General features: G+C 49.8%; 1 protein-coding gene and 1 long non-coding RNA gene across 3 annotated transcripts; one reads left to right on the plus strand and one right to left on the minus strand.

The window, feature by feature from the left end:
• Positions 1–17,627: 17,627 nt before the first annotated feature.
• LOC123777053 (uncharacterized) lies at positions 17,628–22,444 on the minus strand. Of its 2 annotated transcripts, XR_006775566.2 has the most exons (4): positions 20,404–22,444; positions 19,893–20,143; positions 19,135–19,279; positions 17,628–19,052 (listed from the first exon to the last, which is right to left on the minus strand). It is a non-coding gene; the product is annotated as an uncharacterized LOC123777053 (long non-coding RNA). The 2 variants fall into 2 exon arrangements; XR_006775565.2 differs by having other exon boundaries at positions 19,893–22,444.
• A 10,331-nt stretch (positions 22,445–32,775) lies between these two features.
• LOC123777051 (acid-sensing ion channel 2) lies at positions 32,776–121,158 on the plus strand. The gene is made up of 9 exons (XM_045773508.2): positions 32,776–32,921; positions 53,540–53,667; positions 107,235–107,385; positions 109,487–109,543; positions 110,931–111,084; positions 113,419–113,510; positions 116,849–116,928; positions 118,297–118,365; positions 120,216–121,158. Exons 1-9 carry the CDS (start codon positions 32,798–32,800, stop codon positions 120,315–120,317), a joined length of 957 nt encoding a protein of 318 aa, XP_045629464.2. The 5' UTR covers positions 32,776–32,797; the 3' UTR covers positions 120,318–121,158.
• Positions 121,159–121,896: the final 738 nt, after the last annotated feature.

The following is a 121,896-nucleotide window of genomic DNA, read 5'->3' on the forward strand; positions in this document are numbered from 1 at the left end:
TAGCAGGTATTTAGTGAGGGCCGAGCAGGACACGGATCTGAATGCTTTCTGATGTGGTTGTTCAGTTCCCCCAGGGAAGCAATAAGGAAGGTGCTCTTATTATCTCCATTTTACAGATAGGAAAACTGAGGCAGAGTAAGCCTAAGTAAATGGCACGGCTCTGGAAGCGTAGAACTGGACTCTGGCGCAGGCAGTTTGGCCTCAGACCCTACGATCTTAATCACTATGCACTTTGTAAAGGGGCTGTTGGTACGTGAGTGCTCTTCCTCCCGTTCACCCCAGTGGAGAGCAGCATGGTAAGACTGAACAAGACCGGGGCGCCTGGGTGGTTCAGTCAGTTGAGTGGCCAACTCTTGATCTCAGCTCAGGTCTTGATCTCAGGGTCATGAGATCAAGCCCCACGTTGGGCTCTGTGCTCAGCGGGGAGTCTCCTTGTCCCTCTCCCTCTGCTCCTACCCCGCTGGCGTGTGTGTGCTCACTCACTCCCTCTTAATTAAATAAATAAATAAAATCTTAAAAAAAAAAGATTGAACAAGACCTACATATGAAGTCAGGTGACTCTGATTTAAGTCCTAGCTCTGCCACTTCCCGATGACCTCGGGCAATCTGCTTCTCCTTTTGGAACCCCAATTATCCGTGGAATGGGTTTTATCATCCTTGTCCTGTGTCACATAGTGCGTGGCACGTGTCAGTGTTTCCTTGTACAGTCTAACATTCTCTACAAAGGTGTAGGTACCTCCCTGCCAACCTCACGGGGCCGTGGGGCAGGAGAAATGGCACCCCGCCATATGATAGGACCTTATGAGCTGTGGCCATGCTATTGTTTTTACTATTTCACATTTCCCTTCTGCTGGGTTTTTTCGTTGACCTGAGTCAACTTTGGCGGCCTAGTTCTCCTCCTTCTCTGCCCCTTCCCAGGCCTCTGTTTCCCCCATCTGTTCAGTGGAGAGAAATATAGACTCCTTGACCTCCAAAGTCCCTGCAACTTGGATATTGCAGACTTCCAAGTGAGCATACAGGGCTCAGCACCCCTGGCTCTCCATTCTAGGATGAAACCAGTGCCAAGGCAGGGAGTTCCAATGGGAGAGGGACGCGTCTGAGTCAGAGCCCAATTCGGTCCACAGTCTGGTGAGCATTTACAAGTGATGATGGATATACCATGCTCAGTAAATATGAGTCCCCTCCCGTCCCCTGCAGGCCAGCTGAGTCACATTGGCCCTGGCCCTGGATTTCCCTGATGTGCGGGGTCATTTGTGCGTCATGCATGCAGAAACATCCCAGCAGCAAGTTCTTCAATTAAAACCTATGGTGGAAACAAGAGAAAGATTACTTTGCCTCTGAACCACAATCCCTCCAGGACAATCCTGCTGTGTCTCATTACATGTTTAAAAAAAAAAAAAATGACAGTGCGTTGAAAACTTGTTAGGGGACACCAGGTCTTCTGGCCCCAGCAGAGGCATATATGAGTTTTATCAAAGTTGCAACTGTTTCTTTTCAGTAAGACATCATCACCAGCTGCCCTTCTAGATAGAAACCCCAGCTAGACCGGTACAATGTCTTTTATTGAACCAGGAAAATGGTTACTCTTTCCAGACGTGGTTACCGGGAAATCCAGATCGGGATTCATGTGCAATGACCAACTCATCTCAAATGCTGGCCTCCACGAGCTTCTCTCTCCTCTTACATGCTTTTTAATTGGTGCTTTTTGATAATTTCTGCTGTTCACTTTATATGTTCTCAAATATTTAAGTCTCCTTGAATTGTCTCCAACGATAAAAAAAAAAATAGCACTTCTCTCAAATACCCAACCCCTGAAATATTCTCCTATCAACCTAACCCGACCCGGACTTGAGATGTTAGCAAACCCTCACTTTAAATGTGGGGTAAAAATAAGCAAGCACATTTTCAGAGTGGGGAGTGGGGTTCTGTCAGAGACATCAAGGAGCAAAACAGAGACAGTGGCAGTAAAAGTGGGACTTGACTGGACCCCTTGATGAACTTCAGCATGAGTGGTTCCCCCAAGTTTGGTTTGCTTTGGGCTTGGTCCCTCCCCTGAGTTTGAGTGAAATAACAAGAGTCCCAAACAGATAGCCCCGGGCCTCTGGCATTTATCATGTAGACTTCTGGATCCTTCCAGATGCTTCCTCGCCTTCCTTCCTCCCAGTCTAACTTAGCTGCTCTTTGGAATCGAGCCAACCAGAAGCCAAGATCCAGCAGGTCAAGGGCACATGTGGGACACGGTCTTCTTCCACTGGCACTGAAGGTCCCTCCCAGATCCAGAGGCATAGGCTGGGCACAGCATCGTTTGTCCACCTAACCTTGCATGGAATGTTCTTATTTACCCCAGTTCCCACTGGGGGCTCTCAGGCAGCTTGGCATCTGGGAAATGGGATCTCAATGTCACATATTCAGATCGCAGAGCCCACCTGTTACGCAGTTTTTTACAATGGGCAACTGAGTCAGGCGTCCACAGGGAGGACCCAGAGGGCAGGTCTCACCCTCCTTGTGGCAGCCCTCTGCCAGCCAGGTAGGGCTTCAACCCCCAGCTCTGCCCCTGGATCGGGCACGGGGCCCTCCTTAACCCTAGCCCTTCCGAATATCAAGTTCTTCCTCCGAAACAAGGACATCATCCCTCCCATCTCATCAGGTCTTGTGAGGATTGAACTAGAGATGACATTTTCAAAGTCCGAAGCACGGCACCCAGGGGTGTCCACTCTTTTGGTCACTCACCCTGCCATCAAATGAGGGCAGTTTCTCCTCCCTCCTCACTCTAGCCATTTCCAGGGACTCGTCCCTGACTCCGAGGAGGCAAGAAGGAGGCTGAGCTCCCTGGATCCGTCTATGTCATTACACGCGGCACTTGCCTGAGGCCATTGAGACCAAATTAGAATCCGCTGTAGTGACTGAGATGGGGGGTGTTAAGAGGAGGAAAGGTTTTGAAAACACTGTTCTGAACACTTAGGCGTCTAGCTGCCTGTGGATCGGCACCGGGGCGACGGAAGGCTGAGCCAGGCTCCCGCTTGGCTGCGGGGCTCTGCCGGGCCCGGTTCTACCCCACGGCACGGTTCCCGGAAACCAGTCTCCCAGCAAAGCAGCACAAGGAGGAACCCCCGCACCCAGGAGCCGGCTGCTCCGGTCACAGCCTGAAGAGAGTAACCGGCATTGATCAGCCCCTGTTCTGGGCCAGGCACTCGACTGTCAGGGTGTCGTCAAATCCTCCCAACTCCTTCCGGAGTGAAGGGCTATTACTGCATTTTTAAAGATGAAAAAATTGAGATTCCGAAAATGTACATAAGGCACGTGTTGTCAGGAATACGGAAATAGACAAGGGATTTCAAAGAGAGGGCATGTCATCGAGGGGCTTCGCGACACGCGTGTCGGAAGGCTGAAGAAGCAAACGCGGGTGCTAAGGTAACCCAGAGATCGTTAACTGCAAGGAGCAATGACCAGGAAAGGAAAGGGAAGAAGTGCCGCCAGAATTCGGTTAGGCGCTGCTGTCACGCAGGTGCTAAGCAGATGATGGCACGATGTCTGGTGGTGGCTCAGGCCACAGAAGGCCACAGGCGGGGGCGGCAGCCGGGGACGAGGTGCCCGGCGTGGCTGGAATGGCAGTGTTGCTGAGAGCAGCAACAGACACTGGAGAGAAGTGTGTTCTCTGATGCTTCAGGGATGCTGAGCTCGAAGCTGGTAGACAGTCCCTTCTCCGTTCTCTCGCCTCCCAGTCCCCCACGAGGCCACCCAGATCTGCCGATCTCCTGGCCAGGGGAGCCTGGGGAGTGTAGTTTGCAGTGTCTGGGCCCCATTATCAGAGAAGAAAATCGGAGTTTGGAACCAAGAGACTATATGTAAATCATAACCCCATATATCAAGTAAGAAGGGAGCGGATGTGCAAGCCCCATTCGCCTCCCAGGGGTGCACGAGCACTGAGTAGGCACCTGCCCGGTACCGGGCCCAGTACTTGCCCTGGGAATACAGAGATGACCAGGAGACAACTCTGTTCTCGGGGAGCTTCCAGGCTACTGAACAGGAAGGAGCAAGGCCTCCAATTAGATGCTCCTCAACCTGCCAGGCTCTTCCGTAACATCCTCAGGAGGGCGACTTGCCTGGGAGGGTAGTAGTCGCAGACAGGTTCTAAGGCCACCACTTTATATCCCTATAGATGTCCATACAGTTGGGTGGCCCAGCTCCCCAGCATTCATGAGAGCTGGGGTCCGGAGACTGTTGGTCTCTACAGACAGTCTGTGGAGTCTCCTCCCCCTCCTTCTCCTCCTCCTTCTTATCCCCCCTTCTCCTCCTCTTTCTCCTTCTCCTCCTTCTTCTTCTCTCCTTCCTCTTCCTCCTCCTTCTCCCCTCTCTGTTTCCTTCACCCCCTCTTCTGCCCTTGGTCTCCAGAGGGAGGACAGGGCCACCCATCTGTATGCCTGATGTTACAATACCGTCCATGTTGCCAATTCTAGGAGAGGAACTGGTGGGCCCAGTTGGACTCAGGTGCCCACCTGGGATCAACCACCTGGACCAAGAGATCAGGGTCACATAAAACGACTGTTCCCCAGGGATTGTCAGTTCCAAGGAAATAGGGACAGTTCCTAGACACAGAGAGCAGTGGGCATCAAGTGCGACCGTATTACAACAGACCATATATATTACACTGATGACAACACCACAGTGCATTTAACTGTTCTCCTGTTGCGGGACATTTCTTGTTGCTACTTTTTAAAGATTATAAGTAATGCTCCAGTATATTTCTTAATGCATAAATCTTCTCCACAGTCAGCATTGTTTCCTTTATATATGTTCCCAGATGTGGAATACAGTTTAGAGTTTAAGTGGGTTCTTTAAAAATCAGATTATCAAATACCAACACTGATTTTACTATTGTTACTATGGCAACTATTTTCTCTGTTGCTAGGCAATTGGTAAGAGATTAGGTCATGTAGACTAGTCTAAAGATACAGACTGTCTGTAGAGACCAACAGTCTGAAGGACACTCAACTTTTAACTGGCTCCGTGACCTTGGGCATGTTGTTTGATCATTCTGACTATTTTCTGTTCTTCCAAACATGGGATAAAAATAGTTTCCCTCACCTATTCGGAGGAGTAGGGAAAATATCTGAAAACCCAAAACAACCATCATGGTGCCTGGCACATCTTGGGTTTTGGATGAATTGTGCTCTTTAAATTCTGTTAAATGTTTTAAAAAGTATAATAATTATTTTCCATCATGAAATTAATACTATTCAAAACAGGCAATTCATAGCCTCGGGGACTGCAAGAACCCATAGCACACCCCTGGTCCACCCCCCAGCTGTCCAGGTGCCCACTAGAGACGTCTACAGGTTAAAGAAAAGCCTTACCCCAAGTAGCCAGCAAACACGAACCAGGAGAGGGTCAGAGGTCCAAGCACGCACCCGCACTGCTAGTATACTCCACCAGGTAGCATGCTGGCAGCCTTGCAGTTACGTGAAAGACGTAGAACCAATCACTCCCTCCTTTGGGTCCCCAGACACCATGCATTCTTCTCGCAGCCCACCACCAAGCCCTTGTTGAGATTTTTGGTTCGTATGTGGAGGAGAATGACAGGGTTCAGAAAGACACCCCACCCTCACCTTCGTTGGCATTCATGCCCAGTGTGACAGGAGCCAGACACGTGGACCTGGCTCCGCCAACAGCTCATGGCCCTTACCCCCTACAGCATACACCTACGGGTGGTCACCAAATTTGGAAATACTGATGAATACCTAATAAATGATTTATTGCCAGTACATTAGGACCCTTGATAAAATCATATCTATTTTTTCCATTGAGCCCCATTGGAGGAAGTGATCAGTTCTACCTAAATAGAGGTCTGGTCATTGGACTGCATCTTGGAAGATGGAGCCAGTTGAACTAACGGGGGGTGGGGGGGCTAGGCATTCCAGACAGGGGGAGCAACATGTACAAAGACCCCAAGAGAGGCTGTTCTCTCTCTTTGAGTACTCCAGGCTGGGCATGCGCTGACCTGTTGTGAGTCCAAATTCTTCAGGCAGGAGTCTAATTCTTTATCAAAGGATACGGCTATCCTTTGAAGACAGAGAATGGATCTATAAATATTCAGAAGAAGCTGAGTGATGAGTGGATTCATCTCCGCATGCTAGCTCTTAGCTCCCTATCTTCGTCTCTTTTATCACAGCCCAGTCCTCTGGGTGGAAATTCTACCCCTAGACACCATGGAGAGCCCAGCTAATGAGCTAGGTGTCCCAAACATCTGAGCATGCTTTCTGAAAGCCTTCTTTTTGACGCCTCACTTTATTTCATTGCCCTCCCCACTCCCAAGATAAGCCCTGCCATTCACTTATTCATTAATTCATTTCATCGGTATGTGGTACGTACTGAGCGCTCCGTACATGCCGGGTGCCATCCAGAAGCTGAAGAGGCGACAATGGACAAACGCCTGGTCTTTGCCTTCCTGAAGTTTAAAGCCTAATGGAGGAGACAGATATTTATCGACTACTCTAACACACCCTGATATATGCCAATAAGGTCTGGAAACACAGATACCATTTTGGGTTTTTAACAAACTGAAGGTATCTTTGTTGATGTTCCATTTCCAGGTTTTATAGACACTCTGAGTAATTAACACTATGTAAGAGAAAGCTCAGGAAGCTAAGAGGCTGCTTAACAGAGAGACTTAGAGTGAAGGTTCTGGAATATTAGGGTGAGAACACAACCTGAAGGTCATGAAAGACTGAGGCTCGGCGAGCGTGGGCAATTACTCACACTAACACAGGTCTTTAGTAGCTGGGAGAAACCCAAGTCCTTACCTCCTGCTCCAGCCGCCGCCCTAGAGCTCAGAATATAAATTAGTGAACAAAGTTGAAGCCCAACAAATGGGAATTCTATCTGCAGGGAGTAACCACCATCCCTACAACGCCCTCTTTTCCTCGCCTGAGAATCAGCTCTCCGTCCCCCTCCTTTGGCTTCTGGGAAGCCTGCCTCAACTCCGAAGTGCTTGGGTCAAGCCCGCAGTCCCAGCTCTGGTGCTCACCCATCCCCAGAGCTTAGCTTAAATCACAAGTGTTTGCTCTGTGCTTGAAGGAATGCAGGCCGCTGAGTGAGCATTTAGCAGGACATTTTATGCCACTTTTCCTTGCCAGGAAAACCTACCCCTCCTTTCTCTCTCCAGTTTTCCCGCGAGCAAGATATAAATTATTTTAACTATCTTTACTTAAAAGCCAACAACCTGTAAAAGAAAGCTGGTTGCCTTCTGTTTTTTACTGCTTACAAAGCAAAGGGCAGAGCCCCCAGGGCAACAGGGCCTTCGGGGCTGGGGGAAAAAAAGGGGGTATTCTAGACAACCTCTGGGACAAAGGGCAACAAACGGCCCCCACCCTCAGGGAGGGGGCCCTCAGTCTGATGGCAGAGACATGGTCCTGCCCAGGAAGCCTCCTAGTCAGATGGTGGGAACACAGTCCTCCCCTAAAGGGAGCCCCAGTCCGACAGGAGAGGCACAGCCCTGCCCTAGATGAGAGACGCAAAGCTGTCCAAGGGGAGTCCCCGTCTAATGAGGGAGATAGGTTGCTGTCTTTCTTTGCAGATGAAAAACTGCAACTCAGAGCCATTGCCAAGCTCAGCAGATTATCTGCGACCACAGAGCTGTGTAAGAGGCCACTGGGCTCATATACTTGGGCTCTGCAGCCCCCGTCCAGAGCACAGGCTATCCCCACCCTGTCACCATGGGTGTCTTCTGGCTCTTCCCTGGGGGCCTAGCACACACCCCCAGGGGAGCCCCAGTCACTGGGGGCAGCCCAGGCTGGATTTAACAACCAGTCCAGCACGGTTTTAATAATGCATGTCGCCCAGAGTTGCTAATTAAACTTTAATAGTCCTGCACAGAGAGCGGTGGGGCTCACTCAGGACAGAGCTTGGGCTCTAGGGGCTTGAGTTCAGCAAAAGTCATGCCACTTCGGCTAGATTCTCAGAACCAAGTGAGTCCCAGTCCAAACGTGCCAGGGGAAGCGACAGCCACCTAAAAGAAACCAAGGGAGTTCTCCCACCCCGTGGGTGGAGGAAACTAGTTCTCCATGAGCCTGTTCAATGTGGCAGCTACTTTTCAGATTCGTTTATTCCCTGTAATCCCAATTACAACCCAGAGATAACTGTTATAATCCCCATTAGGGAGAGGACACTGAAGACGCAGGGACCTGGGCAAGACCTATTGGCTCCATTTTACACATGTGAGAACTGAGTCTCTGTTAAGTAAAGGGACAGCATAAGAACATGATAGGTAATGGTAAGGCCAGGACCAGCAGTCACATCTTCCCACCTCCACATTCCACACTTGTTCAAGCGTGCAGTCTTATCCATCTGGGCAGAGGTGGGGGGGGTTCACAGGTTCTCTTCAAGACACGGTCCATGGCAAGGGCGTTTGGGCAGGGGTCCTTGAGCCCAGGGACCAGTCTGCAGGGCCTCCAGGAGGAATGGCCACAGGGAATGAAGGGGGCTTTGGCGGCATTAGCAGCAAGCCAGAAAAGAGCCCAGCTGGGGGCCAGGGAGACCCCAGGAGCCCAGGCAAGAGAGGTTGGAGCCTGCCCAGGCCACTGAGGTAGTGGGACACAACCTCAGGGAAGTGTGGGTGGCCTATGCCCAGCACAGTGAGCCCCCAGTAGTCACCAGTTAGGTACTGGATGAGCAAAAAGAAGATCATATTTATCAACCCATTGGCCATAGAGTCAAAGACAGAACGGACTCAAGGATTTTCCCAAGAAATTTTATTTTGGGTACCAGAGAAAGGGTGGATTTGGGGAAGGGACCCCAAACAACTCCATCCTTACTTCACACTAGTTAATATCCTTACTTAACGCCAGTGGGGGCAGCGGTTGGACTCGGGCTGAGAGGTCTGGAAGGTAAGAGCCAGGTGGCTAACCAGTAGGCAGGAAAAAGTGTGTCCCCAGTGTATAAATAGTCCCCAAGTCAGAAGAGACGTGACATTGCTGGCGGTCCTGGCATCCGGGGCAAAGGTGATGGGGAGAAGGCAAGAACTCTGGGTTGGGGGAGTTGGGGGATGGACACTGGCAGTCCAAGTCTTAGGAGGTTCGAGCCCAAAGGAGCCTTCGCAATTGTCAAGTCCTACCATCTCATGGTCCACGGTCGGGAGGAGGAGAGTAGGCCCAGACATGAGAGGTGACCTGCCCAAGGTCACACATCCAGGGAGTGCATCCAGTGACTCTGAATCCCAGGCCCGTGCTCCTTCCAACCCAGCCGAGGGCATCCCTCCAACAAACTCCACCCACCCACTTACTAACAACTGTAGGATCCTGGACCTGAGACGGCGGGGGCAGCCAATTAAAATGTGCAATGTTTCAAATGTCAGTTCAGGATAGTGTATTAACATAATCCCCAGATGGAGGCCTTAGCATTCGTGCTCTCTCACATACCTGGCAAAACTTGCTGACACGTCTAGAATTGCAAATATTATTACTATCTGAGGTGGCAGCCAGCCCTCTAAGGAGCTCGCGGGGGTGCGACGGAAGGTGGAGAAGCAGCAGAGCCCCTCGGTTCCCAGGGCTGCAGGGGGAGGGGAAATGGGGCAGGGCTGCTTTCTCCTCCCGGAACCGGGATTCTCTGCAGCAAGGAACCCTACTGGTCACGGAAAAAGTGAAGTGCTCACCGCTGAGCAAGAAGTGTGCGTTCGGAGCAGGCTCTGCTCTCAAATTGGGGGGTGACGTTGGGGAAGTCCCTTCCCTTCTCTCTAGTCCACAGTCTTCTTTATATTTAAAATCAGTGTGGGGGTTGAGAGGACCTCCAGAGCTTTGAACCTCTAGCTCTGACATTCTCTTTGTGGCTCCTCTTAGGCCCCTGAGCTCACAGAAAGGGACGAGCCAGCAGATCCTGACCTGCCTCCACTGTCCGTTGTTCCTCACTGATGCTCTGTCCCTAAAGCTTTGCTGTGGCATCCCAGCCTCAATCTTGGCTTCTCTCAACAAGAATTCGGGCTTCCTTGGTGCCAGATTCCTTGGGTAACCACCTTCCAAGACCTTCCATCCCCTTCATTGCTCGGTGCCTCTACCCTATAGTGAGTCCCGGGCCTTCTGCCATGGGGCGTATCAAGCATACACTTGTACACGAGAATTCTAAATATCCCAGAAAAGTCCAAACTGGAAGAGATGGAGAGCTGTTCGTATGCACCCAGGCCATCTGCCCTCCCACTGTAGTAATCCATATAGTCTTTCAGGCTACCTGGCAATAGAAATGGATAAAATTGGAAAATAGATTAGGGCCAGTCCATAGAGGGATTTTGTATGTTACTGTGTTAGCTGGTGTTAACCACAGAAAGGTCTAGGGAACCATAACCCCATATGGGGGTCTTGGATCCGAGCATGGACTTGGAGGTCGAGCCAAGTAAGGGACTATGGCAGATGCTGGCAGTGGTCTGTCCGTATGGCCTCTGCCTTCCCCTGTCCTGCCATCAGGGACTTCCTGCAAAGCCCTGTGAGCATCTGCCCGAGAGCATTCTCTGGGTACGCAGACATCCTCGTCCTGAGCACCGGACAGGCAGGAAGTTCTAAGGTGTTAATCCTCCAGAGGCAGCTCTCAACCCATTATAAATAGGAGCAAGCCAATGAATGGCCTCCTTCTTCCCCGCGCCAGTGAGACAGACAACCCTATGGTGAACATCTCTCAGCGGCCCCCTGCAGGACTAAGCCCCACTCACAGCAGGAGCTCGCTCCGAGTGCACCCTATATGGTAGTCTTTCCTTCCCTGCCTCAAGTCCACACCCCCATCCCACGGCTTCCTGAAGTCACCCCCAAATCTGCCACTACCCTTAAGTCCTAGCCTCTGGAAGGATCCAGCCTGAGACAGAAATGACATATGCTCTGCCGCCTCTTGGAGATTCACAACACACATTGGTATATTGCAGTCCCTGAGAAGTGTTGCAAGAAAGAAACATGCATACCTCTGGTTAGCCCAGGATTTTCTAACCTATATGACCACAAAGTTGTTTTTCTTTTCCCTTAAGCATATCATAGAAATAGTGTTTTCCTGCAAAAACCTTGGGAAGGGCCACGCAGGCAATCAGGCACTACCAGAGTCTTGCTTTAGAAAGGTGGTTTTCAGCCGGAGATGGCTCACCCATGATGGGAGCAAGGGCTGTGAGCAGTGTTAGCTCCGACCCACTTTGGCCTGGATGCTTTAGGACTGCGGATTGTCCCAGCAATCGTGTGATGGTGGCTGGAGATAGTGTCCATTACTCTCCCTTTACAGATAAGGAATCCGAGTCTCGGCGAGACTGAGACATGCCCGAGGTTATACAGCTAGTGAGGGCAGATCAGTACTCCGAGCTCCATGCCCACCCTTGCAGTGGCTTCCGCAGTTAACAGCAGGACTGGGAATAGAAGCACGTCCCCCATCACCCTAGTCCAAAGGGTGGTCAAGGAGGTCAGCCGCACACACCCCCACCCGCTCTTGTGGGAGAGCAACGGTCACATGAGCTGGAGGGGAAACGCAAGGAAAGCGGAGAGGCCATGGGTTGTGCACGCTCTTTGGGTATCAGGCCCCGTGTTCAGATTCGGCTGCCCTGACAACTTCTCTCCCTTCTCATTTTTTCCCCACTCACACACACAGATCACCTCACTTTGGCTGTCACTGGTCTGCAATCACTTTGAAGGGATGTGTTCCAGAACCTGGGTCAGCGAGAGACAGCCCACGCACACCACCACCAATACACACACACACACACACACACACACACACACACACACACACACACCCCACTTTGTTCCTGCGCACACGTACATAGATCTCCAGACATGCATGAGCTCGGTTGGTGAGCGTGCACGTACCTACCTGCATTCACACGATCTTCAATACACTTCGTTGTTACTCTTTGTTTTATTGTCTGTCTCCCCTTCCAGACCTCTGGACCGTATCCCCCACAAGAGTAGGGCCTGGAACTGTCTCTCTCACCACCAAAACCCCAGAGCTAGTCCTGTGTCGGGCACACAGTCACTGCTCCATAAATATGTGAGCAATAACTGGGTGAATCAAGTCACAGAAGTGCACGTTGCACTTCTCTCTGTGCATCTGCGGGCGCACCCCCCCAAACACGTATGCAAACACACATGCGCACGCAGATCCCCGGGGCCCCATCCGCAGCCCAAGGTCAGGACATGGACATCACGCCTGCTGACATGAGTCTCCTGGATGGGAAGCAGAGAGCCCCCAGCAGCCATTACTTTGCTATCAGTCTATCTGCCCCATTTATACTCGAAATAAAATGTGTCGCGGCTGCTTCACTGGAGACCAATGTAGACGTGGAGGGAAATGGAGAAATATCGGCCCAGCTTGCATTCTGGCTCACTGGCTTGGGGGAGCTTAAGGCATAAACGAGTTTGGACTTAATTGACTTTTTTATTGGGCTTTAATTCACTGGTACTTTTCCAGAGGCTGACTCCAACAGGCAGATGCAGGGTTGAGCCGTCTCTGGGGCTGTCATGCCCCCGTGCGTCTCTCCCCCACACCTTCAGGCCTGTTCTAAACCCCTGTTCACACAGGACCTTCCCAGGCAGCCCCTCTTGTCCTAACCCTCCTCCCCGCAAGAGCATTTCAATCGAACGCAATAACACTGATTGAAAGCTAGCTCTGTCCCAGGCCCCATGTGCGGTGCTGGGATGCAGAGATGAGCGGAAACAGACCTTTGTCCTCTGGGAGCCTGGAATCAAACCAAGAGGCAGACATACATTGCACAGCATGAAATTACCCCAAGAACAAGGTCCAGAGAGGTACGGTGCTTTGGGCAAGGCTACCAGATGGGATGCTTGCCCTCCCTCTTGAAGGGGCAGAGTTTGCCAGGCAGGGCCCTCCCGGGAAGGACACGCCAGGCAGGTGGAACAGCAAGTGGGAAGGCATGGAGGGATGAGACAGTGCAGCGTGTCGGGGGCACTCGCCGGGGGTATCTTGTGATGGAGTGGGGGAGGGGAGGAGAGGATGCTGGGGAGTGAGGGCGGTGGGGCTCCACACAGGGAACTCAGGCCTGGAAGTCAGGAAACCTGGAGTCCTGTCCTAACTGGCAGTGCAACTCGAGCAAGTTACCTTCCTTCTCTGAGTCACAGTATCTCCGTCTAGAACACTAGAATTCGAACTCATTCCGCTCAAAGATCTCCTCATCTTCATGTTGACATTTCTCCACTCTCCTGAGTCTCTGACTTAGCTGACGGCAGAGAGATGCTGACGGCAGAAAGCCCAGAGCGAAACTGTTGGTACCTGTCCCTCTCTTGGGGCAGGGAATGCCCCACCTTGGGGCTCTGCCCTGAGTCCCGTGGGCTCCAGGAGCTCTCCCCAGCTGAGTGAGAGAAGAAAGTCAACCCAGGGAACAACACAATGGAGTGCCCTTTACTCGGGAAGGAAACCCTGGGCTGCATGCGTTTCACAGTTCACCATCCAGAATCATCCAGATTCCTGACACATCGCAGTTTAAAGGATGAGCTTCAGTTATCTAGGGAACGTTCTCATTTCACCATACAAATGAGGCACGGCTGAAAGCGGGAACATGCTTCGAAACACTTTCAAGCCCCTTGCAAATATAAATAATTCATCCTTAGTATCGAGCGAGCCTGTGTCCCAGGTCGTTGGGACAATGTCAGGGTATGCCTGTCGTCCTGGTGTGATTACTGAGACTGCCCCTACCTTTCACTCTCGAAAGTGTTCTCCTTGGGGCGATAATATGACTACTGTGGTCATGAAGCTTTTGAGGGCAGGAATGAGAGCAGAAAGGCAGCGTGCCCTCATGGGAAGGAACGGACTTCGGTACGGCAGTGGCCTGAGTGCTAATCCCACTCGACCTTGGATATCTGGGAGCTCAGCTTTCTTATAAGTAAAATGGGAGTCCTAACACCTTTCACACTGAGTTGCTTGGAGGAATAATGATGTCGCATGTTAGTACCTAACACATTATGTGCTCAAAATATGTTCCGTCTCCTTCTGTGTCTTTGGCAACTGCATAATACACAGCGCTGGGCATACAGGAGATTGGGTGTTGGGTACGTGAATGAATGAGCCCGTCGGCCAATCCAGCACAGAGGCATAAACTGGGGGCTCTTCTCTCTGCACCTCAGTTCCCTCTTCTGCCAAATGAGCTGAGAGTTCTAAGACTCTTCCATTGTGGATGGAGGGTTTGAACCCTTGGCTGGCCTCTTCCCCTCACCCAGCCCAGAGCCTTCTCGAAGTCCTTGCACTGACATTTCTCTGCTCTTCTGCTTCTGACCTCCATTCAGCTTCTTTGTCTTTTTTCTCTTTCTTTCTGGTGGCAGTGATGGAGGTGAGGGGCGGTTCTTCACCTTCATTCCAGTGCCAAACCTGGAAGATCAACACAGACTTGGTATTTCCCAGAGTCCCTCATCGTTTCCAGAACTGCTTCACGGCACGGCGTCATATTCTTGGAGACACGTGGACTCAGAGTCCGTGGAGCTGAGTTTGAATCCTGGCAAAGGATTCAAGGGCTTAAAGGGCTGAGTTTGGAATAATAATTGGCTTATGGTAGAATGTCATAACTTCTCGGAGCCTGTTGCCCACCCCTAAAGAGGGTATATCCCATAAGACGCCACGAGCATTAAGTATATAACTGTGTAAGCCACTTGCACAATGCTTGACCTTAGCCCAGCATCAGGGTCTTCACAATCTGGCCTGACCCACTTTTCCTGTCTCACCCACTACTTCCCTCCCCAACAACCTCCCCTCCAACCCACCAGTGTTCTCACTGCTCCCAGAGCACCCTATGCGCCCACTCACACCTCTGTGCCTCCACTCATGCTGTTCCCTCTGCCCTTCCCTGCTTTTGGTGTCCTGAAATCCTCCTCCTCCATGGGACCACCGTGCAAATCCCACCTCCTTCACAAAGCTTCTTCTGATCCCTCAGGCGGGAACTGGTCACTTGGCCCCACTCGGAGTCTCCCGGTGTATGTTTGGTTGAGTTGTCCGTTTACGGCCTACGTCCTTCTGCCAGTGTTTATTGTAATTATTTGCTCACACTCCTCTCCCCACCAAGGGACTGTAGATTCCTTTAGGCTAGGAACCTTATCTTGCTCGTCTTCTATTACAATGACCTCAAAAACTTTGTGAACAAGGTAAGACATGAGCAAATGAAATCAAAATTCCAGTCACGATTTCTAGTTCCATCCCCATGATGGACTGAGCCAACACAATCCTATCTTCCCCTACACACACAGAGAAATGCAGGACAGAGCACAATTTAAAAACATTTAGTGCGGAGCCAGGCTCTAAAGAAAGGAAAACTCCATACGCCAGAAACAAGAGAGCCCTGCAACCAAGATGCCTGCATAAAGCCAAGACCCAGGAATAGCCCCCTCTCCGTGAAAGGGGTCTGGGAAACTTCACCTACCTACCAGGGAAGTGGGTTTCCGCCGAGGGCTCTAGGTAGCATGTGTGTGTGTGTACAGGTGCATACGTGTGTATGTGCATGCTTGTGTGTGTGCACGTGCTTTGTGTGTGTGCATGTGTGTGTGTGTGTGTGTGCTCCACTCAGGTCAGATCAAATCCCCCGAATGCCTACTGTGTGCAATCCCCAAGCTGGACGCAGGGGATCTGGAAACACGTGGCCCACTATCCCCTCCCCCTACTCGAATGTCAGCATGTGTCCTCCAGTGGGCATGTATTCACCGCTGTCCTAAATCTTTTTCCTGTATTATCTCATGTAACTTCATGACAGCTCCGTAAGGGGGAGTTATGACACACAAGGACTGAGGCAGGGGAAGGTTGCTCAGTCCCTGGGTCAGGGGCAGAACCAGCATTTGAACGTAGGCATTCTGATTCTGAACCCGTGAGCTTAAATGCTATGGTACAGAGCCTCGTGCCACATAGTAGGTATGCAAAAATCGTTATTGAATGAAAAACAGACTAAGTGGCTGGGGGGAGCTCCAGACCATTTCAGAATGCTGTGATCAGGGCCAGGCCAGGCAAGGCTGATGGACCAGGGTCCCAGGGTCCAGACCAGTTCTCCATAAAGGGCACTGATTTTGAATGAAATGAACTCCCCTGGCTAGGTTCTTGGAAGATACCTTTTCCTGTCTCGGGTTGATTGCATCTGGCCCCATTTCCTCTGAGTCTCTTCTCAATTTTTTTTCCCTCCCCGCTGTGCATCTGGCTCTAATTCCCTTCCTGGGTCCCATTTGGTGGTTACCACTTATGTTCTAAAACGTGCCATTAGGCTTCTGACGTATGGTGCGTTCGGTGGGTGGCCATGCTTGTGCTCTGAGCCACTCGGGGAAAGGACGAGGCCACTGCCATCTGCCGGGAGTGCCGCCTGCGGACGGTGGCTGCCAGTCGGCCTCCTGGGGCTCTGTGGGCCCAGCTGGAGGAGGGTGGGCTGTCCCTCCATCCTCATGGGCTCTCCAGGGACACAAGCCCGAGTGGGCAGGTCCAGCTACGGCGCCCGTCCGCACACACAGCTCAGCATCATTTTCTAGACACTGCTGATGCACCAGGAGCTTAGACGGAGAGATAAAGATGTCTTTCCTACCCTTGTGGGGTTTGCTATGTGTGACTCCAGGCTCGGTCGGGACTGGTCAGGGTCCGGGAGGGGATCACAGCTGCTGCTGAGTGGTCTGGGAGCCATGTGGGCTGCCAAAGGGCGACTGTGTCCTGGGAGCATGGACACATGGCCCTTCAGCACTGTGCATTTTTCCAAGAGATGGGACTAAGCTGGGGGTATAGAAAGCCCCAGGAATTACTCCAGAAAATTGCTTGCAATCCCTCGAGAGTCCTGGAATTTTATCAGTGGAAGGGTCGTTGCAGATTTTTTCCCTGTCTTCTAAACCAAGCTGACGTATTCAAATACCCACCCCACCCCCACTGTCAGCCATCCCTAAAACATCTCTCTCCAGTGGTGGCTGGTGTCTGAGACAGGCCTTCAAGTTCTCCTTCCTTCTCCCCATTGGCACCTGCCTTGACTTAAGCTCCTCTCCCCCTTGCACACAGTAATAATGGTAATGAGCATGGCTGTCTATATTAACTTAATCTTCACAACAATCCTATGAGGTGGGTCCTATCCCCCATTTTCCAGACGAGAAAATTGAGGCTCATAGCGATTGAGTGACTTGGTAAGGTCACAGAGCTAGTAAGCAATGCCATATGGATCTGAGCCCCAAAACTTACACTGTCGCTGACTCAGACTACTTTCCAAACCCATGAGTCTTTGACTTGGGTCCTCCCCACATTCTGCTCACCTCCCAGCAGGTGCACAAACCTTCCTAGATCCATGGGCTACCTATCCTGCCTCCACTTCACTGTCCAGCGTGAGCATCTCCAGCTCCAGTTCCTGGCTTTCGAGAATCTAGCTCTGTTCCAGACCCTCAGGCCGGTTCTCCTCCCTCAGGAGTCAAAGGGTGAGGATTCTGACCAAGACTCTCTGGTCCAGTCTCCTGCTCTTGGCCGTATGCTCCAACATCCCAGGTTCTTGTGGGGTAGGGGTGTCCGAGGACGCCCATAGTGTTGACGTAAAAACTTCCAGTGACAGGAAGCTCACTATCTCCCATCACAGTCCATTTGATTCATCTTTAACAATTAACATATAACTATTTTTATTAGGCAAATGTTCTCATGTATACAAAATAAACAGAATAATATAATGAACCCCATGTGCCCGCCATCCAGATTAAACAATATTAGCATTTTGATGTTCTTATTTCCTCTATACCTCCGCTCTTCTCCATCCCTCATCTAAGGATGATAATAATGATGATATTGATGATTTAATATTTCCTTTTTGTTGTCATAAAATGTTTGCACGTTGAAATGCCCCTATCTTAGCTATATTGCTCTGATGAATGGATACGCATGAGTAACCCCCGTCCTTATGATATAGAATGTGTCCATCTCTGCAGAAAGATTATTGTTGGACATTTTAATGAAGTTATTTCCCTACAACCAACAGAAACCCTAGAACTGTTGTCCACAGCAGAAGGGAGTCCTACTCCTTCAAATGGTATTCCTTCAAATATTTGGTATTTGACAGATGGTAGCTGTGACCCTCCTCAAGTCGGCCCTTTTCCACCCTAAATAACCCCCGTTCCTCTAGCCATGTCTTCTTTGTCTTTGGAGGATGGAGGCCTGGCTGCTATCGTTGCTGAAAGGAGACTTGATCTCCTCCTCGCCAGATCTCTCCCTGGCCCATTCAGCCGGGACCCATGTGGGTAGGCAGGGGTTTGCCGTGGGAGGTACGGCCCACCTGCTGAATCTTCTACTTGGAAGACACCTGGCTCATGAGACGGGGCCAGACAGGTGTGCTCACTTGACGCAGCCTTGGAAGAGCGAAGTGGTGTGCAAATTTATCTTTCCTTATGAAACAAATTGCAGCACTGTTTCTTTTGGTCTTTCTCTTTTAGCTTAATCATTCATTCAACAAACTTCTATTGGAGTACCTATGAGAAGGTAGGCTCTGCATAGAGCATGGGGAGAAATAAGTAAGACACAGTCCCACAGTTTGGGGGTGGAACAAAGATAGACAAATATATGGATGCGTTTATGTTGGTGTTTATTCGGCATGTGTTGGTTTCCTGCCAAGTCCCCGGAACTAGGGCAGATACGGAGAATATGGCGACGTGATGGACGCTCGTCCTTGCCGGACCGAGGCCCTCACCCACCCGGTGACTGGCGTACTGGCAGTGGACAGCTCTCAGGTCCAGAAATACTCTCTGGGAACTGTCCTCCAGCACAGAGGTACCTCACCCGGGGTTCTGTCCTCTCCCCAGGAGTGGCCCAAAGCCAATGAGGGAGTAACAGCTGGCCCCCCGCCTTGCTTCAGAACAACCCTGGACGGCCACCCCAGCTCCGGGGCTCCTCATGGGTCAGGGGGCTTCACCTGCCTCCTTTGCTCCCTTACGGGTATGGTCTGTGCATGCGGACCTCGAGAACGCTGGTTCCCATGATGAACCTTCTGCATGCGAGTCTCCGTCTCCTGTCAGCTTCCCGGTGAGCCCGGAACGTGAGCAGAGCCAGACAGCCGACAGCTTACAGGCCAGCGTGGGGACACGGGCGGCAACCAAATGCACAAGTGATCAGGGCTGGAAGGGAAAGTACAGGCTGCATGAAGAGGGTCCTTTCCTCAGACCCGACCCTAGTTTGGAAAAGCCAGCGGGGGCCTACCGTTGAAGCAGGAGTTAGCAGACCATCCATTGTGATGGAACGGACGTGATACCGAGGGCTGTCCAAGTTCCGAGGGGGGCACCTAACCCATTCTGAAGGGGAGGGTGGGCAGTCAGATAGACGTTCAGGAGGAGGTGGTGCCAGGCTAAGACAGGAAGAATGAGTAAGAGTTATCTGGGTAAAAGAAGGGGAGGGGTCCCAAGCAGAGGGGTCCGCATGTCTGCCTGCACAGAGGCGTGAAGAAGCATGGCATGCTTGAAGAAGGGTGTAGTTGGGCAGAGATGACTCAGGGGGAGCAGGAGAGAAGGAGCTAGAAGCAGCTGCATGGGGGCCCAGGGCATCAGCATCCCTGTATCAGCCCAACCAAGGGGTTTGCTGCCATGGAAGGGTTTAAGCAGGGAGTCTGCTTTCCAGAAAGATCCCTTGGCCACTATATGGGAAATGAATGAGGGGAAAGGAGTGGGGCGCAGGGGGAGCACTGTGCAGGAGGCTGGGGCAGGACACAAGAAGACGTGAGTAGCATCACCCTGACACTCGGCTAACGCTAGGGCTTGAGTGGAGGAAATTAGCCTCAAGGTAGGACCTGCGAGACTTAAACCTGTAGAGAACTGCTAACCTGCCCTTCATTTCTCTGGTTTTGGGGAACAGAGTTGTGGAACTTCAGCTAGACTTTGGGGATACAGCCAAGACACCACAGGGCCACCCTACAGAGCCACAAGGCATCCCTCCGCCATGCCTAGCAAGCAGCTGGCACTCACCAGGTCTCATGTACCGGCTTGTAATGAGTCTTGTTTATATTTCCGCACGTTGGAACACGCTCAGATGCAAATCTTTGGGTTTGCACCATTGCTGGGAAATAGCAGCTTGTATTTTTGGTGGCCGTTCCATAGTGGGATACACAGAGCCTTCTTCATCCCATAGATGGGGCGGAGACCCTGCTCTGCTTCCGACCCGCGGCGTGACCTTGGGAGAGTGGTTTTAGCCTCTCGTGAATTCTGGTGCTTCTTCCCTAGCAATGAGAGTCAGGCAAGCAGGGTTGCCAGGAGGTTTGAATGGGATCAGGACAGAAACCCATGAAGGAAGCAGGTATTCGGTCTCAATTATCCCTCTAGGGAAGATCTGCAGCTATTATCCGGAACCTCCCAAAGGACTCACCAAACACATGCTCACGCCCTCGAGACCCCCCAAGAGAACAGTTGACAGGGCTGAAGACACAGCAAAGCCTAAGGAACTGACATTTCGCCCTGCCATCAGCTCCTGAGAACTCACTCTGGGTCAGCACCCCCATCATTTCATTGGGTCCCCATGGCATCCCTGTGAGGCAGGTGCGGCCCATCCGCTCAACCTGTGGGAAAGCAGAGTCACAGAACCAGAAGATGGAAGTGCCTGGAGTTCACTGCCATCTCACCCTGAGAGGTATTATTATCCCCATTCTTCAGACGAGGAAGCAGAAGGTCAGAGAAAATAAGTCAGTGGCCCAAGATCACGTGGCTCAGGACTGGCAGAACGGGGGTCCACACGTGGATCTGCCCCAGTGAACAAGCCCGTGTGTGACCTTTCACTACTCCTGCAGGCCAGTCACTGCTCCGTGACTCCTCTCTGAGCCCCAGTTTCTTCATCTGAAAATGGGACGAGAGTGTCTGTTTTGCAACCCTATTGTGAGAACCGGTTGTCACGCCACTTTCGTCACAAATGTCTCCACTCCTTTCTTCATCTGACTCTGTCTGGAGCAGGGCCTGGACTAGGGCGAGGCAAGCAAGGCATCTGGGGTGCAAATTTCAGGAGGTGCGTGCTCTCCGGTGAGTGGGAGTGCAGCCCCAGGAAGGGGGTGCCTCCTTGGGTTCTGTGCCCTAGACACCTCCTCTGCCCCCCTAGTCCACGCCGGGATTTGGAGGTGAGGAGAGGGGCTGGGGCTGGGGGAGGACAGGGAAGGCAGGCTGCATGAAGGCATGCTGATGTCCAAGCTGTAGCAAAAAGAAGGGCCTGTGAAAATGCACGCAGACCAACAGGGGTGATGGGCTGGAACGAATATTCCATGGGTGGACCTTGCTCCTCAAGAGCTCCGTTGTATACATTGATCAGTGCTGGTCTTATAGCTGCTGTATCTCCTTGATGATCTGAAGCTGTTTTATCTCCACTTCTACCCAGACAACTCATAAACTACCCGCGGGTAGCATCCATGTCTTACTATCTTTGTATTCCCAGAAACTAGCAGCGCGTTCGACATGGCATAGTTGCTCGTTCGATGTCTGATGCACTAAAGAATGCTTTGTCTTCCATTTTGAAAGCCCCTAAATCATCTCAGGTCCTTTGGTACTTGGATCGTAAGTCAAGGAACTGTGGTACAATGAAAACTACGGTCTCCTAGGAGTCTAGTCTACCAGTCTATGACATGGGGATGCTCAGGGGGTCTTAGCCCGATTTAAAATGCTAGGAAAGCCCAGAATTGGGGTTTGATTCCAAAGCTTAATCGTGCTCCATTCTGCCACAGGGGCCAAGTCTAAACCCTTTGGAAGTATGCAAAATCCTACGTCTGCCTTGGTCGCCAACTAGAGTTCCTTCCACCTCAACCCCCGAAATTGTGCCCCTCGTATTGCCATCTGGTACCTGCCCAAACCTTCCCCCAAATTCAGGAATTGCTGCTTCTTACAGAAACACTGCACCACCAGGAGAACTTATGTTCTTCTGACACAAAGAATGCAAACAGGATTCATCTAAGAGACTCGGTGGCAGCCAGAATTGTTGGCCTGAAAGAGGAACTGTCAGGCCCGGAGAGAGAGTGCTGTGATCGATCAGTTATGTCTGCCAGGGACCTACAAGGGAGAGTGGCGTCGTGCGTGCTGTGTATCTGCCAGCCAGGCCTTAATTGCACGTGTCAGGAAAGCAATCTGATTGAACGACCAGAAACCCTGTGCCTTTGTGAATCTGTGATGACTGAACATGCTTTGCTACTAAAGTTACGTGCTCTTCAACCTCCAAGACCAGCCCTTGGGAAGAGCAGAAGACAAGGACGTTCTCTGAGCATTTCCTAGAAAAACTGAAATATGTTTTTAATGAGAAAACATGAAATCAGTAAGAATATAGCAGTATGAGGATTTCAGTGCCATGTGGGTAGTTACCTATTTGACCTTTTCTTGATCAGTTTTTAGAATCAGCCCGCCTTGGGATTATTTTCAGCCCTGGCATTAATTGGAACATCTGCTTTTCCTCTGCAAACATCATAAACCATCATTTGGTTTTTACTGATGCATCGTTTTTGACGCAGCCCTGTAGAATAATGGGAAATTAACCAGGAACACAACAGAACACATATCTGATCCCCTCCTTTCCCCTCCTCATCCCACATCTGCCAAAAAAAAAAAAAAAATGCAATTCCCAGCAGGTGTGCAATGAGGCAGGTGCAAGAAGTGACTCATGTGTTATCTCAGGGTTGCTCATCCAGATACAAAACATACAGTGAGAGTGAAGCCCATCCAAGCGCTGGGAATAGGTGCCAGGAGGGTGAGGGAAAGTGAAGTTCAACTGAGCAGAAATATCCAGCAAGAGTAATACAGACTTCTTATATGGGGATAGCCAAGGGATGTTTCAGAAGAGATCTAACACAGCCTTAGGGAAAACCAAGCAGGTAACATATCCCTGGAAACGCAGCAGGCAACAGGTAGAAGAGGGCCCAGGGCTGCAGTCAGGATCAGGCAAGCCTCTGGAAAAAGAACTCGTAACAGAGACCGTGACCCCAGGTACGGCCTCTGCCAGGTACATCCATCATCGTGTGCGTAACGAGAACAGAGACTCAGAAGTGCCCCGCTCCCCAGAACATCCAGATGTGGCAGGACGCAGGGCTGCATCCCAGTGTGTCTGGGCTGCTGTGCCTTGGACACATGCTGCCCCAGGTCTGCCCTGCCTGGGCACCGGGCCAGACGGGGACAGCAAGAATCAGGTCAGCAGGGGCAGAAACAGAGAGTGAGGGCAGCAGAAGGAAGTGGTAGCAGGACTGGGCGTGGTTTGTGGCCACACTCTCTCCTTCACTTTTTCTGGACTTTCGTCCCTCCTTAAAAACAGAGAACCCCTCCTGGGGTCTGCTCCCCACATCTGGCGACAGCTAAGGGGATCCTCTTCCCAGTCAGCCTTGGCTCCCCAGACGTGTGCTCTTTTGATTTATCTACTTGCCTTGGCCCTGTGACCCTAAGTTTGGCTTGGCAACCTGTTGGCAATGGGCAGATCAGAGAGCCAGACTTGAGGGGAGTGGGGGGTGCTCTGAGACTGACACAGGCATCCTTGGAAAGAACCAGGTACCAACGCCTCTCGGTCACTGCATCTCCGTCTTAATGATTATCAACTATCTGACAAGGGAGCTCCATTATTCATCGTGCACCGTGTCTAGCACATAGTAGGTGTTCAGCCAGGATAATCTGACTCCAAAGTCTGTGTTCTTCCACAAATCCTGCTCACATTTTAGTAGAGCCCATGGTTGTCTAGGGTATTCGGTTCCAAAAGAGAGCTGGGGTGATGGGCAGGTAGGCAGGGCTCAGCAGGCAGCCAGAAGCCTGGACTGGCACCACTGGTCTTCCTGAGAGTGTCAGCATGGCCCTTCTCAGACCAGGAGCCAGTCTAAGGGGTCTGTCTCAACCTGCTAAGTACCCTGGTGTCACCGTCACCGTGCCTACAGAGAGTTCTGCAGCAGACCCCAGACCCCCCTCCATCACTGCCCACCAGGCAGCTTTGCTTCTATCCATTCCCACAGCCCCTGGCACCACCCTCTCTAGGAGAACTGCTGGATAGTTCCTAAAGGGTTGACTCATCTCTACATCCCTGACCCCTGAGGCGGTGCCTAGAACACAAGAGGGGGTCTGCAGATGTCCACCAAGTGAGTGGATGGGCTGTGCCGATGGCCCCAGACGGAACAGCATCTCAGATTCAATTCCCACAGCAAAATTACAGCTCCGCCCCTCCCCTGCACCTGGCGGGCTTCGGCATGATGCAAACCACACACAGAAATGGGCCCCGCCTGGGCGGAGGGTTTTTCCCCCACGGAGCCTTTTCAGACCCATTATGGCCCTTTCGATCGTTACAATTTTACTGAAAGGTACTCTTGGCAGCCCTTCCGAGAGGAAGGATCCAGAGCCAACGAGATGAAATTACCCCCGATCAGTGCAGAGGCAGCCCTGGAAGCAACTCCATGCTCGACTCCTCGCTTTCACCCAGACATTTCCCGTAAGTGCCTACTACGTGCCGGGTCTGGAGCCAGGTCCTGGGGATCCAGAGATGAAAACGCCACAGCCCCTCCTGCCCGCAGGAGACAGACAGTGGGGCCTTAGCAGAGAGAGCAGCCCACCTGTCGCTGAATCCCATTTGAAACTTCCGTCAGGCCAGGCCCCAGCCCCCCACCAGCCAAGCTGCAGGTCCAGCTCAAAAGGCGTCTGGTTCCCCACATCCCACTTCGCAGCCTCAAGTCGAGCCCGGTATGGGAGGCTCACATGAGCTGTCAGGAGGGATTCATCAGCAGAGTCTGGCGTTTCCAGCGACTCTCCAGGTGAGCAGCCGGAGTGCCTTTAAATCGCCCTCTGTCGCCATGAGTCATCCACCAGCAGCACATTTGCTCACAAAATGTTTGAATCGGAGGAGAGCACTCTGCGTCGCCCATTCCTCCCCTTCGTGCTGTTTTCCCAGCTGACACAGATTCTCAGCTGTGTGATGCTCTTCCTTCTGCACGGCGCACACGCTTCCCTCCTGCGCAGCCTCAAGCTCTCTGGACAGTTGCTGGGGGACAAGGCCCTGGCTGCACTCAGGCTTAGAGGGAGGAGAGAGGACGGCCTCTCAGCGAGACAGGCACGGGAAATGTCACATCCCAGCAGATAGGTGCAGGGGCATGGAGGAGGGGGTCGCATGACCGTCTCACACATTCTAATAATGCCAAGCGTACTTCCCACAACCCCTGCACATACAAGGGAACATCAGGCGAACCGCTCTTTAGCCGTAGGACCTTGGACGAGGTATTTAGCCTCCCAGAGCCTCAGTTTTCTCATCTGCACACTGGGCGGAATAACACCGACATCAGCGGGCTTTGTGAGCTTGAAAGGATAGAAGGGGTATGGAGCAGTCGGCACAGGGGCTCGACTCGTGGTCAGTGCTCGGTGACTGTTCCTTCTTCCCCTTCCCCCCCAGAAGGTCGCCTCTAAGGAGAATGATATTAATGAGGTCCTAAAAAGAGATGGTGGCCTCCTGGCTGGGAAGAGGTGACAAGTGGTTGCAAAGGGGCCATGTTTCCTTGGCTCCTTCATTTCCAGGAACAGCACGGACCACAAGGAGGTGCTCTCGTGGGTATCTGTTGCAAGGGCCTTTTTAATCTTCTGGTAGGAAATACACACAGTCATGCAACAGTCCTTGGAAGGAGAGAACTAGTCAGAAATTCCTGCTGTAGAAACCAATGAAAAAGAGCAAGCAGAGATTTTCATAAGATACAGTCCTTGCCTTCAAAGAGCGGACCGTCTCTGGCAGCCCCCCACCCCTGCATGCCTCCCCCTGCTGTGTTTCGTCTTCAAACATGCTAATTGCAACTTCAGGAAACAAAAAGGCAGATTCATTTTGTTTCCTGGAAGCCTGGGAACCCATTTGACAGACGTTCTCACTTCCCAATTGTGTGAAATGTGTTTCAGGAGTCTGAAAAAGGCAAACCAAACAAATAAGACTAAACGGTTGGCTTGAACGTGCAGGTTCTTTCGAAAACAGCCTAATGAGAAATTTCAGGAACTCGTTGCGAGGCAAGCTCAGTTAACTCAGCGGGGGGCGGGTGTGGAGAGGGAAAGGCTGAATTTTGAAGGCATTTCGGAGCAGTGCAATTTCATGTCCTTCAAGTGTAATAAGCAAAAAGAGACAAGAAACCCACTGCCTAGAAGAAGCCCTAAAGGTCAGGATTAATGAGGGGACTGGAAGGTCGGAAGCTTGCAGGCTTAGCGCTCTGCTGGTGAGTGGGTATTTCAACAATCCTTAAGGGAACTTATACATAATTTATTTTCTTAAGTAGGTACATGGTGTAGAAATGTTGCTTGCACTATTAATTGAACCAGAAAACTGTGTCTTCATGGGTATCAGCCATTCCTAACCTTTCCCAGCAAGGGCCCCACTTTGCATTTCCCAGACTCTGTAAGGCCGGGGACCCCGGCAGGTCACGCCGAGCCTGGATGCTAGCACCCGAGGCCAGCAGCGGCTGCCAATCTTTCTTGTATTTCTGGACACAATGCCCTGAGAAAAGGGGCCTGGCTGTGATTTCCAGCCCCTGGCATGTGCAAACAGAAGGCTTTAGAGGAAGAGCACAGACCCAAGCCAGCGAGCCCAGATCAGATCTCAGCTCTGTCCCCCAACTGGCTGTGTGACCTGAAACAGGTCACTTCACCTCTGTGGACCTTAGACTCCCATATGAAAAAGAGAAGTTTGGATGAGAAGATGTTTGCACTTTTCCAGGTTGCCTCTGACTCTGAGATATACCTTCCCTACTACCAGGTGGGAGAGCCCTGAGTTAGCAAGCTGTAATCTCACCAGTTGGCCGGGAGCACAGCAGTTTGGGAAAGAGGTATGATTGGAGCCGTAGCTACGAGGGGCAGGGGGCAAAGAGCGCAGGCTTTGGAACTAGGCAAAGATGGATTTTGCCCTGAGCTTCTCCACTGACCAGCTCGGTGACCTGGCTCAGCCCTCCGGGCCTTGATCTTCTCATCTGTAAAATGGGGGTGATAATACCAACCTCATGGGGCTGTTGCAAATATTAGTGATGGCAGCTATACAGTGAGTGGCACTCCAGGGAGGGTAGCAAACTTCGGAGCTGCTCTGTTACAGGAAGACGGTGAGACCTTCTCCCCATCCTCACATCCATGTTCCTTCAGTTTAGAATGTGTCAATGTCAGATTGGTGGGATCCTCCCACTTTACCAATAACTGGTTACAATTGGGTTGGAATTCACATGTAGATTTTCAAAGTGGGTGATAACCATGGAAATACCTCCCTCTCCTCCAGAACTCCATGGGGCCAGTCATCTCATGGGCTGCCCAGGGCTTCAGCAACCGGCTTGGCGTTATTAAGGAGTAAGCGATCAGTGGTACACGGTGATCTTCATCTCCTCTAACTACCTCGAAATGAGCTCGGTATTGTAGGGGCATAAGCAGAGAGGACAGGAGCCCTCAACCCCCATTCAGTTCATCTCGGCCTCCCTACCAATAACCCAAATGACTGGGGCGCCTGGGTGGCACAGCGGTTAAGCGTCTGCCTTCAGCTCAGGGTGTGATCCCGGCGTTATGGGATCGAGCCCCACATCAGGCTCTTCAGCTATGAGCCTGCCTCTTCCTCTCCCACTCCCCCTGCTTGTGTTCCCTCTCTCGCTGGCTGTCTCTATCTCTGTTGAATAAATAAATAAAATCTTTAAAAAAAAAATAACCCAAATGACTAATCTCTCTTCCGCTGAAGAGGAGAAACCTAGTGACACCCCCCCACACACCTTGTATGGATCCCTAACTAGTTAGGTTATCTATTACATAATCCTCCAAACCAACCCACTTACATCCTCTCACTTAGGCCATCCAACCACACGGCAAGACTGTCTTGCTGGTTTGTTGATGGGGCAATGCCCTGGGGACAGAAAAATGCCATGTTCAGGGCCATGCACTTGACAAGTAATAGGGGGCTGCCTTGATCGCATCCTGTCTGGCCCCAGATCCCAGGCTTCCTTCCTTGTAACTTCCCTGGTGATAAAGTCTCACCCACAAGTCCCAGCTCTACGACCCACCTCGTCAGCAACCTCAGTCTCCTCAACTCCTGGGAAGTAATCACAAGCAGGGGAGCTGGACCACCATGAGGGAAGAGAAAACACCTATGGAAATGCCAAGCAGGGCTCTGCATGGAGTAGAGGCTCAGGAATTGTTAGTTTCCTCCCCTTCGTGGGGCCACAGAGAGAGCTGCTGCCTTCTTTAGGCATTCTTTTTTTTTTTTTAAGTTTTTTTTAATTATATTATGTTAGTCACCACACAGTACATCCCCGGTTTCTGATGTAAAGTTCGATGATTCATCAGTTGCGTATAACGCCCAGTGCACCATGCAATACGTGCCCTCCTTACTACCCATCACCGGTCTATCCCATTCCCCCATTCCCCTCCCCTCTGAAGCCCTCAGTTTGTTTCTCAGGGTAGGCATTCTAAGCTGTAACGCACCCTGCAAATGTTAGCAATGAAAGTAAATTTCACGGGGCTCGTTTTTATCTCAGGATCCCCCCCCCCCCGGAGATCCAGCTTTGAAATGCGCACCTTTAAGTCTTACAAACCCACCTGACCGAGTGCAATTCTAGACTCCTAGCAACCCAGCCGTTCCAGTGCGGCCATCCGCGAGGGGGCTGTCAGCACTTACCGGGAGAGGAGAGCGAAGCCTGGGAGAATGGCAGGTCTGCAGAAGCGGCGAGCTGGGCCTGACAGTCTGGACTTAAAAATTGTACTTTCTGGCCAGGGACGATAAGACAGACATTTGAAGCGTGTGTTACGCTTACACAACATTATGCCCCCGAAATGGGGAAGGAGAGCTGCAACTTGTCCCAAGTTTGTAGCAGAATTGTGCGGTGTGTAAATAGCTCTCAGGCCTTTGACGTTGAGCAGAGAGGAAGATCACCGTCTCGGAAACACCAGGCAGGAGCCGCGGGCTCCGCAGTGCCGTCAGGGAGGCCGGCAGAAGCGTGCAGCCAGCACGAGCCTGCTGTCTCAGAGCCCCTTCTCCTGCCCCCACAAAGGTAGACTGTCTTAGCCCCCGAAAGGGTTATTTCCTCTAATACCTTCGTGCAGAAGCAAGCAAAAATGCTTAGGTACGAGGAAGTGGGAAGCTGAGAAGGGCCTCAGCAGACAAAGAGAGGGGAGGAAGGGGGGACAAGGGCCAGGCCCAGCTCTTGCCAGAACCAGCAAGGCTGGCCAGCACCGAAGGGCACCGCCCAGAGGTGGGCAAGGGGACGTGGGTTGGCAGCACCTTGGAGTCCCTTCGTTCATTCCACAAAACAGACACAGTCCCTACCATCTCAGAGCCTGCAGCCTAGCGAAGACGTGTCCAACAAACAGCCACATGGGTAACCAGCTAGTTACATGCTTGGATGTGCGCCGTAAAGGGAAAAAACGGGAGGCGTGAGCTTGTAAGACAGGACGTCCCAATTGAAATGGAGGCTGGGAGCAGGGGCCGGGGGAGAGACTGACACCATGGGCCCCTGCGGGAGCCACCACCGGGGCCCAGGACGAGTAGCAGGCCCGGCGAGGGGACAGCCAAGGATGCGGAGTGAGTTTCCATCACTGCCACCGCAAAGACTCATCTGCTCCCTCCTCTGTAGGGGAGACTTGGAGGCCTGAGGTTTGGGGGTGCCAGCCCAGGGCCCGACATGCAGCAGGCGCTGTGTCAATGACCAGCTGAAGGTAACAAGCCCCCGGGGCCTCCATCTCCTGTTGTAAGTGGGGAAACTGAGGGAGGTTACTGTAAAGGAAATGCAGACTAAGCCGGTCCTCACTGCGCAGCCTCCAGCAAGCTGCCTCCTCCCTCCCGGCTCTGCGTTTCCTTCACCGTGAAGTAAGGTGGGTCGGTGAGATGGTCTATAAGGGCCCTCGGAGTTTCCGCACCTTGTCATCCCCCTCGGAAGCTCACGGAGGGTTAATACCCTCTCTCGACCCCACCCACCCAGCATGTCTGGGATCAGAGACCCTGGGCTGGGACCACCGCTGACCCCGGGGGGTAGGGGTCACAATCTAACCCCAGCCCAATATTCTGGAGTTCAGTTACCAAGTGTGGGGAGGTGGGGGATTTGGAGTTTGCAATAATCCGGTGCGAAGCGGAAATGTACTTTTACTTACGAATCTCCTCGTGTAGATAGGCAATTCATATTATAATCAGTTTTGGAGCCAACAAGCCTATTTAGTGGCCCTACAAAGAAAAATCCTATTAGAACACCCAGAAGTCACTCCAGATGTGTTCAACCCCTTGCCAAGGATGTGCTAACTGTAAGATTCTCTCATCTGTTCACTACGGTGGTCCCAGAGAACATCTCTCCGGGGATGAACGCGTCAGCCAGGTCCAGTAGCTGTATGCAACAGCAACGATAAAGCTCAGGGTTTTTTTGCAAAACCAGGTTCAGCTGTCCTCCCCCACCATGAAGCTGAGGGCGTAGGGCTTGGCTGTCCTGAAACAGTGGGACTGGTCAGGGACTCAGACATGTTATACAGGGAAGAAAACGTGGACTCTATGTTTTGCTGGTGCTTCCCACGGGTCTTGAAGGCAGGTAGCCAGCCTTGTACTTCTTTGCAATCCCCATAATCCTTGCACGTAGGAGGGGCACATGCCTGTGACTACTGATGGGCTAATGGAAAAAACAAGGTACAGAGAAACAGAGTACGGCTCAGAAAGGTCCCAGTGACAAAGACCCAAGGGAGCACAACCAGAAAGAACATAAGTATTAGATATTCAGGTATTTCGTATCTCAGCATCTCTACTTCATAGCTGTGTGACCTTAGGCAAGTCACTTAGCATCTCTGGGCCTCGGTTTCCTCCTCTGCACCATGGGAGCAGCAGTACCCAGAGCAGTCATGGTTGCAAGTGTTAAAGGAGGTAACACAGATGAGTGTCTAGCAGAGCGTCTGGCACCTCGTAGAAGCCTCTCTTCCTTCCTTCCATCTGGCCCTCAAGGTCTGCATGAGAAAGGCAGCCTCCAGCACTTGCCCCTGCTAGTTATCTACCCCCACACTGGAGGATGGGAAGCCAGAGAGTCCCCCTCTGTCCATGCTGCAGGCGGGAACAGCTCAGGGGAGCATGGCCAAGGAGGGGTCTGGGCCCAAACTCAGTGGCTGCAGGAACCCAATACAGTTGGCCTGGCTCTCTTCCAGCCAATTTTGCCAGATGTAATTTGGCTTCGGCTCGACGTTCCAAAGCAGTTATGTAAGCATAATAACCCATAGCATTTGTAGAAAGCTTTTATAGTTTTCAAAGCACGTGTGCATGTATTACCCCAGCTGATCTTCTCAGTAACCTTGAGAGGTACTAAGGAAAGGGCGAGAACTCCCATTTTATAGATGGAGAAGTTGAGGCTTGGAGGGTTTATTTGGTTCCCAACTAATGAGTGGCAACGTCAAACGTGGACAAAGATCTCTGCATTCCTTGCCCTGGGCTCTTCCCACACCATCACACCATCACACCACCACACCATCACACCACATCGTTGTAATCAGGTAATCATCAAACAAACGTGTCCAAATACCTACTGGGTGGCAGGCATTGTAGTAAGTCCTTGGATTCAGAAGTGAGCGGCAAAGTCACGTTCAGGAGAGATGCGGACCAACCATTTGGGGCCATGTGATAGTTGCTGTGGTGAAGGAGCAAGGGGAACGGGGAGGAGGGACATAGCCCAACTTGGTCCTGGGGCTCAGGAAGGCTTCCTGGAGGAGACGCATCAGTCCAGTCTTGGACAACAGCTAGAGGCTGTCCAGGCAGGAAGAGGAGTTAGAGGAGTTACAGGTAGCAGAAGCAGCAAATAGAAAGCCAGAAGTGTGTGAAACAGCAGGTTGTCTGATCTGACTCCATCCACCCACTCATCACTCACTCATTCACTCATTCATTCATTCATTCATTCATTCATTCAACATCTATTTCTGGAGCACCCCCACGTGCCAGGTACCAGACTGGGATAAGTACCTCAGCAAACAAGCAGATGTAGTCCCCGAATGCATGGAGCTTCCCTTCTAGTGGATTCCCATGGACACAGATAGGGAGCGGGAGGATGGAGTGGGCAGAGGGCATCATAGAAGGCTGGGTACGGAGGGCCTAGATTTTAGCCTATGGGCGCTGGGGAGCCCTGATGGATTTTAAGCACAGGATTAGCAAGGTGAGGTTTACATTTTAGAAAGAGGGAGCCACAGCAAAGTTGGAGGATGGGCTGGAGAAGGTGGTCTGGAATCCAGGAGCCCAGCTAAGAAACCATAGCAGCCCAGGCAAGCAATGCCTGGGTCCTGGGTTACGGCAGAGTGCAGTAAAGAAAAGGTGAAATGCATGCTGGATGTAGAGACGGCCTTGATAGGCCTTGGTGGCTAATCGGACATGGGGGTGAGGAAGTGGAAGAGTGGACAGCCACTCTGAGGGTCTGGCTTGAACCTCTTGGCAGGTGGTGATGCTATTCCCTGGGATATTTCCCTGGGTCGGGTGGCAAACCTGAGGACGTTTGTTCCCACTGGGACTCCCTGAGTGTCAGGGGACTCTGGGGCCCCTGAAGTCACCCTTATCAGGTGCTGGGATCAGTGAGTCTGGAGGCCAGGAGAGAGCTTGGGGCTGGAGGTGCAGATTGGCTTACAGATGATGTTCCACATTTGGAAGATGGACAGGACCACCCGGGGTGGGGGAGTGTGCCCAGAGGGAGAAGACACCAGATCCCATTGCAACAGACCCCAGAGTGTGTCCAGATTTGTTCTTTGATGTCAGAATCCCGCTTGGCACAAGTCCAGCCATCAGCCACAGTGAGGAATCATTGGTCCTCGAGAGGGCTTGACTGGGATGGGCTGTGGGGACCCTGGCCTGATGTTGCACCCCTCGGGTCTCACCAGTCTCTAGTCTGGTCACTCATGTGCTGCTCTCCCTTTCCTCTCTCCCTCAGGTGTTTACAAAATATGGAAAGTGTTACATGTTTAACTCAGGCGAGGATGGCAAACCTCTGCTCACCACGGTCAAGGGCGGGACAGGCAACGGGCTGGAGATCATGCTGGACATTCAGCAAGATGAATACCTGCCCATCTGGGGAGAGACAGGTGAGCTGGGCACAGGGACCGGGGCTGTGGGCGGTGGCGGAGGGCTACAGGACTCTGGAAGACTGGTTTGCTTCAGGTGGGCTGTCTTGGCCCAGGCTATGAAGGACCGCTGTCTATCAGCAGGACAGCAACATACCAGTGGAGAGTAAGGATGTCCCTGCACGGACTGATGCTCTGGGCTTCCTCGGATTTCAGTAGATGGGAGGGGGCAGATGACAGGAATACTGGAAAGGGAGGGCAGCCGGGCAGAGCGGGGTGTTGGGAAGGAGGCATGAAGCAAGGCATGATTGGGCAGGCAGGTGGCTTGATTTCAGGAGAAGAGGAAGACACGGACCGGCCCCTTCCTCTTCCAGCATCTTGACTATCCCAACCCAGCCAAGGAGGCCCAGCAGCAAGGGAAGTGGCTCCTCCCGCTGGGGGAAGGTGGAGGAGCTTGCTGGGTTGGAAAGCCGAAGGGCATGGACTCAGGGGCCTGGCTCCAGGCCTGGGTGAGCCCGTGGGGGGCCTGTGTGTACAGGCCCCGAGTTAGCTCATGCACTCATTTATTAGTCTAGTCATTGAGCAAACCGTTCATTAGCTGTGCGTACTATGGCGGGCTTTGCGCCACGGTGAGGACATTAAGGTGAGGAGATGCTTAGTGGGCTCCGTCCGCTTTTCTAAATCCGGTGCCCCTGCCCTCCAGCAAACAGACGAAGTTCTGGGTTTGTGCCGGGCTCTGGCATCCTTGAGAGCTGACTGGCAGAGCCTGGTTTTCCAGAACATCCCTGAGCTCAGCCTGTGTCCTGGGACCATGGGGATCTGTAGACAACCCTGGGTCCTAGGAGCTGGGTCTTGGTCTCCCAAAAGAGGCTCTGCTTTGTAGACACTGGAACATATTTGTTTATCAAATCACCAGGGGAAAAGGGGAGAAATGGGCAATAAGAATGTGTCCCGAAGACCTCACACCCATTACCCGAATACAGGTTAGTTATGCGTTTGCGTGGTAATGTTGTTACCTTGATGTGGGAGCTAGCAAATGTATACGTCCACATATGAACACGCACACTCACACACACACACAATGCCAGGCACCCCATCACACACATCTTCACACAGCACAGCTCCCTGTGGGGTCTGGCCTTGGGTCTGAGCACTGGCCGCTGATAGAATGGGCTCCAACCACAGGGCCTGGCCCAGGGAATCTGCATCTGCCTCCTGATGCTGTGGATGGATAGAGCAGGAAAGCTCTGAGATCATCTCTTCCAGCCAATCCCCTTGCTCCTTGGTGGAGGGAGAACTGCGGCCTGGCGGGGTGACCTTCTAGACATCACGCAGGAAAGCCATGGCCAAGCCAGGGCTGTACTGACCCAAGCTTCTGGAACCCCAGTTAGCCCCAGTGGACCATGATCGTGCTCGAAGACCTATGTGCCTAACACTGTGCAGGGCATGGTCAGGGAGGCAGAAGACACCAGACAGAGACCCTGCCTTTCAGGAGCTTATCGTCTCAGTAGGCAGCCAAACTGGCCCGCAGAAGAGGACAGCCTCACTCCTGCCGGCAGCTTGAGCTTATCCCTTATGCTCCCCCAGCCCTCCTCACTCCAACCATGGTCTCTGGGGTTGGGTGGCTGGGGAAGGAGTCTGCATGAAGAAGGAAGGGGTGAGAGCAAGGGCAGGGGCCACAAGAAACCAGTCAGAGGGGAGACTGCTCGGTGTTGTCCCGTAGAACTTTCTGCAGACATGGAGGGAATGCTCTCTAGCTGCACTGTCCGATACGGTAGCCACAACGGAGCATTTGAAATGTGGCTCATGGGACGGAAGAACGGAGTCTTTAATATCATGTCATTTCGATTAATTTAAATGGCCACGGGGGGCTAGTGGTTACCACACCGGGGAGCACAGTTGAGACTGCTTTTGTCGGCTTCCTGGATGTTTGCCTCTGCGGCCACCTCCCACATTCTTCAGTCCTGGCCTTCCCCTCACCAAAGCCGTGAGTGGTAGAGAGGGCTCTTTAGCCCCACTTAAGCAGGGAAGGAGGCTGAGGTTAGGGGACTTCACCCAGGCTGCCCAGCCTGATGGCCTGAACCCTCACATCCAGGCTTCCTTGACTGTACCTTTTCTTAGGCTGAGAAGTCACTGAGCAATGAGCACCTTTTGGACACCCTGGTAGCCTCAAAACCTCTTGTTTCATGGGCTGGTGGGGAGTGTGGTGTACGCACGTGATCACGTGGGTAGGAGTGAGGTGTGTAGGATGAAGGGTGGACTCTGACAGGTAAGGGTTGCTTGTCCCTGAGGTACCTGAGGAAACATGGTCACATCTTGCTGCTTGCTCTTTGCTCCAAAGGACTGTGGGCAGCTTCAGGCCGAGTCCTGCCATGGTCCTCAAGAGGGAGGTTGCCTTCTGGACCTGCAAGCCCTGTGGCCCCACAGACGCCATCTTGCTTCCTTGGCATTCCCCTCTCCTCTCAATTCCCAAGTCTTTGTCAGAGATATCTGGGTGATGATGGAGAAGAGAGGAATCTAAATATGGCGGTTGAGGGAGTAGCCACAGACAGCTTGATGGCAGGCAGTGTAATAGGACAGGAAAGCGCCATTATAGAGTCAGACCCAAGATGAAATCCCCAGCTCTTCCTTGACTAGCTGTGTGATGAGGACTCGTGAATGGGCCTCCATGTCCTCCCGTGTAACAGAGGTCAACCACAAAAACAAACCCATCGACTTTTCAGGATGGCTGAAGGAAGCACGCGAGAGCTCTCTGCAAACTGCAGACAGTGGAGGGGTGATAATGATGAGCATGGGGGGATCGTCAAACTGTCCCAGAGCCAGAGCCTGTCCTAAATATCCCACCCCTGGAACAGGGATCCTGAAGTAACTCAACCTCTGGAAATCTCATTCTGCTCAACACAGAGCCTCTGATACTTTGGCCTTGCCTCACGGACAGCTTCATTGCTCAGAAATTAAAGGAAGCAGTGAGGGAACCACTCCTCTGGGTGTAATTCTGGCAGACAGGAAGGACCTTTGATGCCTGAGTGAATTTGAAAAAAGTACCCCCTTTGAATGGAGCCCCAGCCCCACGGGCTCAGGCTTAGCGAAGACAGACGACTATGAAAATTATCAAGTGTCCTTCCCCCCAGGCTGACAATGCCCCACACCAGGAAGCCCTCTTGGCCAAACCTCCTTATGCAGGACACCCCAGAACTATGCCATTTTAAAGAAGGCAGGCTCCATCCCCTATGGACCTCGACAGTATGTCGGAATGTCAGGACTGGGGATATTACATGTTCCAGGAATAACAAGGATCTGGGACCCCTGCTTAGACAAAGTGCAACACATTTATGGATTGCAGGAATTCTTGAATATGCTACATCACGACTATCCGAGTAGGAATATCGCATGCAGCATTTATTTCTCAAATGCCTTTGGCCACGGAAACCTTTCTCACGGAGGAGCTCGCAAAATAGAACGAGGACAGAAAACCATCCTAGACCGTAGAAGTGCAGATTTCATGGCCAGTGTTTTCTAAAGGAAATTAAATTGAAGGCAGGTGGGAGGTTGTTAAAAATGAAACTCTGTGTAGATGCCTCTGAGTAACTTCAAAAGATAAAAGAAATAGGCAGTGGGTTATCTAGGTTGCACATGAGAGAAACCAAATTCAAACAAGCTGAGCCATAAAAGGAATTGTATTGCCCCCGGAATCCAAGGCAAGCTTCAACAACCAAACAGCGGGCGAGCGAGGATGCAGCGTCAGAAACAACTGGAACCAAGGGCTGGGGCCCCCTGGGGTCCCTGCTTCTCTCACCTCACCTCTCTGAGTTGCTTTATTCTCTCTCACTACAGACAGGACTTTTCCACACATATATATTTTTCCACACGTGACTGCCAATAGTTTTCTGTTCTACACATCCTATCACCAGCAAGAGACTATTCTGAGACTCTCCCAGGTCTCCTATTAAAAAATAATAATAATAACCAGGGAAGGAAATCATTGGCCCATGGGTCAGTTGGGTGCCCACACCTGGACCAATAAGCAGTGACCGGGGGAGCGAGGTTATAGAAGGACTGAAGAGCCCTGAGGAAGCTGGGTGGATGGCAGCTGGGGAAGGGGTTCCCAAGAGAAAGTCCCGTGAAGGGCCATGCTGGGGGAGGTAGGGCTGAGGGTAAGGGCTGGGGATGGGTCACCTCTGAAGAAACTGGAATTGGCGTATAGGAGGCTGTCAAATGGCCTCAGATTCTAGATACATAGGGTCAAAAGTTGGAAAGACTTCAGATAAGTCTCCTCCCTTTCTCTTCTCCCTCTAGCCTTCATTCACACCATGCAGAACACACTTTTTATTGAATATAATCTGCCTCGATTTCCCCAAATCCTAGTATTTAGAAAAATGAACCTGAGGGGGGTGCCTGGGTGGCTCAGTCAGTTAAGCGTCCGACTCTTGATTTTGGCTCAGGTCATGATCTCGGGATCTTGAAATCAAGCCCTGCTTTGGGCTCCATGCTCAGTGGGGAGTCTGCTTGAGATTCTCCCTCTCCCTTTGGCCCTACCCATGCTCTCTCTCTCTCAAATAAATAAATATTTTTAAAAAGAAAGAAAAATGAACCCAATATTATATCTTTGAGCAAAGGAATTACGTTGAGGGCCTATGCTCTAATGGAGGTAAATTTCTGGCACCTTATTATCCACTGTCAGCCTCATCACCTCCTACTCTGTGCCCTTGTTCACTTGGCTCTGGCCACCCTGGCTTCTCTGAGACACCTTGAAAACTCCAGGAACACTCTTACTTGAGGGCCTCTGCATTCTCCACTCCCTCTGCCTAGAATTCTCTCTGCTCAGACCCGCATGGCCAATCACCTCACCTCCACCAAGTCTTTGCTCAGATATCACCCTCCCACGGAGGGTTACCCAGATGACTCACCCCACGCCTCACCCCTCCTTCTCTCCTCTGCTTCTCCTTTTCTCCATGATGTGTCACCTTCAAATACACCGTGGGATTTACGTACTTATTTTTTTCTTGTCGATCCCCTTCCGCTAAAACATATGCTCCAAGAGGGCAGGGATCCTGGACCCTCTGGCTCACTGATGCACACCAGGCCAGTAAATATTTGTTAATACATTTGTTGAGAGGGGGGAATACTGTGCCCACTGACGGGGTCAGGGCAAGAGAGAAACTGGCGTTCCTGCGTGGCTGCTATGGGCTGTGAATTTTCTATCCCACGAACCCTTTCAGTCACCCTCCTAACAAGGTGTTGCCATCCCCCCTGTAAGACAAAGAAACGGGGGCTCAGAAGGGCTGAGTGAGCCTCCCAAGAACACACATCTCGTTAAGTAGTTGAACCAAGCTAAAAACCCACGCATGAACCCAAAAGCAATTCTTTCACTACGTGCCTTTAATGTTCAAAATGTGATTGTAAAAGCACTGCCATGAAAATAGCTCAGGGGGGAAAAAAACGGTCCAGGTGACATCTCTGAAGAGAGAATGGCATATAATGATAGGTCTGTTAAACTTTTCCTTTTCTATTTTTCCCTTTTTTTTCCTCAATAGCAGCATCCTTGTGTCGAACAAAAGCTCTAGCACAGCTCCAGCTACAGAACAGATAAGGGTAGAACTGCTCTGGTTCACCTGGAGATGGGGACCTCAGTGTGATTGCCCCATGCTCACTATGGCCCACCCTGAGGAACCCTAGGGCTCCAAGGAACCCAGTTTGAAAAGCATTGGAAGGACGCCTGATGTTCCCGGGGAAATAAATGGTGTCCATTGGTTCCGTGGCTGTGTACATCCCAGAGACCAACTCCAAACATCTCTGTCCCTTCTCTGGGGATGGTGAAAGGAGCTCGTGGTGTGTCTGCGGAGCTCCGGAGTCTTGGGGAGGTTGGCAGTCCAGATTTCTGGTTGAACATGGTAGATTGAACAGAAGTATTTCTGGAGGCTCCCTCCATACACCCCACCGAAATGGCCATCACAGATTTTTTTTTTTTTTTTTTTTGAAGTACGAACACACAATGACAGGATGGGAAAGAAGGCAACAGTCAACGTCAGCAAGTTTTGGGAAGATGGAAGGCAGGTGGTCATTGACTCGGCGTGTGGCAGACAAAGCTCAGGGATAAGGGTCTACACTGAAAAGCCGACTAAAGCCACACGGTTCTCACCACTGAACCCCCAGGAAGAGTCAGGAATCAGAGGCATCGGACCCTGCTAAAGATAGGGATAAGAGGTAGGGAAAACTAGGAGAATTAGTTCAAAGTCTGTAAAAGGAGCTGTTAAGTCTCCCAGATACCCAGACAAGTACCTCTCTGCACCCCAGGACCCGACGAGATGAAACGGACCGGCGCTAGGCGTGGGGAAACCAGACAGAGCTGAGGCACGGGTGAGGTACCGTACAGAAAACAGGGAGATGAGGTCAAGGTCGGCTTACTGAGGAGTGAGGCCCCAGCCAGGCTAATCTACCTTACTACCTCCAGAGGTCTGGGGGAATCCCTTTCTGGAGAGACTGACAGGCTCAAGAGAAAAGGTCCACAGAGAACGACAGTCAGGAGTCCCCAGACACGACGGCCTGGTTAGATCCCGCCAGAGGGAAGTCCCTTAGTAAGTCCTCCCACCCCCAGGAATGACTGTGCAGCTTTTAAGTCCCTCTTAATTATGAGTGGACAGCCAAACGCCTGGCTTTTGAGGGAAGCCACTGACAGGAAAGGAACCACACCAGCCAAACAAAAAAGGAACTGTGAGGAAATAGACATAATGATGAACGGCACAAGCTCAAGAGCCAGACCAGAGCCTGGGTTCAAATCCCAGCTACACAACTTACCAGCTGTGTGACTTTGGGCAAGTTACTTAAGCTCTCTGAGCCCCAGTTCCTCACCTCTAAAATAAGAATAATAGTATTGTCTACTCTGTCAGGTTGTTAGGAAGACTGAAATGAGTTAGTATTTATGAAGTACTTAGAAAATGCGTGAATAATATGAGGCACTATGTAAGCGTTTGGTAAATACAAAATGAATGCAGGGAGCTGAAGGAAACGTCAAACCACTCTTAAAAAATTCTCAAGAGGGGCGCCTGGGTGGCACAGCGGTTAAGCGTCTGCCTTCGGCTCAGGGCGTGATCCTGGCATTATGGGATCGAGCCCCACATCAGGCTCTTCCGCTATGAGCCTGCTTCTTCCTCTCCCACTCCCCCTGCTTGTGTTCCCTCTCTCACTGGCTGTCTCTATCCTGTTGAATAAATAAATAAAATCTTTAAAAAAAAAAAATTCTTAAGGGATGAGAGATGATATTGTATCCATAAACACAAGCTATTAAAATAGGACGCTATTAACAAGTAACATGCAAAGGAAACATTGTGGTTTTTTTAACTCCTGGAAATTAAAATATGATTACATTAAAAAAAAATAGAAGGGTTGGAACTGAGGAAATCTCCTGAAAAGTAAAACAAAAAGGCAAACAGATGGAAAACGGGAGAGAAAAAAATGTGAAAATGAGAGGGTAAATCCAGGAAGTCGAACACGCTCCTACCGGGAGTTTCAGAATAACACACCAGATAGAATGGAGGAAAGGATGTTGGCAGAGAGGTAAGATATGAAGAGTTCCTGGCTGAAGCACGTGATTATCCGTAACCAAAGAATTCACCGAGTCATGTCCGCAGTAAGCGGCAGAACAACCAGACCAAGACGCATCCTCGAGAAATTCAGGCTAACAGAGATAAAGAGAAAACCTTAAGAGTTTTTGGAGAGAAAAAACAAATCACATACGAAAGATCTACAATCAGCAAGACCTGGGACTTCTCAGCAGATGCAATTGAAACCAGAGGACACTGGGCAGAGAGGAAGGATGGGAAATCTTTCTTTTCTAAAATAGGATTCTTTACCCAGCAGGCTACAAATATTTGGTTTCAAATATATTTCAGGGGCGCCTGGGTGGCACAGTCAGTTAAGGGTCCGACTCTTGGTTTTGGCTCGGGTCATGATCTCAGGGTCATGAGATCGAGCCCCAGGTGGGGGCTCCATGCTCAGCTGGGAGTCTGCTTGAGATTTTCTCTCTCCCTCTCCCTTTGCCCCTCCCCCTGCTCGTGCACACGCCCTCTCTCTCTCTGTCAAATAATCTATATCTATCAATAATGCAATCATAATTAATATAAAAATTATATTTGTATGTTAATATATGATTAATATATACATTATATATTAATATATAAAATATATTTTTTGGTGAGAGCATTCAAGTTCTACTCCCTTCGCAGATTTCAAATATACCAGACAGTGTTATCATCTACAGTCACCGTGTTTTACGTTACACCCTCTGAACTTACTTGTCTTGAAAGTTGGTGCTCTTTCACCAACCTTTGTCTATTTCTCCCACCCTTACCCCCTAGGAGCCACTTTTCTCCTCTGTTTCTTTTTTTTTTTTTTTTAAAGATTTTATTTATTTATTTGACAGAGATAGAGACAGCCAGCGAGAGAGAGGGAACACAAGCAGGGGGAGTGGGAGAGGCAGAAGCAGGCTCATAGCTGAAGAGCCTGATGTGGGGCTCAATCCCATAATGCCGGGATCACACCCTGAGCCGAAGGCAGGCGCTTAACCGCTGTGCCACCCAGGCGCCCCTTCTCCTCTGTTTCTATGAGGTTGGCATTTCTGTGATAGATGGCAAGCCAAACAAACCAAAAAAGAAAAAGAAAAAAAAAACAGGAAACACAAAAGAGTGTCACAAGAAAAAGATGGAAATCATTAGATACGACAAGGCTGGAGTGAGGGCAATATTTATACCTAATTCAGTAAAAGCTGCAGACTGGCTTAACCAAAATAGCGTGTAAGTCTACAGGAGGATGGAAGGAAAAGAAATGGAGAGGCCACCTCGTGGAGAAAGTCTATAGCCTCATCATCTCCCATGGGAGGAACTTGGTGGATAATACCTGTAATTTTTTAAAACCAAGAAATATCTTTCGAGCAATTGATGTCCATGGAAATATGGAAGTGTATACGAGAAGAAACAGCTCACACGGTTGAAAGTAGCTGTCTCTGAAAATCGAGGCTCGGGGAGAGGTGGAGCCCAACTCTGCTGTTTTTCATTAAAAGCCTTGCGGTATCATTTGGCTTCTTAAATTATGTACATATATTGCTTCGATAAAAATTAAAATTAAATTTAAAATGATCCGAACTTCTCTGCATAGCTGGAAGGCCTGAGTGGCGATCATGAGTAGCACAATTTCTATCTTCCATCACAAACGGGACGTAGCAAGAGTGGAAGCAGATGGTTACTATGGTTTCTCTGACATCTCTGCTCCCAGGAAGCGCTCTTGTCACGGTGCCTGGTGCCGAGGACCTTCCCGGAAGGAGAGGCGCAGGCTCCAGCCCGAATCCTGAGAGTCGGGAACCCAGGGACGTGCGGCAACCAGCTGGGGTTCCGGGCTCACTCTCAGAGTGGGCCTTTGCTCTGGATGGGGGCGGGGAGGCTCGGCAGGTGCCAAGGAATCGGGAGAAAGGACGCTGCAAGTCAGAAGCACCATTGGAGACAAGCATCCATGAAGCAGCCAGAAAACGGACTTTTATCGTTCTGAGAAGCAGCGCCCCGTGCACACGCTAAGTGCTGTGCGGAAACTACGCGTGCTCTAGTGAGACGTCGCAGCCTGGCAGGCAGTGGTCTGAGGGCCATATCCAGGCGAAACAGACCCACCTCGGAGCTCGTGTCCTCCCATTCAGTAAATTGCCAAGACTACCTACGGTGGGCCAGACCCTCAGGGATACCCATGAAGGGCACAGTCCAGGTTTGCAAGGAGGTCACAGTCTAGGGACTATCTTGAGGTTCCTTTTATGTAGGAGATGGAAATGCTTTGATCCAACATTGCTCACATACAGTGCCTACAGGGTGCCAGACTTTTGCAACCTGGGCGCGTGTAAACAATTAAATGTCATCGAGTGCTCTAACTGGTAAGGATAGAAGGAGCAGGTGATGGGTTCCGGAAAGGAGGAAAAGGGCAAGTCAGGGGAGGCTTCAGAGAGGAGGTGATCTTTGGGCCTCTTCCCAGGCCTGTCTGCCAGGCAGCCAGGCAGAGGATGGGAGTCAGAGAGGGTGTGAGTCGTGAGGAGGTGGGAGGCCGAACAGAGGGAGGAGAATCTGGAGCAAAGGCCGAGAACAGCCCGGGGTGTCCGGGGTAGCTGGCCCTAAGCCTGAGACCCCGAGCTGGACAGGTGGGCAGAAGCCAGATCCCACCAGATCTGGTGTGCTCAGCTAACACATCAATGCTCTCCTGTGAGTCCTACACCCCAAAAGGTGGTCCTCCAACCAGCAGCAACAGCGTCCCCTCGGAGCTCGTCAGAAATGCAGAATCTAGAGTCCAACCCAAATCTGCATTGTAACAGGATCCCTGGCTGATTCATGTTCTCGTAGGAGAAGCTCTGCTCCAGACCACCTTTCCCACCCTTTGGAAGTACGAGGATGTCTTTTTCACATCTAGATATTTCTCTGACGTCACCCCCCGCATGGACGCTCTCATGCTTTTTATAGCCACTGATTGAGAATATATTCAATAACAGAAAGTCATATTTTGAATGACTTTGACTTCCGTAATTAAATCACAATCTATATACGTGGTCTGTTTGGCATCTGGTTGTACCTAACTTCCGTCACCAGCGTGTGTAAACAGAATTTTTATATATAGAATCTCAATCATCCGCCAACTTCCCCTACAATTCCGGATCCGTGGCTCTTCCTGACGGCTTTTCAAGGGCGGTGTCTCCTGCATGTTGGTTGCCCACCCAGGCTCATCACCCTTCTCAGCAAGGAGTTTATCATCTCTGAGCCTGAATGCACCAGGGAAACTCATTATTTAAAGAATCCTTGGAACAAATCTTTTTGTAACGAGAGTAGACCAAAGTCCATGCGGGTGCCTTCACTAACGTGTGGTTGTGGTTAAACATCCTGTTTAACAGGAATGTGTCAAATGAAGCCACTCGTCTCTGTTGCGTAACTAAGACCCGACGTTAACCCTCTCCTTCCCCAACACGGGCACATCACTCTACAGTACGCAACACGCTTCACCCGCATTCTCTCCTCTGATCCTCATACACTCTTACGATGTAGACTGAGCACTTCTAATCATTTAACAGATTAACCCATTTAACAGGTGGTAAGTAAGCAAGTCTCTGAGGGGCTGAGTGCCTTTCCCATGACCTCATGGCTAAGAAGTATTGGAACCAGCACTTGAATCCGTATCTCTGATTTGGTCCTTGGTTCTTCCCGCCAAGAGCTAGTGTTTCTGAATAATGAAAACAGAAAAAGAAAAGGGGGGATAAAAAGGTTGCTTTGGGCAACACTTGGTTAACGGTTTTGCCAAATCATGTCAGAGGGGCTTTGAGGCTCTGCGGGACGGGGCTGAGGTTTGCCGTCCTCACCGCACTGTCGTGGCCACTTGAAAAGGAGCTGTGGGTGTGACGCCCGCTACCTCATGCCGCTGCCCCGAACAGACATAACTGCAGCCCATCAGGCTTGGGGACACAGTGTTGATTTTTCTTCCTCCAGAGCTGGTCTAGCCTCCAAATGTCGCCTGTGAGCAATGGAGTGTGCGCGTCCCTGTCTCCATGCTGGGTTCGGATTTGCTCCCCTAGGCTCTCTGCTCAACTGGGCCTGCCAAGGGAGGGGTAGGCAGGGAGCGTAAGACGCACACAGCCCACCGTTAGCCAGGCAGCGATTCGGGGATTCTTCGTGTCGTCTTTAGAAAACTCAGCCTCCTCTGACTTGCGAGTGCTGAACAGCCATGTTGGGGTTTTTTTAATCTAGTTTTCAGGAAATTAAAATGAGATGCAGTGAGGTTAGGAGGTGTGTTCATAATCCCCAGCTCATAGACTTGCAGGCCTCAAAGTCACCTGAGGGATCAGCCCCCCCCCCCTTTAATTTAAACAAGAGGACACTAAGACTCAGAGAGGTGATATAATTTGCCTGAGGTCACACAGTTATTAAGTGGTGGGGCTGGCAGTCAGACCCAGGGCTCCATGATTTCAGAGCCCACACTTTTCTGGGGACTGTTCCCCACTCCCCTTTTCAGGGCCCAACCTTGGCCTCCCAGGATTCCTCTGGGCATGCCAGAAGAGAAGCAGGAACCAAGATGGCGCCTGTAGTGGACCACCCAAACGGTGCGTGGCAGACCCTTTCCACCAGAGTTCTCAAGGGCTAGGGCTAGGACGTCATCCCTGTCATTGTCACTGTCCCACACGTGAGCTTTCCCCTGAACTCTGAGAGGAGAGAACACAAGCTGCTGAACCCAATGTCAATTACATGCTTCTCTCCCTCCACCCTGTACAGCTTGAACCCTCATCGGCTTGTCACTTGAGACCAGTGCTTCCTCTAGCCAACTGACAAAGGGCAGAGGAGGCGGGGGAGTCAAGATACCCGGTTCCTGGGCTCTGCCACGCCACCACTTGCCACGTGGCCATTGGCCACGCTCTTTCCTGTGGGTCTCAATTTTCTCACCTGCAAGATGAGAAGTTAGTTGGATTCAAGCAGTGTCAAGGACTCTCCTAGCTCCAAAATTCTATGCAGCCATGAATCACAGACCCTGGGCCTGTCCTTTCCTTTATTTGGACTTTGGTTTCTTTATCTGTAAAATAGATACAATGTAAAAAAAATTATAATTTTATATATTTATATATATTTATTTGTATTTCTGTAAATGGGAATATTGACACCTGTCTCAGGATGGCTGGGAGGATACGGGAAGTGAAGTCTGTGAAAGCCCCAAAGCTCAGCACACTCCTGCCAGTATAGTCGTTCGCCGCGGGCTGTAGGGGATGCAATGCTGAGTGGCTCAGAGGCCAGGCCTGCAGGCTCTCCAAGGGGAACTACCCAATGGAGAGTGCGGTCAGTGACACCGGAAAGGCACGATCTCCGAACGAGGCCAGGTGTCAGAAGGCAAAGAGCAGAGCCTTGGGGACAGACAGCCAGGATTTGATGCTGGATTTGCCTGGTGTGGCTACAGCCAGCTGACCGCTCTGAGCCCTTATTTTCTTCTCTGTAAAACATTTGTTTTTGTGTCTATAATAAGCCTACCTCTTGGGGTGACTGTCGCCGTGGCTCTGAGAATAAGCCGAGTGCATACCTGTCTCGGGGCTTCTGCACTTGCTGGTCCCTCTGCCCAGAACACACACCCAGGGTCATCCTATGACCCGCCCTCCCACTTCAGTCAGGTCCCTGCCCAAAGACGGTCACGTCAAGTCTCCCTCTGGGAGAATCACAGCGGCCCTGCCCGCGCTCTCACTGTCCTCACCCCGGCTTCTCCCCCAGCACTTGGCATGGCTGGCCCGCTGCTGCATGTGTCCCTGGTTGTGGTCTGCCCCACCCCGAATGGGAGCTCCATGAGGACGCAGGCCCTGCTCCATTCCCTGCTGGGCCCCCAGTCTTTGGCCATGGCACGTGTCCACGCTAGGCTCTCGGTACGTATGGCCCAGTGAAGGAGGGGGTGAACGTGAAACGGTGGCGAACGCCCGGGGCCTGCAGGAAGGCCGGGTCTTTCTTTGTTTCTGTGAACAGCAGCACGCTCAGGAGATGTTTCAGGGAAGTAAGAGGAGATGAGAGCGATTTCAGAGTTTCTCTCTCACCATCCTACCTCTGTCTCTCTCTCTGTCTCACACACACACACACACACACACACACACACACACACACACACGCTTCAGTCCCCAGGGAATTGCAGGGCCAAGCCCCAGCATCTAGTTAGCAGTGGCAGAGCTGGAGAAGCCAGTGGGGGGCCAGGCGCAGGGGGTCGGGGGGGTGGCAGGCAGACAGACAGACAGGCTGGGCCCCTCCCCTACCTGGCAGAAACATGGATCTGGACACTCGGGGCCTCTCTCCCTGATCATGGGGAGCAGCGAGGCCCAAAGGCTGAGTCTCACCCCCACTGTGATGTCGTGGGCCACAGGAGTCAGGCAGATAGCAGCCACACAAGACGGTAACACCAGCTGGGTCCCTTCAGGGGGATGTCACGGGCAGTCTCTGCTGCGCACCCCCAGCTTAAGTCCCTACACAGCTGCCCGCCAGTCTCTGAATCGCCACCTGCTGCCTTGAGACTGTGACCGAGGGTCCTGAGCTGGCTGGGCAGGCCTCATGTGGACCCATCTTGGCCAAAAACTCGCCTATGAGACCCAGACAAATGTGCCACCCTCTTGGCATCTCTGTGTCTCTGCTGTAAAATGAGAGGCTGGGACTCTGTGAGTCTCAGAGATCAGCTGTGCTATTTGTTCCCCTCGACAAGAGTGTCTGACCCCTACTATGTGCCGAGCATTATGCATAGATGCATAAATAAAACATTGACTCTGTCACCAAGCATCTCCCAGTCTTAGTAGAGAGAGAGGGTTAAGTGAAAAAGGTAAGTACCAGACATTGGGACATCCAATGGAGGAAGGCTTCCAGGAGGTGAGGACAGAGAAGCTGGGTAGGGGTCAACCAGATGGAAGGGGAGGAGAAGGGCCAGTCTAGGGGCAGGGAGTCCCGGAGGAAGGAGGAGTGGGAAAGAGCCGCTGATCCAGCTAGGTTTTGTAGAAAGCCAGAAACGCTGAATAATGATGACGATAGCACTACAAGTTAGTGAGCTTTTCTTAATCACCAGACTCTGTGCTAAGGGCTTTCTGTGCAATGGCAATAGTCCTATGAAGACAGATCCATTATTATGTCCAAACCCATTCTGCAACTTTTGCAGAAAAATGAGGCTCCAAGAGATTAAATAACTTGCCAAAGGTCCCAGAGCTGGACTTGACCTTACCCTGCCTGACCCCAGAGCTCCAAGCCTTTCACCAACTGTCCTAGGCTCTGTCTAGTTCTGACCCATCAGGTAGAAGGGCCCGTTTCCACCTCTCTTAGAATGCCCAGCTCACTCCCTGGGGAAAAGGGTTCTCTACCCTGGGTGTGAACTCTGCTCACTGGGGCCCCACCCAGTGTCCCCAGGATGTCCATACACCACGAAGGGCTATTGGCTGTCCTGTGGGAGATGGGGAGAGGGTCCTGAGCCCCTCTGCACAGAAGCCTCTCCAGGCCAAAGCACCTCCCTGAACGTACCCCCACTAGCAAAGCTTCCAGAAATGAGACACACTGGGGTCAGGGCCACTGGGCAAGGTTAGCATGGCAACAAGAAACTCTGGTTACAGTTACGGTATGTACCTTCAGATCCTTGAAGGGGGGGGTCAAGTGGGGTTGAAGGGTTGGAGTTGGGAGCAGGGGGATATCTGTAAACAGGCAGTGTTCGGCTCAATATAAGATGAACTTTGAAAACCACGGACCGCCCCGTCAGTGAAGTCTCCTGCCAAGCGTGCTCAGACACAACGGCCGTCCTTCCATGCATGGTGCCGCATAGGGGCCTCTAGTTGTCTATCAGAGCTTCGGTACTAGATGCCCTCTGGGGGCTGGACCAAGGAGGACCCGAGCAAGGCAATGAACAGACTGGGTGATACAAGGAAAGACGAATGAAGGTCTGTTGACAAAGGTGTGGGCAAGGCTTGGGGAGGGCAATGAGGGCGGTGCATTGTCCCGAGCCTGGCAGCAGGACAGCCAGGATAATGCCTAGGGAAAGGGGAAAAGAGCTGGCCTCAGAACCCAGAGAGCAATACAGAGAGCTCCCCTTAGCCCCCCAGCCCCAAGCTGTGGCTTTCCAGGGTGCTGTGCAGCTAACCCGCAGTGACCCAGCAAATAGAACTAAGAGACTGAATATCCCAGACTGACTCCTCTCTCCTCCAGTTTCCTGCGGACCACTGGCTGAACCCAGCCAGAAGCCAGAGGGCAAAGGAGCCCATCAGGATGGTCTCTACAGGTGCAGCTCCTAGGGCAGAGAGCAGAGTGCAGAGGACTGGCCAGTGGAGGCTACCCTGCACTGAGACCACCCCCCCTATGTGGCTGGCCCCTCTCCCACCCTCTCCCCTGCAGCTAGTAGCCTAGCCACTGTTATAAAGTCGGCTTCAGCCAACACAGATTGCTCTGTATCAACACATCCCTGCCTTAACTTAGAGAATTCCTCCGGCTTTTCAGAAAATCTTCCCTTCCTACTTCCCTCGTGTTTATTTCCTCGGCATGTTTCCTGTAATTTGCAAAGATTAAAGATTTAAGCTTCTTTTATTGCGATGTACTTTCCGGGCCCCATTATGCATTCCGCCCATGGCTCCCCCGTCTCCTCCCGCAGGGGTCCCAAATCCTTTCTGCGCACCCAGAAAACCCTCTACAGGTAGACCTCACCTTGAGCCGGCCGTGGTCGTGCTCCTGAAAAGGGCTGCGGTTTCCAGGCTTCTGCAGTCTGGACGCGCCTTACCGCCTTCCTCCTGATCCAACATGATCTTTCATGTTTGGTCCTAATTAACAAGGGCTCCTAACGCCGCGTGTGGGGTAACTTTCCCTTTCTCTGTGCTCTCTCGCGTGCTCTCTCTCTCGGGGGCTTTGAATCCTGGTGTTCATGATATGTAAACAAATCCTTCACTGCACTTGGGGCCGCACCGTGAAGCGGCTCCGTGTCGAATCCTTTGGCGGTGAGGGGACTACGAGGCTGTGAAGAATTCTGCCCACGTCAGTCTGGGTTCTTGTCGGGGCTGGCTCCTTCGATGCGCGGCCCGTGCACAGGTCCGCGTGCTCCGAAGGGCCACACTCTTGGTTTGAGGCTCTGCTGGGGCTGTCTTGAAAGTCATAATAATTTTTTAAGAAGGGGCCCCAGGTTTTCATTTTGCGCTGGGACCCAAAAATTGTGTGGGTGGTCCCAGTCACTCTTATCGTTACAGATGCTGCTGCCGTGGTGATATGTGCAGCCTGCATCCCCGCCGGAGAGCCCCCACCCCACCCCACCCCGACTCCTGCCACGCGGACAGGCAGTGTGCCATGCTGGCATTTCCCTGTGTCCAACCAGACCCCGGGCAGACTCACAGCTGCCAAAGGGCAGGGAATGAATTGGAAGTCAGGGGACCTGACTTCCAGCCCCTGTTCTACCCTTGACTTGCTGTGTGACCTTGGGCAAGTCAATTCCACTCTCTGAACTAGATTGCTACTTGCCCAAATGTGTTTGACCTCAGATAATGTATAGCCAAATCTCTGGGAATGCAGATGCCTGGGCTCCAGCCCAGAGTGACCGGATCTAGGGGTGGGTCCCCAGAATCGTCACCCAGAGCTCCCTACGTGATTTCAATGTGCATTCCAGTTTGAGAACCTCTGAGGTACCTGATCTGAGCCTTGGGCTCAAGCAGCCTATGTTGGATGACTTCAGCTCTTAAATTGGGTCTTCATCATTGCACCGAGAGAGTCCGTGTCCAGGAAGTGCAAGAAACTGCGGGTGGGTACGGGGCAGAGACTGGAAGGGGGCTGTTCACTATTAGACTGGAGAATGCCCCACAGAGGGCAGCCGAGGCCAGTTCCATGAAGGAAGAGAAACAAACTATGTGGAGATGTGAGAATAAATGGTGCTGTGGGGGAAGCATGGCCAGAGAGGGTCTCGGACGACGGCCGTGAAGACGCACAGCCCTGCTTGACCAGAGCCCCACCCAAATCACCCAAGGCCTCCAGGCCGGAGACCCCCCAGGGGCACCTGCTTAGGAAAGCAGGGGGGTGGCGTCCTTGCCGTCCCTGATGCTCTGAGACACCTGGGGTCTGCGCACCGCTAACGTTCTCCAGCGGCACTGCCCACTGACGTTGTCACTAGCCACATGTGGCAATTTAAATTTAAGTTAATTAATTAAATTTAAATTCAATTAAAAATAAGGCAAGCAAAAAAAAAAGCTAAGTATGTGAGGTGATAGATATATTAATTAATCTGATGGGGAGATCCTTCCAGAAGTGTACGTATATCAGATCATCACATCGTATACTGTATCTCACAACTTGTCAGTTATACCTCGGTAAAGGTGGGGGGAGGAGTTAATTAGTTAATTAGAATCTCAGTCACACTTCGTGTGGCTAGTGGCTCCTATGTTGGATAGCAAAGATTCTAGAATATTCCATTTTGGCAGAAAGTTCTCTGAAGAGAGTGGAAACCTTATCCATCTCTCTCTTCTGTGCCCATCCGGTCGCTGGCTATTTGTAATGTTATGAGATTATTTAGAAAGGTACTCTGCTCCAGCCCCTGCTGCTTCTGGAATGAACTCCCCTTCCAAATCCCAGCCCAGTCTGACTGGCTTCAGGCGGCTCTCACAGGGCAGGCATGCCTGGCCTGTCCGCTTTGCCCATTACTCGAAGCATTTCTGACAGAAAGGCTTCACTTTCCATTTCTCCCTGTAAGCCGCGGGTCCCCTCCTTTGAGCCGGTCTTACTGGCTCTCAGGCTTCCTAAGCTCAGTTATATAGCAGGCACGCAGCTTCAGAGAACTCCAGAAAACAAGTTTTGGCATCTCTCCCATCCCACCCCCTGCAGCTCACTGAACGTGCCTTCAGTTCATCCAAGCACGAGCATCCCCGTGATCCCAGCATCACGCCGCTTTCGCTCCTTCCCCATCCGAGCCGTTCTTCAGACTCCTGACCTCTCCTCAACCCCTCCCCTGGGCAGGCTCACCCCTCCCCCTCCCACCCATCCTCCATCTCCCGCAGTCCCCTTCCCTGATGGGCATGGGAAGGAATAAGGGGCGCTCACGTCTCTGCGGCGTTCACCATCCACGGGAGAGACGGGCCCTAAACCACGGACATCCTGGGACATTCAGGCAACCGTCTGCATGGACAATCTGGCTAAAGAAATAGCAGAACACTTGACCACTGGAGGGAAGGGGGGGTGTTTGTGGATTGCCTGGGATGCTCTCCATTCCTCGAACACAGGATTCCTGGCTGAGGGTCTCTTCTGCCTGAACCCCACGTCAGCCCCTGGGCTCCAAGTCTGGACTCCGGAACCCCTGCCTACCCTTCCTGCTAAGTCTTGTGTGCCTGCTAAGCCCTCTGTCCGTGTACCCCTACCTTGGAATTCTCACCCAGCGCCAACCCCCTTCCCCTGCCTCCGTCACTGGCTGCCAAGCTGTCTGTAGGTCGTGCCCATTCCCGTGCCTGGCCCCCAGCCCTTCCTTCCTCGCAGTGTTCGTCCCCAGGCTATGGTCCCAGGGCTAACACCTCCCTCCCTCCCTGGCTTCAACCTCCATTTCTCCCCCACTAATCCATCTTCCCCCTTTCCTACATTTACCCATCGTCTCCCCATTCCCTTCTTGGAGAACACTCCTCGATGTGGACTCTAGATCGGCCTTGTCCGTTAATAACTGAGTGAGGTTTGAGTCACAAATCCCTTATGCACTCAGCAAGCATTGCCTGTGTACCTGCTAGATGGCCTGGCCCTACACAGGACCTTTGAGATCCAGGGAGACGGCCCAGAGCTTGGCCTCGGGATACTCCAGGCAGGGCAGAAGCTTCATCGAGCATATGTAAAGAACGCAACAGAGCAAGAGAAGGGTTTGCTTTGGGTGGGGCTGGGGACTGAATCTTCAGTGACGAGTAGGGAGATTGGTCAGGTGGACAAGGTTGAAAGGCATTCCAGGCAGAAGGAAATGCCTGTGCAGCCATGCAGAGCAGAAACCAGTACCAACCAGTCTGGGCAGCCCAGGAGGGTTGGACCACCTGGCGCCATGAAGCAGGAGACTGCCCTGAGCAAGGCTGGAAAAGGGGGTGGGGGTGGCAGGTTAGGGAGGCTGGGCTCCTTATCAGCACGGGAGAGAGCTGTGCATTTTTGCCTGCTGGAAAGCTCCCTCTGCAGGCCTTTTGGAAAGAGTACGACAGAGGAGACCTGGGAAAGGCTCACATATCCCAAAGGTGCATTCTCCACCAATTGTGACCCTTTAGGATGAGCCAGGCTCCGCCATCCCATCACCTTCCACCACTCCTGCCACCTCGCACTGCCAAGGGCCATTTCTCTTGCCAAATGAAAGACAGGCAGAAGCTTCTCTTCTGGTTGCCCATCTCCTGCAGCTCCAGCACACAAGCAAGTCCTCTATTTTCATTTCTACTGCTGTGTCACCATCCGTGCCCCCTCCTAATCCCCCCGCCTTCAGCTCATGGCCCAGTAAAGAAACTAGTGAATGAAATAAAGGTGCTTGACTCACTTCCTAATCCCGTTTTATAGTGTTGGAGACCGAAGCAAAGAGTTGGCTTAACTGGCCTGGATTAGCTTCTGACAGCTACCGTAATAGATGCCACAGCCTTACTGGCTTCAAACAACACAGATTTATTCTGTTTTAGTTCTGGATGCCCAAAGTCCAAAACCCGGTCTCACGGGGCTAAAATCTGGGTGTTGGCAGGGCTGCCTTCCTTGTGGGGGATCCACAGGGAAAATCCATCCCCCCTGCCTTGCCCAGTGACTAGCAGCTGCCTGCATCCCCCGGCTGGTGGCTCCTGCTTCCATGTCCAAAGCCAGCAGCAAAGCTTTCTTCCATTCTCTCTCTGACTCTGACCCTCCTGGCTCCCTCCCACGAGGACCCTTGTGATGACATCGGGCTGTGCGGATAATCCAGGATAACCTCCCCATCTCCAGGTCCCTAATTTAATCCCACCTGCAGTGTCCCTTCTGCTGTGCAAAGTGACATCTTCATAGTTTCCAGGGATGAGGATGTGGACACCTTTGCAGGCCATGATGCTACCCACCACGTGGCCTTTCTACTGTCCCCTTGAGCTTCTCAATCCCAGGAGTCCGTGAGCATCCGCTGTCACTGACCCATGGCTCTGTCTGTCTTTGTCCTTTCAGAGGAAACGACATTTGAAGCAGGAGTGAAAGTGCAGATTCACAGTCAGTCTGAGCCACCTTTCATCCAAGAACTGGGCTTTGGGGTGGCTCCAGGGTTCCAGACTTTCGTGGCCACCCAGGAGCAGAGGGTAAGTTTCTGGGCTCCCTGGACCAGTGGTCCTGGGCCTACGCCGGCCACCTGCAGAGGCATGAGGAGGAGAAATGGGACTCCCACTTCTGGAAGGCTCGGAGTCCACTCAAGAGGCCTGAGCAGGGCTGGTCTCGGGACAGGGGCTCACGTAGAAATTGGAGAAAGATATCAGCTAGACTCTGTAACCCAACTACCACGTACCACCTGTCGGTTCTTAAAATTGGGTGTGAGAGAAACCCAGCTTACTTTCTTTTTCATTGAATTGGGTGAGGGTTTTTTCCAGAACCTTCTTGGGGGGGTGGAGATCTCTTCAGGGGGAGGGGAAACATTGGAAGCTAAGGGAACCTGCATGACCAGGGCCATGTGTTTCATCACTCATGTTGATACAACTCTGAATGGCCTACAAAAAGGAAAAGAGATGGGGGTGTCATTCTTGTAATAGAGTGTAAGTGGAGGGAAGCCTCTTGCACGGGTTCCTGCCTGCTCTCTCTGATGTCGCACCAGGGAGATGACTGTCCAGCAGGCCACGAGTGCCACATCAATTCTGCATGTCAGGGGAGTGAGGACAGGGAGAGTCTTATGTCTGACGTGGGTTTCACGTCTCAGAAGGAAGAACTTGGAAAATTCTCAGTAGGGAGGAGGTCTCAAAGCAGGACTGCAGACAGACACAGGGACACTTTCTTTCTCTTACCTCCTGGTTTGCCTGAAATAAACACCGGAGAGACTCTGAGCCCTAAACCAGATCATCCAAGACAACGTGCCCTGCGAGGCCAAGGCAAAGAGCGAGGTCTGTGAGTGGTGGGAGCACGAGGTCTAGGGGTGAGAAAGGGAGAATCGGGGAGAACAGTGAGGGGGAGGGGGCTGGGAGGCTGGCTGGCCTCCATGGGCCCCAGAGGCTGAGGCAGGTGGAGAGGTCAGAAATGAGCACGCAAGCGTGGGCCAGGTGGGAACCAAGTGGTCAACCAGAAAACCTCATCCTTAAGGATAGAGAAGGAGGGCACGAAGCAGACGACAGGCTGCCAAGCTCAAGGCTGAGGATTTGAGTCGGAAAGGGTGCGAACATAGACTAACAAGTCCAGGCATGCAGACGGACAGGCAGCCCTGGTGAGCCCAGAACCCACTGGCCTGATGGGCTTGTGAGTGCTGCCAACGGTAAGCAAAGCCAGACGCTCGTTAAAGTGACAAGGACAGATTTTAATCGAAAACATTCCGTTGCAGTAGGGACAAGGGTTCAGCACGAACGGAACTCAACTTCCATTTTCACAGAGGTGACTGGGCATCTTAATGGAAACGTGAGGGGAAGGGAGGGGCGCAGAATGGCCTGGGGCGGAGTCAGGGAAGTGAAAAATGGCAGAAAATGAGAAGGGGAGATTGCTTCATGAGAAACCCACCTGGGTGTGCTAACTGGCTCTTGTCAGAGTTAGGCTCCTATCTGGTCACAAAGACAAGGGGACGGATGCCAGGTCTTTAGGTGTTGGCTGGAGCCAATAGTAAATTCTTTTGGCAGGCTTGAGTTTTCTCAGGCAGGGACTTACCCTCCATGAGTGACACTAAAGAAATTTCTGGCCTGAGTGGGAAGCTGGAGCTCAGGACTTCTAAGAACCCTTGAGTCTCTTTCTCCTTCCAAAAGGAGACCGAGGGACTCCCCGCGGTGAGCGGTATGCGGGGACAGCCCATTCCAGGCTTCAGAGAACAAATCTGTTGTTTGCTTTGAAGTGTGTTCTCAGAAAATCAGCCTCATTCATAGCAGTGTTGCTTATGAGTATTCTAACTAATAAGAAGATATTTGCTTAAACATTTTACAAATCTTCAAAGCCTTTCTGCATCATCTCATCTCATCATTTCATTCATATTAATAGAGAAATACAAAAACACATCCCGGAGCTAAATCTAATAATAAATTATGTTTACGTGTATATAAAAAAGCATATTCATAGGAAATAAGACTCGAAGGAAACAAGCCAAAATACCCACAGTGGGGGAATTGTGAATGGTTTATTTTCTTTCCTGGGTTTTCCACATGTTTTATAATGTGGTTCTTTGTTTCATTTATTCATTCAGCAAATATTTGCTGAACCCCAGCTATGAACAAGGTGGCGGAGTTACGGTGGTGAACAAAAGAAACCCAGGGTCTGTCCCGCAGAGCCTACAAATTAGTGGTTCCTTTCACAAACAAAAAACAATAATTAAATAATGGGAAGCCGAGTATAACTTGAGGATTGGTCCCATTTGTGTATTCTCATTCCGCCGTTAGTATCCAGCTGACCCTGATTCTCAAACACGGCATTTCAGTGATTCTAAGAAGTACAGTTGGCTTTTGAACAACTCGGGCGTTAGGGGCACTGACCCTCAGAGAGTCAAAAATCTGCCTATAAGCTTTGACCCCCCCCCAAAACTGAATTAGTAATAGCCTACTGTTGACCAGAAGCCTTACCAATAACAGAGTCAATTAACACATATTTTGCATGTTCTGTGGGTTACATACCAAAGTCAAGTAAGCTAGAGCAAAGAAAATGCTAAGAAAATCATAGGGAAGAGAAAATACATTTACCGTTTTGTACTATATTTATCCAAAAAAATCCGCATGTAAGGGCACAGACCTGTCTTGTGCTAGAGTCAACTGTGTATTTTTTTCACATTTTAACATTTCTGAAATGGGGATTTGGTTCTCAATCAATTGCATCTTATAGCTAAAATTAGCAGTGCTATTTCTTCCTCGGTGGCATATCAAATCACGGTGCGTCCGAGAGTTGCAGCGGCTACAGAGTTCCCCTTCTGGGATTCGGCTGCTTCAGCTCAAAGCTCAGGGGAATCTTGCAAGAAGGCCAGGGGTGACAAGACTGTGGGAGTAGGAGGCCCGTTCCTGGAAAGTTGCTGTGAATCACACTCGGGAAATTGACCCCTGAGTGAGAGCACAAGAAGAGGAACTGGTGACTTAAAGAACCCGTACCATGAATGAATCCCTTCGTGAGTAGGGAAGTCCTTTTGCATGGTAAAAATCACTCCACCTGTGCCAAGTATATACACACCACCTTCAATATCTTTTCATTTTTTTTACTCCGAAAGAGCACACTATTGCGCTGTAACCCAGACCGAAGATGACCGTTTTAAAATCAGTATTTGCGGGGATGCCTGGGTGACTCAGTCAATTAAGCGTCTGCCTTTGGCTCAGGACATGATCCCAGGGTCTTGGGATCGAGCCCCACATCGGACTCTCTGCTCAGCAGGGAGCCTGCTTCTCCCTCTTCCTCCCGCTCCCCCTGCTTGTACTCTCTCTCTGTCAAATGAATAAATAAAATCTTTAAAAAAAGAAAAAAAGAAAAAGAAAATAAGTATTTGCCCTAAACCCAGTGAAGCCCAGATACACCCTGCCTTCCCACACAGCCTGAGAAATGCTCCTCTGACTAGCTCGGCTGCAGAAGGAGCCCTGCATGATCCCAGGACCGCCACCACCACCAGAGACAAGCAGCGGGATGACCCACTGGAGCGGAGACAGACGCTGGGAGGGAGGAATAGTACCAGTCCCTTCTAACTGAGCACACACCACCCGCCAGGCATCAAGCGAGCGTGACATGCATTATTTGTTAACCCCCCACAGCAGCCCCAAAAAGGAAATAATGTTATCTCCACGTTCCAGACGACAAAACTACACAGTTCGGTAACTTACTTAAGGTTGCATAGTAGGGGGACAGCAGGGCTCGGCTTTGAGCCCAGATCTCTCTGTGGAGAGGAAACCAGACGCGGAGCCCAGAGGCCTGGAGTTTAGTCCTAACTGTGCCGCGAGACCCTGGACAATTTGCTTCCCTCCCTGTGCCTCGAGTTTCCCGTGCATGGGACGGAAGGGCTGGGTTAGATGACCTCAAAGGGCCTCCAGCATTAACAGCCTGAAGTCCCTGCCTGCGTCACTCAACTACACAGATGTCACCTGGAGGCTTGGCCAATGGCAGTTTTGCACCCACTCCCTGCTCTGCCAGCTGCTGACTCCCTCCTTCATGCCAGCCGGCGTGGGGTGCTGCTTAGATAAGTCGTGGCAAAGACCTGTGAGACAAGCCCCCTCCCCAGGTCCGGGAGGCAGAACGTGGGTTCCTGCTAGTGAGAAGCAGGAGCTGGGTAAATAGAAGAAAGGTTCTGAGCACGCGCCTCGGTAGCGCCCCTGCCTTAGCTCACACAGAGTGGTCACATGGGTACCCTCCCCAAAACTCTTAAATTCCAGCACTTCCCGTAATCGGTAAAGCCTCAACCCGTAAGAATGGCTTCTGAGACCCTGTTCAACCTGGCCCCGGCCCTCTCTCCAGCTTCGTCTTTCCCTGTGGTTGACCAACGTGCATTGGACATCAGCCAAACTCTCCGTGTTCTTCGATGCCTGCTTCGTGCATTGGCCCCCACTGTTCCCTCTGCCCAGAATCCCTTCCTTGTCTTATCTGCTTGGCAAAGGCCTAGTCATACTTCCAAACATTGCTTAAAGATCATGGTCTTTAAGAAGACTTTCTCTGCCCCATCCTCCCCTAAGAAGCAGCTCCATTCAACACTCCGTACGTTCATTTACTCCTTCAACAAATACTCCCCGAGCACTTCTTGTGCTGCGAAAATGAATACCAGCAAGACCTGCCCCCAGCCTTGGAGCACTCACAGAACGAAGTGGGTTTGTGGACAGTTTGGTCACACTCCTAAGAGATACAGAAGTCTCCTTGCAGGACTTGCTTCCCCTTGCTCACCACTGATCTTTACATCAGCCTTTTAAGAACTGATTTCTTTAGCCTCCATCAGCCCTTGTCTCACCGTAGACGGGGAGCTCCCTGAGAGCAAGGACCATGCGTCTCGGATTCTATACCATCAGCGCCTTGCTTATATACAAGCTCCTTAAATGTGCATTGTTCAAAGAATGAATGAACTCTGATGCCCAAATCTGTACCCTCTGTTCAAATAGCCCTCAAATGCTGCACTCTAATGCTCTCCCTGCCTCCCCCCTCCCACCCCTGCCAAAATTCCCATTTAAATGGGCCCTGAGGGCCCTCCTTCTCCCCGAGGCTAAGCCAGCCTGTGATAGGGGAAGATATCTGTATCATTCTGGCTACATACTTAGAGACCCTAATCAAACCAAAAGCTCATGAAAGGGGCCTGGGTTGGAGACCATCTGTGTACATGAGAGTGGATGCAACCGATGAGAGGGGCAGGGCAGAGCTCTGGGATTTGGGGAGAATTACGTGAGGGTGTGGATGGATGTAGAAGTGCAAAGCTTGGACATTCGTGTGGGAAGAGCCCAAGACCGTCTTCAATTGACATCACCAGTCAGACTCTTTGCCCTAATTTATGGTGATTGCCAATCCTGATGAACTCCTGTCGTGATTTGCTATCAGAAGACTTTCATCATCTCCCATTCCCTCCTCCAAGAGCTTAGTGGTGATTCTTGTTTTTTAAATATTCAAATATTAATTCAGCCATTTTGCCCATACCTCTTGGTAGGTCTGAGAACTAATCTGGAGATCCTGGGTAATCAGTTGGCCACCAGCCCCATTGTTCAGAAAGTTTCCAGGAAAACACAGCCCTGGGTCTATATTTCGAGGTCTCAGAAATGCCTTGGGGTGCCAGGGTTGGAAAATCACTGGCTGGAGGTATCCCATTCTCACCGAGAACCCCTTTCTCTACCATTTGTTCATTCGCCACTAGGAATGAGAAGGGTTCCAATCCCCAAACCTGGACTCTGTGTTGGTTCCTCACTTGGGCTGTATCCAAAGTGCCATGAGAATGCCCATCGTCATGCCGTACCCGCATTGAGCAGCTGCCCGCTAGCCTGTTTGGGACTGTGAATGAAGGCAAATACAAATACTTGGGTCCTGCTGGACCCAATTAGGTCATTGGCGGGATGTTGTGGGCCCAGCTGGCTCCTGCGGAACCTTAAACCTTTGCCTTTAGTGTAGGTTGGCCACACTTCCAATATTTGGAGGGAATTCTACCATGGCTCACATAGGATCCCCTACCCCACCCCAAATTAATCTCAGCTGTTGGGTGGGGTGCCCCCGTCTGCTCTTGACAGCTCTGCTCAAGCTTCCAGATACAACTTCCTAAGTGACTCTCAAAAGAGAAGACTCATTCATCAATCTGACAGCCAGATCCATGGTCTGTAATACCTGCTTCATGGGCCTCATTAGAAATGGAGGTTTGCCCATTTGTTTTTTTCCAGGGCAGAAGAGAGAACCTGTTACGCATGCCTTCAGCAACTTCCCAACTGTCAAAGCTGGAGCCACATAAATATGGCAGCATCCAGCTCTGCTCCAGAAAGCACCAAGGAGGCGCCAGGAGGCAGGATGGCCTGCTGTGGGGCCATTCCCTCCATGATCAACAGGGTACCTTGTTTTCCATAAATAGATAAAAATAAGAACCAACTAAGCATTTACTAGCATAGCTATTTAACCACTTGTTACCACTCAGCCTCTAAAACAGAAATTCTTCCAGATCCCCACATGGTTTTGCCAGTAGTCAGGTTTTCGGCATTTTTACCTACACAATGAGCACCCGCTTTTTTTAAGGTGGAGGTGATGTCAGGGGGTGGAGGAGGGAGAAGAAGGCTTGTTGATTGGCTAGGATAAGCCAGCATCTCAGCTCCGTTGGGGGAATCCCAAAACAAGCCCACATAAAAATACGCTCGTCTCGTAAGAAGATAAAATCGCTCTACCCTGCCTCCCTTCTGCCTTGAGGTCTCTCCTGCTCCTTCCTTCCCTAACAAAGAGCCTCCAAACCATTCTGGAGACTTGCCTCTCCTTCCTCACCTCCCTGAAACTTCCCAGCCCACCTCTAGCACTCCACTGAAACTGTTCTTCATCAAGTGACCTATGAAATCTTTGTGGCCAAAACCCGTCTTTGTTGATAAGGACACTCCCCACTCCTCAGTCATTACCCTACCTGGTTTCTCAGCAGCAGGTAAATTGTTGAAAAGGCCCTCCTGAGACACTCTTCTCTCTGGTCTGATTTCCTTCTTAGTCCCCTTCATGAGCAGTTCTTTCTCTGTTCACCCTTTCAACAGTGGAAGCCCTAGGATGCTGTTTCTGGCCTTTCTCAGACTGCACTCTCCTTGAATGCTCTTGCCCTTGACCATGACTCTCAGATTGCTACTCCCAGCCCAGGTGCTCCTGAACCCCTCCCCACAGAGTCCCGTGGGCATCTCAAATCAACAGTCTAAATGGAACTCCTCCTCTTCCCATCCCTACACCCACACCCCAACACTGCTGCTCTGCCTAAGTCCCTCAACCCTATGAGTGGCCTGAGTACACATATGCACTCCGTGGAGGGTGACCTTGTGCCTCATTCTTCTCGTCTGGAAAATGGGAATGATGACAGTTCCTATCTCAGAAGCTAACTGGAGGACTCTGTTAATGCCTTCGTGTCGAACACTTCTTGGCATACAGTAAGTGCTCAGTAGAGGCTAGCTATTATTATCCTCCAGCCCGGACACTACTTTAATTCAGTCCTTTGTGATTCCCCACCTGGATAAGAACAGCGGCCTCAGCGGTCTCCCTGCTGCCCATCCAGCCCCCCTGCAATCCATTCTCTGCATCAACACGACCTTCGTAAAGTACAGATCTGAGCATCTCCCTTCCTCGTTGCCGGATGAAGCCTGGGAGTCTCCCCACGGCGCTTTCTGCTCTGGCCTCTCCACACCCCAGCCTCCCACACAATGCCCCAGCTACCCCAAACCCGTGGGTGGTTATTCCCAAGCACCACGTGTTCTCTCCACCCTCTCCCTGCCAGCAACATCCTTCCTGCCCTTTTTTTACCTGACCCATATGTGTCCTTCAAGATTCAGCTCAAATGTTACCTCCTCCAGAAGGCCGTCCTGAGAGTATTCTGTGTGAATCTCTCGCATTAAATTTATACATTATAATCATCTGTTTACTTATCTTTCTCCCCTACCAGATTGTGAACTCTTTGAAAATACGATTCTCTTGGTTCTGTTCTTTATATTTCAGTATTCTGCATGGTGTCTTACATGCAGAGGATGCTTGATAAATTGTATTGAATGGGATGAATGAGTAAATGAATGTATGAAAGAGAGAGAAGGAGCCTACTTTATCACGCTACTCTCCTGCTTATACTCATCAATGTCTTTCCAGAAGCAGAATAAAGTCCAAATTCCACATCCCAGTTCCAGCTATCACCTTTCCCAATGGTTACATGCCACTGCGCTCTGGCAGCCGCCCTCTGATCCACACATTGCCCCCCATGGGCCTTGAGCCTTCCTGCCCCACTCCTTGCTCCTTTCCTGCTGACTCACTCATTTATGGAACATGTGCTATGTGCCCAGCTCTGTGTTAGGCATGAGTGATACCACAGTGAACAGGACTGACCTGATTCTTCTCAGACAGAAGAATCTTCTAGTCTAGCAAGAGAGGCAGACACTCGCAGGCACTCAAATAATCAATCACAGATTAAAAGCTCTATGTGTCTGTGTAATATGCCCCCGATATACTTTAAACTTCTTACGGGAAAATATCAGCTCTTATAATTACTAGATGGAAGGATGGATGGGTGAAATATTGTAGAATGATCTCTGAGGTTCACCTTCAATAATTTACAGTCCATACAAGCTCTTGTTAGCTTCCAGATTTGATGTAACTGAATTTAACAGTCTTTAACACTAGGAACTAAAAAAAGAAAAAGTCCCTTTACTGAGTGCATGGAGAAAAGAGATTAGCCGGAAATGGTACGCAATGACATGGCGGCCCCGGCTGGAGTCCAAAGTCTAGACCTTCTGTGGTGCCCACCCTCACTAGCACCCATCAGCGCAGAACTCACTGCTCCTGGACCCTCTCTGCCCTGGCTCTGACATCAGAAGCCAGTTGCTTATCTCTCAGTGGCTTATGTCCTCCTTGGACCCTTGCAGAGGAAAGGAGGCTCTAATGTCTATTGACTGACCCGCTTTATCTTACTCAGGAGACAAGTTAATAAATCAGAATATTCTTTAGTTGGGTCCAGCTACCCAGTACACCACATTATCTTCTGATTCTCAAGCAGCTCGCTCTCTGAACTCTGAACAGTGTGGCCTTGGTTTCTGATTTTTTTTTTTAATAAGGGGCAAAAAAAAAGAAAAGAAAAAAACCTCTGTAGAGGACACTTGCATACACAGGCTGAAAGCCATCTCCTCTTTTTCTTGCCAACTGGGAAAGTTAGATAATCAAAACACATCTTTTAGAAATATCAACCATGATGCATGGAGGAAGGAAGGCATTTGAACAGCCCTGCGGACTGTTACACCGTCTTGACAAAGGCAGAGGAAGAGAGGCTTGGAAAAGACATCTCTTTCCTAGTTCTCCCCTCCTCCTGCACTCTTGAAAACAACTGTTGCCCAGGGATAGAGAAGTCCCTGCATTTGTCCCTGCATTGAAGCCCCAGGAATCATTCGCGGTGGGCTAATAAATCTTGGCGCTTATCTGTTAGACTGCTCTAGCCCCAAAGCGTCTCTGGTCCCTCGCCTACTGAGATTTCGCTCTCTCTTTCTTGAGCGTTGAAAACATCTTAACAACAGCTAGCTGGCTGTTCATATAATATAACATAATTAATATAAATTTACATAATAACACAAGTTATTTGCATCATTGTTCTAGCCAATGAGAGTATGCCTTTTGAGGGCCAAGGCTCTGAAACAAGGGGCACAGAGTCTCACGCTGTAAATCAGTGAATGAGGGAGCTGCAGACTTAATCGATATTGGTTAATGGATTGCTCCAAACCCTGCAGCACATCCTGTTGGGGGAACCAAAAAATCCTTCCAAAACGAGAGTCACGGGTCCTTGATTTATCAGTTTTATGTTTTGAGATGGCACTCAGAGTCCTTAGAATGGGGCCTTTGACACAGTCGGGTGGCAGAGGACAGGAATATGGCATTTGGCCAAAGCCTGTAGGAGAGCCAAGGGGATCTGCAAAAGGACCAAGCAGAAGGGGAGGGAGACCCCAGCAAAGAAGCCACCCGTCCCTGCAGAGGGCAGACGAGGCAGCTGTTGAGAGTGTAAACTGGTAGAGCTTTTAGGCCAGGGAGGTGGGTGGGGACTTGGCAGGATCCATCCAAGTAAAAAAACATGCATCCTCTTCAATCTAGCAATTTCTGTCCTATAGAAATACTTAACAATGTACCCCAAGAAGCCTGGATAAAGATTTTTTTCTGCAGCATTGTTCGCAAGAGCAAATAATTGGAAACAACTTAAATGTTCATCAATAGGAAGATGATTTTGCATCTGCATCCCGCCCCCGCCCCCGCAACAGTTAAAGAGGGTAAGAAAGACCTGGGGGTCCCTTGGGGAAAATTTCCAAGACATATTGGTGAGAAAAGCAACTTACAGCACAATACAGGCAGTTTGGTCCCGTTTGTATTAAAAATACTCACATGCTAAACTGAACTCTATATTTATAAATGCACACATATGCAAATAGCACACAGAAAAATTCTGGAGAGGTGCATGCCCTACTGCGAGCTGCTCAGAGGAAGGCAAAAGAATTGAGTATGCAAGATTTTCCGCTTTTTCTGGATGCCTAGCATATTTATAACATCGGTGCATTTGTGTATTCATGTATTACTTGTGCAATTTTTTAAGGACATGCAGAATACAGCTATTTACAAATGTGTTTTATTGTTTGGACCCGGCATTTAACAGACAGACGGGCTCGTATAAAGGGGGGTGGGGGTCTGCTCCCTGCAGCCAGGGACAGCTTCCTCTCCGGGCTGGTCCTGCAACACCTTCCCCGGCGGGCAGCCCCCGCCAGACCCCGCTTCTGCTCCCAGCACGTGCAGATGCCCTAGGGAAAGGCCTGCAGCTCCGAAGTTTCCCTTTTAGGGGGAAAAATTTTTTTGTAAAGATTTTTGTCTGTTTTTGAAGTTAGTTTAAAAGGAAAAAGTACCACACACACACACACACACACACACACACACACACTCAGGTCTGGGACCAGAGTGCACGGTTCCCAGAGATCATTAAAGAGCACGAGCCCAGAACACATCAGTCCTCCATCCAGGTGGGACACATTTAATGAGCTAATGATTGGATTGAGCTGGTTAGGTGAGATTAGATGGACAGGTGTCCTTAACCATCCCATGGCTCCTGAAGTTGCACTCTGCCCCTCTCTCCCTCTGGTCCTCAAGCCTGGCTGCCTCACGGGGATCTCACCCTCCCCCTGCCCACTCCGGAGACCATCGGCACTTTCATTTGTTGCAAGTCTGTCTTTGGGACTGAGATTTACCCTTTGTGTGCCCCAGCTCCTGTCCCAGGGACCAGTATATAATAGGGGCTCAGGCAGTGTTTCTTACATTGAATTGAACTGATCTGAGCCCTCCCAAACCTCCACCAAAAGGCCTGAAAGGAGCCAGCAGCAGAGACAGCTTGGCCTGGATGGGAAACGTCCCCCACCTCTGGGCTTGTCAGGCTGCTCCTGAGGCTAAGCCCCAGACCGGCCCCATCCCCAAGGCCGCTGCTTCTGGGACCCAAAGAGGGCAGCATGGCAGGGGACACTGTGATGCACAGTGCTGGCAGATAGAGGACAGGAGCTTGAGTTCAGCCACATTTAGAACCTCAGAAGGAGCACATGCAGGGACACCTCCCTTTCTGAGGGACACAGCCTCGGAAGAGACATCGGTGTGCAGACAAGTCTTTAAGAAATCCTAACTGATATTTATTGAGTCCAGAACCTTTCTAAGTGTATCATATCTGTTATCTTAGGTATGCCTCTCAAATGGAATAAGGTAGAAGTCATTGGAAACCAAGTTATAGGAAATCAACCTGGAGCACAGAAAAGTGAAGAAACCTGCCCGAGGACACAGAGCCAGGAGGTAGTTCAGCCTGGAACTGGGGTCAGTTTGACACCAAAGCCTTGGGCTCCCGTCATTTGGAAATACTGCCTTCCGTTGCCCTGGGCTGCTCTGCTTCTCTTCTGGCCAAGAGAACAGGACAGGCTCTGAGGAACTCAGAGAGGGAGAAACCAAGACACGGGGGAGGTCTCCCCCTGGGCAGGGGCTGTGGGAAGCCCTAGGTGCAGGAGAAGGAAGGCCAGCTCCAGAAATGGAAAATACTAGAAGGCTAGGGAGAGGGGAGGGGGCCATACAGACATGTTCAGCACAGGCACGGCACGTCCAAAGTGGATGTAGAGAGGGGCAGGACAGGCACAGACAGGGGAAGGAGCCAAGGGCAGCTGCCGCCATGAGTCCCGGGGGCCGTGTTTCTGTTTGGCTTCTTTCCACGAAGATCGTGATATATGCTTATTGGAGAAAATCGGTGGGGGACAGAAAAGTAGTAAAACATAACCCATAGAACTCCCACTTAGTGGAAGGAATGGTTATGCACTTGGCACCTTTCCTTGCATTTTCTCTCTGTATACTTTATCGTTCGTTTCTGCTTCCTTAGGGCTCTTGGGGTGGCAAGGAGCAGATCGCCTCAGAGGCTCACTCAGGAACGGGTCTGGTTGCTGAAGGCTGCAGAGGGGCTGCAGACAGACACACGGCAAACACAGCACGTCTAGTCTCCTGCCCGCTGAGAGCCTGAGCCAATGAGCTGCTTCCTCTGCTTCCAACATAAGTGTGGCTCCCTGCACTCCCCCCTCCCCTCTCTCCTTGTCTCCCTCCCTCTCTCTCCCTCCTCCTTTCTTCCCCCTCTCCCTCTCTCCTTCCTTCTTCCTCCTTTCCCCTCCCTCCTTCTCCCGCCCTCTCCCTCTCTCTCTGTGTCACTCCTTTCAGAGACCACAAATGAACAATGGTGTCTTCGTGTGGCTCTCTCTCTGCCCCCACCTCTCTCTCTCTCTCTCCCTCATCATTCTTTCTTCTTTCTCCTTTCAGAGGCCACAAGTGATGTCTCTTCACCTCCCTATCCTCTCTCTGCGGACAGGACCCCAACCCTTGTACATTTGCACCTGGTTTTGCCTCCTTGTAATGCCAGCTTGCGCCAAGCCCACGGTGCTTGAGCCAAGCCCACAGTGGCCAGGCCTTCTCAGTAGGGCACTGGGTGAGCCCAGTGGACCCAGGCCACAAGTTCCCACAGTCAGTGCTAGTGCAGTGTTCACTGGATTCTGATGCTGCTTTCTCCTTCCGCCCCTCCACCTCATTTCCCACAGACACCTGTAACATTGTCAGAGTCCCATCATGGTTCACTGGGTGCAGCTACCAAAGTCGACTCCATCCTTCCTTGTTCTTAGACCCTCGGCACCAGGTATGACGGTGGTCCTGAGTAAGCACCAGGCACCAGCTACCTCCTCACAACCACCCTGTGAGATAGGCTTCCTTGTGCCCGTTTCACAGAGAGGGAAATGAAGGCTCAGTGGTAGACAGATGCAGTTTGAATGCAGACCTTTGAGCTTCTTTCTACTTCCCCACCCTGTATCTGAGCTCACAGGCGTCCCAAGGGGCCAGATCCTTTGACCAATCCTTGTGGGCAGGATTCCTGCGAACCAAGAGGAAATAAGACCCTCTATTATAGAGAATTCATTTCAGAACCCCGCATCCCTTCCTAATGCCAGCTTCTCTTTGAATGTAATGGATGTTGCTTTACTTTATAAGCTTTTAAGAAGCCACTTAATGATAGCAACCTACTTCCTGATAGGTAGCAAACATTGCTATTATACGGCTATTCCCCTAGGCTTATCCATTTCTTCAATCGGTCCTAGCAGAAATAGGATGAGTCACTGTTGAAATTTTCCAAGGAAACACTCTCCTATTTTGTCCACACGCCATAGCAACAGTCAAAAACCACAGGACTGTGCATACACACTATGCATCGAGGCAGGACAGGGGCCCGCCTGGGGCTGCATTCGCTGCGGCACGGCTTTCCCGTGTGTTTTTGAGCAGGGGACTGGACTATTCATCCTCTTCCCAGCGGGGAAATGCATATGTCCTTACAGATGAGGCAGGAAGGCTGAGATCTCTGCCTTGCTACAAGGGAGAGAAGCAGCAGCAATACAGCCCCAGCATGGAGGAGAGAGGCCCCGGTCATAGCCATGACTCTGCCATTCATTCTTAACACAGCCATGGGCCGCTCAGCATACCACTTTGAGCCTTGGACTCTACCTGCGTAATGGGTGAATAATGTCTGCTCATCTCATTTGGCTCTTGACAGAGTCGGGCTGGGTAATAACCATGCAAGTGCTTCACTCATGAAGCGACTGCATCACTCTTTCTGGTTGGAGAAGCAACGCCGCAGGGTGGAGTCACGTACACCTGATTCGAATCTGTTCTTTACTCGGGAAAAGCATGCACCCCCTGGCCTTGAGATGGCTTGTGGTGGGGGCAGCAGAGGCTCTGGCTCCGGCTGCCAGATACAGTAACGGAATGGGTTTATCCTCTCATCCAAAACAGCCAAAAACCCAAAAAATACATGGACAACAGTTTTCAAGAGTACTGAATATTAGACAACAAAGAACAGCGATCCCAGAGAGCTAGGAAACAAAACAGTGAGCTCTCTGACTGCCCCAGCTTATATCTTTCAAATTCTCCAGGCCACGGTGTGTAGAGGGGCCCCGGAAGAGCCCCGTGGACTCCCTGAGTTGAGGACACATTGAGTCCTGGACGACCAAGGCAACTAAAGTTCACAGGACAGAGTACCGATAAGGAAAGAACCACGAGAGGTCCAAAGATCTATAGAGCATCCTCCCCCCAGAATTTAGGTTTCTTACTGGGCTGTGCATATGAGGAAACTACCCAGGGCCAGGCAAAGAGTGAGCTGAGAGCCCTCGGGGGAGCAGTGCGCAGCGCTCACACAGAGCTGGGGTTGCTGCCTGGAAACACAAATAACTCACGGCACATTGGGGGGGGGGGGTCCACAGGGGTCTTTCATCAGTAGTAGCAAATAATTAGCGCTAGACTAAAACTGCCCTGCTTCCATCTAACAAACGCTAAAGCAAATCCCAAAGGGTCAACTAAATTGTGTCCTAGAGCAAAGCTCAGGAAAATTTACAGAAATGCAGAAATATCTGACACCCAACGTGACAGTATTCACAATGTCTGACACTCAGTCAAATACTACCAGGCATGCAGAGGCGGGAAAATACAATCTATAATGAGGAAAATGATCAATCCATTGAAACCAACCCAGACCTAACACATGTGAGAAATAGCCAGGAAGAACATTAAAACAGTTATAACTAAATCCCATATGTTCAAAGTATGGACCTGGAATATATTTTTTAAAAAGACCCAAATTGAGCTTCTAGAGATAAAATCTACAATGTCTGAAATGAAAAATATGCCAGAGGGGATTGACCGCAAGTTAAACACTGCAGAGGAAAAGATTAGTTAACTGGAAGAAATGGTAATGAAACAGAACAAAGAATTTTTGAAACGGAGAGTATCAGTGAGCCATGGGACAACTTCAAGTGGCCTAGCATATGTGTTTTGGAGTTTTGGAAGAAAGGGGAGGGGCAGAAAAAATATTTGAGCAAATGATGCCCACATCCTTTCCAAATTTGGTGAAAACTATAAATCCACAGATCTGAACAATTCAACGAACCCCAATACCAAGAGACATGAAGAAAACTGCACCAGAATCACTCAAAATCAGTAAAAAGAGAAAATCTTCAGAGCATCTGGAGAAAAATAACTCATTGCATATAGAGAAACAAAGATAAAAATGACAGTAGCTTTTTCATCAGCAAGAAATCCACGTGAGAGGACAGTGAGGCGTATCTTCATACAGAAAGAAGAAAAAACTGTCAATCAAGAATTGTATACCCAGTGAAAATATCTTCCAAAAAACAAAGGCTTTTTCAGACATGTAAAAGCTGAAAGTCCAGTGGCTCTCATACATACACCAGCCCTGTATTGCAAGACATAGTAAAGAAAGTCCTTTAGGCAAAAGGAAAATGATACCAAATAGAAATATAAATCCCCAGAAAAGGAATGAAGACCACCAGATATGGTAACTACTTTGGTAAATATATAAGATTTCTTTCTGATCATTTACATTTATTTAAAATGCAACTGACCGCTACAATAATAAGAATGTATTATGAATTTTTTTATCATATACGTATAAGTAAAATGAATGCCAGCAATTGCATAAAAGCCAAGAGAGGAGAAAACGAAGAATACTGTTACAAGGTCCTTACGCTACATATGAAGTGTTATATATTCGCTGGAAGGTAAACAGTGATAAGTTAAACATGTACCCTATAAACCCTATAGCCACCACTAAAATATCAAAACAAAAAGTTACAGCTAAGAACCCAGCAAAGATATAAACAGAGTCACAAAACCTACTTAATTAGCCTAATAGGAGGCAGAACATGTAGGGAAGGGAGAAAGAGAACAAATGGGACCAAAAGAGCACGTAGAGCAAGATGATAGACTTACATGTAACATGTCAGGAAGCGCACTACACAGAAACGGTCTAAGAACCACAGTTAAAAGGTAGGTTGTCAGACCAACTAAAAAAGCAAATCTGAGTGTATACTAGTTACAAGAAAAATGACCTATAAAGGTACAAACAGAAGAAAAGGATAGAAACATGCATGCCATAGTCACACCGATCAAAAGAAAGTTTGGAATGACTATACTAATATCAGACAGAGTAGATTTCAGAGCCAATAGTATCATCAAAGATCAAGAAGGCTATTTCATAATCGTGAGAGTGTCGATTCCGCAAGAAGACACGACAGTCCTGAACATGCACGCACCTAATAGAAAGCTTCATAAACGCATCATACAACAAACACTGATGGATCCACTAAGAGACAAATCCACAATTATAGGTGGGGATTTCGAAACCCCTCTCTCAATAATTGATAAGACAACTAGACAGAAAAGCAGCAAGGCTGTAGAGGGTTTGACCAGCACTATGAACCAAGTTGACCGAATGGACATTTATGCAGCACTCTCAGCACCAATGGCAAAGCACACTTTCTTTTCAAGTACACACAGAACATTTGCCAAGATGGACCACATCGTGGGCCATAAAACAAATTTCAATAACGTTAAAAGGATTCAAGTCATACAAAGTGTGTTCTCTGATCATAATGGAATTAAATTAGAAATCAATAACAGAAAGAGAGCTGAAAAATCCCCAAATATTTAGAAGCTAAATAACATACTTCTAAATAATCCATGAGTGAAAGAAGAAATCAGAAGGGAAATTAGAAAGTACTGTGAACTGAATAAAAATGGAAGTCTAACATGTAAGAAATTTCGGATGCCAGTAGAGCAGCACTAGAAAGGAAATTTATAGAATTAAATGCCTATATTAGAAAAGGAAGAAAAGTCTCAAATTAATAACCTCAGCTTCTGTGTTAAGAAGCCAGAAAATGAAGAGTAAATTAAACTAAAAGTAAACCCAAAAGGCGTTGAGAGTTGAGATGGCAGAGAAGTAGGGGGACCCTAAGTTTATCTCATCCCTCAAATACAACTCGATAGTTATCGAATCATCCTGAACACCCAGGAAATCAACTGGAGGTCTGAGAAAACAAATACTGCAGGTCTACAAGTAGAAAAACAACCATTCGGAAGGCAGGAGGTGCGGAGACTTAAACCTGGTGTGATACAGCCGAGGACACGGCAGCGGGTAGGAGGCCTGCTTAAGGAGGAGACTGCAAGGTGTGATAAGCAGTGGGGTGCAAAATCAGAACTTTCCGAAGTCCGCTACACTGGGGGACGTGCCTGGCTCAAAGGTGCTCAGGTGGTGAAGCAGAGCGGAATCTCCACTGTGACAGCGTGGTCCGAGGATCCCCTGGGTTACGAGAAGAACAGGTGGTACCTAAATAATGCACCGTTCCCAGGCCCAGGAGCAGGGAAGCCAGCTGAGAACAGCGAGTCTAGATGTCGGGTTTCTGCTCTGTGTTGCCATAAACAGCAAACCGCTGCACAGTCAAGCCACCGCTTTCCTGGATCGGGTCCAGCAAAAGGCAGAAGCGTGGGGAGACCCTCGGTGGAAGGAACAGCACGGTCTGTGCCGTGGGAGTCCCTAAAATTTGGAGTTTTGAAACTCAGCTGTGTGCCTGAGATAAAAACGCTCAGTCACAGGCCCCGTGAACACAGAGTTCTGACAGAAACCGGGGAGACAAGAGTGATTGATTGCTCTTCTGTGAGGACTCACTGGAGAGTGGAGGACATGAATTTTCAGCTCCAGGGTTAGAGAATGAAGCGCCCATATTCATCCCGCCCATCAATGCCCAAAGCCTTCAGAGAGCAAAACAGCGCCACCTAGTGCGGGCTGGAGCCGCTTACACGGAGTCTTGCCTCTGGGCACGGGAGGTCCATTTCCACTAGAGCAAGTCCACCTGAGAATCAGAGCAACAGGTCCCTCCCCCAGAAGCACAAATAACTCACTCCCACCAGGTTTACAGATCATAGAGGACTGAAAAGCTTCAGCTCTAGGGGAAAATAGTATCTAGCATCCTTTGTACTTTTATTCTTCAGTTTTTTATAATTTTTTTCAGTTATTTTCTTATTTCTTTCAATTCTTTTTTTAATTCTTTTTTAATTTTTATTTTATATATACTTCATATATTTTTATTTTTTGTTTCCTTTCATTGTATTTTATTATATATATTTTATATGTATTTATATATCATATATATATATACATATATATATATATATATGATATATATATATATATCTTATTTTGGGATCTAGTTTCTTTTAACAAGCAGAACAAAACACACCCAGGATCTAGGTTTTTTGTCTTGTTGTTGTTGTTGTTGTTGTTGTTATTGTTCTTTTTTCTTTTTCTTTCTTCTTTTCTTTTCTGGACAAAATGACAAGATGGAGAAATTCACCCCAAAAGAAAGAACAGGAGGTAGTACTCACAGCCAGGGATTTAATCAATATGGATATAAGTAAGATATCTGAACGAGAATTTAAAACAACCATTATAAGGATATTAGTTGGGCTTGAAAAAAGCACAGAAGACACTAAAGAATCCTTTACTGTAGAGATAAAAGAACAAAAATCTAGTCAGGCTGAAATTAAAAATGCTAAAACCAAGATGCAGTCCCAAGTGGAGGCCATAAAAATGAGGATGAACAAAGCAGAAGAGTGAATCAATGACATAGAAGATAAAATTATGGAAAAGAAAGAAGCTGAAAAGAAGAGGAAAATAAAACTATTAGATCACAAAGGTAGACTTAGGGAACTCAGTGATTCCATAAAGCAAAATAATATATGTATTATAGGAGTCCCAGAAGAAGAAGGGCAAGAAAAGGGGACAGAAGGTTTATTTGAACAAATTATAGGTGAGAACTTCTCTAATTTGGGGAAGGAAACAGGCATTCAAGTCCAAGAGGCACAGAGAACTCCCCTCAAAATCAACAAAAATAGGTCAACACCACAGTATATTATAGTGAAACTTGCGAATTACAAATATAAAGAAAAACTCCTGAAAGCAGCTCAGGAAAAGAGGTCCTTAACCTATAAGGGTAGACACATAAAGCTAGCAGCAGACCTGTCCACAGAGACCTGGCAGGCCAGAAAGGACTGGCATGATATATTTAGCATGCTAAATGGGAAAATATGCAGGCAAGAATACTTTATCCAGCAAGGCTGTCATTCGGAATAGAAGGAGAGATAAAGAGTTTCCAGGACAAACAAAAACTAAAGGAATTTGTAAACACTAAACCAGCCCTGCAAGAAATATTAAAGGGGACCCTTTGAGTGGAAAGTCCAAATGTAACAAAGACTAGAAAGGAACAGAGATAATCTACAAGAACAATGATTTTACAGGTAATACAATGGCACTAAATTCATAGCTTTCAATAATTACTCTGAATGTAAATGGACTAAGTGCTCCAATTAAAAGACATAGGGCATCAGAATGGATTAAAAAAACAAGACCCATCAATATCTGCTTACAGGAGACTCATTTTAGACCCAAAGACACCTCCAGATTGAAAGTGAGGGGGTGGAGAACCATTTATCATGCTAATGGACATCAAAAGAAAGCTGGAATAACCATCCTTATATCAGACAACTAGATTTTAAACCAAAGACTATAAAAAGAGATGAGGAAGGATATTATATCATAATAAAGCGGTCTATCCAACACGAAGATCTAACATTTGTAAATATTTATGCCCCTAACTTGGGAACAGCCAAATATATAAATCAATTAATAACAAGCTTTAAAAAAACTCATTGATAATAATACAATAACATTAGGGGACTTTAACACCCCACTCACAGTGAACAGATCATCTAAGCAGAAGATCAACAAGGAAATGAGGGTCTTGAATGACACACTGGACCAGATGGACTTCATGGATATATTCAGAGCATTTCATCCTAAAGCAACAGGATAACCAGGTGATGGGTATTAAGGAAAGCACGTTGTGATGAGCAGTGGGTGTTATACACAACTAATGAATTGTTGAACACTACATCAAAAACTTATGATGTACTATATGCTGACTGAACATAATTTTTAAGAAAATATTAGGGCAGAAATCAATGATAAAGAAAACAAGAAAACAGTAGAACAGAGCAACAAAACTAGGAGCTGCTTCTTCGAAGGAATTAACAAGATTGATAAACCCCTAGCCAGACTTATCAAAAAGAAAAGAAAAAGACCCAAATAAATAAAATCATGAATGAAAGAGGAGAGATCACAACCAATACTGAAGAAATACAAACAATTATAAGAGAATATTATGACCAATTATATGCCAACAAATTAGGTAATCTGGAAGAAATGGACAAATTCCTAGAAACATATAAACTATCAAAACTGAAACAGGAAGAAATAGAAAATCTGGACAGACCCATAACCAGCAAAGAAATTGAATCAGTAATCAAAAATCTCCCAAATCACAAGCATCCAAGGCCAGATGGCTTCCCAGAGAAATTCTCCCAAACACTTAAAGAAGAATTAATACCGATTCTTCTGAAACTATTCCAAAAAATAGAAATGGAAGGAAAACTTCCAAACTCATTCTATGAGGCCAACATTACCTTGATCCCAAAACAAGATAAAGACCCCACTAAAAAGGAGAATTACAGACCAATATCCCTGATGAAGATGGATGCAAAAGTTCTCAACAAGATACTAGCTAATTGGATTCAACTGTACATTAAAAGGATTATTTACCATAACAAAATGGAATTTATTCCTGGGCTGCATGGTGGTTCAACATCCACAAATCAATCAACATGATATACCGCATGAATAAAGGAAAGGATAAGAACCATATGATCCTCTCAAAAGATGCAGAAAAAGCATTTGACAAAATTCAGCATCCTTTCTTAATAAACACTCTCCACAATGTAGGGATAGAGGGAACATACCTCAATATCATGAAGGCCATATATGAAAGACCCACAGCTAATATCATCCTCATGGATTAAGGTCAGGAACAGGAGAGGGACACCCATTCTCACCACTGCTGTTCAACATAGTACTGGAAGTCCAAGCCTCAGCAATCAGACAACAAAAAGAAATAAAAGGCATCTAAATCAGCAAAGAAGAAGTCACTCTTCTCAGATAACATGATACTCTATGCAGAAAACCCAGAGGACTCCACCAAAAAATTGCTAGAACTGATACAGGAATTCAGGAAAGTTGCAGGATATAAAATCAATGCATAGAAGTCTGTTGCATTTCTATACATTAATAATGAAGCAGCAGAAAGAGAAATCAAGGAATTGATCCCATTTACAATTGCACCAAAAACCATAAGATACCTAGGAATAGGGGCACCTGGGTGGCACAGCGGTTAAGCGTCTGCCTTCGGCTCAGGGCGTGATCCCGGCGTTATGGGATCAAGCCCCACATCAGGCTCCTCCGCTATGAGCCTGCTTCTTCCTCTCCCACTCCCCCTGCTTGTGTTCCCTCTCTTGCTGGCTGTCTCTATCTCTGTCAAATAAAAAAAAAAAAAGATACCTAGGAATAAACCTAACCAAAAAGGGAAAGATCTGTACTCTGAAAACTATAGAACACTTAAGAAAGAAATTAGGAAGACACAAAGAAATGGAAAAACATTCCATGCTCATGGATCAGAAGAACAAATATTGTTGAAATGTCTATACTGCCCAAACAATCTACACATTCAATTCAATCCCTATCAAAATACCATCAACTTTTTTTCACAGAGATGGAACAAATAATCCTAAAATTTGTATGGAACCAGAAAAGACCCTGAATAGTGAAAGGAATGTTGAAAAAGAAAACCAAAGCTGGTGGCATCACAATCCCAGACTTCAAGCTCTATTACAAAGCTGTAATCATCCAGACAGTATGGTACTGGCACAAAAACAGACACATAGATCAATAGAACAGAAGAGAGAACCCAAAAAATGGACCCTCAACTCTATGGTCAACTAATCTTCAACAAAGCAGGAAAAAAATAACCGATGGAAAAAAGACAGTCTCGTCAACAAATGATGTTGGGAAAAGTGGGCAATCACATGCAGAAGAATGAAACTGGACCATTTTCACACCATACACAAAAATAGACTCAAAATGGATGAAAGACCTAAATGTGAGACAAGAATCCATCAAAATCCTAGAGGAGAACATAGGCAGCAACCTCTTTGACCTCAGCCACAGAACTTCTTGCTAGACACATCACCAAAGGCAAGGGAAACAAAGGCAATAATGAACCATTGGGACTTCATCAAGGTAAAAGCTTTTGCACAGCAAAGGAAGCAATCAATAAAACTAAAAGGCAATCTACAGAATGGGAGAAGATATTTGCAAATGAAAGATTAGATAAAGGGCTTGTATCCAAAATCTATAAAGAACTTATCAAACTCAACACCCAAAAAACAAAAAATCTAATCTAGAAATGGTCAGAAGACATGACCATTGTCTCCAAAGGAGACATACAAATAGCTAACAGACACATGAAAAAATACTCAACATCACTCAGCATCAGAGAAATACAAATCAAAACCACAATGAGATACCACCTCACACCTGTCACAATGCCTAAAATTAACAACTCATGGAAACAACAGATGTTGGTGAGGATGCAGAGAAAGGGGAACCCTCTCACACTGTTGATGTGAATGTGAACTGGTGCAGCCACTCTGGAAAACACTATAGAGGTTCCTCACAAAGTCAAAAATAGACCTACCCTACAACCCAGCAATTGCACTACTAGGCATTTATGCAAAGGATACAAAAATAGTGATTCAAAGGGGCACGTTCACCCCAATGTTTATAGCAGCAATATCCACAATATCCAAAATATGGAAAGAGCTCAGATGTCTATCAGTGGATGAATGGATAAAGAAGATGTGGTATATATGTGTGTGTGTGTGTATATATATATATACACATATATGTATATATGTGCATATATGCATATATATGCTATGGAATATTACGCAGCCATCAAAAAGAATGAAATCTTGCCATTTGCAATGACATGGATGGAAATAGAATGTATTATGCTAAGCAAAATAAGTCAGTCAGAGAAAGACAAATACCATATGATTTCGCTTATATGTGGTATTTAAGAAATAAAAGACGAACATAGGAGAAGGGAAGGAAAAATAAAATAAGATTAAAACAGACAGGGAAGCAAACCATAAGAGACTCTTAACTACAGGAAACAAACTAAAGGTTGCTGGAAAGGAGGTGGGTAGGGGGATGGGGTAATCATGTGATGGGCATTAAGGAAGGCACTTGATGCAATAAGCACTGGGTGTTCTATGCAACTGAGGAATCACTGAATTCTACCCCTGAAACTAATAATACATTATATGTTAACTAAATTAAAGTCAAATTTAAAAATTTTTTTAAATAAATTTAATTTAATTAAATAATAAAAAATAAAAGTAAGCACAAGAAAGGAAATAATTAAAATCATAATAGAAATCAATGAAATATAAAAATAAAGTTTTAGAGATGATTGATAAAATGGATAAACTTAGGGGCACCTGGGAGTTTCAATTGGTTAAGTGTCTGCCTTCAGCTCAGGTCATGATCTCAGGGTCCTGGGATCGAGCCCCACATTGGGCTCCCTACTCAGCAGGGAGTCTGCTTCTCCCCCTCCCTCTGCCCCTCCCCCTGCTTATGCTTGTTCGCTCTCTCTCTCTCAAATAAATAAATAAAATCTTTTAAAAAAATGGATAAACTTCTAGCCAGAATGATCAGAAACAATGAGAAAAAACACAAGGTATCAAAATTAGGAAGGAGAGAGGTGACATCAGTACAGACTATAGATATAAAAAGGATAATAAGAGAAAACTATTAATAATTTTATGCCAATAAATTCAACAATTTAGGACTCGATGTGGGGTTGCAATGATTCAAATTCACTCTCACTTACTTTCTGTAACCTCCAGGGGCCGCATCCAGGGTGACCAACTATCCTGGTTTGCCTGGACTGAGGGGTCTCCTAGGAGGTGGGACTTTCAACTTTAAAACTGGAACAGTTGGTCTCCCTAGGTGGCATCCCTCTTGTAATTCCACCCTTCCCTCTTCCCAGAAGCCACAGCCACCCACAGAGGCATATCACCTACCAGACTTGACCCTGCTCTTGTGCTGTCTGGGTCGTCTAAGTGGACAAGGGTCTTTGCTTGACCTCCTCTCCATACTGGCCCTGCAGGTCAGAGGCAGGGGCTTGCAGGGGCTTTCTGTTTCTCTGACATCATGCCTCAAAGGCCCCTGATTAATTGTCCCTTGCTTGGGGCCCCAGTGCTCTGCAGAGGTTGCTGGGTTCTTGGAAACAGCTCCTTGGGAGGCATTAAAGAAGTGACTCCCAGCTGCCAGAGCTGGAAGTGGCTTTGAAGGTATTATTGCTCTTGTCCTGGCCCACCTCCAACCCCTCCCTTACTAACCATTGAGCCTGGGGGTTCACTTATGTTCTTTCAAAACTTTTCAGTGTTTCTGCCTCTCCCTGCCATATTTGAGGTCACTGAGGCACTCTTGGAAAGTCAGACTTTATAGCCATCCCTGAGCATATGCCACCCTCACTCAAGGACCCTCACGGCTCCCTGTTGTCTAAAATAGGGTTTCATGATTCCAAAGTTCAAGTCTTCTCCGATCCAGGTCCATACTTCATGCAATGCTGTGTGCCCTGTAGGTTCCTGACTCTGACCTTTGTCTGCTCTATTTTCGTTTCTCAGAATTCCATCTATCCAGCTCCTCGTGTACAAATCCAGCACTTCTCTTTGGGCTCACCTCAAATTCCACCTCCTCCAGGAAACCTTCTCAGATGCCCACAGCTGGAAGTGTGGTTTTTTTTCTCTGAATCAACTTGGTCTCTGGCTCTTCGCACTTTCTGCTGTGTGTGGGAGTTATTCACACACAGAAGTTCTCTTGACAGCAGGCTCCCAATCACCCAACCCTCGCCTAGGCCTAACCCAACCATGACCTGGTCCCATAATTTACCCCAAAAAACTCTATGCTTCAGCCATTGTAAATGGCTTGTCAGACCCCTGCCCCGGCCCAGAGCTGTGCTTGCTCACTTAAGATTCTAGGCTTTTGCCTATGCTCTTCCTCACCTGCCATGCCCTTCCTCCTGACCTGCTTGATAACTCAACCATCATTTTACAATCTCAGGTTTCCTTCCCAAAATCCCCAGGCTCCCACTGCCAGGGAGCACTTACTTCCCTGTACTCTCCCATGTCTGCATCTATGTTCCTCAGGATACTGGTGTCACCTCACATACGCCTCATCTTTATCTCCCTGATGCCCAACAGAGGACTTGGCCTCCCAGGAAGCCCCAGCATTTATTGAATGAATGATAGTGTGAAGTCATAGTTGCCTGGGAAGCAGGAAGCTCACCCCCTCCAAAGCTGTTCCAATTTACTTCATCCTGAACTAACAGCTGATTAAATTTGCTCTCTGACCTTGGAAAGTCATGTTCTCTCTCTCTATCTTCAGTCCATTCATCTGTAAAAAGAGGGGAATAGGATCTGGCAGAGAAGGAAGGCCCTGCCAAGTTCCCCCTTTTCCTATCCTGGTTCGATGACACTGAGTGTTTAACCTAAAATTTTCAACATTTGATGTCTTGTCTCCTCGAGTGGCCCATGAGGACATCCTTCACCCTCCAGCTCAAGCCCAGCACCAGGTGGGGTATCCCCAGGGCCCCAATGACCAGCAGCTGAATAAATATTAGACCACTCAGGGGTCCAGAATCTAGCCTCCTGCAAATGGGGTGAGAAGCTGTGAAACACACATGCCAGAGATAGCCATCGTTCCCCCAGGTACCACCTGGATGTGTCCAAGTTATTCTTTCTAACCCTCTTGGCTCACTCATAAGCTCCCAGCCCAAGATGTTCTTTACTGAGGCACCTGGGTGGCCAGTCAGCTGAGCGCCCGACTCTTGACTTCAGCTCAGATGGTGATCTCAGGGTTGTGAGATCAAGCCCCGTGTCGGACTCTGCGCTCACCATGGAGTCTGCTTCTCCCTCTCCCTCTGCTCCTTCCCCCTGTGCTTGCTCTCTCTCCCTCTCCAATAAATAAATAAATGAATAAATAAATAAATAAATAAATAAATAAATAAATAAATAAATAAATAAAATCTTTTTAAAAAAAGATGTTGTTTACCGCCCCTGAGTAATAGGGCCATTGCCTTTCTGAGAGAAGGCCATCAGCTCCCATAGTGAAAAGATGGGCACCGGGGGGTTCTCTCAGCCCTGAGGGAAATTCTGATTGGAAAGATGGCCCAGGTGTCCTACTGTGGTAGGAAAGGTCCTGGTGAAGAGATACCTTCTGTTGTAGGGGGAGGGGGAGACAACTTAGTGTGTGCTTTAGCGGCCTCCCAAGCTGAGACAAACCCCAGCTCTACCCTTACTGGCTGCAGCATCTTGAACATGGACCTTAATTTCTCAGGCTTCATCTGTCAAAGTGGAGGGAAAAGCCTGCCAATTTCCAAGAGCTCTTGTGAGGGTTAATAATAAACAATTTTAAGATCTGACATATAGGTTATTTTTCATTTTACTTCACTTTTTATCCCTTCAATCGTATTGCCTGATTTTTCTCCCACTTCCATTCCCTCTCCTTAGCTTGTTAAGCCGCATGAGGCTGATGTTAATGACACAGAAACCAATCCCTTCCCACTGTCTCTTGCACATGGTAGACATGTCGTGACACTGGATGAATGAATAACTATCCAGTCACACCTGGGAGGGAGGACGAACTTGCCCCTCATCCTCCTCCAGGTATCATCCCATGGTTTTCAATAGACCTAGAGGCCCTACTGTGTGCTGTTAATTTTAGTAAATTAATTTCACCCCAAAAAACCCTGTCCAGTAAGCGTGGTGTGGCCCCATCTGAGGAACCAGACACTGAGAGGACCCAGCCCGAAACCCTTCAGTGACAGGGTTCTCATTCAAATCCAAGTCTTTCAAATCCACACTGTGAATCACTGCCCGCAGCACTTCACAGAGGATTTATCATCTTTCCATCTCAGAATTTACGCACGTGCATTAATGTAAACTCAGAAAAGACAGAATAGAAAGCATAAATGTTTAACAGCCAAAAAGACATCCTGAATTTAATACTCTGAAATATTTTTCCAGGTCTCTTTTTCTGCATGTAGATTTCATGGGTTTGAGGTGTGTGTGTGTGTGTGTGTGTGTGTGTGTGTGTGTAGAGCCATAATCACCCAGTATAAGCAGATGTCTATCCCCACTTACTCTGTTGAAAGCATTTTCTCGTTCTTACGTACTGTCTATACCCATCATTGTAATAGTTCCATCAAATGGACATATTATAATTTACTTATTATCTTGCTATTGTTGAGATCTTGAGAGGCTTATTTGTTTGTACATTCAGGAGGTAAATAATACCCTGCTGAACATCTTTGTGCACAGAGCTTTAAGATTATTTTCTTAGCTAATCTTAATTCTTTCTTTAGGCTAGTTTTCTAGAAGGATGAAGTTGCTCATCAAGGGAAATGAGCATTTGTAAGGCTCTTGAAAGATTTAGTGCCAAGTGTATTTTCCCAAAGATTTTCATGTAAAAAAAATGATAAAAGAGAAAAGGGGGAGTAGAAGACCAAAGGAAGATGGATGGTCCCTGGACAGCTGACAGCCATCGACAAGAGCCAACCGGGCCTGCTAGCAATCAAGCTTTATCATGGACTGGGTCATGTCTAAGAGAAGCAATAGCAAGAAGCGAAAAGATGTGTTCCTACTTCCCAGGAAGGAAAAAGAAGCAGATATAAATACTGCATGTGGATTAGTGAAATAAAGGTATTTTCAATCACTCCAAAAGCACAAGAGGTGTGCTTGCTTAAAAAATAGCACAAGGAAATCTCCTTTTACCCTACAGATCTCCCCACCTTTTCCAGTGGGCCACGCCTCTGTGCTTTGAGAAGGAAGGGCTGGCCTTAGGTCTGTCACTGAACAGCTCAGCGTCTGCTGGCCCCTCTGTGCCCTGGTTTACAGCCCTGCCTTCCCTACTTCCCAGGGGTTATATGAGGACACATCAGCTCGTGTATTTGAAGATGCTTTTCTAAGATTTCTATCACTTATATGACTTGCGGGTCAAAAATTAATTTCCTATTCATTATCATTCATGAGATAAGGACCTTCGTGGCTGTATAGAAGGCATCCCAGCCTAGTTTCACGATATGTTTTCAGTATGTCAGCACACTTTATGTAGTTCCTATGAAATAGGCTTATAGCGATTTCTAAAAGTGACATATGCTCAACTTGTACTGGACAACCCGGGTTGTGTGAACCAGGGCACAACGTCTGCATTCAGACTCTGAGCAGATACAGCCTCTGCCCTGTGCCCCCCAACTCCAGCACCAGATAAAATGGCGCTGGCTCGGGTGCACCCTAAAGCTGAGCTGACTTAACCACTGAGGACCTCAGAACCCTTCCAGAACCGCCCCCCCCCACCCTGAGTCAGCCCTGGAAGCAAGACCACAGATTGGGGTCATTCCATTCAGTTCAATGAGCACCCCTGGGCGCCCCTGCTTGAAAGTGATCTTCCTTCTACTCTCCAGAGGGTTATTCCAGAGGGTTTGGCAGTCAGTGAGGCCAGCCCTGCCAAGAGCACACATCAGTCAGCATTTTAAGCTCTCACACCTCTTCCGCTTTGACTTCCATCTATCACCTGCCTGGGCATGTAGGGAAACAACAGGTGTAGAGAGCTGGGAAGACACCTCGGGTCATGTCATTCTTCCCTTTGATTTACAGTTGGGGTATCAGGGTCCAGAGAAGAGGTGTCACGCTGCCCCCATCACCCCAATATTGAGCATGAAGTTTTCCTAAGCTAGTCATTCTCCAACTAGAGTGTGTCAGAAGCAGATGTTAAATGCATATTCCTAGGCCCAACCCCTCCTATGTTAGACTCTCTGAAGGTGGAGCCCAGGAATCTGCCTTTCTAGCAAGAGAGGCACCCTGAAGTTGGAAAACTCCAGAATGAAAATTAGAACCGGAAGATCCTTTTGCTGCTCAACGCCCAGAGCCCCAAGTTATGCCGCTGATGGCCGTAACTTAGCTCCTCCCTGGTACGGCTTCACTCCCTCCCTACCTCCTTAAGCACACACAAAAGCACTCACGTTCACCTCGCTGGCCTAGCGATGGCTGGGGAGGTAAGTGAACAGGCAAGTTTAAAATCCAGGGACACCCATGCATAATGTGGCCTGGGCCTCCCGACAGATGGTCAGCAGCTTTGGGAGGAGCTCTCTGGCTTCAGAAGTAAATCCTGGGCAGCTGCGAAGGGCTGAAAATAGACCCAGCTCCTTCTGACAAAGCAGCTCACCTGCTTGAAGATGTCAGCTCAATGGGGTATTTCATTCCCACATAATTTAATAGCCTGTCCTGCCCATTAATTTCTTCCTGAGGCCAATCCCTGATGGGAACTACATTGATTCCTGATGAGTCATTCATTGGCCAGTAAACTTTGTAGAGCAGCCCAGACCACCCAGCCCTGAACATCTGGCACATGACAGTGGGGACGTGAGGCTCTCACATGGGGCCGTTGGGAACTTACAAGGAGTCCACAGATAGCCCCAAAAGTGGCTCCAGGGCTGGGAAATTAGACCTATGAACACTGTTAATATGCTTACTCCCCAGAGAAGGCTGCAGCCTGTCTGGGGGACTGAGAAGGGGTTAGACACCCCTCCCCAAACGGTCAGGAATGGTGACCAAAAGCATTAAGCGTGTCCATGTTTTACTTAAGATCTTTGTATTCCCACTCCCTTCCAAGTTCTACTGCTAACTTCTGCCTAGAGTTTCCAACACAGAGAAGACCTGTCTCTCTCTCCCTCCCCCCACACCCTCTCTCTCTCCCTCATGCACACACGCGGTATGTGCCCATAGGGTCTGTGGCTCACAGCAAAGGCTCTGTGGGGTGGGCTAGTTAGAGCTTTGAGTGAGGAATCCAGGAATAATCCAGAGAACTGAAGTCTAGCCCCACCTCTGCAGCCCACTGGTATGACCACAGGCAAATCACTGGGACTTTCTGGACCTCAGTTTTTCCATCTGTCAAACAGGTTGGACTAGATTAGTGGTTCCTAACCCAGCTGCAGGATTAAAACCCTCTAAGGAGCATTGGGGCCCACGTCAGAGCAAATGAATCCTGCTCTCTGAGGTGAGCCCGGGGCACCTGTGGTTTATACAAGTACCCTAGGGGAATTCTGACTCAGAGTGTGGGTTGAGAACCCCCCCCTGGGTGATCCAGGTCTGCTATTCAGTTAAGCCCACCATTTATCAAGGAAGAGACGAGGCCGAGAGAAGACGGAGTAGCTGCCTTTCTTCTGATTCCCAGGAAGAGAGGCCAAGGGCGGAGAGGCTCAAACTGCCATCTGGGACTCAATTTAATTTAGGAATTTCCTGAATAGAAAGAAAGGGATGTTCTGAATATAAAATCAGACAAAGAAAGCCCTGGGCTTGAGGTTTCTTAGCAGAAATATGCTGCCAAGGGACAGGAAGGGATTCCTCCTCACGGGGTGCAGCCTGGAGTCCAGGATGAGCTGGGGGCCTCAGTGGACCCCCAGCTGTCCACTGATCACAGGGAGACCTCCCTCCTTTGCCCTGGGCCTGATGACGCTCTCCGAGCACCTCCTCAGGCCTCACAGGCAAGTCCTTTTACAGCCCCGGACACGTCCCGTTCTCTGCTTCTCTCCTCATATGCTCCTTTGTAAAATAGGGAGGGTGGGAGTTAAGTCAAATACCTTTCCCCTTCAACTCTATGTTGGCACACTAACACCTCTGAAATTAAGGGGGTCTTACAGTCAATGGCTTCTTACCGTTAACCGGCAGGATACTTTTTTTCCAAAGTGGTATGCAAAATACTGATGCATCTAACAATGGTTAGCATCTGGTGATGGTTAGCAGGCAATGGGGAAATATGGCAATATCTCTGGTCCCTTCCAACTCAAACATTCTAAACATTCCAAGATCCCATGACTCTGTGGCCTTGGGTCCAGACCATACTTACCGTCAAAGAATATATTCATCAAGCCCTATGGAGAAGCACCGGTTCCTGCTAGTTCTTTGTCATTCAGTGTTATCCACGGACCAGCAGCATGAATGCATCCAAAACACGAGCTAGTCAGAAATGCAGGGTCTCAGGCCCCACCTCAGACCTGCTGAATCAGAACCTGCGTTTTAACAAGAGCCCTTAGTAGTTCTAGGCACATTCAAGTTTATAGACTGCTATGATAGCTCCCACTCCCCCTCCACCAAACACACACACACACACACACACACACACACACACACACACACACCTGTTCACCAGGAACACTCAGCCAGAGCCTCACTCTAAATAACCTGCATGGGGCTGCAGTTCAATCCACACTTGCCATGCCCTTACATACAAAGCAGTTTGTTTGAAGCCTGAGAGAGGAAGGAAGACCAAGAGGATATAGGGACATACTGCTCCTTTAACAGCCAGAGGTGGAGCAGGTGGATAATGGTACCTTCTTAAATGGCACAGTTGGGGTGGGGCCTAGACAAGCACCTCCAGCACCCCTTCACTCCCTCTTCCTGACTGTGTGACACCTGTTCTGCCCCTCTCCTTCCTGGGCCTCACCCTGAGAACCCTCCTTAATCCTTATACAGAGAACCCATCATTTAAATCCCTGATACCCAGTCCAGTCCTGGCTGCTCGTCTCTGTCCCTGGACCTCAACTTTACAACTGCATTTCCCATCTTTCTTGTGTCCTTCTTATGTCCAGCCTGGCAGGAATTCCCAGGGCCCACCATCTGTGTATTTTCTAAACATCTACACACCTTGGGAAGCCACAGATGCTTAACACGTGGCCCCACCCCTGGGGAGCTCACATCTGGTGAGGCCAACCAACACGTGAACCACTCTTTGTAATGCCTCGTGGTAAGTGCTAGGAGAGGCAAAGCATGGGGTGCTATAGGAGTCCAGAGGAGGAATTCTCACTCAAACTTCAAGGTCAAGGAAGGCTATCTGGAGGAGTTGTTATCTAAACTGGTATTGAGGGATTGGTAAATATTAGCTGGGTGAAAAGTGGGAGGAAAAGCATTCCAGGCATCATGAACAGTCTAAGAAAATGCAAAGAGGCAAGAACCAGCTTGTGAGCAATTTGCATTGCAGAGCATCAAGTCTGGATCAGGAAACGGAGAGAGAAGAGGTTGGGAGCAGGCAGGGCTGGATCAAGCAGGGCCGGGCAGGCCAGGTTAAGCATTTGGCTTTAACCTTAGGAGTTGGCTCTCACCTGATTCTGCCATGTTGCCATGCAACAAAAACTTAATGAGAGCCTTCAGGGTGTCCTGCAACAGGTGAAGTTGGGGTCATAAAGAATCACCAGGCAGACTCTGTTCGCAAACTCCTGAGGCCTTTGGGACAGACAGAAAGACATCATATCATAGAAAGATAAATGGTGGCACAGGGAAAGCATCCAGTGCTCAGATGGGAAGGTCTACTGGAGTCAAGAAGAGGGAGAGTGGGCTGATGAGCTAGGACAGCTTCCTGGAGGAGGCAAGACTTGAGATGCAAATGAGCAAACTCAGCCATAATATACGGTTGTGAAGTAGACAAGGGATCGGGAAATTCTGAGAAGACCAGCTGACCTCAGAGATCCTGGGGAAACCAGAAGTGACTCTTGGGGAATGAATAAATTTCAGATAAATTTCAGACTGTATGCCTCTCAATAACTTAAAATGTAGTTTTTAAAGAGTAGGGATTTTTGTTCATCTGTTTTTATTTCTTGGTGACATCCTGGGGCAGCTAAGCAAAATGTGGCAACTGAGCCAATTAATGGGTAAGGAGGGGGGGGCTGGGATCTGAATAAGTCAGGTGGCCGGAACTCAGTGGGGGATGCCCAAGGAATCCCTTTGTGGGCAGCCATCAGGGGTCAAATGCCACGTGCCCAAGGGCAGGCATTTGGTGGAGAGGGGCTGCCAGGCTCAGAAACATCCACTGAATTCTCACTGTTTTGAGCTGTTGAACCCATGAAGGTAACTGCATTAGACACAGTTGACTCTTCTGCACTGAATTCCTAGATTGCTGGGAGGAAGACAGCCACCCAACACCACCCTGGGAAATGCAGAAAGGAGAGCCCTGACTCATGGGCCAGCATGGGTTCGGTGAAGAGGGGAGCTTGGCCAAGGCCACGTGCCCAAAGACAGTGGAGCTCCCTGAGCCTGCTAATGGTGTGGCATGAGGTGTGCGGAGAATTTTTCTGCCCACCCCGCACACACCCTGAACTCCTTGCAGCTCCCCATGCCAGGGCATCCCTGATCGTGGCCATTTCTCATCAGGGTCAATAAAAGAGGACATCCTACCCCACTGTTTGTATCTGAGTGATAGTTTATGAGCCAAATGCTTGAAGTCTAAATAACTAAGCCGTGTTTACTTGACAAATGAAACTCTGGAACACCCGAGATGCCATAGTTGCTAAACCTGCACCATAAGCTTTTCTGTGATGATAAATTCTCTCTGGCGTCAGGCAAAGCTGAGAGCCACAGGCACCCCTGAGGACCGTCTTCTGAAAAATAGTGGCTTGCACAAACACAGCTCGGGAAAAACTCTGAGTATTGATTTCCCTCACGTGACTGCGCTGTGTCAGCGGTAAAATTACAGAATCCTGGAATGTTGAAGCTGGGAGAGCCCTAAGAGACCATCAAGGGCTAGCCTGTGCCAAGCTGCCTCCCAGATTAACTTTTGGAGAAACCGAGGCCCAGGGAGGAAAAGTTGCCTTGGTAACTGTCTTGGGTTACAACAGAGCCAAGAGTACAGTCAGTGGAGCCCAACTGTGTGCCAGCCTTGGGGAAGAGAAATCTGTCACCTCCTCCGAAAAGCTTGAAGGCTAGTAGGAGGCAGGCATGTCAGCCAATAACTACAGTAAAGTGTTACAGGTGCTGGGATAAAACCCAAGGCTGGACACCGGGGTCCGAAGGCAGAAGGAATGGATGGAGAAGGCTTCCTGGCAGAGAGGCACAAACTGAGCCTTAAAAGCCAATGAGGTAGTTGCAGGCTGAAGAGCATGAAGAACCATCCAGGCCAGGAGACAGAAGAACAAATGTGGGGAGGCCATGGGACCCGATGGTTTGGAACAAGACGAGAAGAGAGGCAGGGCGTTGGATCACACAGGGACTTCCGAAGAAAAGAAGCTTGGATTTCATGGGAGAAGATGGTGACATGGTCGAGTTCACGTTTTAGGAAGATCAGGTGGGGTCAAGAGGGTGTACAGGAGGCAGCAGGGCCAGTTAGGAAACTGTTGCAATGGTGCAAGAGGGGGCTGGTGACAGTCTCAACTTGTCGAGAAGAGGGGGTTCTTACATGGGCTTGGAGAGATGGAGTCAGACTTGCTCACCCATCCAGTGGAGACTAAAGGAGAGGGGAGAGGTCAAAGTCCTTTTATAAAAAGACGATGTCCTTCGCTCCAACTTCCAACAGGAACAAATCATAAAATTAAGAATCCATATTTCCAATGATCTTTGAGTTATAAGTTGAATGTCCACACAATAGCCATCAGAAGTGGGTTACAGTATATTATCTGGTTAGTAGAAGCCACCCTTCTAACTCAGGATAAACTACCAGCTGGGATTTCCTTACGTTTGAGGATTTGAGTTCTGCTAAATCAAGGATTGCCTGCCAAAGGCAGAAGAGGCCAACTGCTATAAAATCTACCCTTAAATCTGAGTGGCTTGACACAATCAAGTTTATTCCTTGCCCATACTACAGTCCAGTGCAATTGGCAGTGCAGTTCTGCTCCACGCAGTTACGAGGCATCCAGATTACTCCCCTCTTGTGGCCCCATCCTCCTCTAGGGCATCCACTCTCGACCGCCTCAGCCAAGGAGTCCCACGTCACTTCTACCCACATCTCATAGGTGAGAACTAGTCACACGCCCCACATAGGGGCAAAGAGGGCTGGGAAAGGCAACCCACCGGAAGAAGATGAGAACACCACTTCCGGAGCCCCCATGGTCTCTGCCACGCTGCCCGAGCTTCTCTGTGCAGTGGATTCACAGTTTAGCGCATGACATTTTCTAAATAAAGATGCTCTGGATACTCACTGGAGCCCATTGGACAGGTTTTGTCCAGCCATCCCTGGTCCAGAGACCCCAAACAAGCAGGGACACCTCACATCCTGGAGGTCAGCGAGCACAGTTCATGTCCTGCATCCCATGCCCTGGCCCCCCCATCCTGAGGAGAGGGCCCAGCCGTCCACCTGCCAGCCTCCCCAGTGCGAGGAGCTCTCTGTTCACCACGTGCTCCTCCTTACAGATAGCTCTTCCCTTCCGCACCCACAGGAGACAAGGCTCTAAGGCAGTTGTCAAGAATTACCGCAGCCCAGAGAAAGGACCGAGAGAACGAGAGTGATTCATCAAGAAGACGTATAAGCCGATTGGGCAACTCGTGATCAGAGCTGCTTAGCTACCCAAAGGGATAGCAGGATAAATTACAGCCGGAAGTATTAACAATTACAGCCTTGGCATCTTACACTGGGAAGTTATTCCAATCACCTGTCACTGGGCTTTTAAAGTTTAGGGGGAAACGTTTGGGGGTGCCTGACTCTGCATTTATATCTTGCTTTGAACAACTGAAGGATGGGTTCCCAGGAAAGATGGTGAGGGAGATATTTATAAATGAAATCTTCTCCTTGGGTTACTCTTTCAGACCCATTTTTTCCCCCAATCTTATTTGATTTCTAGCAGGTAATGGCTCCTAGCGCTGCCTTTCCATAGCACGAGCTGTGCTCTTTCTCTCTCCCCGCTAATGTTGCTGTCAAGTAGCTAATGATTCAAAAATGGGTGTGGCGACATGCACATGTAACTGACATTTAAAGGACCCGGCCAAGCCCTTTGTGAAAATCAGGGATCCTTGAATAATTAAAATAACCCCTGCTGTGACTCAAGTTTGGGTACCTCTTGCAGACTGGATTTTCTTAAGACACTGGACTGTTATGCCAGTGACAAAAGACAGAATCTCTGCTATATTAAGCACCTGCTATGTGTCATATAACCAATGTGTTGGATTCTGTTCATATGTTATCTCATAAAAACTCTCCAAGACAGAGAACAATATTCCTATTTTGCAGAGGTAACCAATACTCAAAGAGGTTCAATAACTCACCCAAGGTCACTAAGCCAGCAGGTAGTAAAGCTGAATTTCAAGCTTAGAATTTCTGACGGCAAACCCATAATTCTTTCCACTCTCAAAACGATCCCCAAGTAGGGTGCCTGTCTGTGGGCTTCTCTGGAAGACCCCCGAGACAAGTCAGCTTACTAGTGTGTTTAAAGAGGCTCCCAGGAAAGGACAAAACTTGAATCCACAGGGCTGTGGACAGTGTGATGGTTGACTCCAAGAATGGGATCAGCCTGCCCCTCACAGGTGGCTGGGCAGTAACCCAGAATGAGGGCTGGACAGAGCAAGGGAAGAGGAGACAGCTGGGTTAGTGTGGGGCATGACCAGGAGTCAAAAGCCTTGGGTTCTTGTCCGAACCCTGCCTTCAACCTGTTAAACGATCTCAGGCGAATCATTTTACTTCTGTGAATCTCAGTCTTTTCATCTGTAAAATGGGGATAATATGGCGGTCCACACTGAGAGAGAAAAGGAAGACCTACAGTGGAGCATACTGAGACAGGCAGGAATCTCCTAGCAGGTCTCTGAAAATGAATGGCCTCTTTCCAGGGGCGGCAGCCATCACTGGGATTAGACCGGGAGGGCTACCTTGGAGGGGGATCTGTAGGACGATGGTACAGGACTTCTGCATCAGACTGTCCAAGTCCGAATCCTGACTCCACCACTTAGCAGCAGCGAGGGCTTGAGCAAGTTTCTGCATGTTTCTGCCTCAGTTTCTTCCTCTGTGTACCAGGGATAACAGTAGTCCCTCCCTCATCCTTAATCTGTGCAAAGCACCTGACCAGAGGGAGTCAGTCCAGGCTTCCCCCTGCCTCCCCTTCCCACCTTCTTTCTTGATGGGATGATGCCATCTCCACACCACCAAACAGGATGGCTGAGGCCCTATGGGACAATCTGCAGGAGCCCCACAAAGAGCTCGAATGGAAATTATTTGTTTCTCTTTCAAAGGTAAGCACCCGGGACTTCCTCGTGGGCTGACAGTTTGCATCTGCTCGTCTGTGATGTTCCCCTTGCAGGAGAAGTTTCACTTCAAAGCCTGCTTTATCAGAGCAGTAGGGAAAACATCTAAGCATTTTGTAGTTAGGTCAATATTGCTTATGATTTCTTCCAACGCTCATCTGAGTTGGCGAAGAGGGAAGCAGGGTAGGCAGCGTTACATTTTGAGCACCAACCCTATGACAGACCCTATGTACATATTAACGTGGCATTAATGAAGGCATTGACACCTGTAGAGAAGTGTCACGTGCCCATGGTCATCCAGAGCCAGGATCGGACACTAGGTCTGATTGACCCCAATCCAGACTACGGTCTCTTGGAAAGGCAGGAGAAGGGAGGCTTTCAACCCATGTGGCCAACCAAAGGCTGCCCTGTGTGACTTCAAGGCTCCAGCACAGACGGGCACTCTGCTGGGGGGGAGTGGGGACCAAGGAGTAGCCACTCAGTTCAGCTCTGTAATCTGGGCCGTTTTCCCAGCAGCCACATTCAGGATAAAGAGAACCTCAGCAGGGAGCTTCGTGGGTCATTTACATGTTCTTGGCACAGTCCCAGCCTGGGCTTCAGGCTTTCGGTCGAGGTGTTCCTCTCGCTAGATGAGCAGGGTTGCCCACCATCATTTTCTTCCCTAGCCTTCCCATGAGGTTCGAGCAGTCATGCTCCATCCTGGGGACCACAGCAGGGAAGCAGTGAGCAGGACTCCTTGCGATGGGGGGGGGGGGGGCTTGAGGGTTGGCCAGAGAGCTCAGGATTGAGGAATCCCCACCCTTCCCCACCCCACCTATGCCAAATCTCCACAAAGGGGAGGGTTCCCCCCGGCATAGTCCCAGGCTGGAGCTCCTGTTATAAGCCAAATGTTGTCATAGGTGCCTCAGTCTACATGCCGCCTCATTTAATACTTCCTCCAACCCTAGGAAGTAGAGACAATTATTCCCATTGTGCAGATGAGGAAACCCGGAGACTCGGGAACTATCCCTGGGAGCCGTGCAAGACAACCAGCTCAGCCGTACGAAATTGAAATCATTTAATGGAAAAGATTTAGTTTACGATTGTAAATTACTCTGACCTGTGTAAGAAACACGGCCCAGCGTGTCAACGATGGCGGCATTTGTAGGGGTGGCGGCGAGGAAGCCACAGTTTGAAGGACTAATAGGTAGTGATCGATGGGCTTTGGCCGTGATAGCGAGCCCCCCATGAATATTAATTATTTGGGGAATTATGGAACACAGCGTGGCGTTATAAACAGCCCAGATACAAAGCAGTTACCCTTCTTTGGCAAATTACATAAGATCCAATTAAATGTGGCTCCAGCCGTGCTGAGCTGCAAAGATCTGACCTGAGAACTCGGCCTCACGTCTGAGAGCCAAGTGCCTCAAGAGCGTAAACTTTCGCTTGCAAGTCTCACCCTTCCAGAACCCACACATGTTTTATGGCTATAAACGTCCAGCACCCCCACCAAAAAGCTACAGGAAGGAGGTGACAAAAGATGAATTTTATGTGCTTGGTGCGCACAGAGCCTCCCTGCAGGGCCACCTCAGGCCCGGGGGGATGCAGCGGAGCCTAAATCAGGCCGTGTCACAAGCCCAAGGAGACCATCCATCCCCGCGTCTGAACATGAGCTCCAGGATTGGTTCTGCTCTGGGGTCCCTGCAGCAGCGGCAGAGTCCCAAGGGGAGAAGGCGGTTGTGGCCCATTATGACACCCTTGCTGGGCCTTCGGAGGCCTCCTGGGAGGGTGTAGGCCTGGAGTGGTTTTGCGCGCCACTCAGGGAAGCACCCAACCCCCACCTAGAGAATTGTGGATTAATGAAGCGACACGCAGTCACTGCTGTGGGGCCACATCTGGGAAGTGTGGTGGACTGAAAACCCTCGTACTTGGCTCAGAACCTGTTCTAGGGCCTGTGGAGGGCTTATAGGTGGGGGTGGGGGTGGGAAACTGGCCCTGGGTTGGGGGGGTATGGGGAGGACCACAGGAGCGCAGTGGAAGCCAGAACCGGGTAGGCTTGCCTTGTAGTTAGCCCACCCTACACCCAGCACCGACTCGGGCTCCCAGCCTGGGCAGAAGCCACCCTGAGATGATGGGCCGCTCCCCCCAACCCTGCCCCCACCCAGATATGTGAAGAGTGGATTTTGAAAGGAGCTAGGAGCCAACACTGTCACGAATGCGTTGAGGTGTGTTCCACTTTAAGAAAGCCTGTTAAGTGAACATTGCAACCTGGACCCAACTTCTGTTTCAAATATACCCATTGAGAAAAGCAAGGTCATAAAAGGCCCCCATTCCAAAAGAGATGGCGAACAGAGGCCAATCTGTAAAGGGAAGGTATCTGAGGGGAAACAGTGGGGTGACGGGGATTGAAGCTAGATGGTTAGCCAAGGAGCGAGTGAAGCCCCAGGTGGGACGGCAGTAGAGGGAAACAGACTGCTCAGGGCTGCCTGTGCACTCTCTGGAGGCGACATTCACACTTCAGTCCCTGTGAGTGGAACCTCCTGCTGTTGTGCAGTGCACGCCCTGCACAGCTGTCCACAGCCATTCTGATAGTCCAATTCAGCATAGAGAGAGGTCAGTCTCCTGGCCTCTTCCCAACTCTTCAGTTGATGATACTGGAGGGTGGAAGTTGGACTGGGGTTTTCTTAAATGGAAATGCAACCAGGAAAAAAAAAAAAAAAGAAGATGAGGAGGAGAAAGATGAAGGGAAGAAAATACAGGGCAGAGATGCGGTCTGGAACCCAAATGGCCACTTTCCTGCTTACAGAGCTGAAAGTGTGGGTCAGAGAAAGGGCTGGGGGAGTCAGTACACCCCAGTTCTATACCCTAGGACCCCAGCAGCACTGACAATCCAGGGGGATAACCTGCCTGGACCCTGGACAGGGAAAGACAAAGGGACACATAAAGCGATAGCCCGGTCCAGGGTTGGAGGGAGTGAAGAAATCCTGAAGGGGGAAGGGCCCAAACTACAGTGGCCTGTAAGGGGCCGAGCCAGGCCTGTGTGCCTCCAAGCTCACTCCTCTGGGTGAGGCCGCCTCCCTGCCTGCTTCCCAGCGACACTTTCCTTCTGCCTGTTTCCACCAACAAATCATGCAGCAAGGCGAATTGCCGAGAGCGCACTGCCGGTGCCGACTGCACTTGCCCAGGAGATCGTGTCCAGATGAAGATGTGATTATAATGGTGCGTTGGCATGCACGGACACACTAAAAACACTCTCCTGCCGAGGCAGCTCTTACATCAGCAGTGGAGGAGAGGGCGGGGGTTAGCAGGGGTTGCTTCCCACTAGTGACGCATACTTGCTGTGTGCACAGGACTCACAGCAACGATCATGGAGAATTTTCAATCACCCGGGTCACTGAGCAGCACAACCCCTCCTGACACTCACTCATATGTTCACCTTACTACCTGTCTGAGGCTCCCCTGCCAGGCCAGGGCTCTTTTCCTCTGTGCCTCTTTGCCCAGGCAGTTCCCTCCACCCCGAACATCCTTCCCATTTCTCCTCTGCCTGATGAACCACACAGTCTTCTTCAACTCAGCTCAAAGGTGACCACCCCCTCCATAAAGTCTTTTCTGAGCTCCCCTACTCTGAGTTGGTCTGGCCATTCTGTCCTCAGTGCCCCCACTACCTCTGTACAATGTCACCCATTACAGCACTTGCTTTGTTATGTGCATGTCTGTTCTTTCCAGACTGCAAGCCCCGCAGTCACAAGAACCACAGCTCATTCATTGTCATAGCCCCAGTTTCTAGCAGTGTTCCTAGAACAGAATAGGTGTTACATAAATGTTTATTGGACACATGGAAAGTGGATAGGGGGGTAGGTGAATGAATAGATGGGTGGATGAGTGGATGGCTGGGTGTGGATAGAAGGATAGAGGTATGACTAGATGGACAGGTAGATATGGGTGGATGGATCGATGGATGGATGAATGGATGGGGGGTGGGTGGACATGGGTAGATGGGTGGATGGATTGATGGATGGGTGGATGAGTGGGCATGGGTAGATGGATGAATGGAAGGATGGATGGGTGGATGAGTGGATGGGTGGGTGGGTGGGTAGACATGGGTAGATGGGTGGATGGATGGATGGATGGATAAGTGGTTGGGTGGGTATGGGTGGAATGATGGGTAGACAGATAGATGAGTGGATTGATGTGTGTGGGTAGAGGGATGGATGGATTGATGGATGAGCGGATGGGTGGCCATGGGTGGATGGATGGATGGACTGATGGATGGGTAGATGGTATTTGTATGAATGGATGGATGAATGGAAGGATAGATGGATGGATGAGTGGGAGGGTGGGTGCAGGTAGGTGGGTGGATGGATAAATGGATGGGTGGGTATGGGTGGAATGATGGGTGGATGGGTGGATGCGTGGATGGGTAGGTGTGGGTGGATGGATGGATTGATGGATGGGTGGATGGATGGGTAGACATGGGTAGATGAATGGATGGATAAGTAGAGGGGTGGGGATGGTGGATGGATTGATGGATGGGTGGATGAGTAGGCATGGGTAGATGGATGAATGGATGGATGAATGGATGGATGGGGATGGATGAGTAGATGGGTGGGTGCAGGTAGATGGATGGATGGATAAAAATAAAACTGCAGAGGGTGTTGCCCCATGAAACAAAAGCTGGAAGGAATCTTGTAGAGCTTCAGAGGCATATCTAGAGCCAGCAGGGCCCAAGGTAAAAGTCATGTTAGAATGAGACAAGTTACAGTCTTTTTTAAAAAAATCCTCTTGCTTTTTGCATAAATGATTCACCATTTTCTGCTCTTGTTGTCTCCCACTCATAGATATTTTTGCAAAGGATATACCTTTTTATTTATTATTGGTCACAAACCATGGCTAATGCACTTTTTGAATTGATTGTTGTCAAAGTGCTGCGTCAGCTACTACGACCAGTTTCCAGTCAGCACAACAAAGAACTCTGTGTGACCTCAGTGCAGGATCAGGGCATCGCTGGATTCTGATTGGGTGAACCTTCCTCTGGTCCAAATGGTCCAAACACCAGTCGGGGTTGCTCCTACCGAAGAGAGCAGGTTATGCTTACTCTTCCTGCAAGGAAGTCACATTCTGTATTTTATAAGGTATATAGTAATTTGCTCTGCTCAGCATTTATCTGGTCTATGTGAATATTCAACAATGAGTAGTTTTCAGGTTTCTACAGATAAAGCCTCCACAAATGCATTTCCTCTCAGTTCCAAATTCAATCAAATAGCAGTGTTTAGCTAAGTTCCGAGACCACATCTGTGATTGACTAGTGATGTCTGCCATGTACCCAGAATGGGGGAGCGAAGCCATCACCTGCTTTGCAGATGAAAAAGCTAAGTTCCCTGAGAGGACAGCTGCAGAACAGCAGAGCCAAGATTAGGATGTCTCCTGACCCCCAATCAGGAGCCCTGCAGTTGGACAGACCTGGGTCTGTATCCTGCCTCTGCCACTTCTCAGCTGTGTGGTGGTGGGCAAGTTACCCAAATTTGCTCATCTGTAGAATGGGGATAATAGCATTTAACCAGCAAGGTTATTGAGAGGACTAAACTGTTCAATGAATCTATGCACTATTTCCCGTGTCGGGGTCTGAAGAACACATGTTCCCATCTCTCAAATCTCTGCCCCAGCCTCCACCCACCCACCCAGGAATTGCCTCTACTCCCTGTGGACCCCACTTCCTGTGGCCGATGCTTTCCACGTAGATAGTTGTTAAAGATGCAGACTGCTGCATTCTAATTCCATGACCATAGTCACTTCAGCGCTCCAGTCCTGCCAGATACACAATGAAGGCATAAAAGCCTTCATCACGCTGCTGTGGGAATTCAAGGAGTCAGTAGCAATAAGGTGCTTCATGAGGCTTCAGTAAATATCAGCTGTGCCTGTACTATCAGCCCGTCTACAGTCAGTCTTTCGGGCACATAGTGCTTCTTCTCGCAGGGTCAGCGTGAGGACTGAAGGAGACGATATTCTTGAAAGTGCCTACTCCGTGGCCTGGCACGTAGCAGGTGCGCTCAAGCTGGCAGGTGTTCTTACTGCTCGGTCACTACGACTTTTGCTTCTTCCCTCTGCCATGTCTTCTCCTTTGACCTTGTTGTTGAACTGTCCCTGGAGCCGGCAGGGATGGGGGATGGAGCTACCCCATGGCTTCTGTGCTGCCTGCAAGGACATGTTTCCCCTGAGACCCCATTGCAGTCTGTGACTGACTGATCGGTAGATTTGATTTTAGCATTTTATTTGATTTTAGTATTGTTTAAAAGGAGCGCAATATAATCATTTGTGAACACACTAAATCATTCGGCAGGATTCAATAAAAACATCAAACTGAAAATTATGTCTCGAAAGCAGGCTCTGACTTCCCCTCCATCTGGGTGGGCAAGGCGGAAGTTTGCACTTGGCGTGGGAGGTGGAAAAATGAGTGGGAGATCACAGGGTCTGGCTAAGAGGTAGGGGGACCTCATGGTCACCTGATCCTAGAAACTGGGACCTCTGAGAGTGTAGTACCCTTCGAGTCCTGCCCCTTACAGATGGGACAGAGAAGCTCAGAGAGGTTGAGTGGCATGCCCAAGGTCACGAAGGAAAACCTGCCATTGACTAGTCCAGGACTCAGATGTGATTTGGTGCCGAGCCTACCTCAGTGCAGAGCCTATGGGGACGACAGAGTGGACCCTCTGCTCCTGTGTGACTTGGAGAGGGCAGCCCCTTGCACTTGTCCTCTGTACTTAGGCTAGGAGAAACAGGATGGGGCAATTCATTCGATAAACAATTATGAAGCACCTACTATGTGCCAGACCCTGTCCTAGAGGCCTGAGATCCAGTGGGCAGGGAGAGATCTGGGCACAGTTGGAGAGGGGATGCCAGTTAGGACAGGCATGTGGGACCAGCCACCAGACTGCCCCCTTGAATGAAGGACCTTTATAGGTGCTTCCCTAACCTAAAGACAACAAACACATGTAAGCACTGTGCCAGGTGCCAGGCCTCGTCTCATCTAACCCTCAAAGAAGCCCTGTGAGTTGCAAATTATTAGCTCTGCTTTGCAGGTCAGGAAGCTGAGGCCCAGAGTACTTAAGTAACTGAGGCTGTCAGTGATAGCGCTCTGTTCTGCCCACTACCCTTCAGCTGTGCAAGATGGGGGAAGAGGCAGGGGACAGCCCCCCCCCCGGGATTTGGGGACATCCATACTATGCTGGCCGAAGTAGGGCTTAGGCAAACGGGAGTCCCGTTTTACTCATCTCTCCAGCCCCAGTGCCCCCACAGCAGCATCCCAGCCAAGGTCTGAGTGTGGGCTGCAGACACAAGGAAAAGGCCAGGGAGCTTGGCAAGGTAGACCCACTGACTCCCTCCGTGTTGTTCAAACAGCAGACAGGCCCGTGGGCAGCTGTGCTAACTGCAGCGCCACCTGCTGGCCCTCCTCGGGATCTATGGGCTGGGGACGCTGGGAAAGCCGGTGACTGAGGAACAGCCCAGGATGTCCCCAGGCAGGGAGGCAGCAAACACAAGCTTCTCTCTCTCGAGAAAGTGAAAACGACTGTGGACAGAAGCCTTGAGACAGTGGAGCAATGAAAGGCAAGCACCAGAATATTCAATCACAAAAGTGCTGAGTTCTTTGTTCAGTTCATAAATTTCAGCAATTATCCAAAGCTCCCGTTTCCATGGCACAGTGGAAAAGCAGGGGGGGAGGGTGAGATGTGAAGTACGTGCAAGAATACTTCCAGGCTCCATCCCGGGCATCTCTCCTCTCTCCCAGCTCCAGACCCCTCCATCCAGCTGCCTCTGGTCAGCAAGAGTCCTTATCATAATAAACCCAACTCAAAGTAACTCAACCAAAAAAGGCGGAGATTGTGGGTCTGCAGAACCAAACTGTAGGCAAGCAGAGGCGGAGCTGAGCGGCCTGCTGCATGAATGAAGGGGCAGAGAAACATGAGGGAGTTTTTAGGTGATGGGGCTGGGCACTAAGTCTTGGTGAGCACCTGCCGGCTGCAGGGCATTAATCTCGTTTGATCAGACGAGGGCACTCACAGCTGGGGTGGGGGAGTTACCAAGGTCACACAGCTGGCCCATGAAAGTGGCGTTCAAGATTCTGCCTAGCTCCTTCCACTGCCTCTAATCCTCCCAGTAAAAGAATAAATTTAGGATCTATGTCCAATATGATAGGACATAGAGACTTAAGAGGCCTTAAAGCCATTTCATCCACTGCACACCCAGTGCTTGAATCTCTCTCTTCCCATCCCAGCCAGGGATTCACGTCGCGTCCACTTGAACACTCCTCAGGATGGGGAATTCACTCTCAAGACAGTGATTGTATTATTGAATCACACTAGTAAGTTAGAAAGTTGAGCCAGAACTTATCCTTCTTTAGGATTAAAGTAATGCATGTAATGTGCCCACCGCAGTGCCCACGACATCAATAAATGTTATCATCGTCTTCATTTCCTTTACTACAGCTATCCTTGTATCTGTCTTTCCCTTGGGAAACCAGAAAACAAATCTCATTCTTCCCTGAGACAGCCCTTCAGATATCTGAAGACAGTGCTTCAGGGTCCCCCTGAGGCTTTGCTTGCCCAGGATAAACAAATACTCCAACCCACTGTCAGATACTCATTGCTAAGCAAGAGTTGAGGCTGTACGTGCTGTGATTTTCCAGCGGCTACGGTGTGTGAGTCTTCGGAAGAGCTGACGGAACAGGTGATGAACCAGCCACAACAGGGTAGCCGTGGCAGCCGTGGCATCCAGGTCGTGACCTCTGCAGCAAAAGGGATGTGGTTGACCCTGAACAAACCTTGGCTCATCACCATCCGAGTTTTACCAGCCACACTCTTGGTCGACCCACTGTGGGAACCTGTTTTAATAAGAGAAAAAGAAATGAGCTCCCCCTCCAGAGTTCATTTATATCATTTTAGACCCGTCGCTTTGCCAAAAGTCACGATTAGTTTTTCCCAAAGCCAGTTTGGGGGTTTAATGATCCAATACTGAGCAACATAGGGGACCCAATCCATTCTAATCAGAGGATATCTCCTACCCCCAAACTTCCTTATTTACAGATGGGAAAACAAAGATCCAGAAGAGAGCAGTGACTTATCCAAGGTCGTACAGGAAATTTGTGCAAAAGCCTGGCCAATTCATGACCTCCAAGAAAGATGAAAGAGTAGAGCAAACCATGAGAAAGGAAGAAGAAAGAAACCATGAGATTAAAAGAAAAAGAAAGGCTCTGGAAAAGTCCTCCTTGGAGTGTTTCTCCCTCCCTCCCTCCTCCCTCCCTCCCACCAAGTTACTCTAGAGACAACGTAGTGTGATAAGCACAAGGCCGGAATCAGAAATTCCCAGGCCTATCTGCTGGCTCTGCCACTGGGCAGGTTCGTGATCTTAAACGGGCTACTTAACCTTTCTGATACTCCAGTTTCTCATTAATAAAATGAGAATAGGAACAGCAAACCTCAAAGGAGTCCTGTGAATGTTAAATAAAATAAGTATAGAGGCTTTCAGTTCCCAGTAATGGTGGAGCAGCTTATATCGGACAAACTCTCCTGAAAAAAGCAATTACAAATTCTGCACAAAATATTTTAAAGCTACTATTTGGTGGCACTGGAAAGAGACGAAAAGCAGGCAGAAACTGGAAGATACACAGCCGTTGAAGGAAGGGAACCACACTGAGTGACGTACACATTTATTGACCTGACCTCCCCTGGAAGGCACGCCAAGTTCTAAGGGAATCCTGGGGTAGAGTTCAATAAGGAAGCAGCAGCCGTTGAGTTAAGAAATCGGAAGTCAGAGTTCAGGGTTGCCTGAAAGGCTAAAAAACTGGGAAGAGAAATCCTAAAAAGGAGGGTCACCCCCATATGGGGAGCCCCCAAGCTTTTATATAAACCTCCCTAAAGTCCTGGCCTGAACCTCAAACTTGGTACAGATGGGGAGAGACTCCAAGAAGCTCAGGAGAAAAACAACTGTTGAAAGAAATGGGCAGTGATTTCAGCAGCTGCCACTGGGGGGAGACAGACTTGAAATCCAAGTCCCACCAAGTTGGAGAGACTTGATAAACACCTCAGACCTTCCACCGAAATCCCAGAAGAGTCATTCCTCAGGAGTTAAGATCACATCCCAAAACAAAGAGCTATAGTCCAGAATGAAGGGCAAAACTAAAATACGCCCACCTATAAACAAAGCCTAAACTGTGCCTCCACAAAATCAAAGAGATTCACCATGAATTTAACTGCCTCCTAGAACAAAACCCAGCACTATTCAGTGGAAGATAACTGAGTCACTATAAAGAGTTATTCACAATGTCCAGTGTACAATTAAAAAAGACTACGTCCCCCATATGTAATCAAAACCTACTAGACACATGAAAAAAGAAGGAAAATATGAAAAGACAAATAAACAACCAGGCGAAACAGATCCACATATAGCCCATGTTGGAATCAGAAACAGCAACTTTAAAATAACAATGATAAGCATGTTAGAAAATTACAGAAAGAGATGTAAATAATGAGAAGCTTCTAGACAAGATATGAAAACTTTTTTTTTTTTAAAGATTCCATTTATTCAACAGAGATAGAGACAGCCAGCGAGAGAGGGAACACAAGCAGGGGGAGTGGGAGAGGAAGAAGCAGGCTCATAGCGGAAGAGCCTGATGTGGGGCTCGATCCCAGAACGCCGGGATCACGCCCTGAGCCGAAGGCAGACGCTCAACCACTGTGCCACCCAGGCGCCCCGAAAACTTTTTTTAAAGGTCAACCTACACCTGAAATATAATTACCTGAAACAGAAAAACTGTTGGCTGGGATGATCAGAAGACTGGAGACAAAACAATAAATTAACACCAAACTTGAAGGCCGATTAATGGAAATTATTCAAATGAGACACAGAAAGCGGGGAAAAAAGACTGATAAAAGTGAACAGAGCCCCAGTGATTTGTGAAACAGTATCAAGCAAACCAACATGCATATAAATAGGATCCCAGCAAGAATGGAGACAGAGAATGGAGAAGAAAAAATAATTGAAGAAATATTGTCTAAAAATTTTCTAAAGTTGTTTAAAAGCATCATTCCACAGATTCAGGAACCTCAGTGATCTCCAAGAAGGATAAATACAAAGAAAACCACATCTAGGTATGGCACAGTCAAAATCCTGAAAACAAAACAACAAAATCTTAAAAGTAGTCAGAGAAGAGAGGGAGCAATGAAAAAATGATGACTGATATCTCATCAAAAACAACAGAGGCCAGAAGACAGTGGAATATCTTTGAAATGGTGAAAAAAGACACTTAACAACCTGGAATTCTATACACAGCCAAAATGTGTTTCAAAAAAAAAAACAAAAATTAACACATCTTACAGATAAATGAAAACAGAGACTGTTTGCCACGAGTGAACCCACACTAAATAAATGATAAAGTTCTTCCACCTGAAGAGAACTGACAGCAAATGGAAATTCAGATCTACACAAAAGAATAATGAACAGCAAGGGTGCCTGGGTGGTGCAGTCGGTTAAGCATCTGACGCTTGGTTTTGACTCTGGCCCTGATCTCAGATTCGTGAGATCGAGCCCCACATCAGGTTCCGTGCTCAGCATGGAGTCTGCTGGAGATTCTCTCCTTCTCCCTCTGCCCCTCCCACTCATGGTCTCTCTGTCTCTCTCTCTCTCTCTCTTTCAAATAAACAAATAAATCTTTAAAAAAAAAACATGAATAAACAGTGAAAATGGTACATATATGGTTAAATTTGAATATGTTTTCTTTCTTATCTTGGCTTCTCTGAAAGTCAGTGGGCTACTTAGGGGAGAAATAGTAACAGTATACTGTAGTGTTTATAACAGATGTAAAAGTAAAATATATGACAGCAATAGCATAAGGGACAGGAAGGGATGTAAATAGAATTTTATGAGGAGTGGTATTATATTAATTCAAAATAGATTCTGATAAGTTAAGGGTGCATATTATAAATCCTAGAGCAACCACTAAAAATAATAATACGAAGAGGTATAAATCAAAAACCAATAGAGGAGATGGAATGATCAACTAAAACAATACTCAGTTAATCCAAAAGGAGTCAGGGAAGGTAGAACAAAGGAAGAAATAGTGGAGACAAATAGGAAACAAAGAGCAAGACTGTGGACTTCAACTCAACCATATCCAGAATGATATTAAATGTAAATGTATTAATCCCTCCAATTAAAACACAGAGATTGTCAGATAGGGTAAAATCGCAGCACTCAAATAGGCTGTTTACAGGAGATGTGCCTTAAATATAAAAATATTCTGATAGGTTGAAAGTAAAAGGGTGGGCCAAAAAATTAAAAGAATGGGAAAAGATAAGTAAGCATAAGAAAGCTGATATATCTATATATACAAAGTAAACCTCAAGACAAATGATTGCGTGAGCTAAAGAGAGTTATTTCACAATGATAACAGAATCAATTTCTCAAGAAGATATCATGATCTTAAATATGTATGTGCCTAATGATAAAGTTTCAAAAATGCATGAAGCAAAAATTGATGGACCTAAAGGGAGAAACAGACAAATCTATAGTCATTGTTAGAGATTTGAGCACTACTCTCTCAGTGATTGACTAGACAAAAATTCAGTAAAGAGATAGAAGACTGGAGTAACACTATCCAACAACTTGACCTAATTGCTTTTTATAAAATATCTACACCAACGATTACAGAAGACACATACTTTTCAAGTGCACATGGAACATTCACCAAGATATACTAAATGCTGGACTAGAATTCACTCTCAGTAAATTGTATAGGAATGAAACCATGAAGAGTATGTTTCCTGATCAAAGCATAATTAAATTAGAAATCAAAAACAATAAGGAATAAGAGGTAACACAAGTTACCAATATCAGGAATGAAAGAGAAGACAATACTACCAATTTTACAGACATTTAAAAAATGATAGGGGAATATTATATATAAGCATATGCTAATAAATCCAAAAACTTAGATTAAATGGACAAATTCCTTGGAAAACAACACAACAAAAACACCACAAGAAGAACTGGAAAGTCTGATTATCTCTAAATCTACCAAAGGAATTGAATTCATAATTAAAAATCATCTCTCTCTCTCTCTCTCACACACACACACACACATACCATCACCAAGTCCAAATGGCTTCACATTTAGGACAGGAATGATACCAAGTCTACACAAACTGAGAAAATAGAAAAAAAGGAAACACTTTATAAATTTTGTATGAAGTTAGCATAACCGCAATACCAAAACCTGAGCAAGCATTACAAGAAAAGTAAAATAAATTCAATATCACTCATGAGCATAGATGAAAAATCCTCCACAACACATTAGTAGATCGAATACAAGAATATATAAAGGGAATAATACATCATGACCAAGTGGGGCTTATGCCAGAAATGCAAGGTGGTTTCAGCATCTACGGATCAATCAGTATCAATCACCTTATTAACAGAATAAATGAGAAAAATCATGGGATCATCTCAGTAGAAACAAGAAACACATTTGGCAACACGCAATACCCATTAAAGATAAAGGTGCTCAGCAAACTAGAAATAGGGGGAAACTTTCTCAATCTGAGAAGAGCATCTAAGAAAAAAAAAATACGCCTAACATATTTAATAGTGAAGAAATGAACCCTTTCCTCCTACGATCAGGAACAAGGTAAGAATAGCCTCTATCTTCAATTTTTTTCCAACGTTACACAATACACAGTTTCTGGCCAATGCACCGAAGCAAGAAAAAAAAAAAAAATAGAGACCAGAGAGGAAGAAGTAAAATTCAGCAATAAAAAAGAATGAACTACTGAGACATGCAAAAGCATGAATGAATCTTGAAAACATTCTGCTGAGAGAAAGAAGGCAGACACAAAAGAGTACATGCTGTATGCTTCTATTTATATAAAATCCTAGAGCAGACACGACTCATTTATGACAGAAAGCAGATCGGTGATGGCCGGAGCGTTGGAAGGAGACTGCAAATCGGGCATTTCTCAGAGTCAATAGAGATGTTCTGCATCTCGATTAGGACGGTTGTTACCAGGATGTACGCACTTGTAACAATTTATTCAGTTGTACATTAAAATTGATACATTTTATTATATGTAAATGACATCTGAATGAGGGATTTTGAAAGCAGGAAAAATATACACCATTCAGAAAATGGAAACGTAAGCCACAAACTATAGGAGGTACAGAGAAAATATTCTCAGGACCCATATCTGACAAAGGACTTGTATCCAGAACATACGGAGTCTCTTACAGCTTAATAATAAAAGTAAAAAGTAAGCAAGTTTCTTTAATGGGCAAAAGACTTGAAAATACGTGTCACAAAAGATAATATATGAATGGCCAATTAGCACTTAAAATTGGGCTCAAGATCATCAATCATCAGAGAACTGCAAATAGAAGCAACGAGATAGAACTATACCCCCACAAGAATGTCTCAGATTAGACACAGGGACAAAATCAAGATTGGGCAAGGATGCGGCGTCACTAGAACTCTCGTTCACTTCTGGTAGGGATGAAAGGGAGTTCAACCACCATGGGCAACGGTGTCACACTTTCTACAAAGTTATCCCTAGACGTAGCTTATGAAGCAGCGATTCTACTCCTAGCCATTGACCTAAGAGAAATTAAAATACCTGTCCGAAACCTGAACTGACTTGTATATAATGTTAATAGCGACTTTTTCATAATTACCAAAAACTGGCAACAATCCAAGTGCCCGTCCTCGGGTGAACGGATGCAGATTGTGGTGTATTTATACATGGAAAACTATGCAGCGATTAAAAAAAAAATGAACTAATGCACACGACCATGTGGATAAATCTCAAAAACATTATGTTGAGCAAAAGAAGCCAGGCACAAAGACGTGCTTCGTGTAAATGTTCATTTATATGAAGTTTGAGAACAGACAAAGCCAACCTATGGTGGTAGAATCTGTAACAGAGACTGGCTGGGTGGATGGCGGTTGATTGGAAAGGGACAGGAAGAAACGCTCTGGGGTGATCAAAAATGTCTTAGGTCTTGGGGTGCCTAGGTACCTCAGTCGGTTGAGCAGCCAACTCTTGAGCCGCTCGGGTTATGGTCTCAGGGTCCTGGGATCAAGCCCTGTGTCGGGCTCCACATTCAGGAGGGAGTCTGCTTGAGGGTCTCTCTCTCTCCCTCTGCCCCTCACCTGCACTGGAGCTTTCTCTCTCTCTCTCTCTCTCTCTCTCTCAAGTAAGTAAATAAACCTTTTTTTTTTTAAATGTCTTAAGTCTTGATTTAAGTGGTAGGTATACAGGTATATACATTTTTCAGAATTTCTTGAACTGTGCTCTGAAAAAGTATGCATTTTATTGCTTTTTTATTCTTCAATGTTTTAAAAAAGATAGCTATAAAGGACTTAGCTTGGGGCTTAACACATAGTAAGTGCTCATAGCCATTAATTTCCCTTATCCTTCACCTTCCCCATATCCAGCAGGCACGTCCCATAGGCATGACGGCATTCTATGGTCATCGGACCTCTGAAAATAAGAATGACATTTTTCGGGGCACCTGGGTGGCACAGTGGTTAAGCGTCTGCCTTCGGCTCAGGGCATGATCCCGGCGTTATGGATCGAGCCCCACATCAGGCTCCTCCGCTATAAGCCTACTTCTTCCTCTCCCACTCCCCCTGCTTGTGTTCCCTCTCTCGCTGGCTGTCTCTATCTCTGTCAAATAAATAAATAAAATCTTTAAAAAAAAAAAAAGAATGACATTTTTCCCATAAGAGTTGGTCCACAACATGACACTGGAGAGTTGCTCTAGTCTGGGCCACGGATCATAAATAAACCTGATTACGCCATTTCTTCCTGGAACCTCCTGCAGGCTTTGGCCCCTAAGCCTAGGTCTAGAGTCCCAATGTTCCCAGCCAAGAGGGTAAGAATTTAGTTGGGTCATTCCAAGGGACTCAAGATGACAAAGTATGGAAGTAGAAAGACACGTGGCATGTGTAAGAGACTTTGAGATCAGCATTTATGGGAAGGTTACAAGACAGGAAAACTAGTATTGGAGTCCAACGCTGAAAGCCTATGAGGTCAATGGAGTTAGATCGGCATGTAGGAGATGCTCGATAATTGTTGATTGAATAAGTGAATGAATGAGATCCTGGGGCTGTCGATGCTGAACCTGCAGGGCTGACTGCTGCCCCCACCTTCCTGTCTTGCAGCTCACATACCTGCCCCCACCCTGGGGCGAGTGCCGATCCTCAGAGATGGGACTCGACTTCTTTCCTGTTTACAGTATCACCGCCTGTCGGATTGACTGTGAGACACGCTACATCGTGGAGAACTGTAACTGCCGCATGGTGCACATGCCAGGTCAGTGCCAGGGACTGCCTGGGACCTTCTCTGCACTTCGCACCCCAGTGGTAAACACTGTACCCACTCCACGAGGATCCACAGGGACGCTGTTCTGGGAAGGCTAGTATTTGGTCCCAAACACTTAGAGGGCAGATAGAAGCATCCAGACTAGCAACCAAGGCAGCATCCTGGTGTCCAGAAGTGTCCAGATGTTTGAAGAATGCTTCTCGCAGCGCTCAATATGTTTGCTAATTGTTCGCTGCTCTTACCTCCTAGAGTTCAGTGTCCAGGTATCTGAGTGCTTACAATTCTTGAATCCTGTTATGGTACCTGTTCAAACATCCAGGTGTCTATTGCTTTCCTCCAGATGGCTCCCTTCTTGCATCCAAATGTCTAGTACTCTTTCGAATGAGGCAAAAGTCCATCAGCCAGCAAATAAATGTACATGTGCTCACATTTCTGTTGTCAGACTAACAAGGCATGCAGCCATCTCATTAGATGATCTCATTAGAGATGGTCAGCTAATCAGGAGCAGAAGTGCAGGGGGTGGAGGCTGGGAGGGCTGATTTGAGCCTGAAGAGTTTGGTATCACAGCATAGGAGGAAGAATGACAGGCTGGAGGCAGGGACGTTGGCTTCTAATTCAGATTCCTCCATTCACCTGCTGTGTGACCTAGCACAAGTTACTAAACTTCTCTGTTCTTACCTTCATTTATCTTTAAAACACAATCATTCGTTGTAATGAGGATAAAATTAGGCTAAAATATGCTTACATCGAAAACCGGGGATGTACTGTATGGTGACTAACATAATATAATAAAAAATCATTATAAAAAAATTAGGTTAAAATATGAAAGTGCAAAAGTCAGTGGTCCTCGTATTAGCACATGGGGAGAGGAAACCAAAAGTACTATTGACTGATGACCCCCTGTATGTTGGGAATGTCTCTATGATATTTCATGGCCACTATTTCATAGTTGTATCATACTTGATTTAAGTTTATTTAACTAAATCTTTATATCGGACATTTAGTTCATTATAAATTGTTTTCTGTTATAACCAGTGCTAAGATGAACACGCTTCTAGACAAATTCTGAATTATTCCATCAGTCATCAACAATTTTCCTAGTGATCTAAATATATAATTGTCGATCTTTGAAATTGCTCTGAGACTCCCAGAAGACAGAGCAAAAAGAGAAACATACCAGTTACATTGTTACTGTTGGAAATGAGGAAGCATACCAGCTCTCCGCTCTTGAGAAAGGTGCTTGGGGAAATAGCAAGGAAAGGACATTGTGGTAGGTTTAACTTTAGCATTTGGCAAAAGGAAAAAAAAGTCAGGGGTGGGGGGGGTTCTGGATTTCTAGAGAGACCAGGGAGGAGAACAGAGCACTGATGAATGTTAGCTGCCTGATGCTCAGGCCGGGTCGCAGCCAGTGAGGTTCCCCCATGGAACCTGGGCCAAAAGCAAGCAGTAGATTTTAATCATTCCACTCATGACACTGTTACTGGCCTCTCAGTTACTAGTGTGGAATTAAGGGCAGAGCAAGAGGAGACTTACAAAGCAGCCCTTGCTCACAGACAGCAGAGGGGTGTGGCGGAAAGAGCCCTGGCCTGGGGGTCAGACTGACCTGGGTTCAAAGCCCATCTCCTCCACTGCTAGCTCTGGTGTCCTGGGAAGGCAGGATACTTAAGCCTCAAATCTCGCTGGGGAAAACAGACACAGTGTTTCCTATTTCATGTGAGTTACAGGCAAATATGCACTCCAGACCTAGCAGGTGCTTTCCACCACTTCCCTGCTTTCAGCTACCAAGGCTTTCTCACCTGTCACCCACCTGAGCTGGTTGGACCAGCACAGCAATCTGGGAGAAGTTAGCTAGGCGGACCCTATTATCGCCTGCCCAAGCTCACAGAGCAGAACGGACCCAATCCCCTGGCTCTGGGTGCACTGCGCCCCAGCTACCCTCAGGCCGCTCTGATGGGCGGTTCCCTTCCATGGAGGTTCCCATCTGAATGCCCGCTGGGGATACTGCCCCTCCCCCACCCCCGCAGGATGCACTCCCCTTCCCCAGCCCAGGAGTTGCTGCCTGAGTTCCTCTCCCTGTGTCTCTTCTTTGCAGGGGATGCCCCTTTCTGCACTCCTGAGCAGCACAAGGAGTGCGCCGAGCCTGCCCTAGGTCAGTACTGGGGGACAAATGGAGTGGGGGGAGGGGCTGAGATTGAGACCTCAGAGGCCTTCTGGGTATGGGAGAAATGGGGCAGAAGGGAGAATGGAGGAGGAGGAGAGGCTGACCGGACAGGGCACTGCAGGGACAGCAGAGGAAGGTGGAGAGGACAAAGAACAGAAGGGTGGGGAGGGAACGGATGCAAGGGTGCAGGCGGGCGGATGAGGGCTGACCAGGCACTGAGGGAGAGAAACGGAGTAGAGAGGTGCGGGTAGAGATGGGGTAGGGCTCAGGGGAAATGGAGAGCACTGAGGAACTCAGAGGAAGGGACAGAGATGGAGAGAGGATGGACGGTGGGCACCGAAGGAGATGGGGGAGAGGAGGAGGGGGTGGCCGGCATGCATTTCCCCCTCGTCCTCCTCCTGCTGGGTGCTTGTAGATTGGAAATCTGCTCCATTCCCCCACTGGAAAACTTCGGGTGCGGGAGATCCCACAAACAAGCTACAACCCCAAAGCTAGGCCCACTCCACATGCCTGCCTCTCTCCGGACCTGGGAAGTGATTTATAATCAAGACAAGCAGAGAGGGTGTTTAAATCATATGGACTCAATTTCATTCAGCGGCTGCACTTGCTGGAGCTGAGCGGGGGACAGCTCGGACTCCTGCGTCCAGATGCTTCCAGAAGGACTGGTGGGGGAGGCAGGGCTTAGAAGAGAGTGAGAGACTTCTGACGTGTACAAAGACATCTCCCTTTGGAGTACAGATTCGACAAAGCCCGTGGGTAACTGCGATGATCAGAGAGACGGAGGATGGGGGGGAGGAAAGTGATGTCTTTAGCCACCCCGTCCTAAGAGGAAGAGGGGAGCTTGAAGGAAAAAAGTGTTCCATATGCAGAGAGGTTGCTTCTAGGGACAGGAATTGGGGATCTTTGCTTATGCCCTAACCGGCTAGGGAGGAGCTGCAGAGGGAATACCACGGAGCCCTGGTTTCAGATAAAATGGTCTCTCACGCTTGCCCCTTGACGGGAGGCCCACTTTGTGGATGAGAACACCGAGGCTAGGAGCAGAGAAGGCGGCTCTGGGAAGCTGAGGGCGCCAGGACTCCCTGGGAGCCCATTCTCCAAAAGTGGTGCCTTTTCGACAATTTTTAAAGGGCAACATAACAATAAAGAAAGTTAAAGGAGAACAGGACCAAGAGAAACCTAGAAAGAGTGGGCACTTTTTTATGAAAGCTCATACCATCACCAACCTAGAGCCAAAACCCAGCTCCCCTTCTCGCCGCAGCGCCGCGCCCCTCGCTGGTCCCCGGAAGGCACCTCCTCCCAGCTCAGGTCCCTCCGCGGGAACCCGGGGGCCCCCGCCCCCACACCTGACTAAGCCCCGCCCCGCTCTCCCCTGCAGGTCTGTTGGCGGAGAAGGACAGTAATTACTGTCTCTGCAGGACACCCTGCAACCTGACCCGCTACAACAAAGAGCTCTCCATGGTGAAGATCCCCAGCAAGACGTCAGCCAAGTACCTCGAGAAGAAATTCAACAAATCAGAAAAATATATCTCGTAAGCCAAGTGGGCATGGTAGGCAGGGGCAGAAGGGATGGATCGAGGAGGAATTGGGGGCCACTGAGGAAGAGGCCAAAGGGAAGCAGTTGGCTCCCTTTGGCAGACATTCATTGCACTCGGCTGTGGCCAGGTTCTGTGTTTAGGACTCAGAAAGCAAAGACAAAAAGATGGTTAAGATGCAGCCCCCAGCCTTTAATGAGCTTGTAGGAGTTTTCCAGGGAGGCCTTGCATATTCCCTTCCCTCTGCCTGGGATGCTTTTCCTCTCACACTTTACCTAACTGGTTCCTCATTGTGCAGGTCTCCATTTAAAGGTCACCCCTCAAACAGCTAAATGAGTGCCTCTCCCTTTATTGTTCTCTCCAAGCGCTCTGGTGTTTTCCTTTCTAACACTCACCCAAGTGTATAATTCCATATTCGTGCATGTGTGTGTGTGTGTGTGTGTGTTCCCCACTAGATTGCAAGCTCCCTGAAGGCAAGAGCCTTTCCTTTTGTTCTCTGCTGGAGAACGTCTGGCACATAGTTGGCATTCAAAAAATATCTTCTAACAGAATGAATGAAAGTCTTGGGAGAAGGGGTGTCCCAGGCAGAGGCTGAGCAGAGAGGATCCACGCAGGGCAGAGAAGAGACCGGCCAGAGGGAGCCACGGCGGGTGGCAGGCAGGCGACGTGGCAGAGCAAGAGCGGAGCTGGCCGTGGGGTGGGGGACAGGGAGTGACTTTCCCCGAAGAGAATAGGGAGGCTCTGAAGAGCTTCGTGTGGGTGGGTGACAGCCTCAAATGTGTATTTTCAACCACTGCCCTGCAAGAGAATATTCTACAAAGATGGAAATGTTCTGTGTCTGTGATGTCCAACCTGGGAGCCACTAACCACATGTGGTTGGTGAGCATTTTAACTGTAGCCCGTGTGACTGAGGAACTGAATTGTAATGTTTTTTTAATGTGACTTAGCAGGTTTAGAAAGATCCCTCAGTGGGGCGCCTGGGTGGCACAGCGGTTAAGCGTCTGCCTTCAGCTCAGGGCGTGATCCCAGCGTTATGGGATCGAGCCCCACATCAGGCTCCTCCGCTAGGAGCCTGCTTCTTCCTCTCCCACTCCCCCTGCTTGTGTTCCCTCTCTCGCTGGCTGTCTCTATCTCTGTCGAATAAATAAATAAATAATCCTAAAAAAAAAAAGAAAAAGAAAGATCCCTCAGACGGCAGGTGTAGAGGACGGAAGGGAAGCCAGAAAAAAGGGCGGGAGCCTGGGGGGAGGCAGGTGCCATCACCCAGGCAAGCGATGGTGACCCTTACAGGGAGCCATGCAGGGGGAGGAGGATTTGCGACTCTCTCACCAGGCGCTCCCTCCTGCCAGCACTGCCAGCAAAGCCCGTCCTGGCGCAGCTCTGGCTGAGCGGATTGAGAACAAGGAGCACCGAGGCCATTGTGACCAGCGAGGAAGGCGATGGGGAATAGGAGGGGCCAGGCCCCGCTGTTGAGCAGACGTTCTGCCACCAGTGACGACTTTTCCTGCCAAGATGTGTCTTGTTAACACGCCTGCCTAAAGGAGCAAAAGGGAAGCCCCCAGCCAGATACAGATTTGCTCCCTAAAAACTCTCCCTGCCCCCAGCAGCTGACTTGGCCGTGCTAGAGTCGGGGCCTCCCACTAGGAGAAGCTTGTTACAAATCCAAGTGGAGGGAGGGGCGCCTGGGCGTGTTGGACTCTTGGTTTCAGCTCAGGTCGTGATCTCAGGGTCGTGAGATCGAGCCCCGCATCAGGCTCCATGCTCAGTGTGGGAGTCTGCTTGCGATTCTCACTCTCCCTCTCCTTCTGCCCCTCCCCCTCGTGCTCTCTCTCTCTCTCTCTAAAATAAATAAATAAATCTTAAAAAAAAAAAAAAAAAAAAAGGAAAGAAAAATCCAAGTAGGAACGTGGGGGGCACTCAGAAGCGGGTAGGGGGTGCCCAGGAGGTCAGCTGCGGCAAGCAAGGCCAAAGAGTGAAGAGCTTGTCAGGAAAGTACTGAGCTCACGTGAGGAGCCAGGCAGACCCTTTGGGGGCCCAGAGGGCTGGACGCTAGGCAGGACTTGTGGAAAGGACACAAAGAGGGAACAGCTGAGGGGCAGAGGGGCACAGCTGATACGTGCCTCTGGTGCCTCTGGTCTGTAGAGAGCTCTGGGCTGGGGGTCAGGACTCGGTTCCAAGGCCAGCTCTGTCACTAACCGGCTCTAACTTTGGGCCAGTTGTTGCAAGTTCGTGGGCTTAGCTTCACCCGCCGTCAAGGGCAAAGCTGTGTCCGATGGTCCGCGTGGCCCCTAGGGTTCTCACCACATATGGTACTGAATATTCCCTCTGCAGAGAGAACATCCTTGTTCTGGATATATTTTTTGAAGCTCTCAATTATGAGACAATTGAACAGAAGAAGGCATATGAAGTCGCTGCCTTACTTGGTAAGTCAGTGTCTGCTGCGCTCATTTCCACCGGTCACGGCGGGGAGCGAGGGGGATGGGCAGCGGGGCGGGCAGGCAGGTACACAGATACGCTTCGCAGGGGTCTGGCCTTTTCATGGACTAATTACTCCCCCATCCCTGAATGAGAAGCGCTCCAATGTGGTGGAGGTGTTCGGCCCAGTTCATGCCCCAATGTAGGCCTCAGTTTCCCCATCGACATCACGAGGCAAGGGAGCTCAAAGGTCTCTCAGGGCCTTTCCAGTGCTGCCCTGTCGGATTCCGTGGTCTTCTGTCCCCAGGTTGGAGTGAGCCCCGGGGCCACAGCGGGGAGAAGGAGCTGTCCAATGGAGGGGCCGAGCTGGGGGTGGTCCCCAGGCAGTGAGGGCCCCGGATGGAGCCCAACCTGGAAAGCACCATGGCAGCATGGAGGCCAGATGTTCCCCGTAGACTGAGAGTCCTTTGTCAAACACAAAAGAAGGGCCACACATCCCCAGATGTCTACAAACCGGACTGCCACCCCCACACGAGGTCACACCCACAACCCTGGCCGCCTGAGCATGTAATGAGTGCAGGGAGTTCGTTTCCACCCCGCCCCACCCAGTGCAAAACCCACAAGACCCCTGAGGGTGGACGGTTAAAAGACCTGCCCCTGGGGCCCTTCTCCCAACTCCTGCTCACTCTCCAGAAAGGACATGGTGCTGTCCCTACAAAGAGAATTAGCTGCTCTTGTGTCTGGGAGCTGGGCCAACTCAGAGTGGTACCCCCGGGGGAGGCGGCGGCAGGTGCAGAGGGAAGGAGACAGGTACAGAGGCAGACGGCTGCATACCAGCTATGAGAATGAGGGCACGTGCCTCGCCTCACTGAACGTCCGGTCCCTCATCTGTAAAATGGGTCTAATAAAAGCACTTGATGAGTTTGTTACGATGGTTAGCTGGGATAGAGACCCAGCCCACAGAAGGTCCATGAAGAGGAGTTTCTGGTACCTGGACAGTCACCATGCCAGTCACCCAGGGCCCAGCTGGTGCTTCCAGATGCCATCAGAGCATTTCTGCCCCTCTCGCAGGAGACTGGGGACTCCGCCACAGCGGGGACCCAGCTGGGTTAAGGCGGCTGTCATTTGGGTCTCGGAGACTGTTGTGGCCAAAAAGGACTGAGCCAAGAGACTAATGCCTTGGGCCCAAGGTAGAGGTCATGCTCCGGAGATGTAGACCCCCTCACCCCTCTGTCACCTTGTCACCTTCATTTCCTAAACAGAACTCAAGACAGGGCTCTTCCCTACCCTGACATAGGCTCACCGTTCTCTCTCTTGCTCTCTCTCTCTCTCTCTCTCTCTCTCACACACACACACACAGACGCACACACACTGAGGAGGGCCTGAGCTCTGAATCTGTCAGAAAGGATAGCTTATCTCCACGTCAGCTGTGAGGATGGGCATGTCCCAGCATCGTGTTCCCCCCCAGAAAAGCCTGCTGAGAGAACCGCACCGCCATCTGTCCCTCCCGTGATGGGAGTGTGCCGCTCGCACACTCGGCCATTGGGCCCATCAGGCCCTTCCCTCACCGCCATGCAGCCCGCCCTCCCCCCAGGGCACACCGCACATGCCCTCATGCCACACATAGCACACACCCCGTCATGAGCCACACACGCCAGTGCGAGCAGCACAGACCCACCAGCAGGCCACGCGCAGTAGAGCCACATATGTGCGTATCCACTACGTGGCTGCAGACCCACGACATACACCTGGCCGTGCACACAGACATGCTCGCACGGCCCACCTCCGCCACACCACACTCCCACGAGCTTAGACATACTCAGTGTCCCTACCCTAGACATAAAGGGCCACCTGCCTAAAGCCATCGACAGCCAGGCGTGCTCACACAGAGCACCCTGACACATAGCCCACACTCGGTCACGCTGCGTGCACAAGCAAACACGCGCCTCACACCTGACATGTACCTCGGTAAGTACACACTCCCCAGTGACGTCCCCACCAAGGGCATGAGAGAGAGAGCAGGGGGAGCAGAGTGAGGGGAACCATTTGGAGCCCAGCTCCAAGCCCCACCAGAAGGAGCCCCCTCCCCGCCTTCTCTGCCTGCTCACCTGGGACTGTGGTGGTCAGGCTCCCCTTAGGGATGGAGAGGGCAGACGGAGCCAACAGAAAGTTCTCAGACCAAGAGGTCAGCCTGGGGTTTCCAGTAAGACTGGGTACCCACCCTGGGAGCACCCCCTTTCCCAGCACTCTCCCTGCTCAGCTCAGTAGCTGAGAGTCATAGAGGCTCCAGCTGGCAAGGACCTCACAGTGGTCTCCCCTCCCTTCCCCACCAAATGCCCTCTGAAGGCAAAGCGACTGAGAAGGTCAGGGTTTAGCAAAGCCACGCAGCAAGCCGGTGGCCACTCTCCAAACTAAGGGCCTCTGAGCCCTCTGCTCTACCACCCTGCCTCCGGAGCAAAGCATTTGGGCTTTGGGGGGACCAGAACCCCTTGGCAAATAATAGCTTCTCAGATAGGGACTCTCCCTCTACAAATACCCGGGTACAGACATGTAACATTTTGCATTCGGTTTCGAAGGGTCTCCAACCACCTGCCACTCCCACAGGAGAGTTGTTCTCAAGCCCTGCTGCATGAGAGACATGTGGGAACTTAAAAATTCTGACTTCCAGACCCAGCCTCAGAGATTCTGGTTTTATGGACCCGGGGCAGGTCCAGACATCTACACTGGGTACAGGTCTCCGGAGTGAGAAGACCTGAAGACCAGTCAAGAAAGACTTTGGTCAGTGGGGCCTGTGCACCCCACAGCAAGAGCCCCTATTCTAGAAAAAGACTGAATCGAACATTTACCTTCAGGTGGGGGAGGGAAGGGTTGCTTCCTATGACCTTATCCCAAGGGTGAGAGGTGCCCTAAGTTGGCCCTGTAGGCCTTGTCATGATTGGGGGGGGGGGTCTCTTGGGCCATTGTTCCCAAGACCCCCACTCAGAGCACCCAACCTATGAGTCTTGGGCTAGACTGCCCTCGCCCCAAGCAAAGACCACACACTTCTTGTCTCTCCTCCCAGCCCAGAGCCAAAGAAGGGCCCACTCCCTGTGGTCCTGAAGGTAACTGAATCAGCCTGTTAGCTGTGAGGTCTACTCTAGGCCCTCCAAGAGCCTTCGGTTCGTTCCCATCGCCACTGGGCGCTGTGCCGTGAGAGAGGGAGTTGTCCAAGGCCCGACCTGTACCAGGCACAGCTCCCCATGGAAGGGAAACCGTTCCAAAGGTCTGGCTTCTGAGTTCGTCTGTTCACCCCTTCCTAGAAGCGCTGTGACTAAAGCCAAACCTTTGATCTTTTCTCTCTCTCCAGGTGATATTGGTGGTCAGATGGGATTGTTTATTGGTGCTAGTATCCTTACAATACTAGAGCTCTTTGATTATATTTATGAGGTAAGCTTGGGGTTGCTTATGGGGATATGACCATATGCTGGGGCTCTCGTCCTGCCCCGATGTTCAGAACCAAAGCATGCGGGAGAGGATGGCCTCTTTCCACCCAGAGCCTGCTTTCTCCTCCCTGTCCATGGAGACTGTCTATCACCACATCCTAGGCAGGGAGAAGGGGGTGGGTCCGAGAGAGACCGAAGCCGGCTCCTATTCTCGGGGAGCTGGAAGAGCTGTGGGCTGTCCACACTCAAAGTAAGGGAGAGGAAGGGTTGAGGAGGAGAAGAGCCAAACCTGAGGCCAGCTCTGAGCCCCTCCCACACAAGAGTGCTGTGGCGGCTTCATACATGTGTGTGTGCACCCACACACAGCACACGCACACACACTCACACTGCACTCCGGGTGGCCCGTCACCTGAGTAGTGCCTGTCCTGGTGCAGGCAGGCTTAGGGAAGGGGCGTTTCCTGGCGGTCTCCATCAAGCCTGAGCCAGGAGAGCAAGGGCACACGGGCTTCCGGCCGTGCACAGCCCAAGAGGGCTCCCTCAGCCAGCAGCTGGAGCAGGGCCTCTGGAAGCTTCTCCAACGACAGCCGGCTGACCGTGGCTCCTGGCTCTGAGCGTCACGGTGCTCCTCAGCCTTACCCTCCTCTCCGCCCCGCCCCTGCCCTCTCCCAGAGTCAGGCGGGCTCCAGGGGCCCCAGAATTCCTAAGGGGATTCCTCAGCATCCCCAGGACCTCCTAAGTTTGGGTCCAGCAAGAGGAGCCTGCAGATCAGTGTTCTGACTCCCAGAGGAGGCTGTCCTTGGCCGAAGCCCAGTGGGAACCTTTGCAGGGAAGTGGAGGACCCCTGAGACCAGGGCCCTCGGCCGTGCCACACTCTGCCTCCCAGCATAGTGACCTTGTTCCCCAAACCAAATCAGGCCCCAAAGCGGATGTTATTCTGCTTTGTTTATTAATTTTTGTGAAATAAAAGTTTTTGCTGTATAAAGTTATGGAAATTCCATCATACCAGGGAACACGTTGAACGCCTTCCCTTTATTGCTCAGAATCAAATGTTATGGACTCAGGGGTGCCCTGGTCTTACAAACAAGTGGGGCTGTCAGGCCTCGGCCCCCAGGCCCGGCCTCGGGAACGGGCTCCCGGGCTGCTCATGCACCCTCCGTCCCCAAGAGAAGACAGTCCCCCTGCCAGATGGGGCCCTCCTGGGGCCTCCGTGAGCCTCAGGCTCCGACACCAAAACCTCACTTCAGCCAAAAGCCGGGGGAGGGGCTCCCAGAGCTGGGGGCGGGGCTGAGCCCATCGGAGGGAGGTCCCTCTGCCCTCGCATTGGTCCCCCAGCTCCCCCAGCCCCACCAACCCTGTCCCGATTCTCTTGCAGCTGATCAAAGAGAAGCTCTTAGACTTGCTTGGCAAAGAAGAGGACGAAGGGAGCCACGATGAGAACGTGGTAAGAGCAGCGCTTGTGCCGTGGGTTGCTTTGTCCCCTGCTTCTGCGGGCCTTAGGAGACCAGAGGTCAGGGCCAGAGCCCAGGGACGCACCTCACCGCAGACCTTAACTTGGCCCGACGGAGGACGCCCCCGCTCAGCCCCGGGGCCCAGTGCAAGCGCTGGGTTCAGCAATCCCAGGAGATGCTCACAAGGCGAGGTCCGGCCTGGCCCAGTCGAGCTTGTCCCAGCCGGAGGGCTACTGCTCTCATCTCATGCCTTGGGAGAAGCAGGGAGGTTCTGCGCCCTTATTCCTCAGGGTAGCAAAACACAAGTAAGGGCGTCACTGGCTCTCCTTTCCATTTGAAGGGGACAGGGAGCTCAGGGGCCCTGCGAGGCTGGTAGCGGCCGTGTTCCCCATCATAACTGCCAGCTACTGTGTGCCAGGGATGCGTCTGGGCTGTGTATTTGAGGCACTGGAGGCCCAGAAGCCCCAGGTCTCCCTGCTGGTGAGTGGCAGAGCTGGACTCGGGCTCCCCTGACCACCCTCCCACTCCACCTGTCTTCCCTCGAGCCGGCTGTCCCCTATCCTTCCCAAACTCAGTCTGCTCCAGGCTTGTCCCTCGGCTGCCTGGTAGCTCCGGCTTTCCCCAGGGGAGACTTCTGCCCTGACAGCACTCCACCCACTAGGCGGCCACCCTCCCTGTCCCCCCCAGCCCGATGTCAGCAAATCCAAACCGAGGACAGCCCCTTCCCCCGACAGGCCCCCATTTCTGCTCCAGACCCTAGTTCTCTCCCCACCTCCCAGGCTGGAAATCTCGGCTTTGGTTCCCTCCGGCCCCTGCAGCTCTGTTGAACGGAAGACAGCGTCTGTTGAGGGGAGGGCAGGTGGAAGGGGCCCAGGCTCTGGGGTCCCTGTTCCTAGCTGTGGGCCCGAGCATCTGCAGACTTACAGGGACCTCAGGGAGCTGTCGTTTGGATTAAGTGGACCTTGCCTCTCGGGCCAGCAGCAGCGCCTAGTTTATAGTAAGTGCTCGGCAAGTGGAGGTTCCCTCCCCACTCCACCTTTCCTCTGCCCTCAGACTGTCTCAGAGTCACCACCTCCCCTCTGCCGCCTCCCCCTCCCCCAGGCCCCCGTCCACCACCCCCCTTCGACAGCCTAGCCCCATCAAATCTCCCCCACGTTCTCTCGTTCTCTCAGCACAGCCTCCTGGGCAGTATCTGCTCCCATCCCTCCCAGCCTCCAGCCCTCTGCAGCCTGGGAGTCACTGGGAAGACTCAAGGCCCTCCCAGCCCCGCCCTGCTCAGGAACCTGAGACTGCTTTCCTCTGGGGCCAGCCGACCCTGAAGGTCCACTGGGGAGCCGTGACTATTCCAGTTCTGGCTTTTGGGGGCCTCCCCTCTTCCGACTTGGCCTCAGCCATTGGCACCCCCTGCCCCAAGCCTAGCCACAGGCTCTACCCTCCTCCCCCGCAGGAAGGCCTCAAGGGGGACCCCCAGGATGAGGGCAGGAGGGGATATCCTCCTGCCTCAAAGCTAGAAGCACTCAGATGTAGCTTCGGGCGCTGTATTAAGGGCACGTCTAGAAGAGAAGTTCAAACCGGCTGCTGAGCCCCATCACCAGGGAGCTCTCTCCCCACCCTAGGTGGGTGATGGTGAGGACTCTGAAGGGGGCAAGGCCCCCCCATTCTTGCACCCCACAACAGCACACCAGCCCATGAGATGTCTGGGGCAGGAGCAGCAGTGCCCCAGGAGAGCCCACAAGCCCGGGGTGGGGGGGCACGGCTCCCAGGGCCTCGGCCGGGCTGCCAGCGGCATCGTGATGCCATTTTGCAGAATGAGTATCAACATCCGCTGTCCCCTTCCCTCCAGAGCACTTGTGACACGATGCCAAACCACTCTGAAACCATCAGCCACACTGTGAATGTGCCCCTGCAGACGGCCCTGGGGACCTTGGAGGAGATTGCCTGCTGACAGCCCTTGGACCACCCGGCATCCCCCAAACAGACCTGGAGGCCCCAGACCCAGGCCAGGGGACAGCAGGCGCAGGTGGGATGGCCCCTGATGACAGAAAGAAGCAAGAGCCCCCTATGCACACATAGCAAACTCTGCCAAAACCTCGCTGCGGCCACGTCTGACATGACGCGTCCTCGGGCCCCGCCGTGCGTCCCTCTTAGGAGAAATGAGTCACACTCTGGAACTGTCCGAGAACCAACCTGCCATCACATCTCACTGCCAGATGTATAAAGCACCTGCATGCTCAGACCGCTCACGGCGCCACCTCCACGTCCGTCTCTGTACATGACTCTCCTCCGCGCGCTTCCCAGCGGCCACTCTGCGGTCGCGCAGCGGGACCGGGTTCCAGCCCCGAGGTCACCACCCCGTGGTCGCTCTGGGATCTCAGCTGCACAGTCGAGAGGGAAAGCGCAGAACTCTCCACCGCGTCCGGTCCTTGTGTACTTTGTGAAGGCTCTGAACCTGCCCACAAACCCCCCCTCCCCCTCCCCGAGCTGGGGCCGACCAGGGCCCCCCACCCCGCCCCCGTCCCGGCGCCCGGTGGAGGCAGGGTGGCCTGGGCGACTCCGGCACTCATCCGTGGGACCCACGTCATTCTGCTGTCCCCGTGACCCAGCTTGTACAGTCCGATTCTGTTTCTTCTTTGGGGGGCTTGTTTTGTTTGTCTGTCGGAGATGTTTCGTTTGGTTTTGTTTTTCGAATTTGGGTTTGATGTTCTGAGGTTTGGTTTGATTTGGTTTTTCCATTTCCTCTGGCGTTTATTTATTCGTGCTTCCAGTCACGGTCATATTAAAAGCTGGTCTTGTGGAAAACGGCTGAGTCGGTGCTGCCTTCTCCCCCGTACTCAGGTCTCTCTCCCCGAAGCCTTTCGAAAGGGCCGGGCCGGCCAGGTCGGAACCCGTAGACGATATCCATGTCAGGTTTCCTACACCCGCGCTTACCGGTACACAGTGGAAAGAGGGTACGCACTTCTAGTCTATTCTATATCTCTAAAAACTATTGATTGCAGCCTTGTGAATGATTTCGTGACCACTGACGGGTCACAGCGCGTGGTCTGAATGACACTGTCGCTGACCATAGGCGTGTGGCTTGAAGAGGGGGAGGCAGAGAATGCCGCCCACACCTAGAAACCACGAAGGAAGGCTTCCTGTCCCTTCCGTCCCAACTCCTCGGATCCTCGGTGAAACCAGGCTGGCCTCCCTCCCACACGGCAGCCTTTCCCGACCCTCTCTCTGCACCCCACCTCCTCAACCCCCCATCAAGCAGACCTTGTCCTTGCAGAGGTCACACTGGCTTTCTGCCTTGCTGCCACGACTGCTGGGAGGATGGCCACGTGGGAAAGGAGGGTAGAGGTGCATCGTGGGGAGACGGCGTGCCCTTTCAAGCCCCACTGGCAAAAGAGAGCTTCCTGTCTGGGCAGAATTCTTGTCCTCATGGCATCGTGCTGATTCCAGGCCGACCGTTCCTGTAGCCTAACCTTTACTTTCGCCACTTCCCCCACTCAGGGTCTCCCCCAAAAGCCGTGAAGAAAAGCCTC

Source organism: Ursus americanus, chromosome 23, assembly GCF_024610735.1.
Source record: "Ursus americanus isolate L20-20 chromosome 23, mUrsAme1.1.p, whole genome shotgun sequence".
Classification (NCBI taxonomy): Eukaryota; Metazoa; Chordata; class Mammalia; order Carnivora; family Ursidae; genus Ursus; species Ursus americanus.

What these genes read in the sequence shown, in the direction of transcription:
- LOC123777051 (XM_045773508.2), top strand. Translation starts at nt 32,798, where the DNA reads ATGTTTAACTCAGGCGAGGATGGCAAACCTCTGCTCACCACGGTCAAG. An exon ending in GCCCATCTGGGGAGAGACAG is followed by an intron (nt 32,922 to 53,539) that starts GTGAGCTGGGCA and finishes TTGTCCTTTCAG; the next exon opens with AGGAAACGACATTTGAAGCA. An exon ending in TGAAGTCGCTGCCTTACTTG is followed by an intron (nt 113,511 to 116,848) that starts GTAAGTCAGTGT and finishes CTCTCTCTCCAG; the next exon opens with GTGATATTGGTGGTCAGATG.